The 144179-nt window shown below is 40.7% G+C and overlaps 2 protein-coding genes across 6 annotated transcripts in view; both read right to left on the bottom strand.

The window, feature by feature from the left end:
* Positions 1 to 21577, bottom strand: part of PXDNL (peroxidasin like) — a 513916-nt gene extending 492339 nt beyond the window's left edge. For both annotated transcript variants that reach the window (XM_035277673.3, XM_002758891.6), the window contains exon 1: positions 21296 to 21577. In XM_035277673.3, coding sequence (XP_035133564.3) covers positions 21296 to 21459 — 164 coding nt within the window. In that variant the 5' untranslated portion in view covers positions 21460 to 21577. The remainder of the gene's footprint in view (positions 1 to 21295) is intronic.
* Positions 21578 to 31359: 9782 nt separating this feature from the next.
* PCMTD1 (protein-L-isoaspartate (D-aspartate) O-methyltransferase domain containing 1) lies at positions 31360 to 117756 on the bottom strand. Of its 4 annotated transcripts, XM_078352464.1 has the most exons (7): positions 117553 to 117756; positions 72049 to 72449; positions 57209 to 57311; positions 45351 to 45522; positions 43148 to 43271; positions 42876 to 42993; positions 31360 to 33915 (listed from the first exon to the last, which is right to left on the bottom strand). In XM_078352464.1, the coding sequence occupies exons 2-7, from the start codon at positions 72353 to 72355 to the stop codon at positions 33855 to 33857; spliced, it is 885 nt and encodes a 294-aa protein (XP_078208590.1). In that variant the 5' UTR covers positions 72356 to 72449; positions 117553 to 117756; the 3' UTR covers positions 31360 to 33854. The 4 variants fall into 4 exon arrangements, with proteins under 4 accessions (XP_078208590.1, XP_078208589.1, XP_078208591.1 ...); XM_078352463.1 differs by lacking the exon at positions 42876 to 42993; XM_078352465.1 differs by lacking the exons at positions 42876 to 42993; positions 72049 to 72449 and adding an exon at positions 51229 to 51420.
* Between the last annotated feature and the right edge of the window lie 26423 nt (positions 117757 to 144179).

Below are 144179 nucleotides of genomic sequence, written 5' to 3'. Positions count from 1 at the left end.
TTGTTGCCCAGGTTGGAGTGCAGTGGCACGATTTTGGTTCACTGCAACCTTTGCCTCCCAAGTTCAAGCGATTCTCCTCCCTCAGCCTCCCTGGTATCTGGCACCACAGGTACCCAGCACCACCTCCAGCTAATTTTTGTATTTTCAGTAAATACAAAATATAAATCCTGTATTTAAACAGGATTTCATGTTGGCCAGGCTGGTCTTGAACTCCTGACCTCAAGTGATCTGCCTGCCTCGGCCTCCAAAAGTGCAGAAGAACATTCTTGAATCACTGACTCCCCCACCCCCATTCTCACCCCCACCCCAACCCCCCAGTGTGGTTCTGAGAGCATTTCTTGCCCTGGGGAGAGGAAGAGCCAGCAATTGTGACACAGTGAAGGTAGCAGAGATCACTCATGAAGTTTAAGAAAAGAAGCCAGCTCCGTAACATAAAAGCACAAGGTGAAGCAGCAAGTTTTGACCTAGAAGCTGTAGCAAATTATCCAGATGACCTGGCTAACATCTCTGATGAAGGTGGCCACACTCAACAGTAGATTTTCAGTGTAAGGGAAATCGCCTGCTATTGGAAAACAATGCCTCCTAAGACTTTCACAGCCAGAAAGAAGTCAATGCTGGCTTCAAAACGTCAAAGGACAGGCTGACTCTCTCATGAGGAGGGAATGCAGCCGATGACTTTAAATTAAAGCCAAATTGTATTTACCCTTCTGAAGATCCTAGAGCCTTTAAGAATGATGCTAAATCTACCTAGCCTGTGCTCTAGAAATGAAACGGCAAAGCCTGGAGGACAGCACAAATGTTTACAGCAAGGTTTACTGAATATTTTAAGTCTACCAGTGAGACCTACTTCTCAGAAAAAAAAAAAAATCCTTTCAAAGTATTACCACTTACTGCCAATGCACCTGGTCACCCAAGAGTCCTGACGGAGATATACAAACATGTTAGTGTTGTTCTCATGCCTACTAACACATGATTCATTCTGCAGGCCTGGATCAAGGAGTAATCCTGACATGCAAGTCTTATTATTTATGAAATACATTTCCTAAGGCCACAGCTGCCATAGATAGTGAATCCTCTGATAGACCTGGACAAAATACACTGAAAACCTTCTGGAAAGGTTTTTATTTTTTATTTTTTCGCAAACCCCCACTTTGAAAGAGAATGAAATAAAATACCATGCAAGAGGAAGAGGGGGTGATGCTTTGGCATTCAAACGGCACGTGTGGGATTTCCTCCACCAGCAGGTGAGGCCCAGCCGGCCTCAGACCCCACAGAATGAATATTCAAAGAAACATTCAATTACTTTAAATTTTGCCTTTAAATTCCTATCTCATTTGCTAATACTGTGGTGGAAGGTTCTACCACCTTTTTAAAATTAAGCCTTCTCTTTTTTAAGACGAGGTCCTGAGTTGCAACCTCTTCTTATTTTCTCTTTTGACCTCCAGGAGCAAGTGAGGGCAGCATTATTTTGTCTATGAGGCAGACATTTCAGGATCCCTCTCTTCCCTTGTCCACACGTGGGCCATGCTGTAGGGGCAGCTCCCTACCACACTGTCCAGGCACTAGGGTCCCGCACTGAGGGGCAAGGGACGGGCCTGGAGACAGCGGAGGGTGGCAGAGGGCAGCAGGGGTGAGGTTGGGTGGGCCCAGCCTCAGGTGTCCACAGCCCCTACTCCTGCTGCGGCGTTGAGGAGGGCTACCACTCTTTTTTTTTTTTTGAGACGGAGTCTCACACTATTTGTTGCCCAGGCTGGAATGCAGTGGCACGATCTCGGCTCACCGCAACCTCCGCCTCCTGGGTTCAGGCAATTCTCCTGCCTCAGCCTCCTGAGTAGCTGGGATTACAGGCATGTGCCACCATGCCCAGCTAATTTTTAGTAGAGATGGGGTTTCGCCATCTTGTCCATGATGGTCTCAATCTATTGACCTGTGATCCACCCACCTCAGCCTCCCAAAGTGCTGGGATTACAGGCGTGAGCCACCGCGCCCGGCCTTTTTTTTTTTTTTTTTTTTAATATATGAAAAACATTTATTCTGCAACTCTAATATCTGGACAAAAAATATGGGACTTTAGAAAAAGTCTAAACAAAACTGTCTCATTTCTTCCTTAATACATTAATAATCTAAGAATACCGGGGTGAGAAAAACTCTTAAGAACTGCTCCGGTTCGTCTGCAGGTCTGTGATGTAAAATCCCTCTGTCCCATTGAGGTGCAGGCTGCAGACTTTGGTCAAACTAGAAAAATGAACAAACCGTTTTTTAAAAACGACAAAACAAACAAGCAAGCAAACAAACCCTGACGTTGTATCTTTCCTGGTACATATACAGTAGCTAAAATATTTCATTTAGAAAACGTGCTCAGTTTTCTTTTCTTTTTTTTTTTGCCAAATTGCAGAGTCTTTATTGCTGGCGGCCACGGAGGACTCCCGTCTCTCCAACCCGTGGCCCCGAAAGGAGGGAGTCAAGACCTTTTATACCTGTAAAACCACCTCAGGAGTGAGGGTGAGGGGCAGGGGTGGGGGTGAGGGGCTCCGGACATTCCGAGGGCCAGTGGATTCTGTAACTCACCTCCTGGGCGGAGATGAGGGTGAGGGGCTCTGGACATTCCACTGGATCCCTAGGTGAAGAGGAGGGTGAGGGGCTCTGGACATTCCAGTGGATCCCTAGGTGAAGAGGAGGGTGAGGGGTTCCTGACGCTCCGAGGCCAGGGGACTTTGGACATTCTGATTGTTACTTAAGTCGTTCACAAAAGTCAAGATCAGCATTTGTTTACACATTTTCTGGGTAGGGTGGAAATCACAGACCTCAATTACCTATTACAAGTCACAGGGGCCAAGATGGCGTGGGTTTGGACTGCTTGCCTGTGACATTAGGGTAACAGCTCCGACCGAAAGCCGAGGTGTGGTCGGGATGTGCGGTTTATGCGGCTTTTACCATCTCACATTCCCCCCTTGTTTTATTTACAGGAATTAAATCACCGATTCCCCCAGCAGGTTAGTACTGCTTGTTGGTTCTAAGGGCCCATTTTGAGACCTTAATGCCATTAATGTTACGGAGTCTACCCTAGATTTTATGAACCTGAGCAGTTGCTTTAGGAGGCAGGGGCTAAACATGAGTCCCAGGAGGAGCGGGAAAGATATTTCCCATGTCCTATTGTGATACAGCTGGCCTAGAGTTAGAACCAGTACAGTGCCATTTTAAAATGGGAAAACTGTTTCCATTCTCCTCACAGTGACTGCTAGCTACGGCTTCTGTAAACTACTAAGATGACCTTGCAAAATGCAAAGAGAGGACAAGCTGCACACTTTCTCTTACCTGTAACTGCCAGAATTGCTGGCCTTTGTTTACCAAAGTAAGCACCCCCAGATAATTCCATCCTGGCGCCAAGTAACCTAAAATTATGTGGACCCCACACCTGTCCAAATAATGTATAAACTAATGTTTACCTTGACCTCTGTAAACCACTTAGGTGGCAATCGGAATGACGAAAGTCCCCTGGCCCTTGGAATATCTGGAGCCCCCTCACCCTCGTCTCAGCCTTGGAGGTGATTGACAGCTTTCATTCCCATCTCCGTTCCTCACCCCCACTCCCAAGGTGGTTTTGCGGGTATAAAAAGGTCTTGTCACTCTTGTTTCTCGGCCACGGGTTGGAGAGACGTGAGTCCTCCGTGGTCGCCGGCAATAAACCCTGTAATTTGGCATTCTTTTGTTCTGGTGTTGACTTTCTGTGCTGAGTGCGATATTACACTATCCCCACATATTCATTTTTTTAAAAAATCCCTCTTGTTCGTTCTCAATTGCCGATTTAAAAAACGCATTTAAATGATCTATTAAACTCAAACTGTTCCCAAGCACCCGCGGGGTGTCAGGAAGAGCTGGGTGAGCGCCGTTTCCAGAACCTGCTGTGGGGCGGCCCGGGGTGGGGCTCCTGGGGGCCTGGTGGCCGCTCCTTCCTGCAGGCTCCAGGGCGGAGGCAGAGCCCCGCAAGAGGGGTGGGGAGAGCTCCTGCCCAGCTCCCCCGCGGCACCGCGCCCCCAGGCGCCCTGCACTGCCCTGTCTCCACCTGTGCTCCCCGCCCCTGTCTGAGGGGTCTGGGGTCACAGCATGGCCTGTCTCGCGGGTCCGCAGGGCTCCCTCTGCACTCAGAGCACAGCCACCCCCTGGACGGATGTGAGTAGGCCCCCGCCTCCCCGCCTCATCAGCTTCTACAAGTCCACCCTTCTTGCACCGGCCTGCCCCCACCTTGGGTGCTTGCGTGACCCTGCTGAGTCCAGACCTTGGAAAGGCTAGTCCTTCTTGTGGTTCAGATCCCAGGGCCAACACCCTCTCCCCGCTCCATCCAGACCAGCGAATTCTCCCCGCCTGACACAGGGTCTCACAGCCCCAGCACCAGAAAAAAGCATCTCATCACCTTCCCTGCTGTGACAAGGAGAGGTCTTCCGGGCAGGGCCTTGCCTGTCTGGGCCCCAGCAAGGAACGGGCATAAGCTGAAGCTGTAAAGCGACCGACCCCAAAGCTGCTACCTGCTTCCCAGGGGAGCCGTGAGAACTGATCTGTGTGCCTTTGTCCTATTCCCTTTAGTCAAGCGCCAGGCACGCCAGGCACGCAGGAAAGCAACACTGGCCGCAAGAAAGCTACTGGAACATGATTAATACCGCCAGAGCCTTCACATAACAGATGCTTACTGCACATGTTCTGTATTCCAGGCCCTGTTATGAGCTGGGGACGGAGTGCTCCTGAAGACAGAATGATCCCTTTTGTGGACCTTATAATGTCACAGGGAAAACGTCGAACAAGTAAACACAAATGTTGATTAAAGGTGTCAGAAAACAAGTACAGCATGCCACTGAAGCATAGAGCAGTGGGACCCAGCCTGCTAAAAGTTTGCTATGGGCCCCTCAAATCCCAAATCCTGAGGCCTGCCTGTTCAGCCATGTAAACAGCCCCACCAAAAGGCCTGCCTTCCTTGCAGGTAAGTCAGGAAGCTCCTCCATTTTTTCCCAGCAAGGGTCCCCTCCAGGGCTCTCTCCAGAGCTAATGTTTCCTTCACTCCTCTATACCCAAGAGATATAGTGAAATAACTCAAAAGTGAAAACTTTTCCCCATCTGCCCCTTTTCCTTTCCTTCTGGGTACTTTTTAGATCTCCAAAGTTTTCTGATTTTTTTCTAGATACCATACTGTACCTCCCCAAGGATTCCCTTTTATTTTTAAAAATTCTGAAGCTGCAGGCTCCTACAGCTGGGTGAGCACAAAAACAAATCAATTCTTAAGATCCTCCTTCCTCCCACACATATCCTTCAGGAAAAGATGAGGGAGGAGTTTTCCTACAGCACAGCTCTCAGAACTCTGATAAATACCAACGAGAGATGGGGAAATACTACCATTTACAAGCGTTGGTTTTCCTTGGGATACAGCTTTGTACAGAGCTTTGACAGCCACGGCTAGAACCAGGACCTGGAAGACCTTCCTCCTTTCTCCTCCACAAAGAGGCTCGCTAAGGTATAGCGGTGGTTATCAGAGCAAGGTATGAGACGACGACGATGCTGTGAAGATCCGTGTGCCTCTGACTGCAGACTCCACGTCTAAGAATCCATTAGCTTACCGTCCACTAAACATACTCTCCAGGGTGCCACGTAGTTCTCACACCCAGTAAAAACGTTAGTTTGCGGGGGGGAAAAAAGAGAACGTTTTCCGAACATGAAATCATCGTTTCAGGAACTTAGCCGTAGTGAAGTCATGCTAAGAGTGAGCGATTCTACTACTTTCTCAACAAAAACAACTTTTTAGCTTCAAGAGATACTACTTGATCATTTTCATAGTCTTGGTAAAGGCATTTCTTTGTACCCTGCCTTATTTTTTAAAAAGAGATAAAGAATCTTCTAGAATTGACCATTTTCACCTCTGGGTTTTAATGGAAGCAATGATACTGGTACTAATAGGTGCAGCTAACATTTAACTAGTTCCTGGCACATGGTAAATAACATGAAATTGTAGGTGAGAAGACTGACATCAAAGGATTGACGCTACTTACCCAAGGCCACACAGCTTCTACCCTGTGAAGGGAAAATTGCAGTGCAAGCCGTCAGGCTCTGGGATCCACGGTCCTAACTACTGAGCTCTCCTGCCTCTCAACTAGATCTCTGAGCCAAAAATGCATTGTAGGCAAAGCCTAACCTTGCTGAGAGTCATCTTCTTACACAGAGAAACACCGATAAATCATGTAGCCACATGACTTCCATGGGATTTATTCGGTGAGACTCCGATCATATTCACAACTCTGTAGTCCAAATTGGCCAGGACTGGGGGTGACGGTGCCTTCCAAACTATACAGAGGTGACCTGCAATCACTCAGGAAGGCACCCTTAACCAACCACTGCTCAGAACTTGAAGATCATGAAATGAAAGCCATTCTTTAACAGCAAGAGCTCAGCTCAACGCAGCTGTGACCATGTCATCCAGTTGACTTTCTGCTGCCCCAATTTCATCTTTTTGGTCAAAGCCATTGGATGGAGAAAAGTATGGAAGGGTACCCAAGAAGTTTTGCACAACTCATCACCCCTGCTGGTGCGTGCAACCCTAAAAGTCAAGTGTTCATATAGCTCCCCTCGGTAGTGTGAGCTTCCCACTCTCTTTAGACAGTTCAGGCTGGTACTTGTCCTGCTTTACCACATAACGGCAAATAAAAAATTCCATAGTAGATATAACATCCTTCAATGCTTAATCATTACAGAGGCTGTTCTTGGACATTAGATTTTTCATATAGGCTCTATTCTCAGGACAGGCACCTAGATGCCCAGATGAGTAGATTCAGCAATAGATTGTAAATCTGATGATGTCCCACTTAGAACAAATATATTCCGTTCTGTTTCAGAATCTGTTTCTCTTCTTTTGCCTTCAAATGTTCAAAGAAACTAATATTAAAAGAAAAATATAATCAGAAATAAAACAGGTACAAAAAAGAAAAGAAATGATTTAGAAAATGTAGGTGGCAAACACTGAGTTTTACCTTCTGCCTGAAACAGGAAGAGCAATCAGCTACTTGAAAGCTTCCCTGAGGGGTCAGGATGGCCAACTAGAAACTGAGGCTCCCACTGAGAAGAATAAAAATGGGGAGTGAATCCTGCACCAGCAACTGATGTCTCAAGGTTCTCTCACTGGGACTGACTAGGTGGTTGGTATGACCCACAGAGAGCAAGGAAAAGTAGGCTGGTGCAACAGCCCACCTGGGAACCAAACAGGGCAAGGGGAGCTCCTATCCGCAGCCGAGGGAGGTGGTGAGTGACGGAGCTACCCTGCCTGGGAATCGATCAAGGCCCTGTGGGCGGACCCTCGTGAGCCCACACCACAGGGCCTTGGGTCTCAAGCATACAGCTGTGCAGACTCTCAGCAACCACTCAGCTGGAGACTGTCTAAAACTACCAAATTCCCGGGGGGAGGGGTGTTCATCGTCACTGCAGCTGCCTGCTGCCTAGGACGAGTGAACTCCCAGGGAAGGGATGGCAGCCATTACTGCAGCTCCAGCCCACTGCCATTTGGACTGGATGGTTGGGGCCCAGGACGAATTCCCCACAGCACAGGATAATGGCCCCGGCAGATTGTGGCCAGATTGACTCTTTAGGCCACACCCTGACCCAGCCCTCCTCACTGGGCAGGGTCTCCCTGCAGGAGTTTCTGAAACTCTAGCCTGGGTTTAGGGACAGCACCCTGATCTCCCTGAGACTGAGCTCCTGTGGGGAGAGGCAGCCACGGTCTCTATGAATCGGCACACACAGTCTTTACCCCTGTGGGCTCCGAGAAATCCAGGCAGTCTGGATGAATGGGATGTCCCCCAGCACAGCAGACCCCATCCACCAAGGGGCAGCCAGAGTGCTTTGTTAAGTGGGTTCCAAATCCCATGCCTCCTGACTGGGTGAGACACCTCCCCCACCAATGGGGTTACCAGACACCTTCTACAGGACTGTTCCTGCTGGCCCAGGTTGGTGTCCCTCTGGGACAGACAGCCCAGAGGAAGGGGCAGCAGCCATCTTTGCTGTCCTGTAACCTCCGCTGATGACACCTCCAGGGACAGGAGGGACCCAGATCTGAAGTGGACCCCAGCAAACCACAGCAGCCCTATGACAAAGGGAACTGACTGTTAAAAACAAACAAATCGCAACAAAAAGTCCACACAAAACCCCACAGAGGTCAGATGCCTCAAAGATCAAAACTAGACAAACTCACAAACACGAGAATCCACAAAAACATGCTGAAAACTCAGTAAGACAGAGCACCACTTCTCCAAATGATCACAGCACCTCTCCAGCAAAGGCACAGAACTGAGCAGAGGCTGAGGTGGATGAATTGACCGAAGTAGGCTTCAGAAAATGAGTAATAACACACTTTGCTGAGCTAAAGAACCATGTTCTAACCCAATGCAAAGCAGCTAAGAATCATGACAAAACATAGGAATTGGGCACCAGGACTCACACCTGTAATCCCAGAACTTTGGGAGGCCAAGATGGTTGGATCACCAGAGGTCAGGAGTTCAAGACCAGCCTAGACAACATAGTGAAACCCAGTCTATACTAAAAATACAAATATTAGCTGGATGTGGTGACACATGTCTGTACTTTCAGACACTCAGCAGGCTAAGTCATGAGAATCACTTGAATCTGGGAGGCAGAGGCTTCAGTGAACCAAGACCATTCCACTGCACTCCAACCTGGGCAACAGAGCAAGACTCTGTTAAAAGAAAAAAAATTAATGGAAAAATAAACTTGCAGGAGCTGTTAACTAGAATCACAAGTTTAGAGAGGAACATAAATGACCTGATGGAGCTGAAAAACACATGAGAACTTCACAATGCAACCACAAGTATTATTAACCAAATAGACCAAGCAGAAGAAAGAATTTCAGAGCTTGAAGACTATCTTGCTGAAATAAGACAGGCAGACAAGATTAGAGAGAAAGGAATGAAAAAGAATGAACAAAACGTCTGAGAACTATGGGATTATGTACAAAGACCAAACCTATGACTGATTGGGATACCTGGAAGAGACGGGGAGAATAGAAGCAAGTTGGAAAATATACTTCAGGATATCAACCAGGAGAACTCACACAACCTAACAAAACAGGCCAACATTTAAGTTCAGGAAATCCAGAGACCCCCAGTAAGATACTCCATGAAAAGATCAATGACAAGACACATACATAGCCATCAGATTCTCCAAGGTCAAAATAAAGAAAAAAATGTTAAAGGTAGCCCAAGAGAAAAACCAGGTCACCTACAAAGGGAAGCCCATCAAGTAACAGCAGACCTCCCAGCAGAAATGCTACAAGTCAGAAGAGATTGGGGGCCATATTCAACTCTCTTAAAGAAAATAATTTTCAACCCAGAATTTCATATCTGCCAACCTAAGCTTTATAAGCAAAGGAGCAATAAAACCCTTTTCAGATAAGCAAATTCTGAAAGAATTTATCACCACTAGGCCTGCCTTGTAAGAGTTCCTGAAGGAAGCACTAAATATGGAAAGGAAAAACAGCTACCAGTCACTGCAAAAACAGACTGAAGTACAAAAAAAAACCAATGACACTGTGAAACAACTACATCAACAGGTCTGCGGCAAAATTACCAGCCAACATCATGATAAGAGGAAAAAATTTACACACAAACACATTAACCTTAAATGTAAGTAGGCTAAATGCCCCAATTAAAAGACACAGAATGGCAAGCTGAATAGAGTCAAGACCCATCCGTGTGCTGTATTCAAGAGACCCATCTCATATGCAGACACAGACAGGCTCAAAATAAAGGAACAGAGGAAAAGTTACCAAGCAAATGCAAAGTGCAGAAAAGAAGGGGTTGCAATCCCAATTTCTGACAAGACAGACTTTGTACTAACAAAGATCAAAAAAGACAAAGAAGAGCATTACATAATGTAAAGTGAACAATTCAACAAGAAGAGATAACTATCCTAAATATATATGCACATAATACAGGAGTGCCCTGATGCATGAAACAAGTTCTTAGAGACCTACAAAGCCACTTAGACTACCACAAAATAATAGTGGGAGACTTTTTAACACCACACTGTCAATATTAGATAGACCATCAAGACAAAAAATTAACCAGGATATTCAGGATTTGAACTCAGCTCTGGATCAAGTGGACATCATAGACATCTACAGAACTTTCCACGCAGAAAGCAACAGAATATACATTCTTCTTGGTGCCACATGGCACTTACTCTAAAATCGATCACATAACTGGAAGTACAGCACTCCACAGCAAATGCAAAACAACTGAAACCATAGCAAACAGTATCTCAGACCACAGTGCAATCAAATTAGAACTCAAGATAAAGAAACTCTCTGAAAACCACACAACTACATGGAAATTGAACAACGTGCTCCTGAACAACTCCTGGGTAGATAACGAAATTAAGGCAGGAATCAGAAAGGTCTTTGAAATCAGGGGGAACAAAGAGACAATGTTTCAGAATCTTTAGCACACGCTAAAGCAGTATTAAGAGGGAAATTTATAGCACTAAATGCCCAAAATGTTAGAAAGATCTCAAATCCACACTATAACGTCACAATTAAAAGAATCAGAGAACCAAGAGAAAACAAACTCCAAAGCTAGCAGAAAACAAAAAATAGTCAAGATCAGAGTGGAACTGAAGGAGATAGGACACACACACACACACACACACACACACACACACTTCAAAAAAAATCAATAAATCCATGAGCTGGTTTTTTTGAAAAAAAATAATAAAATAGACCACTAGCTAGACTAACAAAGAAGAAATGAGAGAAGAATCAAACAGACACAATAAAAAATGATAAAAGGGATATCACCACTGGCCCCACAGAAATACAAACAACCATCAGAGAATACTATAAATACCTCTATGGAAATAAACTAGAAAACCTATAAGAAATTGATAAATTCCTGGACACATATACCCTTTCAAGACTAAACCAGGAAGAAACCAAATCCCTGAATAGACCAATAACAAGTTCTGAAATTGAGGCAGTAATAAATAGCCTACCAACCAAAAAAAAAGCCCATAATCACATGGATTTACAGCTAAATTCTACCAGAGGTACAAAGAGGAGCTAGTACCATTCCTTCTGAAACTACTCCAAACAATGGAAAGGGAGGGACTTCTACCTAACTCATTTTATGAGGCCAGTGTCATCCTGATACCAAAACCTGGCACAGATACAACAAAAAAAGAAAACTTCGGGTAAATATCCTTGATAAATATCAATATCAATGTGAAAATCCTCAATAAAATACTGGCAAACTGAATCCAGCAGCACATTGAAAAGCTCATCCACCACGATCAAGCTGGCTTCATCCCCAGCATGCAAAGCTGCTCAACATACGCAAATTAGTAAATGTAATTTATCACATGAGCAGAACTAAAATTAGTAGATGTAATTAGTAAATTAGTAAATGTAATTTATGACATAAGCACAACTAAAGACAAAAACCACATGATTATCCCAATAGACACAGTAAAGGCCTTCGATAAACTTCAACACTTCAGTAAAATTCATGGTTAAAACTCTCAATAAACTCGGTATTGATAGAAATATACCTGAAAATAATAAGAGCCATTTATGACAAACCCACAGCCAATATCATACTGAATGGGCAAAAGCTGGACCCATTCCCCTTGAAAAGCTGGAAACATTCCCCTTGAAAACTGGCACAAGACAAGCTGTTCTCTCTTACCACTCAGTATTGGACATTCTGGCCAGGGCAGTCAGGCAAGAGAAATAAATAAAGGGTATTCAAATAGGAAGAGAGGAAGTCAAAATATCTCTGTTTGCAGATGACATAATCCTATATCTAGAAAGCCCCATTGTTTAAGCCCCAAAGTTTATTAAACTGATAAGCAACTTCAGCAAAGTCTCAAGATACAAAGTGCAAAAATCACAAGCATTCCTATAAACCAACAATAGACAAGCAGAAAGCCAAATCATGAATAAATTCCCATTCATAATTGTTAAAAAGAGAATAAAATACCTAGGAATACAACTTACAAGGAAGGTGAAGGACCTCTCCAAGGAGAACTATAAGGCACTGTTCTAGGAAATAAGAGAGGACACAAATGAAAAAACATTCCATGCTCATGGATAGGAAGAATCAATATGAAAATGGTCACACCACCCAAAGTAGTTTATAGATTCAATGCTATTCCCATTAAACTACCACTAACATTCTTCACAGAGTTAGAAAAAAAACTACTTTAAAATTCATATGGAACCAAAAAAGAGTCCATATAGCCAAGACAATCCTAAGCAAAAAGAACAAAGCAGGAGGCATCATGTTACCTGACTTCAAACTACACTACAAGGCTACGGTAACCAAAACAGCATGATACTAATACCAAAACAGACATAGATCAATGGAACAGAATAGAGATCTCAGAAATAAGACCACACATCTACAGACGTTTGATCTTCAACAAACCTGACAGAAATAAGCAATGGGGAAAGGATCCCTTATTTAATAAACGGTGCTGGGTAAGCCATAAGCAGAGAAAATTGAAACTGGACACATTTCTTATATATTATACAAAAATTAACTCAAGAGGTATTAAAGGCTTAAATGTAAAACCTAAAGCCAAAAAAAAAAAAAAAACCCTAGAAGGCGACCTAGGCAGTACCATTCAGGACATAGGCACAGGCAAAGATTTCATGATGAAAACATCAAAAGCAATTGCAACAAAAGTAAAAATTGACAAACAGAATCTGATTAAACTGACATGCTTCTTCACAGCAGAAGAAACCACCATCAGAGTGAGCAGACAACACATGGAACGGGAGAAAACTTTCGCAACCTATTCAACTGACAAGGGTTTAATATCCAAATCTGCAAGGAACTTAAACAAATTTACAAGAAAACAAACAAACAAACAAACAAACAAACCCATTACAAAGTGAGCAATGGACATGAACAGACACTCCTCAAAAGAAGACATTTATGCAGTCAACAAACATGAAAAGAGGCACAACATCAGTGATCATTAGAGAAATGCAAATCAAACCCACGATGAGATGCCATCTGACGCCACTCAGAGTGGCAATTATTAAAAAGTCAAGAAACAATAGATGCTGGCAAGGCTGTGGAGGAAATGGGAACCCTTTTACACTATCGGTGGGAGTGTAAATTAGTTCAATGGTTGTGGAAGACAGTGTGGTGATTCCTCAAAGACCTAGAACCAGAAATACCATTTGACCCAGCAATCCCATGACTAGGTATAAACCCAAAGGACTAGAAATCATTCTATATAAAGACACATCCACACGTATCTTCACTGCAGCACTGTTCACAATAGCTGAGACATGGGATCAACCCAAATACCCATCGATGATAGACTGGACAAAGAAAATATGGTACATATACACCATGGAATACTATGCAGCCATAAAAAGGAATGAGATAATTTCCTTTGCAGGGACATGGATGGAGGTGGAAGCCATGATCCTCCACAAACTAACACAGGAACAGAAAACTGAACACCACTTGTACTCACTTCTAAGTGGAGCTGAACAATGAGAACACATGGACACGAGGGGAAGAATTATCCTGTTTATCCTGATGCTCTCCCTCCCCGGCTCACCTGCACACTGGAGCCCACGGGGGTGAGGCAGGGAGGGAGAGCATCAGGATAAACAGCTAACGTATGTGGGGTTTAATACCTAGGTGATGGGTGGGCAGGTGCAGCAGACCACCATGGCCCATGTTTACCTGTGTAACAAGCCTGCAAGACCTGCACATGTATCCTGGAACTTAAAATTAAATTTAGAAAGTTTTCCTAAGCAAATTTCTAAATGTGAAGTATAAGAAAATAAAATAATTATTATAACCAACATCAGGAAGTGTAAAAGTGTAGTAATTGATTGTTGTCTTGGGACGGGGCCATGACAGCTGTCTGGGATTCCCATGCAAACAGAGGTGGCTGCTTTTAGCTGAATCGCAACATTTTAAAAATAAATTCTCAACACTGCAACAGCTTTTCAACTATACTTGTCTTTAGAGTTGGCCAAAATATAGACCATGGCAAAATCAGCCTCTAACAGGGCACAGTGACCCAGGTGGGAAGCTCCAGGTAAGGAGGCATTCTCATCTAGGTATGAAGAAGAAACTGTTTTACTGTGCACCCAAATCTGGTTTAAAACCAGGGTGCCAATTAGAGAGATGGAGATCTCTGTAAGCTTCTCCCTACCCATGTCCACTTGTCACAGCATCACAGGATTCAGCATCACATCAGCACTCAAAGAGTTCTCATGTCTGCTTCTCAGAATAATTAGCCTCCAATTCTCTTTTCTCCCTTACCTCATTTGCCCTAGAAGTTTCGTCTTTGGAATCGATTTTCCTCTCTGAACAGGCACAGGTCACAAGCCCGTCTGTGAGAGTGGTCATCAGTACAGGCGAGGCAGTAGGTGAGGCTTACAGCTAAAATCATTTCAGTCCAGGCACCCCCCTGTTAAACAGAGCGCTCCACAGCACGCTTACAATGGAGGGCCTGCCCTGTGTCAGACTTTCCAGTGGGCAATATCTTCAGCACCCTCAAGTTTCGCTGGGCCAATTGGCTCATTCCTGCATGCAACATATTTCATGTTAATATTTCAATGTAAAATATTTTATGTTGGTCTATTTTATGTCGTCTATCTTCTCTGCTCACTGTCCAGAGGAAACTCAGTCCGTCAGAAAGTCCAGTTAATGATGCTAATTCCACGTGGCATGTTCCCAGATTCGGATAAGACAGGAAAGGTGTTTCACGCAGCCTGGGAGTAATGAGGAGAAGGAAGGCTTCCCCGACCTGCGTCTGCAGAACAAGCAGGAGCAGACTCAGTGCAGGGAAAAGGGCCATGAATGCATTCCTGGCAGGAAGCACAGTGCACACAAAGCCCATTTGGCTTCCCGCATGTCTAGACTTGCAGCTGCACCTTCATAAAACACAATCCACTTATGTGCTGATTGCATTGGTTCCGGACTGGCAGGCACTAATTTAATAAGCGGATTTCGTTAGTCCATTTAGTGAGATAAAATGGAGAGCTTTCTTTGGGGTCTTAGCTGAACGGGTAAGTTGGGAAATCTACCTCTGGGGGACCTGCAGGTTTGTTGGAAACCATGCATGTAGGCAGCTCCTTCTTTCATTTATTCCTGGGGCTGTCACTCCAGGCGACATGAGTAGATGAATCTTAAGATCTACGTCCTTACTCTTGGAAATCATTTGCACAAAATATCATGCATGTGTATCATAGCATGTGTAACCATTAGCACTCTGTAGCATCTGTGGTTAAATAAGGGCTTTTAGTTCTGATGGGTTTTTTTTTAAATAAGTAGTAGACAGGAATTTTTAAAAATTATTTTTAGCTGGAGTCACATTCAAGATTTTGTTTTCTGTTTTAAAATGCATGCATAAAACAGAATTGCAGTTACTGGTTTTTGGTGTTTTTACTACTCTGATGAAGAATCACTGGAGAAGACCAATAAATTATGTAAATTAATCAGAAGGAGCAGCAGAACAAGATGGATTTTAAATAAAATTCTGAGCTGCTCCACTTCACTGTCTAAAGCAAGCACATCCAACCCACAACCCACAGGTCACATGTGGTGCAGAATTCAAACCTATGTGGCCTTTTCCCATTCTTCCCTCCGGGAAATCTCATTTCTTCTTTTCAACCTAATTAATGCACAGCCTTAGCCCAGTGACTCTCGGAACTGCAAGTCTTGCCTCAGTCTCCCTCCTGCGCTTATATATTTCTGAGCCCCTACCCTTTCCACCAGAATGCCCCGGTAAAATGCAATGAAACTCAATAATGTACGAACCCCGAATATCCAAGACAGGTCTCAGTTAATTGAGAAAGTTTATTTTGCCGAGGTTGTGGACACACTCCCGTGGCACAGCTCAGGAGGTCCCGACAACATGACAAAGCAGTTTGGTTCTGTACATTTTAGGGAGACATGAGACATCGATCGGTATGTCATATGAAGATTGGTTTGGTCTGGAAAGGTGGGACAACTTGAAGCGGGGAGGGGGCTTCCCGGTTGTCATAGGTAGGTAAGAGACAAATGGTTACATTCTTTTGAGTTTCCGATCAGCCTCCGAAGGAGACAGTCAGATACGCATTTATCTCAGTGAGCAGAGGGGTGACCGTGAAGAGAATGGGAGGCACGTTGGCCCTGAGCAGCTCCCAGGTTGGCCTTTCCCTTTAACTTAGTGATTTTGGGGCCCCAGAACTTATTTTGCTTTCACACTCTCAATGATTCAAAACTTTTTCTCCTCTGTTTCACGCATTTCACTGTCAATGTTGCCCATCTTGTTGACAAATGAGGACATTCACCATTCCTTTTTACTCTATAAATGCAAAAGCAGAACTGGTCCTTCTAACACCAGACTTGTGCTGTCATTCAACCTCGCCCGTGTGCAGTGCTCTCCAGCTAGCAGAGACCACAGCTTTGCCGCCTCCGACGGCAGCTACTCCCCACAGAGCTATTATTCCCTAACACATTCCCTCACCTCATTTACAGAACCTACAGGAGGGCTGAGATGCAGCGCTTAGTGTAGGAAACACTGTTCTAATACTTTAATCAGCAGATGCCATCTAAGTACAGGCTGTCGTAGGATATCCGAGCTCCACTGACCTTCTAAAGCAATTTTCCTGTCCATCTGGTTCTTGAAGGATGACTCCCAAGTCAACAGGGTACGTTACACCTCAGCCAGTGGTGCAGACAACTGCTGGTCTTTACTGCTCTGCCTCCTCAGGCTGTCCCCTCCTCACTGTCCTTACATCCACTATCCCACTTCGGCTCCATCCACACTCACCTGGTCTTCCTTCTGAAAAGCCTCTTCCAGCCCCTCTCCACAGGACCACACGGACCTGAGTCGGGAGGGCAGTGACAGCCCACGTTTGGTTTCATTTCTCTCCCTGACGGGGAAGTCAGAATGTTGACACAGTTCAGCTGAGTCCCATTGAGCTTTCCCTCAACAGGGGCAGGTGGGGGAAGGTCTAAGGAGTTCAGGCCTGTTCGTTACTGCTAAGGGATCATTCAAAGCCAGTAAGTTATGTCGGTTACAAACAAGCTACAAACCATTTGTAACAAAGATCAAAGTATCTCCTATTAGGTTGTTATTATAAAATTTTATATGTAACTTAGATCATAATGTTTTATTCATAAATTATAAAATGATATATATATAATTTTGCTGCCTCAGGTGGCAACTACTCCCTATTGCTCCATAACACATCACTATATATATATAATGAATGGAAATTGGAAAAAGCTGAAGGATTTCTATTTTCTTCTTGAACAAGGTGAAATTTTTTTCAGCTGGACACATTTTCTCATGACTGACCTTAAGACATTTGCCAATTCCCCACCCCCGCCTTTTCCCCCAAGCTTTTGTATTACTTGGGCAGCAAAGAAAGCTTTCTATATACAGAAAATGCCTTTAAATTAAATTACATGTTTAGAATTTCACATCATACATACTTTTGTATTTATGGCTTTTGGGAAAATCCTCAATCATTAAAACAGCCCTAAGCTTAAACTTTTCCTAATATAATCAAGGTGGTTTTCAGCACATGTTCAATTTGCAGTCATTGAGTCCGCATGAGTCTCCACCTCCCATCCTGAGGATTCTCAGGAGTGGTCCCAAGTTCAAGAATCTTTTCAGTTATTACAGTAAAACATCCTATTTCTTAGCCAGTAACTGGGGAAATTAGGAAACACAAGCTAATGACTCTGGGACAGGATGGAGTCAAATCACACTCACCAAACACTGCTTCTGATTACCGAACAGCCTCCCTAAAGATGCTGAGTTCACTGCTGGACATGTTTTTGTTTGCAAATTTGAATTCTGAAAGATTTGTTTTACTAAAATCTACAGCATGAAGGGTGAGATTTTCTCGTGGCAGCAGGCTATTTGGTAAATGACACTAGCTAGAAACAGCGTATCTTTATAGGTGGGACGAAATTGAACTTTAGAGGGACAGTTTTGCATTTTTCTCAACTTAAAACCCTGATCAACTACAACCAATCTTTAAACTAATAAAGTTTTCTTATCCACAATTTGGGAAAGTATTTTCTGCATTCAGGTTACAATTTTGAAACCATGTAAAAATGGAAAAAAAGGAAATGTTAACAATACTATGAATTAGCATCTAACAGCCATGTCGGCCGTTTGCAGAGCTAAATATTTTATCACATTATTTCCACGTTATGGTGACAATACACACATCAGGTGGTTTAACAGAAACTACTGGTTCTGCTGCTAGGGAAGAAATTCAGCCGGCTTCCGTTTGCCTTAGTTTTCAAAAACTAAATTGGCTTTTTCGTTTTCAGAATTGTGATTGTCATCTTTCATGATATTGCTTACGTAAAATGCAACCCGACATCAAGGATTCTTAGCCCCAGAGGAGCAGAGGACCAATTCTCACAGGCTTAGCATACACATCAGCTTTTATACTATTTCTCTAGTAGAAGTCACACACTGAAGGCCCTGGGCAAAAAGCAACGTACAACGTACAAATAGGCGTGGTTGGGCTTGTGTGTGTGTGTGTGTGTGTGTATATATATATCTTTTTTGTGGGGGGGATGCAGTTTCGCTCGTTACCCAGGCTGGAGTGCAATGGCGCTATCTCGGATCACTGTAACCTCCGCCTCCTGGGTTCAGGCAATTCTCCTGCCTCAGCCTCCTGAGTAGCTGGGATTACAGGCATGCGCCACCATGCCCAGCTGATTTTTTGTATTTTTAGTAGAGACGGTGTTTCACCATGTTGACCAGGATGGTCTCGATCTCTTGACCTCGTGATCCACCCGCCTCGGCCTCCCAAAGTGCTAGGATTACAGGTGTGAGTCACTGCGCCTGGCCACGGGCTTGTATATTTTTACCTTTCCATTTCTAAAGACGTAATTAGCTGCTAATATTGAAAAGCTAGAGAATGTCACTTTTGGCTTCCATATTTTCGTGAAACTATGGCCCAAATTCCCAGAGGCCATCCATCAGCTAAGTAGCTGGCTGCCCCATTACCATCCCCACACACTCCAAGCTTGAGGCTAGCTGCTATCCGTCATTCTACTCACATGGTAGTTTGTCTTTCATCTACCCCACTTCCCTCAAATTACTTACTGCCAGGTTCCCGGAGACATTTAAGTTTGTAACTTCTGTCCTTTATTGCAAACATGATGCTAACAGTGAAAACTTCCAGTGTTTACTGGTGCTAGACAATTTCCTGGGTACTTAAAATGCATTAACTCATTTAATCTTCAAAATAACCAAGAATGTGAACACGGCATTAGTCTGCTCTCACACACTGCAATAAAAACATACCTGAAACTGGGTAATTTATAAAGAAAAGAGGATTAACGGGCACACAGTTCTGCAGGCTGTGCAGGAAGCACAGCACCTTCTGCTTGGCTTCTGGGGAGGCCTCAGGAAACTTACAGTCATCGCAGAAGGTAAAGTGGGAGTGAGCATTTCACACGGCCAGAGCAAGAGGAAAGAAAAGCAGGAGGAGCTACAAACTTCTAAATGACCAGATCTCATGATAACTCACTCTTGCCGTGACCCACCAAGGGGGATGGTGTTAAACCACCCCCACGATCCCATCACCTCCCACCGGGTCTCAGCTCCAACATTGGGTGTTACAATTCAGCATGAGATTTGGGTGGGGACACAGATCCAAACCATGGCAAACGCTGTTAGCATCTCCATTTTTACAGATTAGAAATCAAGATGCCAAGAAGCTGAGAACGTCTCTAAGGCAACACACATTCTGTCAGCAGCGGCACGAGACTCCCTGTCAAGGGCCTGAGAAAGCAACCATTGAGCTTTATTTTTAAACACTGGAAGGCTCTGCACAATATCGATGTCCCTTCAGTTCTGCTCATTACCTTTAGAGATGTGTGTCTAATGGGTGCTAATCTCTTCTTTGAAACACCTAGGAAACAAAATTGAGGTCGAGTTGGACCTTAGGTAGCTCTAAGCCACTTGATTAGACAAGCAGCCCCTTCTCTAAGACTTTGCTGCTATCTAACAAAAACTCTCATTGCAAAAGGACAAGCAGCTGGTTCAGGGTCTGAAGGCACCTCTAGAGCTGTGCTGTCCGCACAGCAATAGGCAGTGGTCCCAGGTTCAAGAACCCTTTTATTATTACAGTAAGGCTGATTTTGATATTTGAATGCATATAAAATTAATGAAATGCTTTACAGAAATGAAAACCTACGGATCACATCTGTCATTTGCTATGGGAATAGCATCAAATTGGACTTTTTATTACCAAGTCCTCATTTCATGACTATGGCTGACAAATGTGTGGCATTGATCCTTTTAAACATGTTTCTCAAAATTCCAGGAATTTGAAGCTATTTCCCTTTCCCTCGAATTGACTCGAAACACTGCAAGCAGTTCTGTCTTCCATGAACACGACACGATCCACACAACGTTTATTATAGAGCAGGAAGCCTCTTCAGTGTGCATCTTTTGGCATTTGTCCTTCTTCTGTTTTTTATTTTTTAATATTTTTGAATTTGTTCTTTTTTTTTTCCTTTAAAAATAGACCCTAGAAGCAGACCCTTCTTTTGTGGTGAATTGCCCTTCCAATTATCTAATTATGACTTAATCTAAATAAATTAAAACATTTGGGTTTATTATACCAATAGTAAAGATGAGACGGTAGCATTTGAGCTCAGACCTGTTTGGCTTCCAAATTCTGGTTTCCCCTCCTATCCCATGAGGCCTCCTAGATGCCGGTTAGTCTAAGCGGCTTCTCTGCAGGGCTTTTAAGCATTCAAGAACTCTTCTGGACCATCTGAGGGTCTGTGCTGGGGACACACAGTCCAGAGCCTAACACTTTGCCAGCAAATAATCGATTGAAACCACACTGTAAAGTTAAACTAGTTCCTTCCAAAATGGGACAGACACATGCTGACCAATTAAGAGACCCGAAGATGTGGGAGCAGAGGATGAAAAGGAGTAAACTGAGAACCTATGCAGGAAAACTACTGAAGGAGGAATGAAGATGAGAATTCTCAACGGTAAGTTCTGGAAGATGCTGGAAGAGAACCGAACCCGAAACAAAGATATTTATGTCAGCTCATCACTGCTCATATTTTCTAGTCTAACAGAGCAGAACCATGAAATTGTTTGAAAAGTGAAAAGCCTCTCCTAAGTACACAAGCAGGGAGCGCATTAGGAATCGTACATTAGGAGGAGGACACGGCATCCTAGCAGAGAAGCGATGAAGCATGTGGGACAGGGTTTCCCGGAAATCGTGTGAACTTACAGGACTGAGGTCTGCTGTGGCACCTGAGGAATGTGGTCCAGCATCAAGTGCATGCAGCGGATGGTGCTCTTAAAACAAAGGCAGCGGCTGGGGCAGGGCAACCCTGGCAGGCACCACCCGGCCAGGAGAAAGAGGCTGGTCCAGCAGAGCAGTCTGGGCTCCATCGCTCCATTCGCTGCTGGCCACGCTAAGCAGCAGCCGAAGGGAGAGCAGCAGCTGCAGCTGCAGCAGCAACCGCGGTGGTGGTGACGGTGGCTGCTGGGCTGAGCCACGTTTGGGAGCAGTGGTGGAAAGCGGCTCCCAGGGAAAGGACACCCCTCTGGCCAATCCAGGAGGAGGGGTATCACATTACAGGGCTGAGGGCATCAGCTGCTCTAGGAGGCACTGGACTCACAGAGGCGAGGACGAGCAGCTTGTCAGTGCAAAAGCCTCTCTCTAAAACACCGTGTTTCAGGCAGCATAATGCAAACAGACTTTCCCCAAAGTTGCTTCCACTGCACATTGGATGAAAGCCCCGGCCTTTTAGCCCCTAGCTGTCCTTCTGAAGCCCAAATAATGTATTGAAACAACGCAAAACAGCTTTTCTTCTTTTTTATCAGGTAACAGATAAAATCTAAAGGGCAGGCAGAGCTCTAGTTAGTTCATCTAGGTGCACATATTCCTTACTCCAAACTATGCTCATAAAAATTGGTTAATTTCCTTCTTTATATTCTGCTTCTGAACCCCAACACATTTCACTCTTGTAAGACTCAAAAGGGCTACTTCCGATTTCTTCCTTTAATGTTGAACATTACAGTTAAACCCACGAACTCACACACTTCCTTGTAGAGACGACTGACGGACAAACCCAGGTGTGTGTATGTGACGTGGAACAGGTGCGAGCGCCCTCGGGACACGGTGGCAGCAGCGCCCCCTGGCTGCACTTTTCAACAGTGGTTTGAACTAGCCACGTTTCCCTGAAGTGAGCGGTCCCCTTTGGGGACACGTGAAAATTTAATAAATATGTTTTGTAGTAAAACGTCTACCTTTTGGTCATTCTGTAAGCAGGTATTTTTAAACAGATTTTTGGCTCTATCTTTAAGGACTGACATTTTCAAACAAAAATGTTTCAAATATTTAAAAGTAATAGGAAAACGAATGAAAACTGGCCCCAGATGATCAGACAAGTGGACCCATCTTCGGAGGAAAACGAGTTCATCCTTCTCACTGCAGTCATTTTTGTTCCCTTTACGTTCTACTGTAGGTGAATACTGCCCTCTTTTGGCAAAACGTTCACATTTAAATATGTGATTTGGGGGATCAAAATGTAGAAAGATCTAAAAAACCAATCTCCATGAACAAGAATGATTGATTGTAAACGTCATGTTTGACACTGTTCGCGACTTTATTGTCCAAGTATACCCATAAAGCCAAAAATAGTAAATTTATTCCTTTCAATCCCCTCAGTAACTACTATGCTCTTGGCAGTGCCCGGGATTTGGAGGACACAGACAACGCCTGCAGGTTTGTGCCCTGTTTGCAGTTCAAAATATACGATATAAAAAACATAAATAAAATGTAAAAATATCTTGCATTCATAGAGCAGACTTTAAAAGGGTAGGAACTTAGAAATATGTAAGTTCAGGAGGGAGATAAAGGCAAGATGTGAAGTTCTAAAAGTCACTGGGCTAAGGGTGTACATTAATTAGGTCGAAGGAAAGAAATCCTGCAAGTTTTCGTGCCTTGTTTTCAGTTTAAATTACTTTAAAAATCTTGCATGCTTAAAGCATTTTTTTTTTTTAATTGAGATGGAGTCTCACTCTGTCACCAGGCTGGAGTGCAGTGGCACAGTATTGGCTCACTGCAACCTCTGCCTCTGGGATTCAAGCAATTCTCCTGCCTCAGCCCCCCAAATAACTGGAGCGTGCAACACCATGACTGGCTAATTTTATTGTATTTTAGTAGAGATGGGTTTTACCAGGTTGGCCAGGATGGTCTCAATCTCCTGACCTCGTGATCTGCCCACCTCGGCCTCCCAAAGTGCTGGGATTACAAGAATGACCCACCTGCACCCTGCCTATAAAATATTTTTTTTCCCAGAAAAAAATACAAAAAGCTTTCCACTTTAGAAACCTAAATTTAAGCTGAATGAAAACAAAAAAAAATTTACTGATTCCAAACTGTCAGTACAGGATTAAGACCTGCAAGGTGTGACCTGCTCGTGACCACAAGTCCTTTTGGACAGTGCCTTGGGCCAACTCTCCAGTGGAAAACAACTACATGTCCCAGATTACAATACTTTTCAGATTCTACAAACGCATCGAAGTGCTATTACTGAGGAAATCAGCAGGACGTATACAAGAGTCAAAAACATGAAGTGAACACGAGAAACCAGCAAGGCGGGTAAAATGAAGGCTGGTGCAGCTCGAGACCGGCAGGACCTGGAATGGCAGGAATACAGGAAAAAGAAAAGTCCTTTCTTAGAGAGAGTTTTATTTCCAAAATGCCCTGTATAAAGCCACTGCCATATCTTCTGGATGAACTAAAAACAATTCTGCCCCCTGCCTCCACTTCCACCCACCCCAGAAGACACAAGGAAAATGACCTATTTCAAAGCCTGCTATGGGGAGGCAGCTAAGAAATCTTCCTGGAGGTGTGGTAACTCCAATGGAGACTTCATATGGAATTTTGGGCCACTCCGCTTGGATGGTACAAAAATCCTTAAGTGGAGCATTTAAAAAGGTCACAAGCTGGCAGTGCTCCTGGCAAAAACAACCTGGGGTCTCTAATGATGCCACAGATAAAGGTCTACAATACAAGCTCAGTCAAAACCCACAAAATACAAAAGAAACAGTGCTATGAAGGCTGGCCATCAAACCTTACGAGCATAAGCCCACTTTAGCGGGTTCAGATACTAGAATCCAACGTAGAGTAGAATGAGGCAGTACGTGTACAGAGATGAACACGTTAATCAGAGCAGAGGACTGTGAAAACTACCAGGCACACTTGAAAATACAGAACAAGAAACTAAAACATTAAAACTCAACGTAAAGGGTTAACACCAGATTTAAAGCAACCAAAGAGAAGATTCACGATAGGAAGATATTGTTTAAGGAAATCTAGATTTTGATGCTGAGCGAGACAATATTTGTAAGAAAAAACATGGCCAAGAATTTCTAGAACTGACGAAAGAGACGAACTCACAAAGCTACAAGACCAGGCAGAATAAACGAAAAGAAATTCGTACCCAGGCACATTATATGAAACTACAGAAAATTAACAGTGGCAAGACAAGAATATCAACAATGTCAAGATAAATCTTTAAAGTAGATCAAAAGAAAACACAGATGACCTTCAGAGAAATCACTGTCAGCTGACTTAATAGGTACAATGAATGCCAGAATGCAAAGAAATAACAACTCTTGTGTTTTAGAGAAAATATTAATGGACTTTTTTTTTAAGAACAAAGTCAAAATAAAAATTTTCAGACAGAAAAAATAGCTACAGTCTTTCACTAAAAAAAAAAATTTGAAAGGATGTACTTTAGGCAAAAGGAAATTGAGATGGTCCAAAATGAAGGAGGAATAATGAGCAAAAGACAAGTGTAAATGGGATTGAAACTGAGCATTGGTTAGATACATAACAGACGGTGTGCCACGGGGGCTTACAGTTTTATCATTCAAGCACAACAGACTAGCATATAATTTCCAGGTAATGACTCCAGAGTCTACTGAAGTGCTCTAAGGGCCTTGTATCACATAAGGGAAGGACAGGGAAGTAACTAACTTCAGAAGTTTGTAAGTTAGGTGAGGGCATTAAAATGCAGAGTCATCACTAACAGCGCAGAAAAAGTAATATATTAACTTTCAAACTAGTAACAGATGAAATAAACAACAATCAATCCTAAAAAAATGGAGAAAGAAAAACTTAATAGGTGTAAAGCACAACATAACACTCTATAGAAACAACGAAAACGAAAAGAATGCAATGCTTCAAGGAAAACTCAAAGACTGTCCGAGTAACTTTTAAGAAACTCAGCTATATGTTGTTTATAAGAAACACACCTGAAACATAAGGATAAAAAATGGGTTGAAAATAAGCATAGAAAAATATCTACGAGGTGACTACTCACTACAGAAAAACTGCGAAACGAGTATCAGACAAAAGAGACTTTGAAGCAAAGAATATTACTAAACATAAAGAAGGCTCCTACATGACGTTAAACGTTCAAATCGCCAGTGGACATAATTCATATATTATCACACCAAAATAAAGCCAAAATCAAAAGAATTACATGAAAAAAAACTGACTTCCTACCATCAAAATGAGAGCTTCTGCCATGTCTCCCTCCACAGTTGATGTGGGCACACACACAAATTTACTTAGGCTATATGGAATTTCAACAACACAATTTTAACACTTCTCAGTTGGCATTAGAACACTACAATGAACATCTGCAGAACATTCTGTGTAAAAAAGCTATTTATTTTAAAATGACCATATGAAAGCAGTAAAATAAGAAACAAGCGTCCATCATCATTCTTCACAGGATTAGAAAAAAATTATTGTAAAATTCATACGGAACCAAAAAAGAACCCACAAAGTCAAAGCAAGACTAAGCAAAAAGAACAAATCCGAGACATCACACTATCTCATTTCAAACTATATTGTAAGGCCATAGTCACCAAAACAGCCTGGTACTGGTATAAAAATAGGCACACACACCAACAGAACAGAATAGAGAACTCAGAAATAAACCCAAATACTTACAGCCAACTGATCTTCAACAAAGCAAAGAAAAACAAAGTGGGGAAAGGGAACCCTTTTCAGCAAATGGTGCTGGGATACTCGGCTAGCCACACGTGGGAGAATGAAACCGGATCCTCATCTCTCACCTTAGACAAAAGTCAACTCGAGATGGATTAACGACTTAAATCTAAGACCTGAAACTGTACAAATTCCATAAGATAACACTGGAAAAATCCTTCCAGACATTGGCATAGGCAATGATTTCATCACAAAGAACCCAAAGTAAATGCAATAAAAAACAAAGATAAATATAGAGGATTTAATTAAAAAGCTTTTGCATGGCAGAAGGAACAGTCAGCAGAGTAAACAGACGCCCCACAGAGTTGGAGAAAACTTCACAATCTACACACCTGACAAATGACTAATATCCGGACTCTACAACAAACTCAAACAAATCAGTAAAACGATCCCATCAAAAGTAGGCTAAGGACATGAATAGACAACTCTCAAAAGATGATGTACAATGGCCAAGAAACATGGAAAAAATGCTCAACATCACTAGTAATCAGGGAAATGCAAATCATAAGCACAATGCGATACCACCTCAGTCCTGCAACAATGGCCATAACCAGAAACAGTGGCTGTTGGAGTGGATGCGGTGACCAGGGAACACTGCTACACTGCAGGTGGGAGTGTAAACTAGTACAGCCACCACGGAAACAGCGTGGAGATTCCTCAAAGAACGAAAAGTAGAACTACCATTTGCTCCAGCAAGGCCACTAATGGGTATCTACCCAGAGGAAAACAAGTCGTTAGACGAACAAGATACTTGCACATGCCTGTTTCTAGCAGCACAGTTCACAACTGCAAAATCATGGAAGCATCCCAAATGCCTATCTATCAATGAGCGGATAAAGAAATTGTGGTATGTGTATTCACAACGGAATACTACTCACCCACAGAAAGGAATGAATGAATGGCATTTGCAGCAAACTGGATGAGATTGGAGACTACCATTCTAAGTGAAGTAACTCGGGAATGGAAAACCCAACACCATGAGAACATCTATGTTCTCACTGATATGTGGGACTACACTATGAGGATGCAAAGGCATAAGAATGATACAATGGACTCTGGGGACTTGGGGAGAAGGAGGGGAGGGGCAAGGGATAAAAGACTATAAATAGGGTGCAGTGTACACTGCTCTGGTGATGGGTGCACCAAAATCTCACAGAGCACCGCCAAAGAACTTACTCATGTAACCAAACACCACCTGTACCCCAATAACTATGAAAAAATAAAAACATTACAATAAAGAAATAAGGGTGCTCTTGCTCATCACTATTCAGTTATACTGGAGGCCTCAACTGGCAAATCAGGCAAAATAAAAAATAAAACCCGGAGGAAAAAACTGTCTAAAATTTATTCAAAGATGATATGATTTACCATAAAGAAAACCTAAAAGAATCAGGTGATAGTATTGGATTTAATTAATATACAGAAACCAATAAAATACAATTTTGTAAACTACATCACTAAAAAACATAAAATACCTACAACTAGATTTGACAAAAGATATTAGACCTTAGAGACAAATCGTACTTAATAAGGCCTAACTAAAAAAGGGAACTACTATGTTCATGGACTGGAGAACTTAAACATGTTAATTCTTGCATAAAATGATCTATAAATTCAAAGTGGTTCTCAAGAAACTCCCAAAGAGGAGAGTGTGTGTGTGTGTGTAATCTGAGAACCTGAGTGTGTGTGTGAGCGTGTGTGCATAATCTGAGAACCCAAGTGTGTGTGTGTAATCTGAGAACCTGAGTGTGTGTGTGTAATCTGAGAACCCGAGTGTGTGTGTGTAATCTGAGAACCCAAGTGTGTGTGTAATCTGAGAACCCGAGTGTGTGTGTGTGTAATCTGAGAACCCGTGTGTGTGTGTGTAATCTGAGAACCCGAGTGTGTGTGTGTAATCTGAGAACCCGTGTGTGTGTGTAATCTGAGAACCCAAGTGTGTGTGAGCGTGTGTGTGTAATCTGAGAACCCGAGTGTGTGTGTGTAATCTGAGAACCCGAGTGTGTGTGTGAGCGTGTGTGCGTAATCTGAGAACCCAAGTGTGTGTGTGTAATCTGAGAACCCGAGTGTGTGTGTAATCTGAGAACCCGAGTGTGTGTGTGTAATCTGAGAACCCGAGTGTGTGTGTGTGTAATCTGAGAACCCGAGTGTGTGTGTGTGTGTGTAATCTGAGAACCCGTGTGTGTAATCTGAGAACCCAAGTGTGTGTGTGTAATCTGAGAACCCGACTGCGTGTGTGTGTAATCTGAGAACCCGTGTGTTTGTAAAATGAGAACCCGAGTGTGTGTGTGTGTGTGTGTGTAATCTGAGAACCCGAGTGTGTGTGTGTAATCTGAGAACCCGTGTGTGTGTGTAATCTGTGAACCCGAGTGTGTGTGTGTGTAATCTGAGAACCCAAGTGTGTGTGTGTGTAATCTGAGAACCCGAGTGCGTGTGTGTGTAATCTGAGAACCTGTGTGTTTGTAAAATGAGAACCCGAGTGTGTGTGTGTGTGTAATCTGAGAACCCGAGTGTGTGTGTGTAATCTGAGAACCCGTGTGTGTGTGTGTGTGTAATCTGAGAACCCGAGTGTGTGTGTGTAATCTGAGAACCCGTGTGTGTGTGTGTGTAATCTGAGAACCCAATTCCGAAATTTACACTCAAGTCTACAATCCTAATGGCTCAAGACACTCCAAGCATATAAAGTGAAGGGATTTATCTTACTAGACTAAGAATTATTGTAAATTTCCAGTAAATAAAACTGTGTAGTGTTGGCAAACGGTTATATAAACCAACAAAACAGAAAAGAAAGCCTAGACACAAAGCAAAAATAAATGAAGACTTACGATAAAGTTAACACTGCAGCTCAAAGAAGAAAAAAGAAATTTTCAAAAGATGGTCCTCAAACAATTGATCAAAAATTAAAAAAAGAAACCTGACCATTATTTCTCACCATACACAAAGATCAATTCCAGCTATTATGCAGATTTAAATGTGAAAGGCAAAATCATAGAACTTCTGTAGAAAATATAGGTTAATATTTCCATGATCTTAAGATTGAGAGTGAAGATGAATATGACAATTAAAACTGAAAATGTCAATTCATCAAAAAGACACCATAAACAGAGTAAGAAACCATAAACTGAGAAAAGATATTTGCAACAATTGACAGTGGAATAACATCTAGACTACAAAAGGAAATCCCACAAAGCAATTTTTTTAAAAACCTCCCAATAAAAAATAATTTACAAAAGACTTGAATAGCAGTTTGCAGAAAGGAAACCTAAAATGAGGAAACACTTGAAGATAAAACCCCCTTAATAAATAACCTTCATAAGCAACAAAGTCCGCTAAGAAGATATTTTACACACCTACCAAACAGGAAAAAACCTGTCACATGTAGGTGAAAAATAACTGGGACATTTAAACGTGGCTAGAAGAAACACACAGTTAAACTATTTTGGGAAGTAAATTTGCATCATCTAGGTAAAAGTGAATAGAAACGATTTCCTATGACCCAGTAATTCTACTCCTAGATGTACACCCTATGCAGACTCTCACGTAGGTACAGTCACAAGACATATAAAGAATGTTCACAACCGAACTGAAGGAACAAAAAATGTCCACCAACAGTAGAATAAAATGTGAAGTGTGAATGTAACACAACAACATACACCATGGGGCAATCTCAGAAAGGGAACGTGAAGAAGAGCGCTGCAGAATGCATACAGCAGAATGCATGCTAGCACGGATGAACTGTTTAGAGATATAGGCATGTAATAAATCCAGAACAAAGGGCAGATGGTGATAAACACCAAATCGCTCCGCCTGAGAAGGGAGGGAGGAAGATGTGGCTGGGAAGGGGCACGCAGGAGATGGTGAAGCTATTAGTTGAACCTAATGGGTACAAACACGTACCTCCATGTACACTAAATTATTTCCTACACTTCATGAATATTTTATAAATTTTCCTACCATTTTATAAAACTATATTTTTAAAAACTTGCATACTTTGCAGAGGTGGCAATAGTCGAAGGACAGTGAGATGTCCAAATAAAGACAACTGCATCCCACAACTGGGCACATCCAAATAAAGACAACCATATACCACAACTGAGCACATCCAAATAAAGACAACTGTATACCACAGCTGGGCACATCCAAATAAAGACAACCGTATACCACAGCTGGGCACATCCAAATAAAGACAACCGTATACCACAGCTGGGCACATCCAAATAAAGACAACCGTATACCACAACTGGGCACATCCAAATAAAGACAACCATATACCACAGCGGGGCACATCCAAATAAAGACAACCGTATACCACAGCGGGGCACATCCAAATAAAGACAACTGTATACCACAGCGGGGCACATCCAAATAAAGACAACCGTATACCACAGCGGGGCACATCCAAATAAAGACAACCGTATACCACAGCGGGGCACATCCAAATAAAGACAACCGTATCCCACAACTGGGCACATCCAAATAAAGACAACCGTATCCCACAACTGGGCACATCCAAATAAAGACAACCGTATACCACAACTGGGCACATCCAAATAAAGACAACCGTATCCCACAACTGGGCACATCCAAATAAAGACAACTGCATCCCACAACCGGGCACATCCACAGCTGTACTGAGATTGTCTAAATGAAAAAAGAAGACAAACATAAAAGTCAGGCCATCGGAGAACGATGCTTAATTATATGTAATTGTTTATTTAAAATATTTTCCAGGTCTTCCAATTATTTAACAGCTTTGCTTCACTTTCACCATCTCAAACAGCTAGAAATCAACATGTACTTTTTATTTTATTTTACCACTATGTGTGCTATTTTAATAACATTTTTCTTTATTAATACTAGAACCAAATAAACTGACCAATAAACAGTAGAGATTCAAATTATCTTCTTGGGTAGCTGCGATGTTGATGGATTCTTTGGATTGATCTGATGCTGGATACTCTCTTAGGCCCTGTCTCTAACTCACTGTTGTGCTTCAGGCAAAACATGGCATAGTTACAGGTCTGTTTCTTCATTTGCAAAATAAACACCCAAGTTAGGTGATCCTTCCTGTTTGATCTAAGATTTCATGACTACATTCCCCATCATTTTCACTTACGTTTGCTTCATCTTTACTTGCTGCTTTTCCACCTATAAAGCATAATCTCCCATACTCAGGTAAACACAAATTCATTAAAAAATAAAACACAAACCCCAAACCCAAGATATTCTTATTCTAATATGTCTGCATTAATAGATAAGGATTTCACTTTAATTTTCATTTTTTATTTCTTCTTAAAGTCAATGATAAAGTCACAACTGTAAAATGAATGCACTGAAAAACATAAAAGATACATTTCAATGACAAGAGATATGCAATGATCATGAAAACCTACTGTACACTTTGCCAAAGTCAAAGAAGGAAAGACTATATGGAAAAGCCAATCTTCAAAAACACCCTTAACAAAAACTCTCTCCTAAATAGTAAAAGCATCATTTAAGAATAAGTGTTTTTACACATCTCAACAGCAGTTCCAACCAAAGGGGGTTAAAAAAAATGGGAGATGGGACAGATGATAACTTTCCACAGGTTTTCCAGATAACAACATGCCACCAGGAATTCAAGATTAAACTTCAAAAGCAACATTTAATTCAAAACAAAATGAACATTTCTGACAGATGACAGGATGAAAACGGTTTCCTTTCCTAGACACAAATGGCATGGGGCATTTCTTAAGCGTTTAGTAATCATCTAAGAATAACTGTAGAAATACCCTCAATTCCAGCCGCCCAGCCACTGGTATAAACAAAGGCCTTCCATGAAGCTATCTGTCACGTAACTAAAATATCCTCACTTACTTGGGACAATTTGCTTCCATGATTACAAACACTTGTCCTTAGATGTCGTGGAATTACTGCAGCTGAGATTTTTGAAACAATATCTGAAACTTAGCAGAGAGATAATAATCCTTTCGTTATGCTTTGATTGGGATTCCTTGACAAAATCTGAGCAACCACTGCAGTAATAATGCTGGTGGCAGTCCGTGATCCTCTCAAACCTTTCCCTTTAAGAAATACATAATCCATGTAACACTAGTAAGTATGTTACATTGTACAATTTCTTAACAAGGAATGGGTGTTTTCAGGCCTTACTAGGAGAACGAACAATGGCAGTTATTACCTGTTTTCCACTGATAAGCTACAATACAGCTCAAATAGGAACAGTTTAACTGTGTGATATTAAGTAAAAAATGAAAACCACTATAGTTTTACCAAAAGAAACACAAAAAATACGGGAAGAAGTGAAATGAATGTGGTATGGGTCCCAAAGCTACACTATTTTCTGAACAGGATTTTCAAAACAAAAGATATCTACATAGAATTTCTGTGAATATTTCCTATACTAGAAAGATCCAAAGTAAATGTAGGCAAGCTCAGCCCTACCTTGTCAAAGATAAATATTCAGATAAACTAGAAGTTCCATCTGCTAAAGTGCATCCGCTGACCAGGTCTACGCTGGCCCTGCTACTTAACGGAGCCATCCAAAAAAGGGGCCATCACTGACGCTCATTCACTCATTCTGTGTCCTCTCAAGACTCACAGATAACAATGGTTTTGCTTTTTTAAAAAAACCAAATACTTCATACAGTGAACTACAGAAAAAACAATTCTAACCATACTTTTAAAATTCTAGAGAGTTAAGATAACCTCAATTTTTTAAATACTGAAAATGTAAAGGGTCCATACAAAGTAAGAGTAATAGTATATACTTTCTATTTTAATAATTCACTTGCTGTGCTCTTAAAAATCTCTATGAGAGAAGCAGATATTTTACCCATGTCTTTTGGCAAGAGATTCAAAAGCAAAACTAGCAGGGCTGTAAAATTTCATAAGATTTGTGGGATTTTTTTAAAGCTAAATGATTCAGTATCTTGTATTGTTATTGCACTCATATATTGCCCAGAATGAATGTACAGCAATCCAGCAACAGTGATTGCAATGACAGTCAGGTGAATAGGTCCACAAAGCATGTGATTTCCTATAACCAAAGTTTTCATAGAGGAAATGGAAACAGCTGAAGTTCAGATCAGATTACATAAGCTTAATGATTATTTAAACCTTATATAAAATCAAATCTAACCCTCACCACTACAAATCTGTAAGGAATCAGAAAGGGATTGATAGTACACAGTTCTTAACTACTGTTGCATTCCACTTTGAAATCATTCTGAGCTAAAACATTTTTCCAAGATTTAAAGAAAAATAGATTTTATAAAAGGGATTCTTTTAATCACTGAATACGTCATTTTTGTTACTGACACAAGTTATAATAATTTTTTCCACTATATTTACTCTGATGAAAGAAATAATTCTCTCTTTTAACTCCTAACAAATGCTACAGTTTCAAGACTAAAGGAATTATCAGTAGACATTCTTTCTTCTCGACCTAAGTTATTTGTCTCTAAAATACGTCAAGTAAGCTTTCAAAGATTCAGGGAGGGGCAGCTTCATGATTTTTTCTCTCAGTAAATTCTGAGGTGGCTCCTCTGGCTTCGACGCTTCACTGAGATCTTTTTCCTCCTCTTCTTTGTTATCTTCTTCCATTTTTTCATCCTCCTCACTGTCTAGAGGCTGAGGAATAAGCTGATTACCCACAAATACGTAAGTATTAATTCTCTGTTTAACTCTCTTTCTCTTCCTCTTGGGTGGAGCCCTTTGAGGAAGCCCCTTGGCCTGCATCTCATCATTGATGAAATTTCTAAGTGTGCGTCGGATGTAAATACGAGCCAAGTCCTGCAGGTTCCTGACGGCACAGGGAGCTAAAGGCAAACACAAAACACAAGAAGGAAAACATTACAAATAAAACATTATCTGTTGTTCCTTTTCTTCATGGAACAAAACGGGTTTCTTAGCATATTTTAGCAAATACAGAAAATATGAAAACAAAGGCTTCAGAGTAGTTATTATACACCAAGCACTGATGGACAGCACGGATGTTAAAATCAACAGGGGCATGTATGTGTGTGTCTGCGTGTTGGAATTTATATACATAAATGTTCTCTGGAAGCATAACGATTTGGAAACAGGATGCATGGCAATGAAGGAATTAGGAGACAAGAGACTACCCTGCGTATCGTTTATACTTTTTGATGTTTAAATCATATGAAAAGTACTATCTATTCATAACAACAGATGTGAGATCTCATCCCTTATATGGTTTTTGCTTGTTTGTCTTGAGACAAGGTTACACTATGGCCTAGGCTGAAGTGTAGCAGCACAATCATGGCTGCTGCAGCCTCAACCGCCCAGGCTCAGGTGACCCTCCCAAGTAGTAGCTGGGACACAAGTGCATGCCACCACGCCAGGATAATTTAATTATCTGCAGAGACAGGACCTCACTATGTTGCCTAGGCCAGTCTCTTTAACTCCTGAGCTCGTGATCCTCCTACCTTAGCCTCCTCAAATATGGGGATTACAGGTGTAAAGCATCATGCCTGGCCCCTATATGTTAAAATGTTCGAAAACCACCTGCTCTGCCCATCTTGCAAAATTGTTCATTTAAGTTATTTAACACTCGTCAACAAATATATATTAACTTGTATCTGCCAGGCACTGCTAAAGAACCCGTTTAAACACACTGGATGATTCAGACTACCAAGTGTGCACTCCCTGCACTGACACAACTTACTAGGACTTGGTAAACAAAAATCAATTATGAAGAAGAAAAATAGGGAATGCAAGAAAAAAAAAAGGAAAACACCAATGATATGACAGAAGTGGGGTTCTGGGTTTTTTGGGGTTTTTCTGAGACTGAGTTTCCCTCTGACACCCAGGCTGGAGTGCAATGGCATGATCTCAGCTCAGTGCAGCCTCCATCTCCCAGTTAAAGTGATTCTCCTGCCTCAGCCTCCCAAGTAGCTGGACTACAGGCACGTGCCACCACACCTGGCTAATTTTTTATATTTTTAGTAGAGACGGGTTTTCACCATGTTAGCCAGGATGGTCTCAATCTCCTAACCTCGTGATCTGCCTGCCTCGGCCTCCCAAAGTGTTGGGATTACAGGCGTGAGCCACCGTGCCTAGCCCTGGTTGCTTTCTATTAGGTGGTCATAAAGGTCTCCCTAAGATCACGTCCTAGCTAGGATCTAGATGATACACCAGCCATGTAAATATCTTGGGGCAGAGGGAACAGCAGAGCCCTAAAAGGTAAATGAGCTTAAGCTGACCAAGGAGCTGAAGGAAGGCTAGTGTAGATGAAGTTGGGAGCACGAGATCAGCTGAAGTGCTTCGGTAATCCACATGAAATACGATCACACTCCATAGGGGGTGGCAGAACAGATGGGAGAGATGGGCACATTTCAGTATAATAGATTTTAAAGATAGGATAGAAATGGATTTGATGTAGGGGATGAGAGGGAAGGAAATAATCAAGGAAAACACCTAAGGTTTTGGCCTAAGCAACTAGGCGAGATGCTGGTTATTAGTTACTAACATGAGAAAGACAGAGGGGAGAACAGGTTGAGAAGAAAATTTAAAAGTGTACTTAGTTTGTGTTAGATGTGAATTGTCTATTACATACTCACATTATTATCTCTGAAATAATAATTTTAATTATTTTTCCTTTTTTCATAGAACAGAAGAGATAATAACCACAATGTTATTGTAGAGATAATAATAACTACAACGCTATACTCGTCACCATTTTCAATGTTTCACAGGTAATAACTCAATGTTAGGAGATTACATACGGAATGCAGGTTTTGACTTCAGAGTGTATGCTGCATGTCCTGCCATAGCAGCTAGATCATGACTCTGGAGCTGAGGGGCAAGGTCAGGGCTGGAGACGCTAATCTCATGTCATCAGCCCGTGGTAACATGCAAAGACCAAGAGCAGAGGAAAGCACCCAGGACTACGCCTGAGAGAGCTCCGTAGAGGGACCGAGTAAAGAATAAATCTACCCTAAAAGTTTTAGACATTATAAAGGAGCCAGGAAACAGAAACTGTATCAGTCTTCTCAGCTGACCTTTGCTCTTGAATCTCTCTAATCTTACTGGTATTCTCTGTCAACACTGTAATTATGCCCTTCCTTTGCCAATCCTGTGTGCTATACCAGGGATATAGATCTTTCAATCCTAAACCATCAGAGGAATACCTGAGATTCATCAAGACCACTGGCCCCGGCATGGAAAAAGATTCAGACTTGACTTTGGTAGCTGCCAACACCCAGAAGCCCTAAAGTCGCATTCATGTGAGCTTCATTTAAAAGTCCTTTTGGATCATGCACAATGGCTCAACCCGGTAATCCCAGCACTTTAGGAGGCTGAGGTGAGCAGATCGCTTGAGACCAGTCTGAGCAACATGGTAAAATACTGTCTCTACAAAAAGCATAAAATTAGCAGGGCATGGTGGTACACGCCTGTAGAGCCAGAAACTCAGAAGGCTGAGGTGGGAGGATCAGCTGAGCCCAGGGAGTCAAGGCTGCAGTGAGCCGTGGTCATGCCACTCCACTCCAGCCTGGGCAACAGAGTAAAACACTGTCTCAAAATATTAAAAAAAAAAAAAAAAAGTTCTTTTGAATGAAACAAAACCTTTTAGATAAGTCTCAGTCCTACTTATTCAAACATAATCCGTATAGTCTATTCCTTAAGTGTTTCTAACACTTCCAGTTATGAGATTAGAATTTAATAGATGAGACTATACTAATCCTGACTCCTATGAAAACTTTTTAAATTTAAACTTTTATTCCAAAATTATAGTTCACACATTTAGCTCCATTTGTTTCCCAAAAGGTAAGCTTTATGTGGATTTTTAGGTTTTATAGAAGTCTAGGAGTCAGAAATCATTTTTGTTTGCTAACAGAGATTGAAAAGGGGATTTTATGCAGGTTGAAACATGCAAAACTAATGATGTGGGGGTCTTTCATGACCTTGGAAAGCAGCAACTTCATATAGCTCAATGTGACGTAGTCCCACAATTTATGAAGTCTCTTCTGCCCCTGATCGTTAAACAATGCATCTTTCTTTCTAGAATGTCTTCTCCCCATCCCCATCAAAAAAATAACCCACATAGAAAGAAATATGACTTTTTAGTGGAATAAAATTTGTAATGAATCAAGATGAAAAATGATGATTCCACTTTAGTAAGCTGTTTAATATGAGCAATTCAATTACTATAAGATACATTAGGCAAAAAAACTGACATATATATATTATTTTGGGGTTTTCCTGTAGTTGCATTCTTTCGCATTTTAACTCCCTGCAATTAATGCAATAATGTCCTCTCAAAAGAAAGCTATTTTGACTTACCACTACACACCCACAAAAACTTATTCTCCATGCATCCTATTACATTTTGGCAAATATCACTTTTTAAAACTTTTTTCATTCTCTGAATATTACTATATGAAGCTTTTATTTCTCAGAAATTCACATAATTCCGGACTAATTTTTAGAAGTTACTGTTGGTTACTGATGACTTTTCTCTACTGCAGAAAGAGTCTCCCTTTATGCACGGTTTCACCTTCCACGGTTTCCATTTTCTACGGTCAACCAAGGTCTGAAAATATTAAATGGAAAAGTCCAGAAATAAGCCAACTCCTAAGTTTTAAACTGTGCAGCTGTTGTAGCTAGTGTAGAACAATCTCATGCAGTCCTGCCTGGGACGTGAATCATCCTCCCACTGTCTACAATGTTTGCACTATATAAACCACCAACCTGTTAGTAACTTAGTAGCTGCCTCAGTTATCAGATAGGAAAAACACAGTATATATGGGATGTTGTACCATTTGCAGGCCCAGACATCCCCTGGAGGGTAACGGAACACATCCCCCAAGGGTAAGGGTGTACACAGAGAAGAGTCAATAGTTTAATAACTCCCATGTATCTGGGCACTCAGCTGCAGCACTCATCACCCTTCCCATGATCACCCCAGATTATTTTGATAAAATGTTTTATATCATTTAGTCTGTAAATATTTCAGAGGTATAATGGATTTTTTAATAAATTTAGGCTCCTCTCCTCCAATTTACCTTATTCTACTAAATTGATTCCTATTTTACATTCACAGTTATAAATGTCATTCAACCAAACCAATGATAGTCTTACCAGCTACTTAGGTTTGTGCTGACATTCTTAAAATGAGGGAAGATAGAAACTGTGCATTCACAGGATATTACCTATGCTATGTAAAGACCATCGACACTATGAAGAAACTGTATCAACTAACGGGCAAAACAATGAGCAGGCATCAAAATGGCAGAATCAAATTCACACATAACCATATTAACCTTAAATGTAAATGGGTTAAATGCCCCAGTCAAAAGACCCAGACCAACAAACTGGATAAAAAGTCAAGACTCCTCAGTGTGCTGTTTTCAGGAAACCCATCTCATGTGCAAAGACACACATAGGCTCAAAATAAAGGGATGGAGGAAGATTTACCAAGCAAATGGACAGCAAGAAAAAGCAGGGGTTGCAATCCTAGTCTCTGATAAAACAGATTTAAACCAACAAAGATTAAAAGAGACAAAGAAGGGCATTACATAATGGTAGAGGGATTAATGCAACAAGAAGAGCTAACGATTCTAAATATATACACACCCAATACAGGAGCACCCAGATAAGCAAGTTCTTAATGACCTACAAAGAGAGAGACTCTTACACAATAATAGTGGGAGACTTCAACACCCCACTGTCAACATCAGACAGATCAACAAGACAGAAAATTAACAAGGACACCCAGCACTTGAACTCAGATCTGGACCAAGCAGGGTGGTGATTCCTCAAGGATCTAGAAACAGAAATACTATTTCACCCAGCAATCCCATTACTGGGCATATACCCAAAGGATGATAAATCATTCTATTATAAAGACACATGCACAGGTATGTTTATTGCAGCACTGTTCACAATAGCAAAGACCTGGAACCAACTCAAATGCCCATCAATGATAGACTGGATAAAGAAAATGTGGCACATATACAATATGGAATACTATGCAGCCATAAAAAGGAAGGATTCATGTCCTTTGCAGGGACACAGATGAAACTGGAAACCATCATTCTCAGCAAACTGACACAAGAACAGAAAACCAAACACCGCATGTTCTCACTCATAAGTGGGTGTTGAAAAATGAGAATACATGGACACAGGGAGGGGAATATCACACACTGGAACCTGGGGGGTGGGGGAGCTAGAGGAGGAATAGCAGGGCATGGGGGTATTGGGGAGGGATCACATTCAGAGAAATACCCAAGGCTGACGATGGGGTGATGGATGCAGCAAACCACCACCATGGCACACGTATACCTATGTAACAAACCTGCAGGATCTGCACGTGTACCCGAGAACTTAAAGTATAAATGGTAATAAACTGTCAGGTAAAAAATAAAATGACAGTATACTGATAGAATTCTGAGATTTTAACAGTGTCAGTTACAAAGTTAAACAGCTGCTGCACAGAAATCAACAAGGGATTCCATGAGCATTCTTTTGTATGATATTTATGGTTAGGCCACTGTCAAAGCCAAGCTTTGAGATTTTCATTACTTCTTTTTATTACTTCCCATCCAGTTAGGAGAGTTTAAACAAAAATGATCATAAACTGTAATTCTAGTATTAGAAAACCAGGAAGGAGAAAATAGTTTCACTTCGTTATTATTGTTGCAAGGAGTTTAAGTAGGGACCAGTGACTGTAGTATAGTCTACTGTAATAAATAGAACGAATATAGCAGAGATAGATAGAATATATAGATGGTCCCTGACTTACAATGGTTCAAGGCAGGGTTTTTCAACTTTACAATGTGTTTATCAGGATGTGACCCCACCTTAAGTTGAGGAGCTCAACTTATGTCTCATGATGCGGTTCCGGACTCTACTAAATGAGTGTCACTCTTGCAATCAAACTAAGGTCGAGCCATCCTAAGTGGGGGACCGTCTGCTGTGTCGCCAGCATTGAATCCACTTCCACTCACAGTGTTTGTCACATACAATGGGTTTATCTGGCCACAGTCCCACCACAAGTCGAGGAGCATTTGTAGTCTACTAAAAAGTAGACTTCACGGAAATAATCAGATAATACAAGCCAAGTGATAATCACTGACTCTGGTGCTAGAAAGAAATGAATGTCCTGTACTTTACTATGTCCCAGAGCATACCCAGTGACACCTGATTTTTACTAGACAGGAAGTTTAAATAAACATTTCCACACAGTAACCTCATGTTTCCAATAGAATAAGTCTCTCTTACGATAATCCTTTTTTATCATTCTTGTTTTATCTTTAATTTTCTTGTTTTATACGGATTGTTATATATGGACTCAAATCCTTTTTGTAGGTAGCCAAAGTATATATTAGCAAATGTATTTGAAAACCAGGGTTGCTAACACTTTCTGAATTATGAAAGGTTGAAACCTTTTTAGGACTGCTTAATTTCTTTCTAAATGAGATCACAACGAGAGCACAGAGTCTGACTCACAAATCTGTAAAGAGCGGTCGGTCAACATCTCTCCTCTGAGATGGTGGTTCCCGTTAGAGAAAAACGCTTGCAAAGTACTCTCCCAAGGTCAAGCTGAAGAAACGGTTATGCCCCTAACACTCTCAGCAAGCAACACTCACCAGAGAGCCACGTGAGCCTCTCTGCATCATCACATGCATTCTTCCCAAGGGTGGAGGAACGGCTAGGCTTGTGTATTTCAGCGGCGCAAAGAACAGCTGGCCATGTTTGGCTGTCATTCCTTCCTCTTTTCCTCTGGGATGTGCCTACTTTCCTCTAGGACTCACACCTTGACTAGGCTCTGTTCACCACGTATTTAAAGGTAGACTCCCACGGTGGCAGGCTGGCGCCGCTGCCTCAAACTGGGTGAGTGGGTTGGTCTGTCTAACGTCAGGGTAGAAGGCAAAGCCATATTCTCTCACCTACTTTGCCTGGTAACAAAGCTGACCTCTCAACCTTTATCTATGTGACCTCCAAGCCTACCTCCATTTGCTAAGAACTTAGGCAGGGAAGAGCAAATACAGTTTACTAGCCCTCCCAAAAACTCAACATCACTTTTTATCAAGCCATTACTACGTGCCAGGCACTAAGAAAAGCACTTTACAAATATTACTACTTCAGGCCGAGCGAGGTGGCTCATGCCTTTAATCCCAGCACTCTGGGAGGCCAAGGCAGGAGGATCACTTGAGGTCAAGAGTTCAAGACCAGCCTGGCCAAGATGGTGAAACCCTGTCTCTACTAAATATACAAAAATTAGCCAGGGCTGGTAGTGGGCATTTGTAATCCCAGCTACTCAAGAGGCTAAGGCAGGAGAATTGCTTGAGCCTGGGAAGTGGAGCTTGCAGTGAGCCGAGATCCTGCCACTGCATTCCAGCCTGGGCAACAGAGTGAAACTCCGTTGTAAAAACAAAACAAATATTACTTCATAGAATTTTCAAAAACACCCCAAAAGTACCAAAGTTACACAGCTCCAAAGAGAGTAGTAGAATGAACACTGAAAATAAAATTATATCTTTCTATAAAGCCAAGTTCCTATGAAATAAATTCATTTCAAAGGCAAACTAAGGCAAGAGGTTACTTTTTGGCAAATAATTTTACCTCACAGTTAACAGAACTATGGTCTAAGCCAAACCAATGAATCCCACTCTCTCCTCTCCTGTTCAAGCTCTCATCCACCCCATTAGGCTGCTCACTCCCTCCTTCAAACTCTTCTTTCTTGGGTCTCCAACACCCTGGGGACCTGACCCTAGTTCCCCCCACCTCTGGCCTCTCCTTCCCTACTTCACCTTCCTCCATTTTCTCTGGAAACTGGCGGACCTCAGGTCCAGCTCCAATATCTCCTCCTTACTTCCACTTTCCGCTAAGTGATCTCATCCATTTCCATACCAGCCTAAAATGCCACGTTCATGTTGAGGGTCTCCATTTCCACCTTGCTCATGCAGTCCTCATGCCACCTGACTACCTGACATTTGTCTGTATGGTTAACAGACAACTCACACATGGTGAAAAGAAAATGTTGGGTCTTTCTGTACCTATTTCCAAATCATGCCATTTCCAGTCTTCCCAGCAACAGTACATAATGCCAGCACTCAGAAAGCCTCAAGGGAAAACAAATTCCTCTTTTTCTGCCACCCACACTCCTTAGAGTCTGATATTTTTCTGCCTCCAAACAGTGCCATCCACACCATCATCCACTCTCCCCTGGGTGTAAGAAAAGCCTGCTGACTGGCTGCCTGCCTGTTTTTCCCATGATAATCCATCCTCCACAGCAAGCCAATGAGCTTCCACCACTCTGGACCTTATGCCTGGTCTGAAAATGACCAAGATCTTTTCAGCCTAAAGCCTTCTGTATTCACTGTCTCTGTGTATGAAAAATGCTGCCACTAAATCTTGATGTGGCAAGCCCTTTTCTATTACTCTAGTCATAATTTAGATGCTGCCTTGACGGAAAGGTCTTCCTTACCACCACACCTACAGTAGGTGCCCTTCCTACCACCAGTGACTTGCAACCACATCACAAACTATAATTAATACATTTGGTTTTGCATGTATTCTTCTTACATTTCCATGAAAGTAGCTAACAGTGTCTGGTATAAGGTGAGGGCTTTATTTTACCAAAAGAAAAGTTGAGGCTGGGCATGGTGGCTCACACCTACAATCCCAGCACTTTGGGAGGCCGAGGTGGGTAGATCACTTGAGGTCAGGAGTTCCAGGCCAGCATGGCCAACATGGTGAAACTCCACCTCCTCTAAAACTACAAAAATTAGCTGGGTGTGGTGGCACACACCTGTAATCCCAGTTGCTTGGGTGGCTGAGGCACGAGAATCGCTTGAACCTGGGAGGCAGAGGCTGCAGTGAACCGAGATGGTGCCACTGCACTTCAGGCTGGGCAACAGAGCAAGACTCTGTCTCAAAAAAAAAAAAAAAGCAGAATAAATCCACCACATATCTTACTGTGTAAATACTGAATTCTTCATAATGACTCAGTCTTAAATCCCAAGCGTACAGATTGAATACTGTTAGTCACAATTCAATCAGACAGTAGAAAGAGCTACTCACGGAGTCCCACGGAATCTGCTTTGCCATTATCATTCTTACTGGGTTGCACAAGTGGAGCAAATGAAACAGCAAGGATATTTTTACTTTCCCAAGTGTTCTGTCCAGTTCGCATAATCTGGGTTAACTATTTAGAGAAAAAAAAAGAAAGTGAACAGCTTAATCCTACCAATGTGGTCACCGTACAGTCAAAATTTTGTTTTAAGGGCACAATGCCAATGAGAGCCATACACTCACTTATATTTAAATGTAATCCAATTAATTCCATTTAAATATGTGCTATAAAATATCAAAGGAGTGAAAATTATTTGTTGGTAATACAGGTATTTTAATACAAATGGGGTACTCAAATGTGGCCAAGTAAGTCTGCAATGTCAGATCCGGGTCTGACAGTGTCTAGGAAAGCACTACTATCCATACAGGCCATTGCCTTCCAAAACACATGTCTGAGACAGGTTCACTGATTTGGTTAAAGGCATTCTATTAATAAGGCCATATTTTGACTACTGTGCCAACAAGCTGACTTCATGCTCATTCGTCATGAAGATTCTAATTCAACCCCCAACTTGATATTTCACAAATAAATGTAGTTACAAAGAGACTAGGAGTTTTACCATTTCAGCAAACATCACTGGTCACAGAAAAAAAAAAATAGCTCAATACACATCTTGTTCAAGTTTAATTAGTATATTCAACTTATACCACAAAAAGCAGCTCGCTATTCTATTTAGTATTTGTAAAACAGTATAGCGTAAGTGTTCCACAAAATATTGATAAGGAGGTCACATTTTATACATTTGAAAATGCATTGTTAAAGAAAAACAAATTAAAAAAAGATTTTTAACTGGGAGTCTAAACCCTGGAAGCATCCTAATAATATTTTTCCATGAACTTTTTAAACTGAGTATTTGTATACTCTGCCTTTTTAATACCTGACAAATGACTTGCTACAGAGCATAGTACATGGTAATAATGAGATCCACTGGGCTGCAAATGACACATGGTGATGTTAAGGGGCCTCCAAGATATATATACACTCCACAACTATCATGCTAGGTCCCAGCCGTCTTCAACATTCTACCTCCACTACACAAACTGCAAGGTCTTTTAAACATTTCAGATTTCAGTTAATGTGAATATTAGAGATTATATTTTTAAATGTGTTTTTATAACTTTTTAAAGTAATTTGCTTCTGAAAGATGTACCTATTTTCTGAATAAACTAGTAGTTCTTACATTATACCTAATAATTCTAAACCAAGGCAAAAAATATAAATTTAATCATGTTCATGAATAGCTGAAGCTCAAATGAGTCTATACGGTACTGATGAAGATTTTTTTTTTTTAGTTCACTGGTTTTATTAACAAAGTTAAGCCATTCAAAATCAAACCACAGACAGGATTTCTTTTCTTTTCTGAGACAGGGTCTCGCTTTGCACCCAGGCTGGAGTGCAGAGGCACAATCACGGCATACTGCAGCCTCCACCTCCTGGGCTCAAGCGATCCTCCCACCTCAGCCTTCTGAGTAGCTGGGACTACAGGTGCACCACCACCATGCATGGCTAATTCTTGTATTTGTTTGTAGAGACGGGGTTTCGCCATGTTGCCCAGGCTGGTCTTGAACTCCTGGGCCCAAGCAATCTGCCTGCCTCAGCCTCCCAAAGTGCTGAGATTACAGGCGTGAGCTACCATGCCTAGCAAGGATTTCCTTTCACTGTGCTCAAAGAACTGAAGAATATGGGAAACTGAGCAGCTGGCAGAGAACATCACATTCAACTTTTAGGTGAGCAAACTAGAGGAGGAAGCAGCATGCTAAATGCCAGGCACAGGGAGTAGCTGAGCTGAACTGAAAGAGCTGCCTCTAGTCATAATAGAGAGATCTTTTCCCTATTTGCTTTGTTTAAATCATCAGATGTTTCAAGTTTTTTCTAAACAAATAAGATAGATCTGGTGAAAAGTATTTTTCTTTAAAAGTTACAATTACTTTTCACTGAATAACATTTCTTAATCTTTTTTTATTTTTTTTTTAAAGACGGGGTTTCACTATGTTGGTCAGGCTGGTCTTGAACTCCCGACCTCAAGTGATCCACCTGCCTTGGCCTCCAAAGTGCTTGGATTACAGGTGTGAGCCACCATGCCCGGACAACGTTTCTTAAAGAAATGTGCTTGCTTCCTCGGCCACGAAACAAAAGGAGAGTAAAAGTTACCTGATCCTCTATAGGCATGACTAATATGCCTCCAACTTTTAGCAATATTTTCATGTAGTTCTCATGGTCTTTCTGGACTCCAGCTCCACAATAAATTCGATCATACTGATGACTGTCAGATGCTATCTGGAGGCAGTTACCGACAACAAATGCAGGTTCACAGAACTCAAATCTGCATTGAAAACAAATATATTTTAATTCATTTAAGCAAAACATTAGCTCTAAGAAATTTACCATAATCCAGTCCTTTAAAATAATGAAGTTACCAAAATTAATTATGAGGACAAAATTATTACAAACTTCATTTAACTATATTTAATATGTTTAGCACTCATCAAATGTATTATTTTATTATCAATGACATGGGACATGTGTTGTCAAAACATTAACAGTTTTGGCCACACTGAAACCTCACTGAAGTATTAAGAAATAAATATAATGGAAAGCCCATCACAACCTCAATATTGTGATACCCCCAAAATAACACGTGGTAACAATGAGCATCACAAGGATCTATAAGTGAGAAAAGGCTTCACTCTGCATTGTCCTTTCCAAAAAACATGAGGGGTCAGCAGAAATGAGAAGACTGTAGAATTCATCTCGGTTTGACACTTTTGCTGAGGGTAACAGTGGGATAGCTTTGTCAAAAAAGAGAAGAGTATCCTGACCACATACCCTTGCAACCACTGAGGTTAGGAAGAGTTTCTAATAAACTTCGTCTGAGGAACATTACTGGTTGGGACAAAGAGGAGAATGAATACTACTTTTTTCATGCACTGCTTTGGCCCTGATGATCTCCCTGAGCAACAGGAGATATGTATGATTTCAAAAGTATTTTATCTGGGCTGCTTGTTCCTGGTTACAGTGTTGGTTCATGGTACACACAGTTATGCGTTTACAACCTATCCTATCTGGACTTGCACTTTATTTCTTAAATTTTGATAAACAAAACTGAAAACAGGCTCTAAGATAAGCATAATTAAAACTCCAATGCACTAATAAGATGGGTAATCTTTTTAAAATTAATTCATATCCTTTCACTTTTAAGTTGAGTAAAGTTACTATGATCATAGGGCAAAAGCAGACTATTATTTGAGGATGAAATAATTTACAGTAAAAGGTCTGGCATGCACTGAAAAATAACACTTTTGAATAACAGTCATTTCATTCTATAAAATATATCTTGTCCTTTCAGTAATCAATAGACTTATTACACAGTAAGTTTCCATTCGGAGTCACTAAAACACAGACACATTATAAACATCTATTTTCTAAAGAAGAAAATTTACCAAAATGTATGCCCTGTCCTAATTTCTTGTCTTTTTGGTGGAATGGGATAAAAGGTGGGGTGGGAAGGGTTAAGGGTGCCCCTGCGCCCCTACACTAAGGCAGTCCACGCCCCATCATTTCTTTTACTGTAACTGCCATCTCACTGATCACATTTTTCAGGTCTCTCTTCCATCCCTTTGCTCTGTACTGCACAAGGTAAGTGGGTAACTTCAAGCTCCCAGGAGTGCTACGTGGAGGATCTTTATGAGTCCACCGTCAAGTCCTTCTATGAGACCTTTCCTGTCTCTGCTCGAGCCTGAACACACTACTCTGCAGGCAGACTGAATTACTTGCTTCTGATTCCTTACAGGACACTTACACTGTGTTTTGAAATGCTGCAGCTGTGTATGTGCTGTTCCCTTAACTAATATACCCTTCCCCTCTCCTTCTACCCTTAATAAATGCCTGGTATCTTCTCAAGATACAGATCAAATATTAGCTTGGCAATGAAATCTTACTCAATTCTTGAACAGTACCTCGTTCTTTCTCCTGGCACAGCACACACAAAATGGGAGCTTACCTCGGTTAGAGAATCATGTTTAATTTATCTTTCATACTCAAAACGATGGCATGCCTCAGATTGTTTAAAGTATGGCCAAAATACAATTATTGGCTTTTAAGTAACTAGATACTATAGATCACATGGTTTAATCATCTTATCAAATTCACAGTAAGCATTCTTTAAAAATAAGTTGGACTATTTTAGTAAAGTCTATCTAAAAATCTTAAAGAAATTCATTTAAATGCTTTAATTTTATAATAATTTATATCAACCTCATATTTTTCAGAATGAATGTGAGCAGGGAATTTAAATAATTAAAAATTTTTGAATTATTAAACCTCTTTGTCAAATATGTTAAATCAACTAAAAAATATACTTGTAGCTTTAAAAGCTTCCTACTAGTTAAAAATACGCGGTAGCTTACAGAACTACTGCCAAGGAAAACACCATCACAGGTCACGGCAACTTACAATTAAAACCACTTCTCATGTTAGTGATGTTTTATACATGTTCATCACAGCAAAATAAATTAGAACTTAGTGTTTGATTCTAAAATTAAATGTGTGGCTCTGGCAAGTTACCTCACACATTAATTCCACACTTCCTTCAGTCAAATACTATTTACTGAGAACCAGCTTTGTGCAATGACTGAGGATATAATGGGAGATACTCGTGTCTGTATCTATTGGACGAGACAAGCATCGAACAATCCTATTAATTGAAACATAATTTGCAACTGTGATAAATGCTCTAAGGGGAAATGACAGGCCTGGGGATCAGAGAAGGGCTCCCTGAGAAATGGCAAGCTGGGATCTGAAAGGTGAGACAGGACAATCTAGAGCCACACGATTAAGATAAAAGCCGCCAACCACTGTGATGAGTAAACCCTTACAATGTGGCTAGTTCAAGTGTAGCTGTACTGTAAGTTTAACATTCACATGGGTTTTCGAGACTTTTTAAAAGAATGTAAACTATCTCAGTAATTCTTTGATATTTGTATATTAAAATATCATACGTCTTAATAGTCACACAAAATGGAAATACTAAATAACTACCCTTTCACTTATTAAAGAGTTGCTTCTCATACTTTCTCCTTAACACAATCTTCCCTTTGAAACATTTTTAAAATTTATTTTCCTGCTAGAATATTTCTTCTGAATTTAATTGGATCTCCATCACCTATTACTGTCCTCAAAATACATATATTAAATAAATGAACCATATGAGAAATATAAATGTTTTGTCTTTTCTACCTACCAACGTTAAACATGAACCCAAATTTGACATATTAAATATGCTAATCACAAAAATCTCAGGAGTAGAAAAGAAAGCTTCCCTAGAGATAAAGTTACAGAAAAAGCATATGCCTACGGTACTTCTTTTAATTCTTTTAATTTTTAAAATATAGAAACAGAGTCTTGCTGTGATGCCCAGGCTGGTCTTGCACTCCTGGCCTCAAGTGATCCTCCCACTCCAGCCTCCCAAAATGCTGGGATTAGAGGTGTGAGCCACTGTGACCCGCCACCTATGGTACTTCTTTGCAGTAATACAATAGTTTATGTTTCGCTAAATTGGTTACTATAACTGTACCTTCATGTTACAAAATACATAGTTTTTTCCCAACATGCCAAAAGAGGAAAAACAAACTCTTGCCTTTAATGAATAATTAACTCTCCTATAATAAAAGGCAGGTTTTTCTTGGGCTAGAGGGCTTTCTGAAGATCTCAAATCAACCATCCTTATTATTCTAGTACACGACATGAACATTTTTCCCTCTAATGTAAAGCAGAAGAAGTATACCTATCTAAGAGGAATTATTAATACAAAGGATCACTGCAGAGGAAAATCAAATCTCTAAATTAATAAGTAATTTCTAGTCATTGCAACTCTGCTTCTAGCAAACACATATGGGATCTTTATACTTTCATTTAACATGTTTAAATTGATTACCAGAATACTCAAATTCGAACGTTTACTTGAATTTAAGACAATATTCAAAAAGGAGTGCACTATTACAAAATGTAAAAATAAAAATTGAAAGACAAAAATATTGTACAGGGTATTTTTAAATGTTGGCACTGAAAAATCTGGACCGTATAAGAGAACTCATATGCCAAACACACTGCAAAGAAGACGGTAACATGCCAATGTAACGGTTGTAAAACATGTCCACCAGAGAAAGTGTCCTATCTAGGATCGTAAGTACAGCTTAACCTTTTCTGGCCATAATACATGAAACTTCACAATCAGTTAAAGAAAAAAGCTCTTGAACTGCATATTCTTAACTTTTCTTCAATCTGTAAAGCGATTAAGGATTAACTTTCCAATAAAGTAATTATAGTTGAACTTTGGTTTTTCTGACTGGGTATACCATTGAGAATCTTAAGACATTTTGTATTCTGATAGTAATATCATGGCTCATTTATCTTTTTTTTTATTTTTTGAGCGGGGGGGTCTTGCTCTGTTACCCAGGCTGAAGTGCAGTGGCACGATCTTAGCTCAGTGAAATCTCTACCTCTCGGGTTCAAGAAATTCTTGTGCCTCAGCCTCCCGAGTTAGCTGGAATTGGCTAATATTTTGTATTTTAGTAGAGATGGGGCTTCACCATGTTGCCCAGGCTGGTCTTGAACTCCTGAACTCAGGCAATCCACCTGCCTGGGTCTCCCACAGTGCTGGAATTACAGGTGTGAGCCACTCCTCCAGGCCCATAACTTATTTTTATACAGCATTCTATGTAAACAAATTCATAACAATCAGGTTATACAACGGCCAAAACTTCAGTTTATATTTTTTCCAAATGGTAACAATTTTTCAGGTAGGCCAGGTGTGGTGCTTCACTCCTGCAATTCCAGCATTTTCAGAGGCCAAGGTATAAGGATCACTTGAGCCCAGGAGTTCCAGACCAGTCTGGGCAACGTGGCAAAACCCTGTCTCTATATATATTTTTTAAACCGTTAGCTAGGCATGATAGCACACGCCTATGGTCCTAGCTACTCCAAAGGCCAAGGTGGGAGGAACTCTTGAGCCCACAAGCTGGAAACTATGGGTAGCTATGACCATGTCACTGCACTCCAGCCTGTGTGACACAGCAAGACCCTGTCTCAAAAAAAAAAAAAAAAAAAATGCAGGTAAATGTTTACTGATATTTGTATATATATTTATATATGTGAATAACTAGACGGTTGATTCAAGACACAAATGGTAGCCACCATGTTATCAAGCAGAGTAAATTACAACTTCTATTGTTTCTTCCAAAGTAGAGAAGAAAACAAAAAAGAATTTTCCCCCTTAGGCTCTGACTATCTTCTGAAAGCTGTACCTTACCTACGCTTCCACAAACCTATAGAGGTAGAGGACACATTTTAAACTACAAATACAATTTCTATATAATCAATTAGACTGAACAATAAACTCAATGAAAGTTCTCAGTTTATTACAAAATAATACTACACTATTTATAAAATTTCACACATAAATTAAAAATGATGAAAGAGAAAATCTGAAATCTACCTTTTTACATCAACCACACAATAAATGAAATCTGAGAAGAAAAAAAAACGGCAGAGTCTACTTGACCTGTGGTTACAATTACTTGTAAAAGAATGGTTGGTGTGTTCCCTCCCTAATTGTTATACTTGATTTAGGAGTTCATTAAAATTTTATGTTTATAAGTAAAATAAAAAGTAGCAATCATTTTTATGCTTTGAAAAAAATGTTCAAAACAAAATTTCTGAGATAGAGATGACCCACACTCCGAAATTATGCTACCAAAAAGATGTTATCTGTACACAGAAAAAAAAATCAACAGTCCTGAAATGTATATAACCACAAAAGCATTCATTCTAGGTTTATAATCATTTATTGATTCAAACCTGAAAATCCAATGAATATTTTTCAGATTCTCTTATGCGGATAGGGAAAAGTAATTGACATACTATCAATAAAATATACCCTTAAAATCATTTATGAAAAATATAGAGCATATAGATATCTTGGTTTAGAAGATGAACACTTGCCCAAAATAACACCAGGATTCTAATCACTTACCTTAGCCGTGGCTTTCTTTATAGGTGCATGTTGGAATATCTCCATCTTCAGGCGGACAGATGATTTCGTTCACAGCAGGGACCTTGCCAACTTGCCCATATAATTCTTTTGATAAGCTGCTAGGAGATCAGGGTGACCTAGCCTTGCCCTGTAGCTTCCCTCTTAGACGGATAGTCTAGGTCTAGGAGCTGACTGAGAGTAGAAAAAACAACATTCCCCTTCAATACACTGTTGAAGTGGGGCTGACAATTTGCACACGTAGTTTATCATGTGCCACAGGATGCTGTTACTGAAACTTTAGACAATTATTCCAGCGGAATAAAGAAACTTCGAGGACGTGGAAAAGAATCCTACCTTGTTCTCACACCTCATCCAAAATAACCTGTTAATGTATCACAAAAACTTCTTTTCCTTGAAATATTCTGTCAAAATACGCATTTTGAGTTTTAAGAACCATGGCTGCTTTATTAAGATAAAACAAAACTTCAGACGTTTCCATTGTGAAGAAAACCAAGGGAAATGTTAAACTCTCGATCTCCAAATACACTTGTACAATTCAAGGACTCTTATAACCAAGAATTAAGCTATTGAATTATAATTTTCTGTAAAACAAAACTTTACGTTTTCAAGTGTTTTCCCTCTCAAATGTATCAAACGCATCTCAGAATAATTCAAGCATTATCCCAAGCAATGTGCTGTAAGTAAATACAGTTCTTGTTCATTAAAGAAAGCATGAGAGAAATCCACAGTAACAAAAACAACGTCCACACATTCTACAGGAAATGTGACCAATAAGTCCTATACAGGTGAGACCTTTTATTGCTGAAATTGTAGTTCAACAATTTCTTCTTCTAAAGATGTGCTGGAAGCCATGCAACCTTTCCCCACGCCACTTCTAGCAGAGGTTAAAATACACAACCGAGAGTCCCGATGGCTACACTCAAGGGTTCCTCTGTCTCAACATCTGCACGTCTGTCATAATTTAAAAACGTATTTACGTATCTGTCGTAAGTTGAAAGTGGAGTGACAATCTCTAACAATTGTTCTAAAACTACTTGTGAACATTATTAGAATACCAATGTGTTCACATATTTGAGAAATATTTTGAAATTATATTGAATATATAATGAATTATATATAGGAAAACGTTCAAATAAGCATAATTCTCACAAAGATGAATAAAAGATGACAGAATACAGAAACATCTAATTTTCAAATGCAAATCATATGTGAAAAATGAACATATAATTTAAAATAAGGCTAGTAGATACAACCATATCAACTAAATCTTCTAACTCAACATATAAAACTTAGACCTCAACTAAACTTGGAGTGAGTTGCCTCCCCCAGCCATCCCTGACCCCAGTAAAACTTCCTGGCATAGGCAAGTGTCAGTGAACAAGGAGGCATGCTGTTGTGTATAAATGCCATGGTGAGTTACGTGAGCTACACACTGACAGCATGGCTTCATGCTAATGTGAGGAAGGTAAATGATGGAAATGAAAGTGCTGCTTCACCGTTCCTATCCAAGTTGCTAGGCTGTAATTCATTGGTAGCAGCCCCTTGCTAGGAAGAGATATTAGAATAAATCAACATTTACATGATAAGAGCCAAACTAGAACTAAGTAAAAAGACTCCCAGGCTCGGGTGATAGCCTCTTTGTCTGACCCTCGGTTTTCTCATCTGGGAAATGTGAACATGCCAATTCATACTGTGGATAAAACGTTTAGGACGGTTAACACTAACGCACAGACAATGCATAGGAGGTGCGATTATTTTTTACCACCTCGTTACTGTCTTTGTTCCTGACATCATGACTCATTTCTACGGCAAAAAACACAGAGACAATGGTCTCTGGTTCATATGGAACGAAAATCTCCAATCATTCAAATTACATTATACTCATTTGGCTATGGACACTGTCAGATTGTCAAAGTCACAGCTATAAGTCATCTAGGAGGAGAGGAATACAGATTTCCAGCCTACTGCTTACAAGAACATGGCCCTCTCCAAAGCATGCATTCTAGGGGCCAAACCAATAATACGTGTATATGCATCACATACCTGTGGCCATAAATAAGTGCTATACTAATAATCAATTCATTTGCAAAGTATTTGCAGGGTAAAAAGTTTATAATTCAGGCTCCTGTAACTAACATCCTCTTCGAAGTAACTGGAGCCGGAGAGATGTCTTTTAACTGTATCCGCCCAAATGCTGACTCACCATTTGACTTTCCCAACGTCCTTCTTTTCTCTCAGAAGCCAGATATCTAAAGGCCTTTACTTGTCCAGCTAAAAACAGAATGTTTAGGAGAGCATGTGTAAAAGTACGACAGGAGTCAGCAAACTACGGACAGCATGCCAAGTCCAGAGGCCAGCTCATCAACAGAGCGCTAGTGTAAATAGTGTGACTGGAACACCCTCACGCCCATTCATTTCCATGGCATGTGTTTCCAATTTCATACTGCAAAGCAAGAGTCAGGTGGTGGCAACAGAGACCATTTAGCTTAGGAAGCCTCAAAGATTTACTCACTGGGATTTGTGGGGAAAGCTTGCCAATGTTTCAGAGGACCCTTGCAATCTCATCATTTTTATAAGAGAATTTCAGTGAATTTAAGAATACCATATGTAACAAAGGATTACATCAGACACGAAACTTACTCCTTCCCTCCCATCTCCATTACAGTAAATTCAGAGTAGCCTCTCTAAATTATTTCATTTGCTGACATGAGACTAAGACACAGACACTTTAAAAGTACAGAAAAGAAAGACTACTACTTTCAAGACACAGGAATCAAGCTTTACACAACATAAAAACATATATTTGTACTTTATTTGAGAAAGGGTCCCACTCTGTCGCTAACACTGGAGTGCAGTGGTGCAGTCTCAACTCACTGCAACCTCTGCCTCCTCTGTTCAAGTGATCCTCCCACCTCAGCCTGCCAAGTACCTGGGAATACAGGCATGTGCAACCATGCTCAGTTGATTTTTGTATTTTTTTTTTTTTCCTTTTCTGTAAAGATCATTTCACCATCACTGACCAGGCTGGTCTCAAACTCCTGGGCTCAAGCAAGACACCTGCCTTGGCCTCCCAAACTGCTAGGATTACAGGTGTGAGCCACCATGCCCAGCCTATATTTGTGTTCTTAAAAAGGTCATCTAACATTATATATTCTAATGCTGATTAGCGTAAGGATTTTTTCCCCTCTACTGTATTTGGGAGTTTCTATGATCTTAAATAAATGTATATAAGAAAATTTTAAAAATGCAATTGAAATCATAAGTGACATGATAATACTTTTGAAAAGGGGATTGATTAAAAAAAAATCCAAACTGACAGGATAAAAAAGACTGGAAGAATATTAGGTTTCAGCTATTTATTCTCTCTCCTTTACACATAATCAGGGATAATCTGGTACTAAGGAATACATAAATGGCAATTAATTTTCCTCAGTTATTTTATATTTTGTTAACTAAAATATGTACTTTGATAAACCGTACATAATTTAACAAAACGGCTTAGAAATAAGATTTTTAAAACCGCTTTGCCCAGAAAGCTTGTAAAATTTTAACTTGAAAATTAGTTGAAATATTATCCACAAACATCAAGAGAAATTGAAAATAAAACACTTGTAAGAAAAAAATATCATTTTATAATTTGTCTCTGAAACCAAACTGTATAAATGTAACAAAAAACTTGCAGAACTGTGTTCTTCAAGACTAGTTCATAAAAATAAGAATCTGTTTCAAAAACAACCTGTAACAAACACTTGAGAGGTAACTACATATAATAATTAAAACAAGACCATTGAAAACTATAGAGAAACATATCAGTCACATCACTGTATTTCATGATGGATAATTTGATGAATAACAAACCTATATAACACAGTAACAACAAAATAAAACTAAAGAAATAGAAAGCAGGGAAATTTGTGCATTTTACAATTACAAAAATAAGAGAAATTTTTAAAAATTGAGATACTTAAATAAGTAGTCTTGAAACTTATCTGTGTTGTGGATTATTATTTAAATTACATCAACATAGAAATGCTTTAAATTGCATATTTTACTGTTTCCCAGGACTATACCCACTTGCCAGGAATAAACTGGAGCTCCAGACACTTGTACAGATTGCTTCACTGATTCAAGAGTCTTCCTTGAGTCTGCTCTGCTCAAATAATGACCCGAAACGGAATTATCTGTGTCTTCATGTATTAATAGGTGTAATCTATTAATAACTAATATAAAACCGCTTAAATAGACCTTAAACAGTTGATTTTACTAATACTACTTTTATATTTTCCAAGTTCAAATGTATTCAAAAAGCCCTTTTGTGTACATTAACGTTCAAGATAAAAACAAATACTTAATAGCAGTTAAATAAAATGAACAAAATTCTATAGGTCTAATAACTGTATACAAATATATTCACGACTACATCTTAAGCACTTACTATGCTATTGTAATTCTCAAGACAGAGAGAAACAATAAAGACACAAAAGGATGCTAAAATTGAAACCAAATTTCTTATCAAATAATTTGGACTAAACATTTATTTCTACCAATGTGCTTTTCTTGAAAATAGGATATGAAAGGCTTACACAGTAAGCCTTGAAAACTGAATCAAAAATGTGCATTACACGTGTTTATAAAGACCGGCATAAACAAGATAAAGGATGGTGCTCGGTAAATTAATGCAGAACACCGAAATGATTGCTTCAATCCATTGAACCACAGTGAAAATAAAACACGAGCATTTCCCAACTCCCCCGTGCCTGTCTGTGGCCTTTAACATAGTTACAATCACACCTGGGTAGACTCAAGACCTTGCCTTCACTGTAAGTACTGCGGATTTTGCTCCGTTACATCAGGTTTCTATTCTTCAATCAAATGCCACTTGCCAGAGGATAAATACAGACTGGCATTGCAAAGGAGGACGAAAAAAGTGCAAGAGAAAGGGGAGAAAGGGCAAAGGGAGGAGGGGAAAAAACCATTCCTCTAAAGATATTTACAAGGGTTTTGGCTTCTCTCCTGGTGCTGTTCTTCAATCTAGATCTTTTAGAACAGAGCCCTCAGTTCTGATCTAGCCCCCTCCCCCTCAAGTTGTTGACAGCCATGGCCACGAGCTGAAGATGAGGGTCCACTCCCAACAAGCCAAGTTGGAATTCTCAATGCTTTTGCCTGAAAGTTTGTTCTTTAAAGTGACTGTGTTCTATGCTTGTGTTTTCTATCGTTTTTAACACTTTATCTCTTTGAAAATAAGATACACAGAGAAATGAGATGTAAAAGCTCTCCAAGTTTTACACAATTTCAAAGAGTTCATGAACATCGGCATAAGTGCCCTTGCTCCACAGCAATGCAAAATTCTAGTAGGATTACACACCAAATGGCCTTTTCCTGCCAGCCCAAGGACAAAAGCCTGTACAATGTTTCTTCTAAAGGGAGTTCCATTGTGAGTTCAAAACAATGGTTTTATAAACTAATTTCTCATAAACAATCCTATCACAAGACATATCAATGTATTTCTATGATCATTTCTTCTGGATATATTACAAAGTAGCTGAATATGTTAAAGTCTTTTGTGTTCTGATAGGGACCACCTCGTATGATACAACTGAAGATTCAGCAAAGAACTATTAAATTACTATTCAAAAAGTAAAACAAGAGTTCCAGAAAAATACTGCAATCACAGTATTATATAGTATCTCCATAAAAAATACTTGAATAATGTTTCATGAATTCAACATTGCTAATAATGGTAGTAGCAAAAATTTACTAGATTTATAATTGACTATAAAATTACATATAGTAAAAGTTAGCATGGAAGAGTCTTAACTTTTTCTCATTTTACGGTGCACTGATTTTTGCTGCATTCAGTTGAGCAACTCAGGATCAACAACAGTGTTCAAGAATAGACGTGTTCCATGTGTCTGTTTAGTAAGTCATTTCAAACCCAACTGTAGATGTGAATACTTACCTATCAAAGCTATCACTATTTTTGATGAAGCTCTCCAGCTTTTCCTTGGCATATTCCACCACATCTGAATGAAGCTCAATTCCATGATTTATTCCAAAAGGACCTGCAATCGTAGCAGCATTTTTATAAAAATTATTAATCATATGCCCTTACGGAGCTCTTTTAAGTTCTGCTCATTTATACGTCACAGGAGTATTTAAAGACAGCTTGAAATATGCAAATACCTCCTAGCCACAGCCTTAAAGGTTGAATGGAAATCTATGTACATTGCTTTAATGTAAAAAAAGAAAAAACAAAACAAAAAAAAAAACAAAACCAAAAAACAGTTCACCCAAGTTTTCTATAAAAAAATACTAGCAAGAATAACGTTGAAACCTAGAGTTCTCCCAAGGGAGTAGCTTATCTGGCAGGACACACTGCTAAAACAATAACATTTCTACATGAAGTTTAAGGTACCTGGTATTATTTTCATTTATCATTTGCTAAAAAGTTGGTAATTCAAAAATACCTAAAACCAAGGGCTGACACAGGTAACCTTTCACGAATGTCTCAGAGCATCCCTACCCCCAAGCAGAAAAGGCTCAATTCCCACCCATTCCACTCCTTTCGGAGCTCCCGGCGCCTTGCAGAATGTGGCCCTCGGGCAGCGTACTTACTAGACTTGACCCTCAGGCTCCAGCATACTTTACAGCTCTAAGGATTTTTCTTTATAAATGCCCATGGATGGACTGACCTCTCAGGAAAAGGAGAATGAATCAAGGAGGGCTTTCCCAGCCCCCAGAGATGTTCTTGGGCTGGCTCTTTTCCCCACCTTGGTACCAGTTCACACTGCGAATACGAAGACTCAGCGTCTCCTAAGGCTACCCGTACCTACTAACCTGCCCCATGACCCACATGAGAATAACACACGAATTACACAGTCCCTTTTCAACTTCTGAAATTGAGCCAACCAGGTTTCCACTCATCATTTTTGTTTGACTTTGATCCTACGGAAGGAGGATTATTTTCAGTATCCTTAGGAAATTCTTAACTGGATGTGCCCTCTACTACTGTCCGAAACGACAGTGCATGAAATTGTTTCTACTGACCATTAGGTATTTTTAAGCAAAAAATCACAATCATAAATTGTCATGTTTGCATGTTAACATGCCAACATAAAAAATGGTTTGCAGTCCAGGAAATACTGAAACTGTAAAAATTTAACCAGAATGTTCAGATACAATCTTCAAACCCAAATCAGGTAAGGATAATGCCTTCCCCTACTAAACTTTTGCTTTTTAAAAACATTGATTTCACTTGAAAAATGTGTTCAGATAGGAAGATTAAATAAAAAGGTACTTGATTCATCAAACCACCACAGAACTTCTTCTGCAATGCTTTTACATTTTATAAATTGTCCTGATTAAAGCAACGTTAAACTTTTTGCTTCGTTTCCTTTTTTTTTTTTGAGACGGAGTTTCACTCTTGTTACCCAGGCTGGAGAGCAATGGCGCGATCTCGGCTCACTGCAACCTCCGCCTCCTGGGTTCAGGCAATTCTCCTGCCTCAGCCTCCTGAGTAGCTGGGATTACAGGCACGCGCCACCATGCCCAGCTGATTTTTGTATTTTTAGTAGAGACGGAGTTTCACCATGTTGACCAGGATGGTCTCGATCTCTTGACCTCGTGATCCACCCGCCTCGGCCTCCCAAAATGCTGGGATTACAGGCTTGAGCCACCGCGCCTGGCCCTCCTTTCTTATGAACTAGTTTTATCTGCCGTCATCTGAAAACTGGAACATCTCTCCAAAATCACTTAAGGCATCTTGTAATTCCCTATTACTATAGACAAGCTGAGTAAAACTAAAATCTCATTGATGTTCAAAATTATAAAGCAGCCAAAATATTAAACTTAGAAAAGCACACAGTAAGGTCACTTTTTAATACATTAAATGTGAATATTCTGGGAACTTGAATTTCCATAGGTGTCAACATATAAAAGGTTTAAAAAAACCAAATAGTTTTCCTTGTTCAAAAGAACTCAAGTATAGGCAGGACATGGTGGCTCATACCTGTAATCCCAACACTTTGGGAGGCCAAGGCAGGCAGATGGCATGAGCCCAGGAGTTCAAGACCATCCTGGCCAACATGGCGAAATGCTTTCTCTAGTAAAAATACAAAAATTAGCCAGGTGTAGTGGTGTACACCTGTAATCCCAGTTTCTTGGGAGGCTGATGCACGAGCACTGCTTCAACTCAGGAGGCAGAGGTTGGAACCTACATCTTGCCACTGCACTCCAGCATGGGTGAAAGGGCAAGACACTGTCTCAAAAAAAAAAAAAATCAAATAAAACTACAATTACTTAACATTATGAACATAGTAAGAAAAATACTATCCTATGACATAAACCTAATTTCCCTTTCTTCTTTTTAAAGTGATCGTTGACTATAAAACATGTGAGATGTTTACATTTTCATTACCCGTTAAGAACCTAGGACCAGGCACATAAATGTAATCATTACATGCCTGTAATCGGTGACACATGCCTGTGATCCCAGCATTTTGGGAGGCCAAGGTGGGAGGACTGCTTGAGCCTAGGACTTCGAGACCAGCCTGGGCAACATGGCAAGACCTCATCTCTACAGTAAACAAAACAAAACAAAAAAATAGCCAGGCTTGGTGCATGCTTGCAACCCCAGCTTCTTGGGAGGCTGAGCAGAACTGCTTGAGACCAGGAGATAGAAGCTTCAGTTACGTTCCTGACACTGCACTCTGAGCTGGGCAAGAGTGAGACCCTGTCTTAAAAAAAAAGAGAGAAAAAAAAATAATAGAAGAAAAACCAGGGCTGCATAGATAAAAGACTAATTAAAAAGGTTAACATTGCTGGCACTCTGCTTCCTATAAGACTTTATGTTCCTGCCACTGCAATCCAGGATGGGCAAGAGTGGGACACTGCCTTTTAAAAAAAAAAAAAAAAACAGGCACGATGGCTCCCGCCTGTAATGCCAGCACTTTGGAAGGCTGAGGCAGGCAGATCACCTGAGGTCAGGAGTTCCAAGGACAGCCTGACTAACATGGAGAAACCCCAACTCCACTAAAAAAAAAAATAAATAAGCCTGGTGTGGTGGCACATGCCTGTAAGCCCAGCTACTTGGGAGGTTGAGGCAGGAGAACTGCTTGAACTCGGGAGGCGAAGGTTGCAGTGAGCCAAGATGGTGCCATTTCAAAAACTCAGTTTCCAAAAAAAAAGGAAGAAAAAGAAAGAAAAAAAATCTAGTTACATTTTTATGAAAAACCAGGGCTGCATAGATAGGAGATCAATTAAAAAGGTCAGTATTGCTAGCACTCTGTTTCCTACAAGACAGAAAATGCAAATATAATATCAAAGGTGTTAAGAATCTGGAAATCAAGGCTTCTAATCCATACTTCGAAATGCCTTATTAAGAGAGGAAGTCTGAATTTCAAAGTTCTGGTTCTTAAGGATGCCACTGGTCTCTTTTTCCCTTTTTTTATTTCCTGTTTTCTGCTTATTGTCTCACAGCAAAGTGACAACTTATGCCAATAAGTTTAATGTGTAAGAAAATTTCTTAATTTTCACATAACTTGTTTTTCATACTACCTTGACATAAGATATTTAATAATGAAAGATAGACAATTCATTAATATGTAAAAGATCTTTCACAAACATAAATACACATGTAAAATATTCTATGCATTAATATTGAATGTAAACGACATTTACAATTTTTTATAGATGAAACTTTAATTTTTAAATGATGGAGGCACATCTTTAATGCTCACTACGTAACAATGTGAATGGTAACTAACATGTTTAAAGTCAATACAAAAGAAAAATACATTAATAAAAGGAAGAATTTAAATAGAAATGTCACCAATATCTCATTTATTTAGAATGTGATTATACAACTTGAATGTATTAAGTGTACGATAAAAATATAATGCAATGCTGATTACTACAACTCACATTTGGTATCTGTATTAAATAGAACAACAGGAGAATGAACCAGAAAACTTAAAAAGCATACATAGCTGCTTCCGAGAAAGGGGACGAAGAGATCTACGGTGGTAAGGAAACATTTCGATTATGATATGCTGTTGTGTGAAGTGTGTCTTAACCATTTGCATGTATAACTTTTTCAATTAAAAAGCAATAGGCTACTGATTTTTTTAAAAAGAGCACAAATGTTCAAATAAATAAATAATATATAGCTAAAGAAAGATACAAGTTGTCAATGGAAAAAAGTGAAATAATATCCAAAATATGATGATGTTAACAGGCCAAGTGAATCATAAATTTGACTCTGAATTCTGATGTTTATTTTGTATTTGACAATGTGAGGATTTTTCTATGAAATAAGGGGCTTAATTTTTGTAACATACACGCTTTTAAAAAAAGAAAATGTTGACCTTTGATAGCTAAATATTAAAGAGAACATGAAAACATACAGCGACGGCCAAGTTTATTAAAACAAATACAGTTATTAGAAATACCTACGTATCTTACATAAGAAATAAGTTTTAAGGTCGACAAACCCCCATTGAGAACAGTAACAAATATAATAAAATCTGGACTGCTTTCAAGTTTTCAAATCACATTCACTGCACTCGTTAAGAGGACTTTTCTAGTAACTGGATCTAATCTAGTTCACTTATCATTTACCAATCAGTCAAGAACACAAGCTTGTACAAAAAAGTCAATAATGATTAGGTTTAGGCAAATACAAATTAATGGTTAAATCTGTATCTATGTCCACCCCATGTAATGTCCAACAGACTGACACTGTGGTGCTGGTGTGTAGAAGACTGAGGCACACCAAGGAAACCTGCGAGTTCCACACTGCATCTGAATGAAGTTCACTGCGCAAACTTTAGTATTTTGTGTAAAGCGAACTTACAGAACACAGCCACAGGCAAAAAGTACTATAATAAGAGGAGTTCTAAAGATGAAATAATCCAAGATCCATCATTTCAGTTGAGAACTCTGACGTCAAAATACTGGTGTGCTGAGATAGATTAAATGTCAGATGTCTTGGCTTCCAAATCCCAGCTCCTCCTCTTAACTGTTGTATAATCTGAGACCAGCCAGTCACTGTGAGACCAGTTCCCACTATATAAAAGAAGTCTCTGGGAAAAATCATTACATTATGTAAAAGTACTTTGCACACTATAATGTAATGGACAAACTGTTGTTGAAAATTATGATGTGCTCTCTCCCCATGTACAGAAACAGTTCGTTGTAGAAGCATAATTATAAACCATATAAGTGGTTCTCAACCCTGACTGTATATTAGAATAACCTGGAAATTTCTAATTGTTAAAAGTAGATTAAACTTAATTTGATTTAAACTGTAAATCCCTGGGTCCTACCCACAAACAGATGAAAGGAATCTCTCAGTGTGATCTAGGGTCTGCAGATAATCCTAACATCCAACTGGGCTGAGCAGTGCTAGCCACCCCTCCTAATTATTATAAAGCCCAATCTAAATTATTTTTTTAAATCTGCTTTGAGCTATCCAAATCTCTGTTCTCATTATAGTAAAGTAACACCAAGAGTAAACAAGCTAAAAGTATTTCGGCTAAACTAAATATTTGCCACAAGGGGGAGTAGGTGGATCAATCACTAGCTTTCTATGAAACTAATAGAAACTCAATGAGAATTAAAATAGAAAAGGATCTTTCAACAAATTACATTTCATGACTAATTTGAGTTATATAAAATAAGGCATCTTTGTGAAGATTTACAAGCAGCTTTGGAAGCATTCAGGAACAGTCACAGGTAAAAGTCAACAGGAATAGGTTTCGCTCCAAGAATATCCTGTGGTATAACGTACAAAAATAAAACAGACCAAAAGGTGAATAAAGAAAAAGGGAGAAGAGCAATCAGCAAAAGGCTAAGTATTCATTAACTAGACAATTAAGAGAAGCTGTTCTAATATATTCCCACTTATTAAGATATATTTAATTTCTTATGGTTTCTCTCATCTAACCGTATCACACTGTTTTACATCAAGCACTGACAAACTTGTCCTGAGTCTTGCCATGTTGGCTTAACCACTCTGATGCTAAGATTAGACCTTGTTCTCTGCTCTCCAGGTGAGTCTTCCCATGTTGGCTTAACCACTCTGAAGCTAATAAGATTAGACCTTGTTCTCTGCTCTCCAGGTTTGAGAAAAGCTTTCTGAAACAAGCCCTGGAATTTACCAGAAACAAGATCCGGTTCCTCAGGCTCCTCTCAGACTATGCCTATGTAAATGCTACTCTCTTATCTCACATGAATCTTAGAAATATGTTTACATGAGATCTCAAAGTATTGGCTTAACAGTTACAGAAATGGAACCAAGCCCTAAGTAAACCATATCTCTAAAATGTCCAAATATCAAGAATAGATGTCACAATCAGTTCATTTACATATTTCTACCCAACGTGCTGATAATATTCAAGATGAATAGGTCAAGAACAACCAATGACTATACCTTAATATGCACAATGGAATATTAGAGATTAAATTTCTAACACAGCAAATTCAATAAACTGAGAAAAAAATGTGTTCAGGTATAACACAGAATCGTTTAAAAAGCTAATTTAAACAGCTTCAGATTTTGACTCAAATTCTTCTTATGCAATCATTTTCTCTGGAAGACATTTTCATCAGCTCTTTCATTCCACTGCACATTTATTTGTTAAGTACATGAAGATACCTGGGACCAGCATGGTGATAGTCACATACTCAATAAATATTTATTAGACTAAATGAAGAACGGCCAATAAGATTAACACCACACTTTTATTGCTAGTTCAGAAGCATCATGTACAAGGGTAGGAGATGTGTCTTGAACACTTCTGTATCCACAGCAGCTGGCACAGGGTCTAATATGATACCTCTTTAAAGAATGATAAAGTTCATAAATGTAGCTACAGTCTCAAATTTCAAAAGGTTCACAACGAAGACTGAAACAAATGATATCCACAAAGCATAAAAATATTTTTCATGTCTTGATTTTAAAATAGTGCATGAGCAAAAAAAAATATGTTCAATCTATATTATCTGACGGTAGGGAATGATGCATGCCATCGAAGTAAATGCTATGATGAAGTACATTCCATTCAAAATTAATTTCTTATTAATTTTAGTTGTTTGATAGAAATCTGCCAAAATTCAACAAACATTTTCCTTTTATTCCTAAACAATTTTAAGCCAACTATCATTGCTATAAAACATTATGTATATGCAAAAATCGCAGTGTCCTCGGAGCTCTGTGCAGTTACCATCAAAGTGGGGAGGCAACTAAGGAAAATACAGGCGAGGAGAAGAAGGAAAATGTTTCAATGTACGCCTTTGATACTTTTGAATTGTTCAGCCCTGTGATTATGTTACCTACTTCATAATAAAATTAAAAAGGAGAGTCTGGTACTCAAGTTTCCATGTTACCCAATTTAGAAGAAAAAAGTACTCTTCACAAAGAAAGGAAACAGAGGAGGAAGAAGAGAACCTGTTGAACTTTTTGTCATGTGTGAAAGAGGGCAGGAAAAAAAAAGTTGGGGGCAGACTGAACTTCTGGAACCTTCTGCACACTGAAGAAGAAACAGGATGCAGGTACCACATGTTTAAGTACCCAGCTTGGAAGATCAAGAGTGTCCAGAGCTCAGCTGACAGACTTTGGAGGCAGAAATCTATGAATCCTTTGTATGTGGATGTTCCTTGAAGAAAGAAGAAAGATTCACCCTTCACTACAGGAGAAATCCAAAGTTGTTCCCTAAAAAGGACAAAGCCTTTATAAATATAACTAACACACTGAGATATAAAACCCAAGGAAACCATTTTTGGCAAGGGTGTGGGAGGGGAGCCTGGCTGACCCTGCAGGAACCTAACCCAGAGAGAATGTAAAAGCGGGTTCCAGAGGAGACCAAGAGTTCCAGCGGACCAAGCAGCCCTGCCAACTCCAGCAACCTCTGAGCTGCAATCCGAGGCACTCAGTCCAACATCCCAGGAAAGACTGTGTCACAGAAAAAGAAAGACAATTCCATGGGTGCCAGCTTCTACACGGGGAGATAGAGATTCACAAATTTTACACTTAAGGAAACAAATTCAGGAAGGTTTAGTACTTTTCTCAAAGTAACAATCAATTCGCATTATTTACTGTATAAAAGTTATGTTCTAAAAAATACAGCAAACATTGAATTAGCAAAAAAAGAACTATTGCTCCTTAGGAAAATACGTACATATATAAATATATAAAATAGATAATAATATTAAATCCTGAGAACTCATCCTGGTAGAGACTATATTATTTCGCAAAAGAGAAAATAAGCTTAAGAAGTGTTAGTGACTTGCCTGAGCCACCCCACGAACTGTTGCCAGAATTGGGATTCAAGCCATCAACAGGCCTCAGTGAAGAATGGAGCCTGTGACATGCGCTGGCCTCTCCCCTCTCAATCCTTTGGTCATTTCTGTATGACCACAGAGACAAGAAGGCAGAGAGTGCTTCACTTTATTCCACCTCGGCTAGGAAGATGCAAAGCAGGAGACTCAGATTTTTTGTTCCTCTCTGCAGGCTGGCAAGTAATCATGAAAGCAGTGTGAGTTGGATTTGGGGGTTTCAAATAAGTATTAGTCAGTAAGAGAGTTCTCAAGAGACAAAATTTCCAAATAGTAAAAACTGGCTGCATTTGCTACATAGACAGTCTTGGTTGAGAAACAGTTAATCACAAAGATAAAACTCAAGATGCTCAGCTCAGGGAAACACCTAAGCCACTTCACATCACTGGAGAAATTTCCTCCTAACTTCTAAGACTAGCATGAAAAAACATCATCAGAAGAAATGACTACGAAAACTTCGTAAAACCTGTATTGCTTCCAAATATTTATCACCTTTGTTATTTACTATTTGTTACCCTGTAAGCAGCAGTAATATTATCCATAAACATAAAATCACCTGAGTATTGATTTTCAGAGGCAGCAGCAATGAAAGAGGTGGTTGACAGTAATGACTTCTACTCCACAACCAGTATACGTGAGAGGGGGAAAAAAAATCTAAGAAATAGAACAGTGGTGGCAACTCCATATAGAGCACAAGGGCAGAAAAAAAGATGCCCAGAAGTCTAACTAGGACTAAGAAGTTAGTTCAAATAGTTAAGAGTTTTATGAATTTCATAAAATGTCATTAGCCTAAAACAAAAGGTTTTCAGAACAGATTTGCTCACAGAGTCCCAAATAAATCATGTATCAAGAACAGATGGGTGGGCACAGTGGCTCACACCTGTGATCCCAGCACTTTGGGAGTCCAAGGCAGGGGGATCACAAGCTCAGGAGACTGAGACCATCCTGGCCAACATGGTAAAACCCTGTCTCTACAAAAAATTAGCTGGGCATGGTGGCGTATACCTGTAATCCCAGCTACTTGGGAGGCTGAGCCAGGAGAATCACTTGAACCCAGGAGGCGGAGGTTGCAGTGAGCAGAGATGGCACCACTGCACTCCAGCCTGGGCAACAGAGGGAGACTCCATCTCAAAACAAACAAACAAACAAGCCAAAAAAAACAGAACAGATTAATTCCTAAAAATGAAAAAAAACCAGGGTCAGGAGTGGTGGCTCACCTGTAACCCAGCACTTTGGGAGACCAAGGCGGGTGGATCACGTGAGGTCAGAAGTTCGAGACCAGTCTGGCCAACATGGCAAAACCCTGTCTCTACTGAAAACACAAAAATAAAAACAAATATAAATATATATATAGCCAAGTGTGGTGGTGAGCACCTGTAGTCCCAGCTATTCAGGAGGCTGGGGCAGGAGAACCAACTGAACCCAGGAGGCAGAGGCTGCAGTGAGCCAACATCGCACTGCTGCACTCCAGCCAGACAGAGCAAGACAGTTCCCCGCCCACCCCCACCCCACCCCGCCAAAAAAAAAAACTTCCTTTAAAAAAAAGTGTAACAGAAGATCCAGGAAAAGACGGGTTTGGTGCGATGCAAAAAACAGAGTCCCCCTTGCAGGAAAACCCTGACACCCGCCAAATGCGTCTTATCTCACCAAGAAGAAGGAGAGGGTGAGGGACGGGGGAGCTGACCACCCTGGAGCCCCCTCATCTTTTGGCCTAAAGTAAGCTAATAAAGAACATTCTTTAAGAGGCTCTAAAATACAAAGTAACACGCATTAGTGAGATGTGAAGAAACCAGAACCTCACATAACCTTGGCAGGAATTTAACGTGGTGTAGCCACTCCAGAAAACACTGTTCACCTCTTAAAAACAAACACACGCCAGCAATTCTACCCTTTAAGAATCTACCTAAGAGAAATGAAAATGTATATCCACACAAAGATTTGTACATAAATGCTCGTAACAGCATTATGTATAATGGCCAAAAACTAGTAACTCAAACACCCGTTAACTGGTGAATGGATACACAAAATGTGGTGTATATGATGAAACAGCATTCAGCATAAAAACGAGTAAAATACCCGAGACATGCTATGCATGAATGAACCTTGAAAATGTAATGCTAAGTAAAAGCTGGATTCAGAAGACCATATATTGTATGATTTCATGTATATGAAATGTCCAGAAAAGGCAAATCTACAGAGACAGAAGGTAGGTAACTGGTTGTCAGGGACTGGCTGCGTACTGGAAGTGGATGCAGCTGGGCATGGAAGAATCTCTTTAGCCCAGCGGAAGTGTCTTCAAACTAGATTGTGGAAATGTCTGCACTACTCTGTAAACCTAACTAAAATCACTGAATTGTACTTAAATGAGTAAACTTAACGGTATGCCAATCACACCTCATTAGAGGGAGGACCAGCACAGTACGCATAAGCATGCAGGCAAAGGACAGACAGCACGAGCTCTGAGGTCAAAGGCAAACAGTGTTAGCTGAGTAAGGACCATTTACCGTCCTATGACAAAGAAAGAGTGTAGAGAGGTCAAACGTGACGGCAACAGAACAACAGGGCAACCGTAGGTTATGGTAGTAAGGTTCCTGCCTATCAACTGTTTCACCTTTAGGAGTGAATGTTGTAGCACCAAGGCAGTGGCATCCACAGTGCTGGATGACACTGGCAGTCTCCCCAGAGTCAGTCCTATCAACTAGGAAACTAGGCAAGAGACTAAAAGAAAGTCATTATGAGGGATGAATCTGTATATTATAGGTTTTGTAAGATACCTAGAATTTTTGTGAGTTATAAAAGAAAATGGAAATTAATACCTAAGAATCCCTACCTGAATCACAAAGAGTTTGTCGGAATAACTTGTTTTTGTGGTTCTGATACTCAATTCAGTTACGGAAAGCAGAGGTAAACTACAGGATGTGGAAGGCTGCTTTTTTTTGCATCCTATTTTTCAATGGGATTCCCTAAGAATGGAAAGACAGTACTGAGAGGAGAATCAATTAAGTACTATATCTTTATGAAAACCCTTAGTTCAGGGAAAATATTTAAGGAGAAGCAAGCAGGACATGAAGATTATCTTCAATTCGAAATTCAAAAACATGACTCAATGAGAAATCTCAGGAGTTGGAGTGATCTATTCTCCATTGTCTTGGATAAAAGTAAATTTATGAATAATTGCTTTAAGTGTGCTTTTTTTTTTTTTTTGATACAGAGTTTCACTCTTGTTACCCAGGCTGGAGTGCAGTGGCGCAATCTCGGCTCACCGCAACCCCCGCCTCCTGGGTTCAGGCAATTCTCCTGCCTCAGCCTCCTGAGTAGCTGGGATTACAGGCACGTGCCACCGTGCCTAGCTAATTTTTGTATTTTTAGTAGAGACGGGGTTTCACTATGTTGACCAGGATGCTCTTGATCTCTTGACCGTGTGATCCACCTGCCTCGGCCTCCCAAAGTGCTGGGATTACAGGCTTGAGCCACCGCGCCCGGCCTCTAAGTGTGCGTTAATGATGAGAAATTTCCTGAAGAAAACCCAATACAAAAATCAGCCATGCATGGCTAGTCAGGAGGCTGAGGTGGGAGATTCACTGGAGCCCAGGAGGTCGAGGCTGCAGTGAGCCAAGACCAAAACAACACACTCCAGCCTGGGCAAGAGTGTGAGACCCTATCTAAAAATAAATAAATGAATTAATTAATAATAGTAATAAAAGAAAAATCTACCTTAGTCCCACTGAATAACAAAAGCTCTATATAATAATTACAGCTCATCCTCTACATTTGTGTTTCTGGAGTGAAAGGGTTTCTTCCCTAACCGTGTTACCGAATCACAGACGCCCTGCTCTCCCTGCTTCGGCCAGGACTCCCCAGTGTTGACTACTGAGTATGTACTCCAATAGGAACCACTGTCTATGGGGAGCACCTGTCATCCCCATCTTGTGAGTGGAAGAGAAACATGGCTAAGCCATAGTGTTGTAGTTTTTTGTTTTTAAGAAGGAAAGAACTTGTTAATAAGGTGGCTGTGAAGCTGTGGAGCCAAACTTGATTCACTATACTCTGACAGCCACAGGGAGCATGTGAGCATCCTCCTCTGGATCCAGTCCTAAGTGATTTTTATGGATGGATACCTTCTCCTCCATGACATAAAACACACACAAAACACAAACTAAAAAAAGAGAGCAGGGTAAAGAAGATAAAGTTTCCTCAGAAGCCTGGTGAACCTAAGATTTATCAGCTCTAATCGCAGTTTTACAGACTGTTGTTTCTGCTTCTCCTTCTTTAAAATAATCTTTCTCACCAATGGAATATTCCTAACTAAAATAAGAACAACTACATCTTGGTCTTAACTAAGCAGGATCACACAAAGATAAACCCTGGAATAGTACGGAGAAGCCACTGCCATGTACGTAACTAAACCTCCATGACTCCCCAGAGCCTTGTAGCAGGAGGAAACTATCTGTGCACTGTAGGTCATTTACACAATGGTCTCTTTCCCCACACTGCCCATGACACGGACTGAGAGACATTCATGATACAAAAAGTTTGACATCTGCCAACAGGTGCCATCTGGCCATAGAAATCTAATCTCTTGGAGCCTGGGAGTAGGCAATGAGTCTTGAGAAGGCAACCTCGTTGCTGGCAAGATTGCAGATTATGATACATACCTCCCCCCAGCCCAAGTTTGGCTAGATTGACCTCCCTCAGCACAAGCCAGTTGGCACATACTAGAGAAGTGGAAGACAGAATAAACAGGGACTTTCAGGCTGGCCAAACATGGTATAAGGCTTGGACTCCAGCCCAGAGTTGCCAGAGCTGGTTAGGAAACGTTCAAGGATAGCAATTCCCATTTTTTTAAAGCAGCAGCTCTCCCTACTCTCCCCTCTAGGTTTTGCAGACCGTCTCAAACCCCAGATATTCCTTTTTCAAAGAACCTAGTGATAGAAGTGACATATATCTGGAAGTCCAACCTGTTAAGAAATTCCTGTCTCAGGACAGGGAGGAGCAGCAAATTTAAATGTAAGCTTCTAAACTTCTCTTTATTGATGAAAATTAATAACTTCCCTATCACTTTTGAGCAGTTCTTATACATTAGGAACTAAGCCAGTTGCAGAATGAAAGGCTCCATCCCTACTCTTTTGAATGAAACAGATGGGAAGTTCCACGACTAACAGATAAGGAGCTAGCTAGTGTGTAGGGAGGAAATTTCAGACCTGAGTATACCTTAGAAGTCACATAACGTGACCACATAATTTACTGTCCAAACTCAGACACTTCGAGGAATGAAAGGACATTATTAATACCGATGCTAGAGTAACAGGGATAAAGTAGGACTCCCTCAGCACACTGGAACAGTCACCCTACTAGAGGATATGCCATTCTCTATTTAAAATTCTTCAATAATTTCCCATCACTTTAGAATGAATTTTACACCACATTCTCATCCTTATTAACTTAGGCAGGCACCTCAACTACAGACCTATGAGACTAGATGAAGGCTACTGATTTTCTTATGTCTTTTCACACTCCACATCGCTAAATAACGCTCTATTTTAATGTATGTCTCACAGTAGCAGCCAGTGAATGTGACACTTGATCTAAATGTCTTGGTAAACTTCATGGTTGGTCGTCCGCCATCCAACATAATGTCTTAGAGCAGATTTTCCTCCATCCATGCATCTTTCACCTATACTCCGTATTACTCACTTGTTACTTCCTAGATAACTGACTTTCAGGCAAGTTACTTAGCCTCCCTGGGCCTTCGTTGACTTGCCCATCTAACAGGATGAAGATTAGCATGTACTTCAAAGGAGTATTCGGAACACTGAATGAGTTACCACACACACACTGCTTTAAACAATACCTAGCATTTAACACCCAGGAAGCACTCTGAGGGCAGGAATCTTAGTCCCTTTAGATCACTGGCAGATGCACATGCCAGCAACAATGCCTGACACAGCACACACTTGAAAAGCGTGCTGAAAGCTTAATAAGATACACTTCTTTCTTCTCCATTGTTCTCTAATCCCTTGCGCTGCCCCAACAGTGCCGCATCTTATATATCCCACATATTCCTGTCTCTCTAAAAAAACCTGGCACAATGCTCTTAGATAACCATCAAACTGTATATGCCAGAAGACAGAACACTCTACCTGAAATAGATGAAATATTACTCCTGAGTTTCCTGCCTACTGGTTGCTTGACTCTAAGTACAGACCGCGACTAACAGAGAACAGGTAGTTCCCACAGCTACTGAAAGTCGAGGACACCCTGTGGGAACTACCAGGGTCAGGGCTGGGAATGAAAAAAGATAACTACTACCTGTGTTTTCACATCTAAGTAAGGAAAATACCTACACTGAGTGTACACATTCAAACATACACAAACCGTACACAAAGTTACAAATCCCATAAGTCATAAAACATAATACAAAATAGGCTTACTTTTAAAAATAGAATTTTACAAAAATAAAATTACCTAAAATTAAGCCCACCATTGTACTTAAATATCCGGTTCCACTTCCCAGGTTAAGAAAAGACAATCCTGGCTGAAGTTTCAATGCTTCCATAACTTCAGAATAAATGCAAGGTGCTGACAAGTGGATGTTTCCATGCTTCCAGGCTAAGTCTTTGTAAGCATTGTCTCTGTAGCCTTCCAAATAGTAATCTCCACGATCAATCGCTCTGAAGGCTTGCTCCACTCTTTCAGTACGGATATACTGAGCTTCTTTCAAATTATCAATTAAGTCATCATTATCTTCCCCAGCACTCACAGCTCCTCCCATGATAGTATTCAAATCAAATCATAAATTTACAAATGAAATAAAATTAGTAGAAATGGCTTCCAATATTGCACTTGATTTCCAAAATAAATTAATCCTGGAAGGGAAGAACAAAAATAAACAGGTTTAAATTAATGCTCAAAAGCAAAACAACTCGTTTATTCAATGTATGTCATTATAATCAACTACCATTTCTCATGGAAATATTCTGCTCCAGGCATAGTGTTGAACTCCTTAACTGTACTATTTTATTGAATTCTTGTAGTAACCACAAAATGTAACTTATACGACCTCATCTGTACAGACGGGAAAGCTGAACACAAAGAAGTCAAGTCAGTCACCCAGTACCATGAGGCTCATTACAGTGGCCACTAGCCACACATGGCCACCTCGACCTCAATCAATGAAAATTAAAGACAACTTAAAATTCTATAGTCAACCTACCTATATTTTCCATATTTCAAGTACTCAATAGCTACTTGTGGCCCGTGGCTACCATTCTAGACAGTGCTGCTCTGGAATGTGACACCGCCAGGAATTGCTCTCAGGTCTTTAGAGTCAGAAACCATGCTGTGGTTTGTTTTGTTTTTTCTAAGACAGAGTCTCACTCTGTCACCCAAGCTGCAGTGCAGTGGCACCATCTTGGCTCATCCCCTCCTGGTTTTAAGTATTCTTCCCACCTCAGCCTCCCAAGTAGCTGGGATTACAGGCGCATGCCACCATGCTCAGCTAATTTTTGTATTTTTTTGTAGAGAGGGGGTTTCACCATGTAGCCCAAGATAGACTCAAACTCCTGAGCTCAACAGATCATTCCATCTTGGCCTCCCAAAGTGCTGGGATTACAGGACTCAGCTGCCACACCTGACCTCCATTCCTTCAATCACCGAGCCACATTGGCTTCTTATAGTATAGTAACTCTAGTTTAATTTAAAAAATTAGTTTATTTTAAATTCCTGAACTTAAAAACCTCTAAGAATTCAAAAATGCCCTATATAAATTTAAAATGTTAACACAAAGAATAACATATTACTCAATCACTGAACATAAAATGCAAAATAAAAAAACCCAGACTCACATTTATTAATGAACTCATGTGCTCTCTCTCTGTTTTGTTTGGTAAACTTTGTTGTGATAGAGACCACAAATTTTATTAATAACTTCAACAGTCCAAGCACTAGAACATGTTTAATACACACACACACACACACACACACATACACAAACATACACACACATACACACATACACACACACATACACAAACATACACACACACACATACACAAACATACACAAACATACACACACATACACAAACATACACAAACATACACACATACACAAACATACACACATACACACACATACACACACAAACATACACACACATACACAAACATACACACACATACACAAACATACACACACACACATACACACACACACACTGAACTTCTTTAACAGATTAAACTCAGCATCTGAATAGAAACCTAAGTGCAACCTGAGGAAACTAAAAAAATTTCAGAACATAATACCGAATATACAGTTTAAGTTAATTCAACTAGCCAGTAAGTAAATTAATATATAAATTTCTAAATTAATAAACCAGTAGAAGAGAAAAGTGTGAAATGAAATACCCACAGTCAGTAACAAGAGTTATGACAGATAACTCTGGCAAGAATACCCTAACTCTTGACACTAGAGAAGCATGCCAATTAGGGTCCCAAGTATTCCCAGGGTCCTCAGACCCCTGGCACCACTGGGGCAGCTCTCCCAACAGAGCTTGTCATATTGTCTTTGTCTGTGTCCCCTTTGTCCTTTCCTACAATTGCCTAAAGAACTTTTGGAGTAGAGGAAACACTGTGAATTCACATTTAATTCATTCAAACTCACGTATAGAAAGCTGGCTGGCTCTAGCACTTCCAATCCTCAAAAACATAGAAGTACAAGGGTTTACGGACCCTTCTCCTCAATGAGTATATTTTGCACAATGTAGTGCAATGGGAGATGTCAATTCACTATTCCTTCAACAGGTCTTAGCTGTGGCATCTCGACTTGCTGAGTCCAACGGTAGCATTTCAAGAATTTTTTTTTAATAACATGGCTTTTAAGCACAAGTCAACTTTTTCATCTGGCACTCAGTGAATCTCTTCCTAAGGTGAAAGAAAAAATGGATATATTACAGTAGGAGATAGTCTCTGTCAGTATTCAGTGTGGCATCTGTCTATGGATTTCGTAAGAATAATTCTGACTACACAGATATTTAGCAAATTGCTGTACTGTAAATGCCACAATTTACTAGAAAAATTATTCCCTTTGAGTAGGCTCTAGGGCTTAAGAAGGATCTGACTCTTCTTAGATCCTTCTGAATTCCATTAAATTCAAAATTATCATAGCCAAACAATTATCATAGCAAAACAATCAATCAAACATGGTGCTTACTAGACAGCTCACATTCTTGGTGAGAAAAAGGTAAGAGGAAGAATTTAGTAAGTAAGAACTACCACCATTTACTAACAACCACTGTACTGAGTGTGTTATTTGTAGCTCATTAAAAATTACTATAAGCCAGGCCAGGCATGGTGGCTCACACCAGTAATCCCAGCACTTTGGAAGGTCCAGGTGGGCGGATCACTTGAAGCCAGAAGTTCGAGACCAACTTGGCCAGCACAGCGGAGTCCTGTCTCAACTAAACACACAAAAATTAGCCAGATGCAGTAGCTCATGTCTGAAATCCCAGCACTTTGGAAGGTCAAGGCAGGTGGATCACTTGAGGTCAGGAGTTAAAGACCAGCCTGCCCAACATGGTGAAAACCTGTCTCTACTAAAAATACGAAAAAAAAAAAAAATTAGCTGGGTGTGGTGGCACACAGCTGTAGTCCCAGCTACTCGGAGGCTGAGCCAGGAGAATCGCTTAAACTTGGGAGGAAGAGGTTGCAGTGAGCCAAGACTGCACCACTGCACTCCAGTCTGGGCAACAGAGATTTCCTCTCAAAAAAAAAACTTTTTTATCCAATCAAATGACTGTATGGATTTTAAAAACAATGACTGAATGGTTTAGAAAAGCAAGATCCAACAATATGCTGCCTATGAAAGACTCACTTTAGCCTCAGAACACACACAGACTGAGAATAAAGGGATGAAAAATGATCATCCAAAGAGAGCAGGGATGACCATACTTCCATCACACAAAACAGACTTTAGGTCAAAACTGTAAAATGAGACAAAGAAGGACATTATTTTATGTTCTGTTGAAGAGAACAGAATAATTTTAAATATATATGCAGGCAATACTGGAGCACCTAAATATAGAAAGCAAATTTTAATAGTTCTGAAGTACAATACAGTAACAGCAGAGGATTTCAATACTCAGTATTCAACAATGGACAAATTATCCAGACAGAAACAGTGGACTTGAACAATGCTTTAGACTAAAGGGCCCTAACAGACATAAACAGAACATTCTATCCAACAGCAACTGAATACTCATTTCTCTCCAGTGAACATGGAACATTTTCCAGGATATATTATATGCTTGTCTACAAAACAAGTCTTAATAAATTTGAGACTGAAATTACATCAAATGGCTTTTCTACTCATAATGGAATGAAACCAGAAACCAGTAACAGGAGGACTCTTGGGACATTCACAAACACCTAGAAATAAACAACATGCTCCTCAAAACCAGTTGGTCAAATAAATTTAAAAACAAATAAAAATATCTTTAGACAAAAAAAAATAGACAACATATAACTTATGAAATGCATCAAAACAGTTTTAAAAGCGAGGTTTACAGCAATAAATGCCTCTATCAAAAGAGAGTAAAGATCTCAAATAAATATAAGAACCAATGAAACCCCAAATTAGGAGAAGAAATAAAATAATAAAGATCCAGAACAAAAGCAGATAAAACAGAGAATAGAAAGAAAATAGGAAAAAGATTCATGAAGCTAAGAGTTGATTCTTTAAAAAGATAAACAAAATCAACAAACTTTTAGCAAACTAAGGAAAAAAGAAGGCTCTAACAATAAGTCAGAAACAAAAGAGGAAATACCACAACACAGAAGATACCACAGAAGTACAAAGGATCATAAAACACTAAGAACAATCATCCACCAACAAACTGGATAACCTAGAATAAATTCCTGGAAATGTACAGCCTACCAAATTTGAATCAAGAAGGGAAAGAAAATATGAACAGACCGGTAACAAGTAAGAAGACTGAATCAATAATTAAGAACTCTCCCATCAAAGAAAAGCCCAGCAGTAGATGCCTCAAGGTAAAATTATACCAAACATTTGAAGAACTAATACCAATTCCTTCTCAAACCTTTCCAAAAACTCAAAGTGAAGAGAATACCTACAAAATCCATTTACAGAGCCAGTATAGCTAGACTGAACCTTGATACTGAAGCTAGACAAGGACACTACAAGTAAGTAACTGGCTAATATCCCTGATGAACATATTTGCAAAAATCCTCAACAAAATACTAGCAAACCAAATTCAACAGAACATTAAAAGGATCATTCACAACGAAGTGAGATTTACACCTGGGATACAATGATTGTTGAATACACACAAATCTATAATGTGATACACCGTATTAGCATAATGAGGACAAAAACTCCACAATCATCTCAACAGATGCAGAAAAGCAGTTCACAAAATTCAATATCCCTTCATGATAAAAAGTCATGATAAAAATTAATTAGACACAAAGGAAAGACACCTCAACATAATAAAGGCTATACATGAAAAGCCCACAACGAACATACTCGATGAAAAGTTGCAAGGTTTTCCTCTAAGATCAGGAATAAGAACATCTGTTACCACTTCTATTCAACACAGAACAAAGTTCTGGCTGGAACAATTAGACAAGAAAAAGAAATAAAGGGCATCTAAACAGGAAAGCAAAAATTGAAAATCCTTCTGTTAACTGATAACATATATATTAGAAAATTCTAAAGACCTATCCAAAAACTGTTAGAACAGGTAAACAAAATCAGTAAAGCTGCAGGGTACAAAATCAACACACAAAAGTCAGTAGCATTTCTTTACACTAACAACAAACTTTCTGAAAAATAAATTAAGAAATCAAACCGATTCATGACGACATCAAAAAACATACCTAAAAGTAAACTTTAACCCAGGAGCTGAAAGATTTGTATATTAAACACTATAAAATATTGAAAGAAACTAGACAACACAAATAAATGGAACGATTCCTCGTGTTCATGGACTCAAAGAAATAATAGTTAAATGTCCATACTACTAAAAGTGGTTTACAGATTCAGCATAATCATATTAAAATTCCAATGATATTTTTTACCAAAATAGAAAACAATCCTAAAACTTGTATGTAATCATATACACAAAAAGTAGAAAACTAGAGAGGTACCACATTATCTGACTTCAAAATTTATTACAAAGCTACAGTAATCAAAGCAGCACAGAACTGACACAAAAACAGACACAATGAACAAACAAAATAGATGGAGAGACCAGAAATAAAATACACAAATTTATGGTCAATTGATTTTCAACCAAGATACCAAGAACACAAAATGAAGAAAGCACAGTCTCTTCAATAAGTGCTGCTGGCAAAACTGGATATCCACAAGCAGAAGAATAAAACTGAATCCTTATCTCACACCACATACGAAAATCAATTCAAAGCAGTTTAAAGATTCTAAATATAAGACCTGAAACTGTATAACTATTAGAAGAAAACATAAGGGAAATGCTCCATTACATTGGTCTGGGCAAGGATTTGTTAGATATGACCCCAAAAGCACGATGACAAAAGCAAAAATAAATGGATTGTATAAAACTAGAAAGCCTCTGTACAGTAACGCTTTACTAATTGTTTACAAACAGTAAAGTGAAGTGGTAACACATATTTAAAAAAAAATAAAAACCACTGTAAACCAGACATCTCATGAGGGATTAAGATCCAAAATATGGAATGAACTCAACCGAATAGCAAGAAAACAAATACGCCAATCAAAAAACAAAGTAAAGACCAAATGAACAATTCTCAAATATGAACAGCCAATGCATATGAAAAATGGTCATCAGAGAAATGCAAATTAAAATCACAATGAGATATCACTTTATACCAGTCAGAATGGCTGTTATCAAAGACAGACGATAACAAGTATTGGCAAGGCTGTAGAGAAAAGAAAATTCTTGTGAACTGTTAGTGGAGAAGAAAATAGGAAATACATACAGCTACCGTAAAAAACAGTCAAGACGTACAGCTACGGTGAAAAACAGTCAAGACGTACAGCTACGGTGAAGAACAGTCAAGACGTACAGCTACGGTGAAAAACAGTCAAGACGTACAGCTACCGTGAAGAACAGTCAACACGTACAGCTACCGTGAAGAACAGTCAACACGTACAGCTACCGTGAAAAACAGTCAAGACGTACAGCTACCGTGAAAAACAGTCAAGACGTACAGCTACCGTGAAGAACAGTCAAGACGTACAGCTACCGTGAAGAACAGTCAAGACGTACAGCCACCGTGAAGAACAGTCAAGACGTACAGCCACCGTGAAGAACAGTCAAGACGTACAGCCACCGTGAAGAACAGTCAAGACGTACAGCTACCGTGAAGAACAGTCAAGACGTACAGCTACCGTGAAGAACAGTCAAGACGTACAGCTACCGTGAAGAACAGTCAAGACGTACAGCTACCGTGAAGAACAGTCAAGACATACAGCCACCGTGAAGAACAGTCAAGACGTACAGCTACGGTGAAAAACAGTCAAGACGTACAGCTACCGTGAAGAACAGTCAAGACGTACAGCTACCGTGAAGAACAGTCAAGACGTACAGCTACCGTGAAAAACAGTCAATATGTACAGCTACGGTGAAAAACAGTCAATATGTACAGCTACCGTGAAAAACAGTCAATATGTACAGCTACCGTGAAAAACAGTCAATACGTACAGCTACCGTGAAAAACAGTCAATACGTACAGCTACCGTGAAAAACAGTATGCCTCCTCAGAAAACTAAAAACAGAATTTTCCTATGATCCAGTAATACTACTTCCAAGTCTATAGCCAAAAAAACTGAAAACAGTATGTCAAAGACATCTACTTTCCCATGTTCACTACAGCATTATTTGCAATACCCAAGATATGTAAGCGAGCCGGGCATCCATCATCAGAGAAACAGGTAAAGAAAACGGTATATTACGTTCACGGTATATAAATATAGATATAGATACACAGGTATATATATAATGGATACCATTCAGCCTTTAAAAGGAGGATAATTCTGTCATTTGCAACAACATGGATGAACCTGGAAGACATCTGACAGAGATAAGACAGTCACAGAAAGACAAATGCCACATGATCTCCCTCATATGAGGAACGCAAAATGGTTGAACTTATAGAAGTAGAGAGCAGAAAGATGATTACCAGAGGCTAGGGCAGGAGGGTAGGTGGGGAAAGGAGAAATGCTTTGTGCAAAAGGCACAAAGTTTCCCCTAGACAGAAGAAACATGCTTTAGTAATCTGTCCAGAATGGTGAGTATAATAAATCATACTGCACTGTATTATCTCGAAATTGCTGAAACAGTAAATTTTCAATGTTTTCACCATACAAAATGACAACTTTGTGAGGCGAATTTTTTAATTGGCCTGATTTAATCATTTCACACTGTAAACATGTATCAAAAAATCATATTGTACCCCTTAAATATACAATTATTATTTGCTAATTAAAAATTAAATAGGATTTTAAGGAAAAACAAAAACTACAGAATAAAGGGAACATAATTATATTACTTGGTATGAGGGGTGTGAAAGAATGACACACTGTTTACATAGTCAAAATACTATAAACATAATTGCTTATTTAGTTCCAATACTCATTTAATCACACAGGGAGAATGAGAAAGAAGAGGAAAAGAGGGGCATGGGAGCTAAAATCTCATCTATGATGACAAAGTAAATGCTGTTCAAAGGTAATGAATAAAAAGGAAAAGCAGCAACTTAGTGAGCAATGTGTAGATTAAACAGCTAATGTGTTAGTAAGTTCCTTCCCGAATGTGAGCCTGAGGGTGAAAACAGGTGAAGCTAGGGACTGCTATGCTTTGGCATCAAGGCTCGTGGTATCTTTACTTTACAAACTGTGTTACCTGCATTATTTGAACAAAATTTACAAGTAAAGGTAAAATTAAAGGGGTTATAGAGAACACATGAAATATAATAAAGCCACATGGGGAAGAATTTTCTAAGGAATAAAAATATATTTAATAAGAGTCTAGGGCAGAAAAATAAAGATGTAGAGAGAGAAGATTATTACACAAATAATAACTTACACCACACCAAAGAGTTTCACAGATAGAGCTCTTTTTACCACATACATTATTTGTGAATGTAGAAACTGAATTACTATAAATTACATTTTTATAATACTCACTCATTTGATTATAATGTGCCTTTGTAGGAAACATGAAAATAAAGTAAAATTTAAATCTTCATAATGCTAGCATTCAAAGAACCACTGTCATTATTAACTTTTAAGCAACCATATACTTGGTTTTTTAAAACATATAACTGGTATTACATTGCACATATTGTTCAGGACTTTCACTTAACAAACCTTAAGCATTTCCTAATGCCCTAAGACATTCTTTCCAAATTGAGAAGTATAATATGTTAGCACATGGATACAACCAATTCTCCCATCGGTAGACTATGAATAATCAATATGATCAATATTGGAATTGATTGTAACAGACGTACACTTGAGAAGCTTGTAAATCAAAGTCTGTAGTGAACACTGTGATGGTAATAATCCCGTAACTTGAAACATACATTTTTATGAAGGTAAGATAAACACCGATAAAACCCCAGTGTGGCATGGGGTCATCAGTGACTACCATTTACCACTTCTAAGTTAATCTCATCTCAGTCATGGAAAAGTACCAAATACAGTCAGGAAAGCCACGGTTCCATAGACAACGCTGCTGTACAGATCCGGCCCAAATCGCCAGAATGTCATTTCCTCAGCTGTGAAACAAACAGGGTATATTCCACAGCTCCTAAGGGACCTGAGCGCTCTGATTTCCATGCTGTTTCAGCACTGGTCCAATCTGTGCTTGGGTATCACCAGGTTTTAGTTACCTAGCAATGGCTGCTGTCCATGTCTGCCATTTCTGTCATTTTGGCCACAAGTTTTACTGCCTCACTCCTGCCATTTTCTCTTCCACAAAGAACAAACAATTTTAGGAGTGTTTGAGTCCTGCACTAAACAATAAAAACAAGGAATTTGAAAGAGAAAAAGGTAAATGTAGAAAAAGATAAAGTGTCAGAACAGAATAAAAGACTGAACACCTTAAGCAGTTACACAGTTACGTCTGTTTGAGAAGGAAGTCGTCATGTTTACCCACAACACACAATTTCACTCCTTGGTATTTTTCTCTCTATTGTGTGTTGGCATAGAAACTAAAGGGTACCTTCACATATGCACACCCGAAACTATCTGCAAAGTGTTCCAAATGTTTCTTGCTATTATTCTAAAATTTAAATTGTGACTTAAATCTACTTGGTTTTAGGAAAGAACTGTCAAAGGCCCCACACAATATTATGGTATTTCTCAGGCAGCTTTGGGATCCCACGGAGGGTTAAGAGCTGACGAGTTACCGGAGGTGGGAAGCGGACTGATGGCGGACACATGCCGGACACATGCCGCAAGGTGTGAGGAGAACAAAATGAATGCTGACGCGCTTTCTTTCCTCCTAGCACCCAGAGGGAAGCAGTCAACTGCTTCTTGCTGCTCCTTTCTCTGCAAAAGTGAGGACTAAGCTCAGTCACCTCTAGAGGGAAGCTCACTCAACAGTGATCCAAAGGAAAACACACTAATTGTGGCCATGAACAAAGAATGCCCCTCAGGTGCTCAAAGCTTGTCATGGGACTTATGGGCCAAGAATTCTTTAAGTGCAGAGGCAACTATGTAGGGAAAAATGTTTCTCAGTGATGGGGCTGATAAAGAGATATGGTTAAATATAAATAAAGAATTACGAAAGAAAATAAATGGCTAAACTAAGGTTCACTACTCACTTGCCAAAAGCTGCCAAGCACATCTCCTTTACTCTACATTTGATGATGAATACAGCCTTAGATTTGTTTAGCAGGGTTAGCAGATAGCAGCAATTTCCTGTGTGCCTCCGACATAACGCAGCATTGTGCTCTAGTTCTTCACCACACTCCTATGAAGAGGCATGAGAGCAAATGGAAGCTCACAGCCCTTGAAGAACTGAACCACAACTCAAATCCAGGCTGTGAAGCTATGAAACCCTCCGGACACACAATAATTTGCTCAGAGGCTCCTGACCCATAATTCACAACTAAACTTTTCATTAACTTTTAGCTGAAAACATGTTCAATTCAGCTCTGTCTCTTTCAATCTCCCATTTTTCCCCCTCCCTTTCAGTACTCTCAGCTTCAAAGGAAGAACGGAGCAGCTGGGGTAGGGGGAGCATCTGATGTCATTTATTGGTCATGCACCCTCAGGCAAGTTACTTAATATAATCTCCAGTTTCCTTATCTATAAAATAAAAATAAGAATTACCACATCATAAATTTGTGATGGTGAAATAGTACACATAATGTTCCTAACATATAGGTGGTCCAATAAATACCAACTTTCTTTCATTTCTGACAGAAAGGGCATTCTCAACTTTCATTTTGAAGCACAGAAGACTGGAAAGGGAAAACAAACAAACCCTGCTTCTCAAATTCAGCAAAGCTTTCGCCTGCAGACCTCCTTAACAATGGACTAAGAGGAGAAATGGAAATCCTCAAGTTAGAGGCGTCTGAAAGAAAAAAGGCAAGGACCGTACATACAGAAGAGCGAGAAAGGATACAGACCTTCACACGCAAGCTGACTGCAAGAGAGAAGAGAAGCTAAAGTGAAGAAAAGACAACACAGTATCTTCTGCCATGCTCTGGGCCATCAACCCAGAGCCTTAATTTAGGCTGAAGGGCTTAAATTAAGAGTAGCTGCCCTCCATGCTCACAGGGCATCTCAGAAGGAAGGGTGAGCTTACCCAGGCTAAGGTAGCAGTCAGATACCCAGCCTCTTTGGTTTAAGTTCCGTCTCACTAACTATTGTCCTGGCTAATACTTTTTCCTCTAATAGAGCATTTGTTACAAAATTTAGCAAAAATTGTCTTGTAAAGATGCCTTTGGTTCCACATATTTTCTGTCCAGACTGTAAAGTCACTGAAGAGAAAAATAACATCTTATATTTAATCTATTTATCACAGCTGCATAGTCTTAGCAAACATCTAAGAAACAACTGTTGACTAAGTGTGAGACATTGTGAAAGTCAGTTCTAGTTTTCTACTTTGGAAAGTCACTTCAAATTTCAGTGTTCCCAATGGCTACAGCAAAGTCGAAGTACATGTTTTCTTCTGCATTCTCTTGACTATCCTCTTCTCCTACCCCTCCAATTCAATACCACAAATAATTTTTTTAAAAGAAGTTCTCTTGGAAGCATCCACATAATACATTTTGATACTTGGCAAGTTTTAAGATGCCGTTTCCAACATCCCCCACATCCTTTAAACTTTTATATTCCCGTTGGCTGAAGAACAGTGTGAACTCCAAGAGAGAGAAACAGTAGATGGAAGTTCTGCGACAGTTTAGCATATGATATTTGAAGTGATAAAATAATATATAAAACTTTAAAGGACAACATACGAGGCTCATCTAGCCGAAATTCTATTATTTTGAAAGTTATAGGACTTTATGGATCCCCAGAGTCTGTCCTCCTCTCCCTTTTGCTCAGACATCTGAACACACGACCTTTTCAAAGCTGTATTACCGCACGTATCTCCCTAAACACAACTGCGTACAACCAACATCCTCTATATGCAAAGTTCCGCATATCTTTGAGCTAAAAAAATTAATCCTCAGGGAATAACAGCCTCGGATTTAAGGATTACTGCTTAGTATTATCTGGATTTTTCAAGAAACAGAAGTGCTACACTAACCATCCTTAACATTTATATATACATAAAATTGTTAAGGAGATATATATAAACATAAACACATACATACATCTCCTTATGAGAGCTACAGCCTAGAAAAAACTTTAAAACAAAAGTTGTTCACCTCTTCTAACTCAGGAAAAGTCTAAACAAAAATATGTTCACTAAGTGGCAACAGTTCTTAGGATGTACAGAGACCAACAGGGAAGCATGATTTAAAAAAAAAATACATATTTTCAGCTCCTCCTGGGTCAGATTTTCACAGTGGGGCTTATTTTATTTGAAAAGATATGAATTTATAAAGAACAATATTCGAAGATAAGAGTATTACCAGGCAAACATGCACAACTGGGGACTACTCATCACCACTTCAGGTGATCTGTATCTCCATGCATATGCCATAAAATAAACCAAAACATGAGCTCATACCAAATATATTCTTTCTATATATTAATGTACTATAGAATGCAAAGGCTGGCCTTGTCACGCTATATGATTTTAAGTCATTATTTTTTCTGGCTTTGGTTTTTTCACCTGCAAAATTAAAGTCATTAAATCAAATAATCTCAATGACTCCTTTAAGAACTTTCCAGGCCGGGCGCGGTGGCTCACGCCTGTAATCCCAGCACTTTGGGAGGCTGAGGCGGGTGGATCACGAGGTCAACAGATCGAGACCATCCTGGTCAACATGGTGAAACCCCGTCTCTACTAAAAATACAAAAATTAGCTGGGCATGGTGGCGTGTGCCTGTAATCCCAGCTACTCGGGAGGCTGAGGCAGGAGAATTGCCTGAACCCAGGAGGCGGAGGTTGCGGTGAGCCGAGATTGCGCCATTGCACTCCAGCCTGGGTAACAAGAGCGAAACTCCGTCTCAAAAAAAAAAAGAACTTTCAAAAAATCTAAGCTTATTTACAAAGACATACATAAGTTAACTACAAAGTTTCTGGACTTAAAAAATGGCATCTTTCCAAAGTCTAAAATGCTCATTTTATCTATAGATGAACACTATTAAAAGCTGTGTGAAACAAAATACCTAAAGTATTATTCGTAAGTTTTCAAAGCACTTTAACATCAACTCATACAATTTCTTAAATATCATAGGAATAGAGGCAGGATGGGTAGTATTACCTGCAGCATACAAACAAGAACAGAGTGAGAAAGAGTAAGTCACTTGTTCTGGATTTCCCACACAATAAAGAGATATTTCAATCTTTTCATTCATCTCATGCACTACTAAGAATATTAGCAGAAAGAAGAAAACACAACAACAAAAAAAGTCTGAGACCCCTGAGAAATGCACACTTAAAAAAACAATATTATAGTTTAATTTCATTTACTGGGGCAAATAATTCTATCCCTACTTTTCCTAATGAACCAGAGAAAGTTTAAGCAGTTCTTGAAAATGTACTGTCATCATCAAATCATAGTAATGGTATAGGCTCTAAAGTGCTAGGAAGAACCTTGGTATAGCTTTAATATTGTCCCAACCCAAATCCCACATTGAATGGTAATCCCCCATGGGCGGTGAGGGGATGGTGGGAGTGAATCCCTCATGCCTTGGTGCTGCCCTAATGAGAGTGAGTTCTCTGGAGATCAGTTGTTTAAAAGTATAAGGCACCTCCTGCTACTGTCTCCGGCTCCTGCTTTGGCCACGTGACCTGACCTGCTTGCTCCCGCTTCACCTTCCAGCACGAGTAAAAGCTTCCTGGGGTCTCCCTAGAAGCCAAACAGATGTCAGCACCCCACTTCCTGTAAAGCCTGCAGAACCATGAGCCAAGCAAACCTATTTTCTTTAAAGTTACCCAGTCTCATACATCTTATTTCCTTACAGCAATGCAAGAGGTGAACCTTAAAATGATTACTCTGTCATCAACGAGTCAAAAACCTCACTTAACACCAAAGCTGAGTAACCAAAAAGCTTATGAAAGCTTTTTAAACTACAGCGTAGAACATCCTGCCCGGCTACATTTAACAACTGCTTCACCATCAAACCAGTAAGTTAAGAAAGACACAGGCACACTGAGGAAAGAGTTTCAAATAATGGTTTTGGGTCCCAGAGACAGTCTTTTCTCCAGAAAATTAGCCTCTTAAATGGTTAGCGTATTTTCAATAAAATGTTTAAAAATTCCTTTCATGGGGAGGCAGCACCAAGATGGCCGAGAGGAGGCAATATGAGAATGCAGCTCCCCGCAAATGACATGCAGAGGACTTCATGATTCCAAGTGAGCTGCCGGGTTCGTTTCCGGGGACTGGGAGGATTCCGAAAATAGCCCAGGGTAGGAGCCAAAGCAGGGCGAGAGCCGCCCAGGGAGAATGGACCAAGACAGGGCAGGGCACGCCCCCACCTGGAACGTGCGGCCGGCTCAGAGGGGCGGGGAACTTCACTTCCTCAATGCTCCGATTGGGATCCTGTGCTTACCTCATCCCTCCTACAACCCACAGTCCATGAGAGTCCCGCCAGACTGATGGGTGCCGTGTTGTCAATGCAAATCGAAGTGACAGCTCCCGCCTGGGGCCACAAGTTGTCGCCAGGGCCTGGGCGGAAGTTTGGACTAATGCCAGCAGGACGGAACAACTCATCCCACAGAAAGAGGCAGAGTTGAAAGCAGGGAAATTGGTCCTAAGGCCTGACAGGCCCCATCCCCACAAAACTCAAACTGCAGCCTGCAGCTCGTTAGCTGCGCACGAAGGATCCTAAATATATACGCGCCCCATGCAGCAGCGAATACACCAGTTTGACCTCAACCAGGAAGATGGAGCTCAAAGAAGGAGAGTCGCCGCTGGGAAGGCGGGGCTAATTTCACCTGCAAACAAACCCCTGGGGAAGACCACCCACCCAGCAACCTGACTGAATCCAAGACAGCGCCTCTACAGGCCAAAAAAGATATAGGCCCAACCACAACAAAAAGGATGTCCACTCAGATTTCTCCTGAATTCACCAACTTCAAAAATCAACGGGAGTTAAATCCATGCAGATGGGAAAAAAACGGAACAAAAAGGATGAAACCTTCAAAGACCAGAACACCTTTTCCCCTCCCAGGGATCACAACTCCTCACCAGCAAGGGAACAAAACAAGACAGAAAATGAGTGTGATGAATTGACAGAAGCAGGCTTCAAAGGTGGATAATAACAAACTTCTCTGAGTTAAAAGACCATGTTCTAACCCAATGCAAAGAAACTAAGAACCTTGAAAAAAGGTTAAACGAAATGCTAACTAGAATAGCCAGCTTAGAAAAGAACATAAATGACTTGATGGAGCTGAAAAACACAGCACGAGAAGTTCGTGAGGCATGCACAAGTTTGAACAACCAAATTGATCAAGCAGAAGAAAGGATATCAGAGATAGAAGATCAAATCAATGAAATAAAACAAGAAGGCAAGATGAGAGAAAAAAGAGTGAAAAGAAATGAACAAAGCCTCCAAGAACTATGGGATTATGTGAAAACACCTGATCTACACTTCATCCGCGTACCTGAATGTGATGGGGAGAATGAATCCAAGCCGGAAAACACTCTTCAGGATATTATCCAAGAGAACTTACCCTACCTAGCAAGGCAGGCTAATATTCAAGTCCAGGAAATACAGAGAACACCACAAAGATATTCCTCAAGAAGAGCAACCCCAAGGCACATAATCCTAAGATTCACCAGGGTTGAAATGAAGGAAAAAATCCTAAGGGCAGCCAGAGAGAAAGGTCGAGTCACCCGCAAAGGAAAGACCATCAGACTCACAGCAGATCTCTTGGCAGAAACTCTACAAGCCAGAAGGAAGTGGGGGGCCAATATTCAACATCCTTAAAGAAAAGAACTTTCAACACAGAATTTCACATCCAGCCAAACTAAGCTTCATAAGGGAAGGAGAAATAAAATCCTTTACAGACAAGCAATTGCTGAGAGATTTTGTCTCTACAAGACATGCCTTACAAGAACTCCTGAGGGAAGTACTAAACACGGAAAGGAACAACCAGTCCCAGCCCCACTGCAAAAACGTACCAAATGGTAAAGAACAGTGACACAATGAAGAAACAACATCAACTAACGGGCAAAACAACCAGCCAGGAACAAAATGACAGGATCAAATTCACACATAACAATATTAATGTTGAATGTCAATGGCCTAAATGCCCCATGACATAGACTGGCAAACTGCATAAAAACTCAAGACCCAATGGTGTGCTGTATTCAGGAGACCCATCTCACGTGCAAAGACTCACACACACTCAAAATAAAGGAATGGAAGAAGATCTACCAAGCAAATGAAGAGCAAAACAAAAAAAAGCAGGGGTAGCAATTCCAGTCTCTGATAAAATGAACTTTAAACCAACAAAGATCAAAAGAGACAAAGAAGGACACTACATAATGATAAAAGGATTAATGCGACAAGAAGAGCTAACGATCCTAAATATATACGCACCCCATGCAGCAGCACCCAGATATATAAAGCAAGTTCTTAACAACCTACAAAGAGACGTAGACTCCCACACAATAACAGTGGGAGAATTTAACACCCCACTGACAATACTGGACAGATCAACAAGAAAGAAAGCCAACAAGGATATCCAGGACTTACACGCAGATCTGGACCAAGCAGACCTCATAGACATTTACAGAACACTCCACCCCAAATCCACAGAATACACATTCTTCTCAGCACCACAACACACTTACTCTAAAAGTGACCACATAATTGGAAGTAAATCACTCCTCAGCAAATGCAAAAGAACGAAAATCGTAACAAACAGTCTCCCAGACCACAGTGCAATCAAATTAGAACTCAGGATTAAGGAAAGCACTCAAAACCGCACAATCACATGGAAACAGAACAACCTGATCCTGAATGATGAAAGGATAAACAATGAAATGAAGGCAGAAATAAAAATGTTCTTTGAAACCAACAAGAATGAAGACACAACATACCAGAATCTATGGCAAACATTTAAAGCAACGTCTAGAGGGAAATTTATAGCAATAAATGCCCATATGAGAAACAAGGAAAGATCTAAAATTGATACCCTATCATCAAAATTGAAAGAGCTAGAGGAGCAAGATCAAAAAAACTCAAAAGCAAGCCAAAGACAGGAAATAACCAAGATCAGAGCAGCACTGAAGGAGACAGAGACACAAAAAAACCCTTCAAAGAAATCAATAAATCCAGGAGCTGGTTTTTTTGAAAGATCAACAAAATAGACAGACTGCTAGCTAGATTAATAAAAAAGAAAAGAGAGAAGAATCAAATAAATGCAATAAAAAATGATAAAGGGAGATCACCACTGATTCCTCGGAAATACAAACTAGCATCAGAGATTACTACAAACACCTCTATGCACACAGACCAGTAAACGTGGAAAAAATGGATAAATTCCTGGATACCTGCACACTCCCAAGACTAGCCAGGAAGCAGTTGAAACCCTGAATAGACCAATAACAAGGTCTGAAGTCAAGGCAGCAATTAGTAGCCTACCAAACAAAAAAAGTCCAGGTCCAGACAGGTTCACAGCTGAATTCTACCAGATGTACAAAGAGGAGCTGGTGCCATACCTATTGAAACTATTCCAAACAATACAAAAAGAGGGAATTCTCCCTAATGCTTTCTATGAGACCATTATCATCCTGATACCAAAACTTGGCAGAGACACAACTAAAAAAGAAAACTACAGGCCAATATCCATGATGAACAATGATGCAAAAATCTTCAATAAAATACTGGCAAACCGATTCACACAGCACATCAAAAAGCTTATCCACCACGATCAAGTAGGCTTCATCCTGGGATGGCAAAGCTGGTTCAACATTCGTAAATCATATGCAAATCTATAAATGTAATCCACCACATAAACAGAACCAAAGACAAAAACCACATGATTTTCTCAACAGATGCAAAGAAGGCCTTCGACAAAATTCAACAGCCCTTTATGCTAAAAACTCTCAATAAACTAGGTATAGATGAAGTGTATCTCAAAATAATAAAAGCTATTTATGACAAACCCACAGCCAATATCATACTAAACAGGCAAAAATCAGAAACATTTCCTTTAAAAAGTGGCACTAGACAACAATGCCCTCTCTCACCACTCCTATTCAATATAGTATTGGAAGTTCTAGCCAGAGTAATCAGGCAAGAAAAAGAAATAAAGGGCATTCAATTAGGAAAAGAAGAAGTCAAATTGTCCCTACTTGCAGATGACATGATCGTAATATTTAGAAGACCCCATCGTCTCAGCCCAAAATCTCCTTAAGCCGATAAGCAACTTCAGCAAAGTCTCAGGATACAAAATCAGTGTGCAGAAATCACAAGCATTCCTATACACCAACAACAGACAGACAGCCCGATCATGAGTAAACTCCCATTTACAATTGCTACAAAGAGAATAAAATACCTAGGAATACAACTTACAAAGGATGTAAAGGACCTCTTCAAGGAGAACTACAAACCACTGCCCAAGGAAATAGGAGAGGACACAAACAGACGGAAAAATAGTCCATGTTCATGGTTAGGAAGAATCAATATTGTGAAAATGGCCATACTGCCCAAAGTAATTAATAGATTCAATGCTATCCCCATTAAGCTACCACTGACCTTCTTCGCAGAATTGGAAAAACCACTTTAAACTTCATATGGAATCAAAAGAGAGCCCGCATAGCCAAGGCAATCCTAAGCAAAAAGAACAAAGCCGGAGACATCATGCTACCAAACTTCAAACTACACTACAAGGCTACAGTAATCAAAACAGCATGGTTCTGGTATCAAAACAGAGCTACAGACCAATGGAACAGAACAGAGGCCTCTGAAACAACGCTACCCATCTACAACCATCTGATCTTTGACAAACCAGACAAAAAAAAGCAATGGGGACAGGATTCCCTATTTAATAAATGGTGTTGGGAAAACTGGCTAGCCATAAGCAGGAAGCTGAAACTGGACCCCTGCCTTATGCCTTATACAAAAATTAACTCCAGATGGATTAAAGTTTTAAACATTAAGAAGTAACTCTATAAAAACCCTAGAAGAAAACCTAGGCAACACCATCCAGGACATAGGCACAGGCAAGAACTTCATGACTAAAACATCAAAAGCAATGGCAACAAAAGGCAAAATAGACAATTGAGATCTAATTAAACTTAAGAGCTTCTGCACAGCAAATAAACAAACATTAAAGTGAACCAGCAACCAACAGAATGGGAAAAAATTTTTGCAATCCACCCATCTGGCAGAGGGCTAATATCCAGAATCTACAAAGAACTAAAGCAGATTTACAAGAAAAAAAACAAACCCATTCAAAACTGGGCAAAGGCTATGACAGACACTTTTCAAAAGAAGACATATATGCGGCCAATAAACACAGGAGAAAATGCTCATCATCACTGGTCATTAGAGAAATGCAAATCAAAACCACATTGAGATGCCATCTCACGCCTGTTACAATGGCGATCATTAAAAAATCTGGAGACAACAGATGCTGGAGAGGATGTGGATAAATTGTAACACTTTCACACTGTTGGTGGGAGTGTAAATTAGTTCAACCATTATAGGAGACAGTGTGGTGATTCCTCAAGGATCTAGTTAGAGAAATACTGTTTGACCCAGCAATCCCATTACTGGGTATGTACACATAGGATTATAAATCATTCTATTCTAAAGACACATGCACACATATGTTCACTGCAGCACTGCTTACAAGAGCAAAGACCTGGAACCAACCCAAACATCCATCAGTGATAGACTGGACAAAGAAAATGTGGCACATATACACCATGGAATACTATGCAGCCATAAAAAACGATGAGTCCGTATCCTTTGTGGAGACATGGATGAATCTAGAAACCACCATTCTCAGCACACTGACACAAGAACAGAAAACCAAACACTGCCTGTTTTCACTCATAGGCAGGTAATGAACAAAGAGAACACTTGGGCACAGGAGGAGAACAACACTCACTGGGCTAGGTGAGGGGAGTGGAGGGGAGGATGCAGAGGGTTAACACTGGGAGAAATACACCAGGAGAAATGCCTGATATAGGCGATGGGGGTGGGGGAGAGGAGGCGTGGGTATAGAGACAGCAAACCACCATGGCATGTATGAACCTATGCAACAATCCTGCAGATGCAGGATGTGCACATGTACACCAGAGCCCAAAATACAATTTAAAAATTTACTTTCAATTCGGATGTAATGAATTCATAAAACTAAAGACCTTTAAAATCATAAAGAATTATTTCATATTAATTGGTCTTCAAACAATAAATAGTAGCCAAACAGTATGAGTAAAATTACCTTTATTAACTGTGTATTTTAAGATACACTTCCCATTTTAAATTCAACAAGTGCTCTCAAATGCTCTTTAAAAGGCTTTCAACAAAAAAATTACTCAACAGTATTACCTAGCATTTGAATATCTTAAATGTTTAATACAAAAAGATTTCATTTGATGATTTCCCCATTCAATAAACAAAAACTGATCACTTGTTTATGCCTCAGGAACCACAGTAAGTATGAGGATTCAGAGACCACGCTTCAGAAGCTAAACTCAAAGAGCTTTCTCATGAGGTAAGAACTGCAAAAGAGATCACTCTATTTCATTCAGAAATTGAGCCCCAGCAGTTGCCTTGTCCAAGATGACACAAGTTAGAAAGAGAGTCAGTTAGGTATGAAATCCAAGTTTTGCAAGTTACATATTCTCAGAAAAGAGAAAACCGATTTCAAATATTACAACATAGGAATACAAGGCCAAAACGATCTAACGTAGTCCTTTACTTCTATTTGTTAAAACTAAGTAAACATAATGCTTTTAGTAAAAAGAATTTCTTAATTTCATCATTCGAGTTTCTTACAGTAACTAATTATGATGGGAACTTATGACAGCGTGCGGCCCATCTTAAGGACGAAGATACCAAAAAGGGAACCACTATAGTAAACAAGTCAGGTTTTCCTATTCTTTTATTTTTATTTTTGTTAAGGGATTCACTCTCTTAACAGAAAAAGTTCATGAATTATTTTCAACCTCCAAATATAAACTGTATAATTCCATTTACTAAGTATAGCTAGACTAAATCCACACAAATTACGGTGGTGAGTCAGAACACTCAGCAAATGTAAAATTCTGTTGGTCACAATCCATTGGATTTACATCAGCAGGAAAATCATTTTACTTTAGTCATTTGCTACTCCTCAGAAGGATCATTTGTAGAATGAATATTAGTACATCAAATAATTTCATATCAAGTTGTATATGCATTCTGAGTCATAGTCTAACAGAAATTGCTCTTTTCAACATAAATAAAAATTACACTTAAGTAAAGGATCATACAGTGTGGGTGACCGGACCAGTGGTTAATGTCTATAATCTGGGCACTTTGGGAGGAAGGACAATGTGAGCCCAAGAGCTCGAGACCAACCTGGGCAACATGGAGAGACATCATCTTTACAAAAACATCTAAAAATCAGCCAGGCTTGGTGGTACATAGCTGTAGTCTGCAGTGCCACCTACTTGGAAAGTCGAGACAGAAAAATCACTTGCACCCAGGAGATCAAGGCTGCAGTGAGCTATGACTGCACCACTGCACTCCAAACTGGGTAACCAAGCAAGACCATCTCAAAAATGTGTGTGTGTGAGAGTGCGTGTGTTATCACTATTCTATTATCACTCACATAATACAGACTGTCTACAATAGTCCCCGATGCCTACCATATGCTCAGTAGGTGCTGCTTCTATTACTTAATACAGAAACTACTTAATCCTTCTAACAAACATATTCCCATTTCAAGAAACATTAGTCAAGTTGATGAAACGGGGTATTTTTGTACAGTTACTGAATACGCATAAAGTACTTTTGATTTTAGGTGCCAATTTGCAACAAGATCTCGGCAGCTCCACGGTGTTTCTGAGGGAAAGACTGGGTACAGCCTAGACTTTATTTCATGATGTTGGATGGCAGTGGAGGAGTCAGTGAGAACTCAGTTTGATTTTAAGATATACATAAACACAAACACACACACAAAATAGAAAACTGCAGAAATGCACACATATACATGCTTTTCCTTGCTTATGAAGGCCTAGAATACACAGGCAGATGTAAAAAACACACCACTGACCATAAAAAAACCTAGCCCCCAGATCTTGGTTTCTAAATACTGTTCTCCTAAGGAAAGAAAAGAAACTAGGGTTCCTTGGGGAAATGGCTGACTCCTAAAATCAGGCAGGGAAAATAATGAGTCTGAAATATCTTCCTAAGACGATTATGAAAGTCCTGAAGAACTGATGAGGAGACGTCAAAGACAGAAAACCCAGCCTGAAGAGTCTTCTCTTGACCAAACTGAGTACGTTCTGGGTATCTAAGTAATAGTGATTGATGATATCAGTCATAAAATAAAACCAGAATCAAAGAGTCCATACCTGTGATGAAGGAACAAACAAGCTGGGGAGAGGAAAAGTTCTCACGGTTAGAATGGCAACTCATAAATGCAGAAGAAACAATGGTGTTAGAAGAGTACAAATGGATGGTAAAACCAGTGTGTGAAAACTTGGTGAGGAACAGACTATCTGCATCATCTCAAAGTACCTCGCCGCAAGTTACAAACTAACAATGGGACAAAGCAGTAACTTCACAATGGAGAAACCCAATGAAGACCATCTGAAGCAGTCAACTAACTTCGCCAACCCTGAGACAAACCACCTGATACAGGCCCTGAGACGGAGACTCCACATCAGTGACGTTCCCGGACTAGATCCTAACCAAGGGGGAAAGAAGATACCTACAGGTCACATTACTGAAAACAAGTGGCAGAATGTGCATACAGATCGTATATCAATGGCACTATATCATTATGCAAGTTCCTAATATTAATAACCATACTGTGGTCCCTAAGAAAACACCCTTGCTCTTAGAAAATTCATAATAAAGTTTAGAAAAAAGAAAAAATGACTCCAAACTCCAAATGGTTCGGAAAACAAATGTGTCTGTGCATGCGTGTGTGTGTAAAATAAAGCAAATGCATCAAAATGCAGGCAACTAATGAATCTAAGCAAAGGGTGTATTGGAGTTCCTCGTGCTACTGTGCCAGTCTTTCCAAAGGCTTGGAATTCTATCAAAATAAAAACATACATAAGTGTAAGCCATTGTGAGTCTAAGCAAAGGGTGTATTGGAGTTCCTCGTACTATTGTGCCAGTCTTTCCAAAGGCTTGGAATTCTATCAAAATAAAAAGATACATAAATGTAAGCCATTGTGAGTCTAAGCAAAGGGTGTATTGGAGTTCCTCACACTATTGTGCCAGTTTCTCCAAAAGCTTGAAATTCTATCAAAATAAAAAGATACATAAATGTAAGCCATTGTGAGTCTAAGCAAAGGGTGCATATAACAACCTTGTACAACTCACAGCCCGTGGGCCGCATGCAGCCCAGAATGGCTTTGAATGCAGCCAAACACACATCCATAAACTTTCTAAAAACGGTATGCGATTTTTTGGTGATTTGTTTTTTTTTTTAGCTCATCAGCTATCCTTAGTGTTAGTGAATTTTATGTGTGGGCCAAGACAACTCTTCTCCTTCCAATGTGGCCCAAGGAAGCCAAATGATTGGACACTCCTGGTGCATACGAAGAAGTTCCTTGTAGGATTTCTCACAACTTTTCTGTAAGTTTGAAACTATTTCAAAATGAAGTTATATAAACATGTGAATTATGAGTTAAAATATAAGCAAGATCTTCATGCCTGTAATCCCAGCACTTTAGCCCAGAAGTTCAAGAACAGCCTGGCAACACAGTGAGACCCTCATCTCGACAAAAAAGTTTAAAATTAGCCATGCATGGTGGCTTGTGACTATAGTCCCAGCTACTCAGGAAGTGGAGGTAGAACAATCCCTTTTAATTGCCACTGAACCTCAATGGCAATTAAAATGCAAAATTACAAAGACAACTTTGGCCCTGTAAGCTTCATAATGATGTTTTTAAAAAGCCCAGGAGGTAAAGGCTGCAGCCAGCTGTGATCACTCATTATACTCCAGCCTAGGTGATAGAGTGAAATCCTGTCTCAAAATAAATAAATAAGGCCTAAAGGGAATGTGCAGATTAATGGGAAAGAATGCTATTTTGTGCAGACAGGAAATAGGTGAAAGACAATTTGACTTTAAAACTATGAGTATGGCTCATGCCTGTAATCCCAGCACTTTGGAAGGCAAAGGTGGGAGGACTGCTTGAGCCCTGGAGTTTGAGACCAGCCCTGGCCACACAGTGACACCCCCTTTCTATAAAACATTTTAAAAATTAGTCAGGTGCGGTAGTGTGCGCCTGTAGTCCCAGCTACTCAGAAGTCTGAGATAGGAAGATCGCTTGGGCCTTGGCGGGGGGGTCAAGGCTGCAGTGAGCTGTGGTCATCCTCTGTACTCCAGCGTGAGAGACGGAATAAGGCTCTGTGTCTCAAAAGAAAAAAAAAAAAAAAAAAAAACAAAAAGAAAGCAAGATCTGAGCAATCAGCAAAGATCATTCCTTCACAGTATGTATTTCCTAAAGCTCACTCCTAGACCTGTCACTTGAAGGAAAAAAAAGAAAGAAAAATCACCTTAGGAATGAATGCTATATTGTTAATCTCAGTTTAAGTTGGAGAAAAGTGGCATGACTAAAATAAAATAAAATAGGAAACTTATAAGAGCCAAAACCAGGTCCTAGGAACAAACTAACAAATCAACAAAGCTTTAGAGAAAATGGTAAATTAAAACTAAAGCCAGTATATCCATGTTCATTATTATCCCACCAAACTATCATTTAAGAATTTGAGGTGGGCTATAATAATTCATATATACATCGGGTCCAGGAAAATACAGATTAATAGGAAAATGAAAGTGTGTGAAACTGAGTACTTACAATTTATGAGTCAACAGGTTCTACTCAATTAAAGTTCAGTCACACACGTGGCTCTGAGCAACCAAAGCGAAATAAAAATAACCAGAAAAAAAGAGACAATTATGTATCTCATTTCAGGTAGAGAAGATATTCTGAATTAGAATGCATGGGCAAAACATAAAAATGGTAAGAATGACATATTCCATCTGGCAAAGCACACAGTATAACGTCAAAATACAAACACCAAACTAGGAAAAATACTGCAACATGTGGCAAAGGGTTGACATCCACATTTATAAAAATTATTTACAAAGAAACATTTTTAATTTTTTTAATCAAAAGGGCAGAAGGTCAGGAGCAGTGGCTCATGCCTACAATCCCAGTATCCTGGGAGGACTGCTTGAGGCCAGGAGTTACAGACCAACCTAGGCAACAGAATGAGACCCTCATCTCTAAAAAAGAAGTTATTAAAAGTTAGCCAGGCATAGGTGGTGGCATGCACCTGCAGTCCCAGCTACTCAGGAGGTTGAGGCAGGGGTATCCCTTGGGACCAGGAGTTTGAGGTGACAGTGAGCTACAACAGTACCACTGCACTCTGGCCTGGGCAACACAGCAAAATTTTGTCTCCTTTTAATGAAAAATAAGGGGGGAGGGGGCAGAGGAGACAACAGGCATTTGCCAGAAGAATTACTATACCAGCAAATATGAAATTATATCCCTGACCTCAGTGGCAATTAAAACACACAACTACCAAGACAACTTTGGGCCTATAAGATTCATAATGATGTTTTTCAAAAAACCTTACTGAAAAAGGTGTAGGTAAACATGTTTTGTATCTTTATTTCTTACTACGCTTTCTTATATAAATAAGAATCCTCCACTTCCTATCCTTAGGAAATATCAACTCTTCCACCTTTACTGGGAATTCTAGCCTCTCTACTGCAGTGTTCTCTGCTCTCCAACTCATACCACAATCATGGGCATCCTCAGTGTACATCAACAGCCTTTTCAATCTCCAAAGGAACAACTACGACACCTTTAACTGAGGACTTGTATCACCCAACTGTCCAACCTGAATCCTTACTTTTTTCTCTAACCTGATTTGATGTCTACTTTGCTTGTTCGTTGTCTGCCACTACAGTCAATGGTCACTAGCACTCTACCCCAAGGATCAGCAAACCTTTTCTGTAAAGGCCACATAGTAAACATTTTAGGATTTGCAGGTAACAGTTCTGTCCCAACTACTGAACCCTGCTATTGCAGGGCAAAAATTGCTATAGACAACTTGTAAGTGAAAGAACATGGCTGTGTTCCAATAAAGTTTTATTTGTAGACACCAAAATTGGAAGGTCATATCATTCTCATGTCATAAAATATTCTTTCAACCACTTGAATGTAAACACCATTCTGAGACCACAGACCACACAAAGCGGACAGCAGTCCAAGCCTGGCCCATGGGCCGCAGCTGGCTGCCGCCTACTCTCATCTCATGAACACGACGTCACTTCCTGATTCTTCACTACTCTCAAAACTCCTCGTTCTAACTCTCGGCCTCACTCATCTTGCCAACTCCTGATCCTGGAGCAAGCATCTCTATTCTCCACAGACTGTTTTATATTATGAAGTGCTGCTTAAGAAAGCAATCCAGTGCTTGTACTGGCATCACTACAGATTTATACTCTTCAAGCTTAACTGGATTTTCAGCAATGCCCAGAAATACTTGTCTTTATTCACCTCTGGCTCCCACCTGCCACACCAGCAAATTCATTTCCACCACTATAACCCACAAGAACCTCAAGAGGTGGCTCCCTAATTCAACAAAAGGCCCTGATTCATCCTCCACAGAAAAACAGGTCATATGACAAAAACCCTCAATTTGCCAGACTGTTACCCTATTTGACAAGAATATGACAAAATCTGCTAACATCTGTATTTGCATGGAAAGCCAGGCAGAGTGTAATACGTTCAACTTTTATGTGGGACCCAACAGACCTCATTTTGTCCACCTTAATTAGTGATTACTACACTTAGTAGTTGCCTGGAATTCAACCAAACGTTTTAGAATTATCTTTCAATGATTCCTCACAAAAAAACCTTCAGGGTAGGTTTTATTACACCCATTATAAAAGAAAGAAATTTAGAGTGGGCTTAAAACCTTGGTGTAACTCCAAAGCCACACAACTTTGCTCATATCTGGGCTCGATTTTTTTTTTCCATTTCAAAAGTGCATTATCTACTCTGAGCCCTGAATACTATTTCGGGAGCACCTCTAGCCATCTCTCCTCCCACAGCCTTTGCTGAAGTTCCCTTAACCACAATACACTTCTTCGAGCCTCCATGTTTTTGCATATGCATTAAGTCTCTACCTAGAAAGTCCTCCTTGTCCACTAAGATCCCACTATTAATTCCCCTCCTTCCAGAAATCTCTAAGCCCAACCCCAAAACACTTACAAGCCTTAGCCTGTTCAGGCTGTCATAATTAAATACCATAGACTGGGTGGCTTAATGAAATTTATTTTCTCAAATAAGCTAGAAGTCCAAGATCAAAGTGCCAGCAGCCCCTTTCTGGGAAGACCTCGCTTCCTGGTTTGCAGATGGTCACCATCTTGCTGTGTTCTCACATGACCTCTTCCTTGTACACACAAGAACACATGAGGGAGCTCTCTGGTATCACTTTTTAAAATGACATTATTGGACCAGGGCCTCTCTGTTAGGATCGTAATTACTTCCTCAGAAGCCCCTTATTCAAGTACAGCTACACTGGGCGGGGGTGGGGGAGGATTGGGGTTTCAATATTTGACTTTTGGGAGGAAATGAACATTCAATCCATAACTACCTTTTTTCAAAAGCTCTCAAACACCCTGAGCTCCTGTATCTCTGTATTATCTCCCCCAAAAGTGGTTTTTCTGCTTCCCACCCACTGGACAGTGGCCTCTTCAAAGTAAGGCTCTATATGCTAGTCACTTGTTTACTTCTGACACTTAATTGCCCTGTAACAAAGATATCATTTAAGACTCCTGCTAATGAGTAACTGAGGGTAGTTTCTCAGTTATTTAAGATCATGAAAATAACAGAAGACACACATCTATGTACCTGACAAACTACACACTTCACTGGACATTAACACAGCCCATTTGGGGTGTTGTATTTCATTGGAGAAAAAAAGCAAGTCTTTAAAAGCTTACAATTTAGTTGTGAATATCATACTTAAGAAACAACAACAAAAAAAAGAAAAGGTAAATGCTTCAGAGCTCAAAATAAGAGCTAATCAACAAGGAATATAATAGCGAGATGAACTAAAAGCTATAAAACCAAAATATTATCAGATTATAAAGTATTTAAACTTGTAATTTTCCACAGTCTGAATTAAATTAAGTAGCAAAAAGGACTCCAGTATAGATGCCACAATTCCTATTAAAGGTGAAAGAGTTGATACTTCAGTGCGCTAAGGCTAGCAAGTGGTGAGACTGTTAGTAAGAGATTAAAATGTAGATAGATGCATAGGGAGACACTAAGGGAGGGACACACACACAAACACAGAGAGAGAAAAGAAATTCAATGGATTTTCTTCTGAATTATTAATGCAATATTAAACCTTGTAAATCTTACAAAAGAGCAAATATTTTAAACAGTTTTACAAATATTAAGGATAAGGAGGTACACAAAGGTTGGCAAATGCCCAAGAGATTTTTAAAATGTGTTCTGGAAGTCACCTGAAAACAATGTAGGTGTGTGTATTTTCTAAATCATTCCCTTGATGTATAGATCTACTAGCATAAGGTTACGAGAGCCTTTTTTGGCATCTGAATTCTCTGCAGTTGAAATACTGTGACAAACGCAATAAAATGAGGCCAAGTAAAACTCAGTCATACTGTATCGCTGACATTTAAAAACCTCATTCCAGAACTTTAAAACCATTTGTGTTCACAAAAACAAAGACGTAGTTCACAAATGTTCTTGTGCCAGTGAACCCAAACAAAATACGGCACTTTGATATTTGTGAAAAGCAGGTCAAGAGAAATAATTACAAAGTGAATCATAAAATTATCTAGTTCACTGTCATTCATCAGACAAAACTACTATTCAAGGGTGTACTGACAGAATTTGTGGCTCCAGTGTCTTCAGTTTCTTTTGATACCTGCTAAAATAAAAGCTATAACATGTGACGTTTTCGGAGATAAACTGCCTTCTTTGGGTCTGTTGCTGGCAAAACCACAACAACAAAAACCTTATATTGTTAAAATAAAGCAGGTGTACGTCTTAGAGCTACAGACAGAGCCGCTGATCTGAGTCAGCGCAGTAAAAACAAGCAGGGCCCAAATATTTGGTCTAGGACTAAATTCCATTTTTAAATTTCAATAGGAGAGAACAGGAGGCAAGCAGGAAATTGCCACAAACCAAACACAAAAGCAGGAATTGGCCTCTACGTCAAAAGGAGTGTACCATCATTTTATCTAGAAGTTTCTAAATGGCAAAAGGGAATAAAGCAGCAGGTTTGTTCTTCAAGGAAACCCTAGTGCAGTAGTATGCTGCCCTGATCGCACCAGGGATTAGGCACAAATAAATATTCTTTTCAAAACCCCTGTCTCAATCCCAACTGATAAGTAATGTTCAGTAGACAGCGCTGGAGAGAACACTGCAAAGGGAAAGGACTCTGCTTCCGGCCTGGTGCACTCCTTGGCAGGCTTCCCCAGCACCAGGACGTTGCGGTGCATGACAACAGACACCCTCCCCGGCATTCTTGTTTGGACAGTTTGTAGAACACAGCCTCTGGCAAAATGCCTCTCTATGAACATCTATCTTTCTACCCTATACTAGAGGGTAGATTTCCAGCAAATTCCATCATCTTCTCTGCCATCCAATAAGCCACTGATGTGCCCTCTCTGACAAGCGCTGGTCTCAGTCCAGACAGGCTTCTTTCTTGAGTGCTCAATTGTTCTAGAAGTAGTGGCTGTTCCTTACATCTACTTCTATATTCGGTGGCACTCTCTGTACTTCCTACTAGCTCTGTTACAGTAAATAATCCTTTACATTAAACATTCTCTGCTCAAATTACCCCATGATTTCTCTTTCCTGACTGGACCCAGATGGATGTAATCCTGAAAACCAGAAAGACTCCTCACAAGTCACTGAAATAAAGACAGCAGTTGAGCAATAAAAGTAAAACACAACAGATACTGACAAAGCATCCACAACGTCCTCAATTTGACTTAAATTACTACATCCCACAAACATTCTCTCATCCTTTTAACTTCTAAGTATTGAGGGGGGTGGGAGGATATCTTCACTTCTTGGCAAATTTTTAAACATGTGTCACCACACTTTCTGTTAAGAGAGCTGTCATTCTGATCAGAGAGGGAAAGCTGGAGACCAACAGTGACTAAGAGTACTGAGGGTGGCAGTCACCAATTCTGCCATCTTCAAGTTCCCGCCTAGGACAATACGTCATATAGTCAAACTTTTAGACGGGAGGATGCCTAAGCAGCTTCATCTGCTGGAGTCGACTTGGAAAGAGCTTGTTAACTGAAGCACATGTTCCTTCTGAGGCCCTTGCTTCTCTCCTATAAACTTACATGGGAAAGGACAAAATAAATCACTGAAAAATTCCTTACATTTCATGTAGGAATGGGTAGGCAGGCTAAAAATACAAATTCACAAAGGAGCTCTCTGCAGAAAAACAATTTTACAACAAAGCAACAATACACGACACCAAATAAATCACATACTTTGCTACTGTACTAAAATGCAATACACTCAACACCACAGAAGAGTGGGGACTGTCAGAAAGCCTTATGTCTCCACAGGGGCAAGTGTGTTTGTGCTGGGTCAGAAGGTACACGAGTTCTGGAAAAACAAAAATAGTTTCAAAGATAATTTCTGTATATTTTGTGTTACCCAATGGCATTACTGCAATTTCTCCTTTAACAATTAGTGAGCCTAGGGTGGAAATGCATTTCTGTGTACTTAGAGTGAATGCAGAGGGATATTCTTTCCTACTAAGAACAAAGACTATGTACAATTTCTTAAAGCACAAGGCGCTTTCCTCCACTGGTAAGAATTCTTACAGCACATGCACAAGGACCTTAACTTCTGTCTGCTTTTCTGAAATTTAAATAGCTGTTAATTTTGTCCTTCCTCTAACATATTGCCGAAGAGACTTCAGGACAGGTATCTTTCCTTTCTCCTGTTCTACTTAATTCAAAATCATCATCCTCTTTCGGAGAAATTTTCCAATGCATTCAATAAGTTTCTAGATTAATTTCACTGGAGAGGGAAGTTCTCACTATTATTTCAAATTTAGAATATCTAGAACTACAACCCTCACCTTTCAGACCAGCTACTCTTCAATTACTCCCATCCCCTTTAGTGAAAATCTCCTGTCAATATCCCTTTCAATTTTTGCTAGATTACCGCAATGAACTTCAAGATGATCACACCTGTACTTATCCCAATTTCAGTGGCATCCTATATGTCATTTTGATTCATCTGCCCAGTATACTACTTTTATCATTAAAGAAAGAAGCTCCAAAAATTCAGAGGTGCCACCATATTCTGCAAAAATGAGAAGCTCAGCTAGCAGGGATCAATGCCACTCCCATTTACACACAGTTGCACTAGTTTTATCAGTTTTATAAACATCATCTTAATATTTTGTTGGGAGAGGTTGTTTAGAAATCATATGGCCACAGTATATTTACCTGTATTAGTTTTCTGTCACTGTCATAGCAAATTAGCATAAACCTAATGGCTTAAAACCATACAAGTTTAATACCTGATAGTTCTGCAGGTCATAAATCCGACACCGGTCTCATGACACAAGTCTCACTGGACTAAGGCCAAGGTGTTGGGAGACTGTTCTTTTCTGAAGGTTCTTCAGGAGAAATCTGTTCCCTTGCATCAGTGTCTAGTGGTCACCTGCTTTTTTTTTTTCCTTTTGCCTCATGGTCCTTTCTTTCCTCCATCTCCAAAGCAAGAAACATGGGGCTGATTCCTTTTCTGCCGTCTCTCTGGTTCTCTCACTCTGCCTCCCCCTTCCATTTTTAAGGACCCTTATGATTACACTGGGCTCATCGGGATAATCCAGGATAATCGTTCTATCTTAAACTGATTAGCAACTTTAATTCATCTGCAACCTTAATTCCCTTTTGCCATATAGGGTCACATATTCACAGGTTCCAGGGAATAGAACATTGGCCTCTTTGGGGGGCTACTCTTTGCCTACCACACTACCCAAACTTTGACTCCTACTCCTCAGAAGAATGCTGTTCCATAGAAAATCAGACACAATCCATCTTAAATATGTGCATGGGCAGCACAAATCCATCCCTCCCATTTTCCATCCAGCATGCAAGTGAAGAAACAATACAGCGAAAAGGATCAGTAGCAAGAAATATGCGTATTACTCCTTGACAGACATGAAATTCATTTTCTCTTATAGGTAAATAATGCAAGGCTATAGTCTTAAAATAATCTAAAATCCTCCAACTGAAGCAGTAACTGTCTAAACTAACGGTACAAGGACATTCCGAAGACTGAAACTCAATGTTAAGTATCAGTTGGAAACACTGCAAAAAATAAAACTATCAACCTTTTGGTATAGTAATTATCAAGCCATGCAATCATTTTCCTCATTTAAAAAAAAAGGGGGGGTATGTTCAGTCCCAGCATTTGAGAACCATTTCACAACAAAGTTTTCATAGTTTCTAGTATCTTACTCTATCAGAAGAAACTGTGCCTAAATATGAACTTCAAGTTTAAAACTGTTCAGGGTTCATCCCTAATTCCTTACTTTACTTTTAGGATAGTAAATCTACCATACAGATTCATTCTGAGTGCTTACAGAAGTTCGTTCCATATGAGTGAGACCTTGCCTTAGCTATTGGCATCCACCAGGATATATGTAGCAGATTCAAAATTGTTACTTCAATGTAGGAAGATACTTCAATGCTCCTCAAGAGGGAACATTGTTTTAAAAACAGATTCCCCTGTAGGTGAATTACTTTGTGTATCACATAAACATGACTGGGAAGATACACTAGATAACAAAAGGAGCAGCTGATTTTCGGGATGCCCCCACAGGGGAAGGCATGAAGCATATGAGAAGAAACAAGCAGGCCCTTGCCTTGACAAATTAGCTTTGTGGTAACCGTGAAAAAGAGGCCCAAAATCAAATACACTCATGAAGGTCGGAACTCATAGCCGTTATTTTAACACTGGCCATTAACCTTTCTATGGCCTACCTTAGTTTTAAGAATCAAATAAAATAAGGTACATATTCAAATTTCATAATTTTTATCTAGCACCGAGAAAGGCAAATTAATGTTACTGGTAACTGAAAAACACTCCTTTAAGTTCCAAAGATTAAAACCAAACTAATGAAAGTCTTTATACGGTGTATTAGTTCTATAGTCTCAGCTAATCATCCAGCATAACTCAACCACTTGTTTGGCTCAGGGTCACTGTGAGGACCATTATGACAACGGTATGTCAGGAGCACCTCGGAGACCAACAGCACAGTGAGAGTATTCCACCATTTGGAAGTGCTTTGCTCTCTCACTGCAGTAATAATGTCTCCTTTCTTTTGTGTGATGAGATGATTCAAATCTGCTTTATTTTACACACAACTAGGTTGGGTCTAATGTGCCTCCACAGTCCGTCCTTGGCTAAGGGCACACTCCCCTTGCTTTTCCCAGGCCTCTTGGTGGTGTCAATGCCTCCCTCACTGCCTACAGAAGTGGGAGGAGAGCATGAGGCTGTCAGTCCAAGCTCGGCCTCTGCTTAAAATGGACACTGCTTCTAGGTTAGGTCCGACGCTTTCTATCAAGTGTTAACTGATCTCATAATCTCTGAAAAGTAGTACAGGACTCACAGAATATCACCTTTATTAATATTAGTGCAACTACCATTAACTGAGCACTTAGAGCATAAGGCTTTGAGGTGTTCTGAGTACATTAACTCATTTAAATCTTCTAACAGCATTATTTTTAGGGATGGGAAACCAAGGAAAGGGATGAAATAACTTCCGTAAGCTTTTGTAGCTACCAGGAGGCAAAACTGGAGCTGAGCTCTGGATCTCTCACACTAAACCCTGTTCATCGCCGAGTCCAGAATCGTGTTATAGAAAATAAAGCAGACTGAGGAAACTGAAGCCGCCTTGAGTCTCAGTTCATGCATCTATAAAAAGTGAGTAACAATACTTGCCTACCTCTTTGACAAGACACTAAGTTATACAAAAATGTGAAAAGTACCAAATTTAACAGGGTCTCATGCTGACTTCAAAATGCCAGCAGGCACTATTCCCACAGAAAGTGTCAGCTTTCCTCAAGCAGCACAGGGAACGCCATTGACATTATATTCCATGTTAATAGTGCCTCCTGAGCTGTGTACCACAGATGACCTGGTGTAAGTACATATGCCTGTGTGTGCGTGTGTGTACACACAAAAACATATATCAGTGTGAAGTTAATTAAGTGTAGTAAGTGTTGCCTAAGATACAGTAAAGCCAGTGATTACGGAGAGTTCTGATCAGGGCGGCGGGCGCGGCTGAAGGACAGTGGCATGGATCAGGACCTGCTTCTAACTCCAGGGCTCAAATCTTCCTGCCTCAGCCTCTCAAGCAGCTAGGACTACAGAGCTGGTGTCTTACTATGTCACTCAGACTGGTTTTGATCTCCTGCCCTCAAGTAATCCTCCCTCTTCAGCCTCCCAAAGTGTTGGAATTACAAGTGTAAGTCACCATGCGTGGCCATCTTGTCTTTTTGATAATAGTCATTCTGACAGTTCCAAAGCTCCCCCAGGGCCCCTGCTGACCAGCTCTTTCCAAGGCTCACTCTCCAAGGGAGGACTCAAGAACGTCTCAGGGAGGCAGTCACAGTGGCCACTGCATGGAACACCAGTAATGACGTGTTTTTTGACCTTCATATATAAAATCTTTGAATTGTTACTGGGAAAGGAGGTGAGAGGTCCTTAGCCTGATGCAGACTATGGCAGCCAGTACTCAGGGGTCCGCTGGCTAGAGGAGGAGCCCCCTAAGTCTCATCAGTGTGGAGGACCTCTTGAGCCTTGGTCCCTGATGGACTGAATTCTGGGCTTTGGAAACAGCAGAATCCCCAGACATGACATTGCCTGGAGCCAGAACAGACAAAGATCCTAGGAAGGAAGAAGAAAGGACGTGGATTGGCTGGGAGGCCTGGCCCTGGGCTACAGATTCCAAAGCAGAGACTCCCATCTTTGAGTTAGGGTGGAAGAGCACCAGCATTATTAAACTTGCAACAGCTATTTTAAATTACTCTTGAAAATGCTTATTTTTTAACCTTTAATAATCAGAAGAGTTACATGTAACACTTTCTATATCAGTTTTTGTTTATTTTAAATTTTATTTTTTTTAATAGAGATGGGGTCTTGCTTTGTTGTCCAGGTTGGTCCTGAACTCCTGGTCTCAAATGATCCTCCCACCTCAGCATCCCAAAAAGTTTTGAGATTACAGCATGAACCACTGTACCCAGCTTTGTATCAGTTTTTAGATGTTAGAAACTAGAGGCCTAATTCTGGAAAGCATAGCTTCATAGTTTAAACGAGAAAAAAGTATTTTTAGAAACAAATTTTGGCTTATGTGAATACAGACTGATCCCAGTATCTGATGCTGTCACAGTCTTCGAGAGAAAAAAACCAATCATTCACCTTGGACATACGTGTTAAATGCATGCTGCTGTGTGTGCAAATGAACCCACTTTTATGCTTGTATTATTTTCCATTGACTGTCTATTTTGAACTTAGATAATTATGCTCTGATTTTACAGAACTGTTTGCACTGACCATAAAATATCAGTTTTTATTTTATGGAATTGTTTACACTAACCATAAAATATACATAAAAGAAAAAAATGTGTAAAATTTAAAAAACAGTGATTACTAGACAGTGATAACTGAACAAGTCCTTAAAAAAAGCTTATATAAAGCCTTTTTTTCACAAATAATGAGGTCATTAAACTACTTTAAGTCCACGGTGATTATCCTTCCTTTCCTTTAAAGCCAAATCAACTTCATGAATGGTTATAACACAAAGATATTTATATAGATCACTGTAAAAATGCCTAAATCTTTCCATTTCTAATTTCTCTGGTTCATAAAAGAATAAAGGTTCAAATTACTCTATTTAGAGAAAAAAGTCAAGCCCATTAAAATGGTTTAGATGTATTTAAAATAACTATTTCACAATGGGATTTACAATGCATGTTAAATCACTATAGATCACTGCTAGGCTTTTTCTTGAAACTGAAATTATAGTGACTGCCTTTACGTATTCCAAAATTTGTTCTTAAACAGCTGAGTATGAAGACTGACCAGGAAAATTAAAATCCATTCTAGTCACCAAGAGACTACAATGAAAACATGAGAATTTGGAATACCAGGACTCACAGGAGTCACAGGGATAAAAGGAACCATCCTTCTAAAACAAAGACTGCTTTGCATTTACTTTTTGGGCTATGACATTTCTAAATATTTCCTTCTACTCAACTTAAGACCCAGTATTTTAAATATGGACTACAAAGATATGATACATAATCAGAACAAAACCTCTGCACTACTTATGCAGCGGCGACAGACACACTGACTGGTCTATCCACCAGCACACCTGGGGCTCCCATAAGCTACAGCTAAGCCTCCATGTGCTTGGCTGTACAAATGTAGAAATCCCCTAATATGTTAGGTCAAGGCCGTACCACAACCTCAGTTACCAAAAGCACCACTTCCTAGCACAGATGCACCAGGTCAGAGAAAATGCAAGCACTCTCACATACATGGTATATTTACCATATAATGCACCTGCCTTACATGGTAGCAAGACTCCTAAAGCTGAACATTTCTAGTGGTGTTTTCATTAACACAGAGCTCCCTCAGAATTAAAAAGCGTAACAGTCCCAGGTGATAACATCCCTTTTCTTTATCCATATTTTCTAGTCTTTCCACAATAAATTCCTACTGCTATCATGCAGAGAAAAAAGCAAAACCCAATAAAATGAGCTTTTACTTATATTCACAATTATGTAGTAAAGTAGAATTGACCAAAGAGTATCACAGGAGCTCAGAAATGGGTCAGTGCAAATGAACAACTGTTAAAAATAAATCTAAACCATATGAACCTAGGCAGCATGTACATACCACCCTAAAAATAAATGACATGAGGCCAGGCAAGGTGGTTCACTCCAGTAATCCACTTTGGGAGGACAAGGCAGGAGGAGGCTTGAGCCCACGAGTTTGAGACAAGCCTCTGCAACATAGTGACAGCCCTGTCTCTACAAACACACACACACACACACAAATTAAATTAGCCAAGCGTGGCGGTGCATGCCTGTAACCCCATACTGGGGAGGCTGTGGTGGGAGGCTCACTTAAGACGAGGAGGTGGAGGTTGCAATAGGCTGAGACTGCACTACTGCACTCCAGGCTGGGTGACACAGTAAGACCCTGCCCAAAAAAAAATGAAAAAGAAAAAGAAAAAAGGAACTCTCAAATCCCAAATTTAGGACAGAATGCCTGGAAAGTAAAGAAATTATGCAGTAAATTACATGCCCCTCATTAAAATATATAGATAGCTGGAGAAATCTCAAATGATCTGCAGAAGTAACGTGAGAAACTAGCTACAGAGGCTGAATAGGTAGTACAGTTCACACAATAACAGTGTGTGTTTATAGTTCACACAATAACAGTGTGCGTTTACAGTTCACACAATAACAGTGTGCGTTTACAGTTCACACAATAACAGTGTGCGTTTACAGTTCACACAATAACAGTGTGCGTTTACAGTTCACACAATAACAGTGTGCGTTTATAGTTCACACAATAACAGTGTGTATTTACAGCCCCTGGGTCTAAAGAAGCCAAAGAACATTCACTATATATTTACCTGGTATCCCATCACCTTCTTCTCTGGTTAAAGATTCTGACTTTGACCTTTCATTCCATTTACTTGTTATTCAACAGAATTCTGACTGACATTTTTAAGATGCACAAGTATATTGTTTCTGTTCACATGTAAGTCTCACAAGATTCGCACCAAACTGTTAAAAACCATTACCCCGGAATCCATGAGGAGCAGACATGGATGACAGGGACCTGCTTGTTTAACTTCATTTGATTTAGTAATTTAAATCTTATCTCTGAATATACAATAATTTTATAAAAAGATTAATGACAACATAAAACACTGTGTGGGAAAAGGGATCTAAATTCATCCCGAGTACGTTTTCTTTGTCAAATATACTAGCATAGGCCATAGTTCCAGATACCAGGTATCATTTCTAAACACTGAACATGCAGAGCTGACCCTTGCCCAGAACCGAGAGTTGATCATGGTAGCTACTACCCATCACCACTACCATCCCACTACCCATCACCACTACCCATCACCACTACCATCCCACTACCCATCACCACTACCCATCACCACTACCATCCCACTACCCATCACCACTACCCATCACCACTACCATCCCACTACCCATCACCACTACCATCCCACTACCCATCACCACTACCCATCACCACTACCATCCCACTACCCATCACCACTACCCATCACCACTACCATCCCACTACCCATCACCACTACCCATCACCACTACTATCCCACTACCCATCACCATTACCATCCCACTACCCATCACCACTACCATCCCACTACCCATCACCACTACCATCCCACTACCCATCACCACTACCATCCCACTAACATCCCACTACCCATCCCACTACCATCCCACTACCCATCACCACTACCATCCCACTACCCATCACCACTACCCGTCACCACTACCCATCACCACTACCATCCCACTACCCATCACCACTACCATCCCACTACCCATCACCACTACCCGTCACCACTACCCATCACCACTACCATCCCACTACCATCCCACTACCCGTCACCACTACCCGTCACCACTACCATCCCACTACCCATCACCACTACCATCCCACTACCCATCACCACTACCCGTCACCACTACCCATCACCACCATCCCACTACCATCCCACTACCCATCACCACTACCATCCCACTACCCATCACCACTACCATCCCACTACCCATCACCACCACCCATCACCACTACCATCCCACTACCCATCACCACTACCCATCACCACTACCATCCCACTACCCATCACCACTACCCTCCCAACTCTTCCAACTCAATTGTCAACTATGGATGCTAGCAAATATCTTCACATAACCCCACAGTTCTCTCTATTCACTTACCTACTAATCATCAGGTCAGAAAAGGACCTAAAATGCCCATTTCAGCTTTCAAACTTTATCTTCTCCCACAAGGAAAGATCACCTACTTTTTATTCTCTTCCTTCAAAGTGTTAGTTTCTGTTATCACATTCCAGAAATGAGTGACTACTTACCAGCGGAGTAAATGGCAGGCTGAGGGAGATACATTTTCAGTTTATACATTTTTTGTTATCACTTAAAATCTGAAACGTGATTATATTACCTATTTTTAAAGTCATCGAATCATTTTAAAATTGCTTACAACTTGTATCTTCAAAGAAATACTTGTGATTAATTTTATAAAGGTAAAGGCAGGTAGACTACAAACTGATTAGCTTGAGATCAGTTTAATTCCTTTAAGGGCATGCATTTTAACATTCCAAAAAGAAAATGTCTCTTCCTGTCACAAAGCTATCCTACACTCACAATTCTTACCAGAATTATGTTTCTACTTAATAAGGTAAGAATCACTTATTAGGTAGCTGAACTATAAACAACAGGGCACAATGGCAGATATAAAAAACACTGTAACTTCTGCACGATAACCATTAACATAAATACATTATTTTAAGAAAGTTTGAAATTTCATGTGAACTCTTCGGCAATGTAATCTGTGTGAGGGCATTTCAGCCAACTGGAGCTTCCTGATACCACCGAAAGGAATAAAACAACACTGAAGTACAGAGTTGTACCATCTTTCACATCTATGTAAGCATAAAGAAACTGTGAGGTCAGAGTGTTTCTGAGAATATTGCAGCTCATTAGATAACTTGTCTGACTCAACAGCATGGAAAATAATTCAAACGTTAAATATTAATTTTAAAAACCTTAATACACGGTACCAAGAAAGATATGTATGCATAGAAAAATAAAACTGATTTGTCTTAAATAAACAACATAATTACCTTATAATCTAAAAACAAAGAATTCATATGATAGCCCACCAACAAGAAATTTAGTTCTGTTATGGATACACACGTTAAAAACTCAAGCTATTGTATTTGTGTGAGTGTGAGAGTGTGTGTGTGTGTGTGTGTGTGTGTGACAGAGAGAAACGAAAATCAAACATACTGCTTAAATACCAATGAAAGGGAAGTTTACCAGTGATCATTTTCATACTTATTTATCCATATTTCCTGAGCACCCATTGGAAGACACAAAGAACAGGAAGACATAGTTTGTTCTTCAAGCATCTTATACAATATATATAATCCAATTACAACTTATATATAATCCAGTTATAATTGTTAGAGTATTCAAAACAAATTTAGAGTAAAAAGTATCATCACAGGTTAAACAGCTGTATAGATGTGCAGGAGATCTTACTACTATACTACACAGATTGGGAGGTGGGGGACTATAGGGAAATACGGTGTATGCTGTACAAATGAGACTTTCACATGGAGGACTCCTACAGGCAGAGATGGAAGGAAGAAAAAAAAAATCCAAGAAATGGAAATGCACGAGAAACCAAAAAAGTAAACTAAAACTGAAGTTTACATTGTTTTTGGAACAGCTGCTGGGACAGAAAGAATGTAAGTTAAAGTTTAACTAAAACAAGAAGTCAGTTTTGAAAGAGGCACTGGGATCAATGAAGTTTTAAAAGGCAACACTGAGGAACTCAGCTTTCTTCCAGAGTGGATCAGGAGCGACGCAGCAAATACACGGTGGTCAAGAAAAAACACAGACTTTCAAGAAAACATGACTGGGATTCAAATACCAGCTCTTCTGCCTACAAACTCCTTTAAGATCATGAAGTTCTGATTTCTTTACCTGTAGAATGGGGATAATATAAGTTATAAGGACCATATGAGAACACAGGATTCAGCACATTATTGACATAAAAACACCCAAGTGCTTACTTCAGGTCTGTTGTGTTCTGTTTGCTTGTCATCAGGCAGCAAACATGATCAGGACTGCATTTAGGACAGTTAGCAAGCAGTATTCACAATGAATGGCAAACCAAGAGGTGAATGTCTCTTGCTGTGTATATGGCTGCTGGAAGAATTGAAAGAAGATAGGAGAAATCAGGAACCAGAACAAGACAAAAAAAAAAAAAATCTAAGAAAAAGAGAGAGAGAAGAACCAAGAATGACTTTGATTTTGAGTCTAGATGACTCAGAAAATGCTAAGGTCATGATATAAACAAACAAGGAAGAAGAATCAGGCTTGCAAAAAAAAGTTAATTCTGAATCAACTGATTCAAAATTACAAAATGACAGCTACTAAATTGATCAGGCAGAACAACATTGGCAAATCTGAAGATTAGGAATAAAAATAAGACGTATGATACAGAATTGGGAGCCTCAGCAAAGGGGGTGTGGGGAATGAGCATTTGAAACCATGGATCTATGCGGGACTGCCAAAGGAGAGAGCAAACCAAAAATAACTGAACCTAAAGTAACACCTAACTATCCCTAAAGGAAGCGAGAGAGAAAAACGAACAAAGGCCCTAAGAAGGGTGAGCTGGAGGTGCCAGTTTATGCCAGTCACCAAGACAGACCTTCACAGCGTTTCACATTCCACAGCTCTTTCAATGCTCATTATAACGTTAAGATTATAAACCTGATTTCGTCAATTAATATTATCATAGAAGGTTTTTAAGAGACTGCAATTTACTGAAGAGTGTTCAGTAGAAAACACAGAAGTGTTTTATGCAAATTAGTTTTTAAACCCCAAGAATATTTTAAACTCTAAAAATCATACCTGATTCACGTATCATTAAGACATAATTTATTTATTTCTGGCTATCCATGCATATACATTGTGAAAAGGATTTTCAGGTTAAACGAAAATAAGCTATTTCTTCCCATCAGCAATATCGCTCATTAATTTTTGAGACTATGTATACACAGTGTTAGATTTCCATATTCTAAAAAGGTCTTTAGGGGGCTGAAACATTTCTGTGTCACCTAACTATAAAACCCACTCACATCCAACATCCAATGTCAAGTTGACCAAGAGATCATCAATGGCAGATACACCACTTGGGTATGCATCCAAGTATCATCTTTAACAATTGCCAGTAAAATGTCAAAGCTTTTCCTATATTTTGGATTCTTCTCAAATACAGATTACAACTGACCATACTTTATTAATTTTAGTATTTGCCCCTTTTTTCTTTCTTTCTTTTTTTTTTTTGAGACAGAGTCTCACTCTTCCGCCCAAGGTGGAGTACAGCAGCGCAATCTCAGCTCCCCACAACCTCTGCCTCCGGGTTCAAGCAATTCTCCTGCCTCAGCCTCCTAACTGGGACTACAGGCACACACCCCCACATTCGGCTAATTTTTGTATTTTTAGTAGAAATGGGGTTTCACCACGTTGGCCAGGCTGGTCTCAAATTCATGACCTCAGCCTTGGCCTCCCAAAGTGCTAAGATTACAGGCATGAGCCACCGCTCCCAGCCACCACACTTCTTTAAACTACATAATTGCCACCTATAGTGGAAAATGAAAAAAAACATTAATACACCATAATATTATGACAGTCTATTGTGTGTCATCAGGCATTTTTAAGGGACTACCAAATATTTAAAAATATCAGGAATGATATAAGTAAATATTAATTTTTTTGGACTTTTTAGGACTCTCTTTGTATTCTTTCCAGCACATTAGTTTACAAAAAGTTCAACTAGGTTCATAAAAATGTTTACCGATATGAGATTGTCCCTCAGAGTTTGTGAGGAACACGCAGCTGTGAGAGCTACAATTTACAGTAATATCCAAATTTATCACGGTGCCCAGCAGTGACTAAAGTAACAATCCCCATCTTGGTTTACAGCATACTATCAAGGAGTTTAATACTTTAATAAAATGCCACCAGAAACCTCATCTAAGAAAATACCATCAGAGTTTCACACTATATTCTTTAGACTCTTTTAAATGCATGTGATTATACTCATGCAGTTATTTTGTAAGGAATATTTCAAAGAAAGCAGAAAAAACGGTAAGGTCAACAATTTTGTAAGATAGTTTTCATTCATAGGACGTAGCAAACGAGCAGAAAACACAGGATCTTGGGTTATGCACTCCTGAATGTAAGCACGCACTATCACACACACACACACAAAAGCAATGGGATCTTCAACAGTTCTCTCTCTCTCAAAGCCTCTGTTTGTTACTCTACAGAATGAGAAGAATGTCACTTACGTGGCTGTTATGAGAAAATATATGAGCATATTATTACCAAAAACAACTAAAATGCCAGGGATAGTTTCATTCGTTTCAAGCACAGTTCCCAAATCATAAAATACTACACAATTTGGCCTAAAATTTCAGGCTATGCATGTTTAGAACCAAACTACTGTTCATGATTATCTTCCTCAGTTGTTCCTTCCCTTGAAGCTAGCACCAAAATGAACACACAGTACATTTTTAATAAATACATGCTAGTGATTAAACCGACAAAGCCTCCGGCTCTTCTGCACAGAGAAACGCGGTATGCAATGGGAATTTCCTAGCTTTCTGTCCCACTTAATAGTGGGTAGTGTAGCATCACCCTTCCACTTCCAGTATCCCACCTAGGGCTTACTTACCAAATATTTCATCCCTGTCGCTTTTATTTTTTTTTCTTGTCTCAGGCTAGGGCCACTAGCTTTCTGTCTTTCCTACCTTTCTTCTTCACATATTAGCTCCTTCATGTTAAAGGAATTACAAGTGTTCAACTGACCATATGGAATTAAAATCTACTTTGAAAAATGAACCAAAAAAAATACAAAAAGCAAACTAACTTAGCAATGTGTTTTAGGAAGTAATTCAGCCTCATGAAAACTACCATTAAGCAATGTGTAAGCATATTATTCGAGTTGCTTAACACGAAAGAATCTCGTCTGGCCTCAGACATTCTGAAAGTTTTGCGACACTGCTTCAAAATATTGGCTAGTAGCCCTTTTCAAAGCTACCCTATTACTGAAAACTTGGCAACCATTTTTAACAATAGTGAAATAAATACGTAGTAATGATGATTTTAAAAACGATGATGCGTGTAATAAAATGGAGGAATATCCATGATGCACTGTTGGCTAATAAAACGATATACTGTATGATGCCAATTCTGTTTGTAAAGCACACTCAGTAAGTGCACAGAAAAAAAAAACCTGAGTGACTACCCACACTGGGATACTAGCTAAGAAGGGGAAATATGGTAGGGAGGGCGCGAAAGAGTGCAGGTTTCTTCATAGTTTGGCTGCTTCATTTTTTTCTTAAAGAGCATGAAGTACTTTCGTAATTAAAAAAATAAGTAAATGGGGGGGGGAATAACTGTTGTAAAACCACACTTTTTCCTTCGTAGCGGTCTCATGATTTGTAACGTTAAAAATATAGCCATGGTTTCCCTATTCTAAAAAGAGGACACACGACACCAAACCTCTAAAAGTTCCAAAAAATCCGGAATTTGCAAAATTACCCTCTCGGGGTTCTGCCCGTGGGTCCTTCCCACGCCGGTGTCCGAAATCTCCCAAGCAAAACGCGGGTACCGCGCTTCCCACGGACGGGAGTAGACGCTGAAACCCAGGAGGAGCCCGGGCGCCTGCTCTAACCTCAGTCCCCTCCCAGCCCCCGAGGCTTCCCCGAGCCCACGTAGGCAGGATTCTCTTCCCCCAAAACCAAAACAACAGAAGTCCCTGGGCGAACCCAAACCGGCCCGCAGGGGCCCGCGGGCACCTCCAGACGCCGGGTCCCCAAGCCCAGGTCAGAGCCGAAGGACAGGCCCCAGGACGCGGCGCCCCGGCCTCCCTCGGGCTCCCGGCTCCAGCTCCCGCTCCCAGCTCCAGCTCCAGCTCCAGCTCCAGCTCCAGCTCCAGCTCCAGCTCCAGCTCCCGGCTCCAGCCTGCACGCTCCGCTCCCGGACCTGCCGAGCCCTCCTTCCCTCGCCCCTGCTACCCCCGACCTGCCCCGCAGTGCCTCCGTCTCCCGGCCCCGGACCTGCCCGCCCCTCAGTCCCCATGGCCCCGACTCTCGGCTGCCGACCCCAGGCTCACTGGGCTCGGAGCGCATCCCCGTCGCCCGCCCGGCCCCAGCAGGCAGGACCCGCACAGCCCACGACCCCGAGCCCGCCGGCGGCGGCGTTACCTAAGGCGCGGCAGTGGGGCAGGCCCGCCGCAGCTGCGCGAAGACCAGGCGCTAGGACTCGGCGGGGTCCGCCAACACCACAATAACAACAACACGGCCGCCAACACCGAGAGGAGAGGCGGGGCCCGGAGCAGCGACTGGAGCCGCCAGACCGTCCGGCCTCCCGAGCCGCCGAGCGCCGGGCATGCGCAGACAGACGCTGACGCGGGAGCCTCTCCCCGCGGCCGCCGAAGTCAACACGGCCGGGTACGCCCCCGCCTGGCCCCGCCCCCGCCTGGCCCCGCCCCCGGCTCGCCCCGCCCCCAAGCCCAAACAACGCGATGCTTCGGCAGGCCCGCGGACGACGACGGTAGGGGAGATCCCGCGAGAGCGTGGCCTCCGCCCCCGCCCCAGCCACGTTAGGGTGCTCGCGAGCGCAGCGGCGTGGGGTTGTCTGCTTTCAGTGGCCTCACGACTGAGGAGGGTCGGGCCTCCCCGCGCGGTCCCCTTCGCTTCGGAGGCAAGGCCTTCCGGTGTCGGAGCATTTCCGAGATGCGTTCCTGCGTCTGGAAGGGACCCCCCCAGCGGTCACCGCCGCAGAGCCTCGCGGGGGCGCTCACCGGCTTAGGCCGAGGCTCAGGGCCGCCGCTCGACAGTGGCCCCTTGGCGCCCAGAGGTTCCCCCAGCGCCCGTCGTGAGCGCTCCCGCCGCCGGGGCCCCGCCCTGCCTGCCGCTCGCACTCCGCGCTCAGCTCCCGGACGCCCCTCGGAGGCGCCTCCTCGCTCCCTGCGGACCCGGAGCGGGGCGGGGGCTCCTCCTGCAGCGACGGAAGAAGCCGGGCCGCGCAAGTTTCCCCGGGCTTGGTTAACCACCCCAACCAGAGACCGCTGCTAGAAGGAAAGGGTGTTGAGGAGGAGGGACAGAAAGTGGAGAGGGCGGGCGCGGTGGCTCACCTGAGGTCAGGAGTTCAAGACCAGCCTGGGCAACACGGTGAAACCCCCGTCTCTACTTAATACAAAAATTAGCCGGGCGCGGTGGCTCACCTGAGGTCAGGAGTTCAAGACCAGCCTGGGCAACACGGTGAAACCCCCGTCTCTACTTAATACAAAAACTGGCCGGGCGCGGTGGCTCACCTGAGGTCAGGAGTTCAAGACCAGCCTGGGCAACACGGTGAAACCCCCGTCTCTACTTAATACAAAAACTGGCCGGGCGCGGTGGCTCACCTGAGGTCAGGAGTTCAAGACCAGCCTGGGCAACATGGTGAAACCCCCGTCTCTACTTAATACAAAAATTAGCCCGGCGCGGTGGCTCACCTGAGGTCAGGAGTTCAAGACCAGCCTGGGCAACATGGTGAAACCCCCGTCTCTACTTAATACAAAAATTAGCCGGGCGCGGTGGCTCACGCCTGTAGTCCCAGCACTTTGGGAGGCCGAGGCCGGCGGATCACCTGAGGTCAGGAGTTCAAGACCAGCCTGGGCAACATGGTGAAACCCCCGTCTCTACTTAATACAAAAATTAGCCGGGCGTGGTGGCGCGCGCCTGTAGTCCCAGCTACTCGGGAGTTTGAGGCAGGAGAATCGCTTGAACCCAGGAGTCGGAGGTCGCAGTGAGCCGAGATCGCGCCACTGCACTCCACCTGAGCGACTAATAGGAAACTCCATCTCAAAGAGAAAAAAAAAAAAATACTGCCACTAAGGCTCCTAAGCAGTGAACATGCTGTTCAAACTTGTAAGACTCCTACCAACTGCTTTTTTTGGAATTAGTTTTAGTGTACATAAAGACTTGTCTTTTCCAAATACCGTAATTTTCGAAGTGTTGTTCTTGTTCATTCATTTTGTGCCTTTCCCTCCAGCCCCTAATAGCAGGTTGTAGCATAATTTGCTCGCATCGTGTGAATTCTGTTCGGGTTTGATTTTCAAGTGTGTGAGTGTAAGCCACCCTTGCAGGTGACCTAAGGTAAATTAGAACGCCTTCATGCCAGGGCTACGGCTTCCCACATTGACCGACCTGCAAGAGCGTTCAGAAAGAACGTGCTACCAAGTTCAAAAGCTTCAAATCACGATACAAGAACTTGAAAACAAGAACGAATTTGCTACTGAAGTGGCCTGCCATTTAACTCAAAAGCTTCACTTTATTTAGGTTTAAACTATGAGCTCATATTCGATGGACATTGAGATCCCAACTGTTCAAAATCTCTATTCATTTGCATTCTGGAGTAGAGCCGCAGGTCACATGTATTAACTCCGTCTTTGGAGTTCTGCCTGGGCCCAGGGCCCTCCTAACCATGATGCGATCATGTAACAGTCTTACAGGGTTAGTTTTCTGCTAGTCCAAGCAGAAATTTTGGCTCATGAAAACATCTTACCATAAACAAGAAAAGTACAAGTGATAATGTAAGTTAGGAAATAGCTAAAATCGTTAAACAATTCTTAACGGCCTTTCGCCTGTTTCCTCAAGACACATACATTTTACTTTCTTCTTTCTGCTATGGGAATTTTCAAGAGTTCTAGACCTTTTTTCTTTTCTGCCACTATAAAGTTAAACACAGGTCATTTTTCAAATAAGAGTACTAGTAAGTACCTTGTTAATAAGGAAGACCAAGTGCTACTCTTGCGGGTGATGAGTTGAACAGCAAGTAAGCAAGCTATCAACTCTGTACGTTTCCCCATCTCCACCCACCTTCACGTCATTTCTGATTATGCCTCCATACCTTACACATATAATTCACTTTTTTTTTTTTTTTGAACCGAAGCCTCGCTCTGTCGCCCACACTGGAGTACAGTGGCGTGGTCTCGGCTCACTGCAACAACCTCTGCCTCCCAAGTTCAAGCAGTTCTCCTGCCCCAGCCTCCGAAATAGTTGGGATTACAGGCACAAGCCACCACGCCCGGGTAATTTTTTCTATTTTTGGTAGAGACGGGGTTACTGTGTGATCTGCCTGCCTGGGCTTCCCAAAGCCCTGGAATTGAGCCACCGCACCCAGCTTTTTTTTTTTTTTTTTTTTTTTTTTTTGAGACGGAGTCTGGTTCTGTCACCAGGATGGAGTACACTGGTGTGATCTCTGCTCACTGCAACCTCCACCTGCCAGGTTCAAGCAGTTCTCTTGCCTCAGCTTCCCAAGTAGCTGGGATCACAGGAGGGCCCCACCATGCCCTGCTAATTTTTGTATTTTTAGTAGAGATGGGGTTTCCCCATGTTGGCCAGGCTGGTCTCAAACTCCTGACTTCAAGTGATCTGCGCGCCTCAGCCTCCCAAAATGTTGGGATTCATAGGCATCAGCCACCGCACCGGCTATAATTCACTTCTTATATGTGTCTTCATATTAATTTGTTTGTAATCATGAAAGTTGGGCACATGCCCAGCATGCTCAGTATTTTTCTCCAGGGCCTGGTACAGTGTCTGCTACAACACTGATACTCTGTATTTGTTGAATGAGTAATTTAAATTTTAAATTTTCATCTAGAATCATTTAGAGATTTATTTAGACTTTGATAAACTTAGGCAGCCCACACACAGTTTATTCCTAGAGTTCTTGATACATTGTTGCAGTACGTTTCGTCCTGGCAACAGCAGTAACACTTGCTATCATAATTCTTCATACCAGATTGCTTCACTTTTACTATTAAGCGGAAAATACCCAAAGTAAAACTGAGCTATTTCAGACTCTCTTCAGAATACTGCAGAGGTAGAAGCATTGTTACACCAGAAGTGCTCTGTTATTGAATGCGTAAGACATTCTACAAATGAGTGTTTATGAAGCTAAACGGTGTTCAGCGTACAGCTCCTCTCACTCTGCTAGGTCACGTTTTTCAGGTGTGTGATAGTCTGCATCGGTGCATGTTCCTTCAGCCGCAGAAACGGAGATGTCGGCGGGTTGCCCAGATCTACCTGAAAACCTCTAGTTGCTTCCTAACTCCTCGGGTGTATAATGGGACTTGATTGTTTTATAGAGCCAAGTCTGGTTGTGAGGCCTGGAAGGATTTCCTCCTTATAACTCTTAATTTGGCCTGCAGTGTCTGAGGAAAACCCAAAACTAAAATCTGACTAAATAGGGAACTGTTTTCTGCACTTTGATTTCCCTGTACCATTTTCAGTAGTTAAATTCATCACCTCCCTCACCTCACCATCCCCGTCCCCTTGCAAAAAAAAAAAAAAAAACAGCTAAAGCAGAAATATTTCCTCTCTTAAAGAGAATTGTCTCTGGCCAGGCACAGTGACTAACTGCTGTAGTCCCAGCCCTTTAGGAAGCAGTGGTGGGAGAATCATTTGAGCTCAGAAATTCAAGGTTTCAAGATTAGCCTGAGCAACATAATGAGACCTCATCTCTATAAAAAATTTAAAAATTAGCCGAGTGTTGTGATGCATTCCTGCAGTCCCAGCTATTCCAAAAGCTGAGATGGGGGGATTGCTTGAGCCCAGGAGTTTGTTTCTAATTGAATGTAATCTGCACAGGCAGGTTTCATTTTCAGTATTAAAAGATCAGTAATTTCTGAAGTATTCACTTGATGAATAATAGAATCAAATGACTTTGGGAAAGCATAATTTTATTTTAAATTGCGTATACAATCCCTTAGTTACATAGATTTTAATGCCAGGACAGTCTTCCAATAAAAGGAAATATAAATTATCAACAAAATGAATTTCTTTTAGAAAAGTAAGCATTTATAATGTATTGCCTATGGTAGACAAAAAGTGACTTTAACTCAAAATTACTCATATGGTGTTCAATCTTTATAGATATCTTTTATTAAAAATTCTGCTTAAAAAAAAACAGAATCATGGAGTGGAGAAAAAGGAAAAAAATTCTGCTTGTAAACTAAGTGCATCAAAACTGTAGATAAACGTCTTTTTAATTTATTTGTAAATTTTAAATTAATCTTTTTTAAGAATCTAAAGTTCAATGAACATTTTCTGATGCTATGATAGATACTGAGGATATGGCAATAATGTGTAGTTCCTGTCTCAGTAAACTTACATTCAAATAATAGGAGGAGGAAGGTGACCCTTGACATAATAGTAAGGGTTCAAATAAAACAGTGTTGCTCTATAGAAGTGTTCCACGGCAGAAGTCTAATTTAAGTCAAGCCTTGAAATTTCAGTGAAATGTTTGAATTATGGAGATGAAGAGAACAGTTATTTTAGGGACCTGGAATATAAAAGAATAACGCTTACCTAGATAATTTGTTTTCAAAGAGCAGAGATTAATCTGATCTAGAAAGGTAGACTGCAGCCAGATTTTGGTGGTCACTTAGGTTGGATGCAGCAGGCAGTAAGAAGCGAAAACTTAGTGTTCACTTTTATGTAAATGTAGCTGACTCGAGTACCTTAGATCAGAACTAGAAATGATGCTGTATATAACTATTACTGTAGTTAGGTAAAACCATTTCAGAGTCTCCTTTAGTGATTCATAGTATAAATAAAATTGTATTTATGTGTGTATACCTATGTATGTATATATATGTATTTTTTTAAGTATGGCTTTTGAATTCTGATATGAAGATGAAAAAGACTTTGGTCAGTAAGCCTGTCTTTCTTGGTCAGATACTGAACCACAGTAATAAGTCCAGGAACTGAAATGATAATGCATATGTATAGATTCTTCTTGGCTCTAAATAGGTCAATGAATTGAACACAGCAATTATGAAGAGTTGACTAGAACCAACTGATTTTTTTTAATTCCACCAAATAAAAATTTTTTTATTTATTATTTTATTATTTTTATTATTTTGCTAAAAATAATAGTAAAAACAGGAGTTATGAGAACAAATTCATTATTAGGACAGAACAGGGACTTTTAAATGAAAAATCCTAAAACAAAACCTTGGCTAGTCCAAAGAATGAACATGATTTTTTTTTTTAGCAAAAATACATCAAAATGTCATTTAAATTCTATGTTCTTTCAGTGATATATTTACAGAGACTGGTCCACACAGAAGTCTCTGGAAAAGTGTTCAGTGTTACCCAACTTGAAGGTCATGGCTAAGTGATACAGGCAGTCTCAAAAATACAAGTGGTTGCATCACACTTGTCCCACTGCCCCTTCTGCCAAGCCTCAGCTATAAATCAGTGTGTAATATGAGCGATAGTCTTGCAGCTCTCCCCCCCTCGTTTCTTTTCAGTAACCTCAGTAAGCAATGCCGTCATGCCGCCTGCAGCTGTGCGGGTGCCCCCTCTGTGGTGTCATCCATGCTGTCTCCATCTGTGTTGTCCTATGACCCAAATTTCCTCTTCCTATCTGCAGTGCGTCCTGCTGGACCCAGGACTCAGAACCATGTTAGAAAGACCATGTGATAAAGATAATGACAAGATACTTCATATATGAAATCAGCTTTATTTCCCTCCAGGAATATTTTTACTTAAATAACTCTTAAAAACTCAATGTATAATTTTTGCAAAGGAATTAAATAATGATGTTCTATTACTAATAGGGAACTTCAGGCCTCAGGAGTAAGCTATAGCTAGATCGTTTTAGGCAGGACTTTCTGTGTTCTTAGCTTCTCTCTGTTCTAATTAAAGGTTGAAGATGAGATACCTCTCTGACATTAATTTATATAGTTGGCCTTCCATATCCGGGGGTTCCACACCAAAGAGTCCACCAGCCACAGATGGCAAATATTCCCCCCACAAATGGATGGTTAGATTTAAACATGTAGACTTTTTTGTGTGTGTCATTGTTCCACGAACAATACATGCTGAATTTCGTACCAGAGACAAAAAGCTTCAGTCGTATTTTTTATATACTGATATCTTAGGCAAGATTTTAATAAACCAAGTAATGGTTAATTTTCACAAAATATATGTTAATAAAGCATTAATGTAAGTGCATGAATCACCTTACGGTTTTTGTTGTTGTTGTTGTTGTTGTATATTTTGGAGACAGAGTCTCACTCTGTTTCCCAGGATGGAGTGCAGCAATGTGATCGTAGCTCACTGCTGCCTTGACCTCCTTGGTTTAAGGAACCCTCCTGCCTCTGCCTCCTGAGCAGCTGGAACTACATGCATGTGCCACATCATGGAGCTAATTTTTAACTTCTTAGTAGAGATGGAAGTCTCATAATGTTGCCCATGCTGGTCTCAAACTCCCGGCCTCAAGTGATCTTCCTGCCTCAGCCACCCAGAGTACTTGGATTACAAGCATCAGCCACCATGCCTGGCCCTTGCTACTGTTTAAGTTCAGGAATATCAAACAAAAAAACCACCAGACAAGGGAAACAGAAAAGGAAGACTTTATAGAACATGTACACTGTATTAGATATTATTAGTAATCTAGAGATTATTTAACATATATGGGAGGGTTTATATAGGTTATATGCAAATACTATTTTATATCAAGGATTTGAGCATCTAAATTTTGGTATCCAAGGGTGGACAGTCCTGGAACCAACCCCCTATGGATACTGAGGGGCAACTGTATTTTTATTCTATACCTTTTCCTTAATGTGCAATTATGAAGAGTTGACTAGAACCAACTAGTCAGATAGCCAATTGCGCAGTTCCTTCTTTGGTGATGTAATGAGGTTGTGGGCAGGGCAGAAAACAGGCTTTGCTTACACAGCAGTCACCCCCAGTTCCTCCCCAGACTGTAAATGGAAAAGAGTACTATTGGTCCATTGAGCAGCAGAACGAGGCAAAATGTGTGTACCCAGCAGCACCACAGCAGGTGGCAGAACTGCAGGGGAAATGGATGCATCCTGCACCTAGGGAGGCAGGAGTTTTCCACTTGGGGTTTCCAACTTTCCCTCATTTCCTCATGCCCGATATATAGAGCCGAATCTGTAGAACCTCCAGAACTGAAGGGTCCATCCCACCTGGGACAACAAGCCTCTCACAACCAATGGCTCATGACCCACAGAGCCTCCTCAGTGATTCAGCCATACGTGAGATTCCAGAATATCTTAATCATCCTGGAGATCGGAGACCTGAGAGTATAACTCAAAGGAAAATTTCTCATTTGCTTAAAAACAAAAAATGAGCTCAAGGTAAAAATTAATTTATTATAAAAATTGAATAATTAGAATATACTTAGCTCACCAGATTTTCTAAACTGAACTATCCTCTGTGACCAGGCTACATTACTTTATGATCTAAAACTTATGCAATCTTGTTGTGGTTGTTCAATGACACTCCAACCTGCCATCAGAAAATATTCTCAGAAAGCTGTCTGATGGTCAGGGGTTCTCAACACCTCCACTGTTGCGTGCCACACACTTCAGGTGACCACACAGCCTGGTTTGCTCACACAGTCAGTCCCAGTTTATGACTGTTATCCTGATGTAATTACTAATGGTGTCCCATGTCACGCTCAGAAGTGTCCAGGTTTGGGTGATATATGTATTTCTATATATAATTTATATATGTAAATATTATAATTTATATCTTATATAGAGATATATTTATATATGATATGTAATTTTATATAAAATACAGAGAGAGATATTATAATTTATCATCCAAACCTGGACACTCCTAATACAGGACTCAGTTAACTCTATCAGTCTGGGTAGGCTAGATTATGCTGCACTAACAAATGACACGAAATTGCAGTGGCTTATTGTGGCAAAAGTTTACGTATCAGAAAGTATTCCAGGGCAGCTGTCCTCCACGAGTTGCTGCACCATCATATTGACATGTGCCTTCTGCTGTTGTTACAAAGAAAGAGAGCTCTTGCACTGTCTGAGGCCAGCAAATAAATGATCCTGTCGAAAATGGCACACTTCACTTCTGCCCACATCCACATGGCTCAGACTACTGGCAAAGGGACAGGTGCTTTCCCATTTTCCAAGAAGAGCAGCATATGAGTGTGAAAAGTCCCAGTGTTACATATTCAAACAAGAAGTTGCGTACGATGAGATGATTTATTGTTGGGATTAGGAAGCTGAAAAATGCATTCTTACATGGGTAGATAAGCCACTGTCTTAGGCACAATCTTGGTAATGATAAGTCTTTGAGGACCCTAACTTAAAGGAGTTCTTATGGTCAAGATAGAGTTTAAAGTTTTGTCGCTAAACAAGAGGAGCGCTAGCAAACCAAAACGTGATTCAAGATCCTTTTAGATAACAGGAAAAGTAAAAATCAAAGCCGAAAAACAGAAATGCGTACTTCATTAATATGTGCATTTTGTAGTCCCCTAACTTAAATAGAAGTCAGGAATAAAAACTTGACGGCTTTTTTGTTAAATTTATTTTGGGGACAGAGTGTCATTCTGTCGCCCAAGCTGGAGTGCAGTGGCACAGTTTCAGCTCACTGCACTCTCCACCTCCTGGATTCAAGCATTTCTCCTCCTCCGCCTCCCAGATAGCTGGGCTTACAGGACCCTGCCACCATCCCTGGCTAAGTTTTGCATTTTTACTATAGATAGGGTTTTCCCCTGTTGGCCAGGCTGGTCTTAAACTCCTGACCTCATGTGATCCACCCACCTTAGCCTCCCCAAGTGTTGGGATTATAGGCGTGAGCCACTGCGCCTGGTCAAAAGTTGTAACTTTGTGCACATGGATTAATTATTATATGTCTATTGGGAAAATTAACTGTTTCTGACTGTAGAGAGGAATTCTGTGTTTCAGTGGAAAACTATACCCCCCTGTGGGTTACCAGATTCTAGTCCTGTACATTGACTTTGAGCTGTTTTTCACCTCTTTGTAACCTACATGGTTTTGTTGCCTGCCTGTAAATTGGGCTGGACTCTGCTCATTCACGCATAGCATCAGTCTTCACCAAATTTTCAATTCTCCTAGTTTCCTTTAATATCTGGTTACAGCTCTCCAACGTTTCTCATTTTTCTTCTATCTTTCTGACTTAACTAAAACCTGCCTGTCCAGATCCTCAGTGGGACTCTAGGTTGTCTCGTAGCTAGCCTTTTTTCCTAGATCTGCAGAAATCCTACAAGATAAATTTCAAAGAGCTCATCATCACAAAAGATCATGTTTGGGCATCCTTCATGCCCAGGGCCACTGCTGTGTAGGCCACTCAGGAAGTTCACTGGAACTCCAGCATCTGCCATACTCCACTGCAGGAAGTAACCGTGATTGTGACAATCTCACCAAAACCTCCCTGAGGTCTATGTCATCACCAAAACATTCAAACTGCAAACCAGGAATTGGTTTGCACTGACAGTTGGGTTGCCACTGCCATCCTCACTCCATCTTCTACAGGCGCTTCAAGCCTAAAGTCTGGAGTCACCAGCTGGGTTCATAATTTGCTCCAACAATTAATTTTTGTTTTATTTTCATAAAATACCCTTCATTAAATGCTCTCGCCATCCAGCAAAAGCTCTTTACCGCAAGTCTCAAGAGAATAGTTTAGTTTGTCCTTAATGAACAAAAGGCAGCCAAATTAGAAATAAACTTGTACAGAGGAAAGAAAAATGTCTGTTCTTTCCTCGAACAAGAGAAAAGACTGACCAGACTATGTGTGTGTGGGTTACTTTTGTTTCTTGTTTTGTTTTGTTTTGTTTAGGGACTAGGTCTCTCTTTGTCACCCAGGCTGGAGTATGGTGGGACAATCAGCGCACTCACTGCAGCCACGAACTCCCACCTCAGTGTCCTGTGTAGCTGTGACTACAGGCATACTCCACTGAGCCTGGCTAATTTTTTTTAAATATGCAAATTGGGGGGCTCCTTTTGTTGCCCAGGCTGGTCTCCAACTCCTGGCTGTAAGTGACCATCCTGCCTTCGCCCCCCACAGCACTGGTATTGTAGGTGTGAGCCGCCGAGCACTGGGATTGTAGGTGTGAGCCGCCGAGCACTGGTATTGTGGGTGTGAGCCGCCGAGCACTGGTATTGTACGTGTGAGCCGCTGAGCACTGGGATTGTAGATGTGAGCCACTGAGCACTGGGATTGTAGGTGTGAGCCGCCGAGCACTGGGATTGTGGGTGTGAGCCGCCGAGCACTGGTATTGTGGGTGTGAGCCGCCGAGCACTGGTATTGTGGGTGTGAGCCGCCGAGCACTGGTATTGTGGGTGTGAGCCGCCGAGCACTGGTATTGTGGGTGTGAGCCGCCGAGCACTGGTATTGTACGTGTGAGCCGCCGAGCACTGGGATTGTAGGTGTGAGCCGCCGAGCACTGGTATTGTACGTGTGAGCCGCTGAGCACTGGGATTGTAGATGTGAGCCGCTGAGCACTGGGATTGTAGGTGTGAGCCGCCGAGCACTGGTATTGTACGTGTGAGCCGCTGAGCACTGGGATTGTAGATGTGAGCCGCTGAGCACTGGTATTGTGGGTGTGAGCCGCTGAGCACTGGTATTGTACGTGTGAGCCGCTGAGCACTGGGATTGTAGGTGTGAGCCGCTGAGCACTGGGATTGTGGGTGTGAGCCGCTGAGAACTGGTATTGTACGTGTGAGCCACTGAGCACTGGGATTGTAGGTGTGAGCCGCTGAGCACTGGTATTGTGGGTGTGAGCCGCTGAGCACTGGTATTGTAGATGTGAACCGCTGAGCACTGGTATTGTACGTGTGAGCCGCTGAGCACTGGGATTGTAGGTGTGAGCCGCTGAGCACTGGTATTGTGGGTGTGAGCCGCTGAGCACTGGTATTGTACGTGTGAGCCGCTGAGCACTGGTATTGTAGGTGTGAGCCGCTGAGCACTGGGATTGTAGGTGTGAGCCGCTGCATCCTGCCTGAACAGACTTTTGTCTTGGCTTGTCCTCATGCTTGGTCTGCTGGGCTGGATTTTGTAAGAATTCCCACACCCTTGGCACTTGCATCAGGCTGCCTTATAGCAAAATACCATGGACTGGGTGGCTTAAACCACACACGTTTTTACACACTTCTAGAGGCCAAGGACAGTTTGCCAGCATGGATGATTTCTGGTGACAGCTCTCTTTCTGGTTGCCTTCTTACTGTGCTCTCCTTACATGGCCTCTATTCTGTGCACCAGCAGGGACAGAGAGTATGTCTCTTCTCATAAGGACACTAATCCTAGTAAACCAGGGCCCTATTCTTATGACCTCCTTTTAATTTTAATTGCTTTCTTACTCCAGATATAGCCACAGTGGGAATTAGGGCTTCAACAAATGAATTTGGGTGGGGAGGGAGGACAGAGACATTCACTCCATAACAATGAACCAAGCTCCCCTTAGTAATCTTTCATCCACTAACGCCTCACCTGGCCCGCTGGCTGTAAATACCCAGCTGTCCTTTGATCTAGAGTTGAGTTCAGTCTCTCTGTCTTATACAGTAGCCTTCAATAAAGTCTTTCTTGCTTGTTTAACTTGTCTAGTGCATTTTTTCTTTCATAATCCTGAGCTTAAACAGTAGCCAGGGCCAGGTGTGATGGCTCAAACCTGTAATCCCAGCACATTGGAAGGCTGAGGCCGGAGGTCACTTGAGGCCAGGAGCTTGAGACAAGCCTGGGTGACATAATAAGACCTCATCTTTACTAAAAATTTAAAAATTAGCTGGATGTGGTGGCACACGCATTTGGTCTCAGCTACTAGGTGGGGGCAGGAGGATTGCTTGAGCCCAGAGGTTCGAGGCAATGGTGAGCTACAATCACATCACAGCATTCCAGCCTGGGCAATAGAGTGAGACCCTGTATCCAAAAAAACAATTTATTAAAAAATACAAAACAGTAGCTGGAATAAAACCGTAACTAATACATACACTTCCATTAATGGTCTGTTAGCATCTTTTGTGAAAATAACCCATTTCTTGGCTTATGAAAGACATGCCTAAGATATTAATATATAAAAAATATGATTGAAACTTTTTACTCTGGTATGAAATTCAGCATGCTTGAAATTGTAACATACCTGCGTTACAAAAGCTCAGTGAAAAGTATCGCCCAGCGAGCTGTCACTGGCCATCTGCTATGATCCAACAAAGGAAAAATAATCCAGCCAACTCTCACACCAAATAGTTACTGAGCATTGCGGTAATACTCGGTGCTAGGAAGAAGGCAAGGGCATATATAAGACAAAGGCCCTACCCTCAAATTCACTTGAGAGTGCCTGAAGATACATGTATAAAATGTTTCCATCTGCATATGGTAAGGTAAAATAATATAACAAAATCTTACTGGTGTATCAGAAGGATGTGAAAATTTTCTACCTCACTATTAAGAAAAGTGTGGGGAGCCAAAGGAGTTGTTTTAGAATCGTGCCATCATTTATCTCATACTACCCAGCAATGCTTTTTGTAATGAAAACCAGACTTGAAGAAGTGAGTGCCTCTTTTAAGCCAGGATTATTATAAGTAATATGAGCAGAGTCATGTTAATCACATAAAACCAGACTAGCTGGACCTAGAAGATTAATATTTGTGGTGACAAGGAAATTCCAAAGAAATCTTGCCACAGACAGTAGTATATTTATGGACTGGTCAACCTGGGGTTTAAGAGCCCACCATCTTTTACCTCTGTCCACCGGATTACAAGCCTTTCTTTTTCTTTTCTTTTTTTTATTTTAGACAGAGTCTTGCTCTGTAGTAAGGTGGAGCATTCACAGCCCACTGCAACTTTAAACACGTGGGCTCAAGGAATCCTCCCACCTCAGCCTTCCAAGTAGATGGGACCACAGATGTGCACCACCACACCCACTACGTCTTTTTTTGGAGGGGACAGCAGAAACCCAGGCAAAGGAAGAATCCTGATACCTAGTTCTGAAACAGAGTGGCAGAATTTGTAATACAGAAGAAGGATCTTGTGACTGGTATTCTGTCATCCACAAGAGTAAATCTCTCCGAATAAATAAAACTGGGATATAAAATGGTGGAATGTGTGGTGCCTGTTTGTGGGGAAAAAAAAAAAAAGTCTAGATTGCAAGAGTAATATTAGAGAATTTGGGAAATTTTTTTACAACCAGGAAATAAAAAAGGCCATCCTTTTGCCTGACATGGCATAATTTTGTGCCCCTTACATGCAACAGAAAACAAAAGCTAAATAAAAGCATAGGTCCTGATCCTCCAGTGCTTAGATACACTTAATTTAATTTTTGAAATACTTAAGCCTACATCCGAGATCATTGAGTATTCACTTGGGGAAACAGAGGAGGCCATGGCTCACCCCTGTGGGAGATCAACAACCTGCAGATGTCCCTTATTATGAGAGATGGATAACTGGAGTCTGCTTACTCTACTTCCAAAGCTTAAATATTTAGCAGTCAAAAATGGACACAGAGCTGTACAAAGGAATTGGAAGCATTCATCTTTTTCTTTTTTCATTGTAGTAATTGTAGTAAGACAAGCATATAGAACAGGCCTTAAAATGAAATACAATAGCAGTCCCCCACCTCAGCCTCCCCAAGTAACTGGGACCACAGGCATGCACTACCATGCCCAACGAACTTTTCCTTGTTTTGTGGAGATGGGGGGGAGTCCCACTATATTGCTCAGGCTGGTCTTGAACTCCTAGGCTCAAGCAGTCCTCCCACCTCAGCCTCCCAAAGTGCAGGCATGAGCTACCATGCCAAGAAAGAATTCTTCATCTGTTCTAGATCCTTTGTCAAATACGTTGTTTGCACACATTTTTTCTCTGTCTGCAATTGTCTTCATCTTTTAACAGGAGTTTTCGTAGAGTAAAAGTTTTTAATTTTGATGCAGTTCAGTTTATTAATTTTGTCTTTTACAAATTGATATTTTGGGGTCATAGCTAAGAATTCACCCAACTTAAACTCCCAGGAGTTTTATATTATCTTCTCAAAGTTTTAACGTTTTATATTTAAATTCATATGATTCATTTTGAATTAATGTTTACATAGGATTTGAAGTTTAGTTTGGGTCTCATTTTTATCCTATAATTAATTGCCCTGGGACCATGTATTGAAAAGACTGTTTTTCCCTCTTACACAGCTTTTGTTATTTTAGCTGTTTTGCTGTTATTTTGTTAATAATCAGTGGCAGTCCATATGTGGAGTTATTTTGGGTTCTTCATTGTTTCATCGATTTATGAATCTATCCTTCACCAGTGCCACCCAGTCTTTGTTACTCGAGGTAAAAGGTTTGAAAATGAGTAGAGATTCTGTCTACTTTGTTGTTCTCGGAATTGTTTTAGCTGTTCTAATTATTTTGCCTTTCCCATACAAATTTTAGAATAATCTTGTCTATATCTACAAACATATTAGTCTGGGATTTTAATAGAAATTGTGTTAAATTTGTATCTCAATTTGGAGAGAATTGACATATGTTGTGTTTTCTTATCCATGGCCACAGAATATCTCTCAGTTTTTAATACCATTGATTCTTTTGTCTGCATTTTTTAGGTTTCAGCATATAAGTCCTTTACATATTTTCTGAGATTTATACTTGAGTATTTCACCTTTCTCAAGTAATTGTAAGTGGTATTGAATTTTTAAGTTCAATTTCAAAATGTTTATTGCTAGAATATACAAATACAATTGATGTTTGTCTATGATCTTGTATCCTGTCACTTGCTGAACCCAGTATTTCTAGAAATTATTTGTCTGTGTGAGTGTATTTCTCAGGGTTTCCTGTATCAGTTATCATGTCATCTGCAAATGGAGACAGTTTATTTCTTCGTTTCCAATCTGTGTGTCTTTATTTGCTTTTCTTATCTTTTTGTGCTGCCTAAAACTTCCAGCACTGTGTTGATTACACATGTTAGAGTGCATATCCTTCCTTGTTCCTGATCTCAGGGGCAATTAACAGCGTTTCATAAATGAGTATATGTTATTTATAGGGTGTTTTTGCAGCTGTTCTTTATAAAGCTGAGGATATTCTCCTTTTAATATGCTGCTTAATTTTGGTTGCTAATTTTTTGTTGAGGACTTTACATTTATATTTATAAGGAGTATTGGTTGGTAGTTTGATTTTCATGTAGTGCGATGTCCCTGCCTGGCTTTGGTACCAGTGTAATATGGGCTTCCTAAAATGAGTAAGGAATTGTCTCCTTATCTTCTATTTTCTTGGAAGACTTTGAGAAGTGTTGGTGTTCATTCTTTAAACATTTGGTAGAATTCAACAGTGAAGCTGTTTACTCTTGGGCTTTTCTTTATTTGGAGATTTCTGGTTACTGATTCAATGTCTTTACTTGTTCTGGGTCTATTCAAATTTTTTTATTTCTTCTTGAGTCAGTTTCTTCTTGAGTAATTTGTATGTTTCTGGAAAATTGTCCATTTCACCTAGGTTATCTAAATTATTGGTGTGCAACTGTTCATAGTATCATACTATTTTTTATTTTTGTAAGGTCATCAAATGTCACCAATTTTATTTCTGATTTTTGCATCTTCTTGCTTTTTTGAAAAAATCGTCTAAACTAGACTGATTTTTTTAAAAAGCAAGAAAATACAAATCAATTATATTGATCTTCTCAGAGTACCAACTTTGGGTTTTGTTGATTACGCTTTTTAATTTTATTTATTGTTGCTATACTTTTTTTCTTCTGTTCACTCTGGGTTTAATTTGTTCATCGTGTCAGTCAGAGACCTTCAAAACCAGTAGAAGATACACAAACTGAACGTGGGTTTAAAGATATAACACCAATTATACATACTCTCTTCAGAAATTGGAAGAGGAAGAAACACATTGTAAATCATTCTGTGAGGTCAGTGTTGCCCTAATAATGAAACCAAAGACATCAGAAAAAAAGAAAACTACAGACCAACATCTTTCTTGAAAAGATATGCATTCTTAACAAAGTAACAGTAAAGATAATTCATCAGGATGTAAGTTGGCTTTTCCTCCGTTCAGTGTTCACTTGGATCTTGTTTCCCTCATTTCTGGCAGAGCGAATTCTGAGAGTTTCTGCTTGGTTTGTGTGTTCTACCTTCACTGACTCTTCCAGGGAGAAGCGTACAACCTCTTTACCACCTTTGTCATTGTATACCCTTTTGCCTTCTCGACTGAATTGACGCTTTGAGGGAAAACACTCTTTCTTACTCATCTTTCACACTGTAATGTCAGACCCATAGTCAAGATATGTTAAGTGAACCACAAACTGTGTGTAATAAGTGCTTGCTAAAAATGCATACATCAATTAAAAATGTTTTCTGGGTCTTGGTCAAAAGAGAAACAGACACTCACAGTGTTTTGCTTTCTGTTTGGAACATGATTTTTCTGTCTCAGGCAACAGCAGCCCCAGTAAGGATAACGAACAGGTGTGAACAAAAATAACTGCGGTAAGAGAAATAGTCTTAGTCTCAGATCCCCAGTTTAGTAAGTCGAGGTGCTACCCCATTTCCAAACGCATTCCTTCCCCTGGAAATGTGCAGGGATGGGTGCCTCCTGTGTCTACTTCCTGCAGCCCTGGGGCCAGGCTCTGTTCTGCTCTTGTCCTTAACTGCCTGCTGCTGCTCCTCTGGGTCTTGCAGATTAGGGATGTGTCACTTCTTTCTGTAACTGTCCATGACTTCCCAAGTGTCCATACTTCCCATTTCACTGCCAACGCATGGGCTCTGGTAGCTATGGCTTCAGTCAGACATCTAATAGCTACAATGTCAGTCCATTCAGGCTGCTATGACAGAATCCCACAGACTGCATGACTTAAAATCAACAGAAATTTATTTATCACAGTTCTAGAGACTGCACAGTCCAAAAGCAAGGCACTGGCAGATTTGGTGACGGATGAGGGACCTCTTCCTAGTTCATAGACAGCTGTATTCTCATTTGGTAGAAGGGACAAAGGAGCTCTCTGGGTTCTCTTCTGCAAGGGCACTAACCTCATTCATGACAGGTCCACCTCATGACCTAATCACCTCCCAAAGGCCCCACCTCCTAATATCATCCCTCTGGGAAGTAGGATTGTGACACAGGAAGTTTAGGGGGATGCAAACATTCATTCTACTGCATGTGGATTCAGGCATTAACTCTGTCCCCTTCATTTTAAGGAGGTATCATTGTATCTCAAACAGAGGTGGCCTTGAGACCTCGGGCTTTTAGGGAACATGTTATTCAAATGCTCTGCAACCTGAATACTTGAGCCTTGTTGTGTTAAAAATGTGAATTCTCACCATTCTCACTTACAATCAGAGTCCTAGTTCTCAGGTGTGCCCAGGAGTTGTGGTTTGTGACGATGCCTCAGGGGGTGCTGATGCTGGCCGCGGGGGCACAGGCAGCACGCTGAGAACTACTGTCCTCATCGTTTCCCATGCCTGTTGCAGGGACTCCAAGCATCACAACCGTGCTAACACTTCACCTGAGCTTCCATCTGATTCACCTATTTATTTCTAATGATGTGGAAATTAACAATTTAAAATTTTTACATTTATATTTTTTAATTATAACAAAGTGGCACGTATGTCCTGGTTAATATAAATCATATATTGCTGTTGGACTTAAAACAAAATCAACAGTTCCTTTACCAATCCTTCCTGACCCCGGCCCACCCATCCCAGGTAAACCCACTTTTAATCATTCCACCATAATTTTGTTGTGCCGCTCATTTTCTTTACTCAGAATTTTGTTAAGTACGGTTAAGGATTTATTTTCCTCCACTGTCATCCTCTTGCAATGATGCATGCAGGGATTCTTCACTTAGTACACTCATCGCTTCTCTCCGATTTGTTATTTCTTTCACTCTATCTTCTGTCTTCAAAAAAATCTACATAAGCCTCCATTTCCTCTTCTATTGAGCACAGGTAATCTGGAGTCCCTGCTTTACAAGAGAGTAACATTCACTTCCACACTTTCTCTCCATTTCTTCTTCCTGCCCCACCTTCCAATCTATGTAAGCGCTCAAGGTCAATGTCATTTTTAGTATTTATAATAAAACTGTAATTAAATTAGAAGTGTTCTTCCAGCTGGGACTTTATGGATATAGACGATAAAAAGGATTCAGTGATAAAGGTTACTATGGAATGAGAATCATGTAGTTTGCAGCTCAAGTAGCATCATTTTATGCAGCAGTTAAGCCTAACGTATATTAATATACTTAAATGGTATTCTTAGATCACCTTTCAGTCTTTCTTCACTTACGACTGATCAAACTTTGGCCAGCCAGCTTTATCTGTTGTATGCTTTCCTCATTTTCTGGTTGCGTGGGTTCCGTCAACCCTCTCTACAGTTTTTGCCTCCTATGTATCTGCACCAAATGCTTGCTGCTTACTTGTAGCTGAATGTTGTTAAAAAAAATTCCTAGCTGGGCATGGTGGCTTATGCCTATAATCCCAACAATATAGGAGTCCTAGGATGGAGGACCACTTGAACCCAGGAGTTAGAGACCAGCCTGGGCCACACAGTGAGACCCTGTCTTGACAAAATAATTTTTAAAAAATTCGCTGGGCATGGTGGCACACACCTGTTGCCCCAGCTACTCAGGAGGCTGAGGCAGGAGGATCACTTGAACCCAGGAGTTTGAGGTAACAATGGGCTGTGATTATGCCACTGTAGTCCAGCCTGGGCAACAGAGAGAGAACCTGTCTCTAAAAAAAAGAAAAAAGAGATAAATAAAAGAAAAATAAGAAGTTATTCAATGACACTTGTTGGAATATAGTTAAGGGCGACTGTATTCAGGACCAGCTCCATACGTATAGAGACCATTGCAACAAGGTCTTAGAGTGGGGAGAGAGATTGGGCTTAATTCCAAATACAGCATGGGCAGGTGGGAGTTGATAGCCAAGGAGTAGGGTTGGGGTCAGTGGATGGAAAATTTGTAAGAGATAGCATCAAGGGCAAGGGGAATTCTGGCTAAACTGACCTAACAGAATTCTTTTTTGTTTTGAGACGGAGTTTCGCTCTTGATACCCAGGCTGGAGTGCAATGGTGCAATCTCGGCTCACCGCAACCTCCGCCTCCTGGGTTCAGGCAATTCTCCTGCCTCAGCCTCCTGAGTAGCTGGGATTACAGACACGCGCCACCGTGCCCAGCTAATTTTTTGTAATTTTAGTAGAGACGGGGTTTCACCATGTTGACCAGGATGGTCTCGATCTCTTGACCTCGTGATCCACCCGCCTCGGCCTCCCAAAGTGCTGGGATTACAGGTTTGAGCCACTGCGCCCGGCCGACCTAACAGGATTCTTGCTGAAAGCAGGCAGGGTGATCAGGCATCACGTGGGGGCTGGTAGGGATCAGGACTCCGATCAGATATTGAGGATGATCCAATATTGAGGATGGGGGCTTCTTGTTAAACCACCTAAGCAGGACTCTTTGCTGAAACTGGATTTTATAAGAAAACACACACATGGGCCTAGCAGAAGATTCAGAAGCCTGACTAAAGTTTAGCCAAGCAAAGAATCTATGGCAATGGACAAGGTGGACTTTGTTGCTCAGACATCCTTTGACCTAGTCTTGGCTACAATTGTCTCACACATCTTGACAGCAGAATACAATACGCTACGCACCTTTAGGAGCATCAGTCTCAAGTGCTTACCTAAAGGCATTCTCAGTCTCTGCACTTCCAATAGCTCCATATTTCAATTCATATTAATAGCTTCCATTTGATCTCTGAGAAAGCCTTGCTTTCATACAAGGTAGATAAAATACTTGATTTTGGTTTAATATACTCTTAAGAAGGGTGTGTGTATGCTCTCCTGAAATCTAATACTTGGAGCTCTGGTAGACACACAGCATATTACACACTGTGCAGGTAGACACAGCATATCACACACTGTGCAGGTAGACACACAGCATATTACACACTATGCAGGTAGACACAGCATATTACACGCTGTGCAGGTAGACACAGCATATTACACACTGTGCAGGCAGACACAGCATATTACACACTGTGCAGGTAGACACACAGCATATTACACACTGTGCAGGTAGACACAGCATATTACACACTGTGCAGGCAGACACACAGCATATTACACACTGTGCAGGTAGACACACAGCATATTACACACTGTGCAGGTAGACACACAGCATATTACACACTGTGCAGGTAGACACAGCATATTACACGCTGTGCAGACAGACACAGCATATTACACACTGTGCAGGCAGACACAGCATATTACACACTGTGCAGGTAGACACACAGCATATTACACACTGTGCAGGCAGACACAGCATATTACACACTGTGCAGGTAGACACAGCATATTACACACTATGCAGGCAGACACACAGCATATTACACACTGTGCAGGTAGACACAGCATATTACACACTGTGCAGGCGGACACACAGCATATTACACACTGTGCAGGTAGACACAGCATATTACACACTGTGCAGGTAGACACAGCATATTACACACTGTGCAGGCAGACACACAGCATATTACACACTGTGCAGGCAGACACACAGCATATTACACACTGTGCAGGTAGACACAGCATATTACACACTATGCAGGCAGACACACAGCATATTACACACTGTGCAGGTAGACACAGCATATTACACACTGTGCAGGCAGACACACAGCATATTACACACTGTGCAGGCAGACACAGCATATTACACACTGTGCAGGTAGACACAGCATATTACACACTGTGCAGGTAGACACACAGCATATTACACACTGTGCAGGCAGACACACAGCATATTACACACTGTGCAGGCAGACACACAGCATATTACACACTGTGCAGGCAGACACACAGCATATTACCCACTGTGCAGGTAGACACAGCATATTACACACTGTGCAGGTAGACACAGCATATTACACACTGTGCAGGTAGACACAGCATATTACACACTGTGCAGGCATACACAGCATATTACACGCTGTGCAGGTAGACACACAGCATATTACACGCTGTGCAGGTAGACACAGCATATTACACACTGTGCAGGTAGACACAGCATATTACACACTGTGCAGGTAGACACAGCATATCACACACTGTGCAGGCAGACACACAGCATATCACACACTGTGCAGGCAGACACACAGCATATCACACACTGTGCAGGTAGACACAGCATATCACACACTGTGCAGGCAGACACACAGCATATCACACACTGTGCAGGTAGACACAGCATATTACACACTGTGCAGGTAGACACACAGCCTATTACACACTGTGCAGGTAGACACAGCATATTACACACTGTGCAGGTAGACACAGCATATTACACACTGTGCAGGTAGACACAGCATATTACACACTGTGCAGGTAGAGACACAGCATATTACACACTGTGCAGGTAGACACACAGCATATTACACACTGTGCAGGCAGACACACAGCATATTACACACTGTGCAGGTAGACACACAGCATATTACACACTGTGCAGGTAGACACACAGCATATTACACACTGTGCAGGCAGACACACAGCATATTACACACTGTGCAGGTAGACACACAGCATATTACACACTGTGCAGGTAGACACAGCATATTACACACTGTGCAGGTAGACACACAGCATATTACACACTGTGAAGGTAGACACAGCATATTACACACTGTGCAGGTAGACACAGCATATTACACACTGTGCAGGTAGACACACAGCATATTACACACTGTGCAGGTAGACACAGCATATTACACACTGTGCAGGTAGACACACAGCATATTACACACTGTGCAGGTAGACACAGCATATTACACACTGTGCAGGTAGACACAGCATATTACACACTGTGCAGGTAGACACAGCATATTACACACTGTGCAGGTAGACACACAGCATATTACACACTGTGCAGGTAGACACAGCATATTACACACTGTGCAGGTAGACACAGCATATTACACGCTGTGCAGGCAGACACACAGCATATCACACGCTGTGCAGGTAGACACACAGCATATCACACACTGTGCAGGTAGACACAGCATATCACACACTGTGCAGGTAGACACAGCATATCACACACTGTGCAGGTAGACACACAGCATATTACACACTGTGCAGGTAGACACAGCATATTACACACTGTGCAGGTAGACACAGCATATTCACACAGCATATTACACACTGTGCAGGTAGACACAGCATATTACACACTGTGCAGGTAGACACAGCATATTACACACTGTGCAGGTAGACACACAGCATATTACACACTGTGCAGGTAGACACAGCATATTACACACTGTGCAGGTAGACACACAGCATATTACACACTGTGCAGGTAGACACAGCATATTACACACTGTGCAGGTAGACACAGCATATTACACACTGTGCAGGTAGACACAGCATATTACACACTGTGCAGGTAGACACAGCATATTACACACTGTGCAGGTAGACACACAGCATATTACACACTGTGCAGGTAGACACACAGCATATTACACACTGTGCAGGCAGACACACAGCATATTACACACTGTGCAGGCAGACACACAGCATATCACACACTGTGCAGGCAGACACACAGCATATCACACACTGTGCAGGTAGACACAGCATATCACACACTGTGCAGGCAGACACAGCATATCACACACTGTGCAGGCAGACACAGCATATCACACACTGTGCAGGCAGACACAGCATATCACACACTGTGCAGGCAGACACAGCATATTACACACTGTGCAGGTAGACACACAGCATATTACACACTATGCAGGTAGACACAGCATATTACACACTGTGCAGGTAGACACACAGCATATTACACACTGTGCAGGTAGACACAGCATATTACACACTGTGCAGGTAGACACAGCATATTACACACTGTGCAGGTAGACACAGCATATTACACACTGTGCAGGTAGACACAGCATATTACACACTATGCAGGTAGACACAGCATATTACACACTGTGCAGGTAGACACACAGCATATTACACACTGTGCAGGTAGACACAGCATATTACACACTGTGCAGGCAGACACAGCATATTACACACTGTGCAGGCAGACACACAGCATATTACACACTGTGCAGGTAGACACAGCATATTACACACTGTGCAGGTAGACACACAGCATATTACACACTGTGCAGGTAGACACACAGCATATTACACACTGTGCAGGCAGACACAGCATATTACACACTGTGCAGGTAGACACAGCATATTACACACTGTGCAGGTAGACACACAGCATATTACACACTGTGCAGGCAGACACAGCATATTACACACTGTGCAGGTAGGCACACAGCATATTACACACTGTGCAGGCAGACACACAGCATATTACACACTGTGCAGGTAGACACACAGCATATTACACACTGTGCAGGCAGACACAGCATATTACACACTGTGCAGGTAGACACAGCATATTACACACTGTGCAGGTAGACACAGCATATTACACACTGTGCAGGTAGACACACAGCATATTACACACTGTGCAGGTAGACACAGCATATTACACACTGTGCAGGCAGACACACAGCATATTACACACTGTGCAGGTAGACACAGCATATTACACACTGTGCAGGCAGACACACAGCATATTACACACTGTGCAGGTAGACACACAGCATATTACACACTGTGCAGGTAGACACAGCATATTACACACTGTGCAGGTAGACACACAGCATATTACACACTGTGCAGGTAAACACAGCATATTACACACTGTGCAGGTAGACACAGCATATCACACACTGTGCAGGCATACACAGCATATTACACACTGTGCAGGTAGACACACAGCATATTACACACTGTGCAGGTAGACACAGCATATTACACACTGTGCAGGTAGACACAGCATATTACACACTGTGCAGGTAGACACAGCATATTACACACTGTGCAGGTAGACACACAGCATATTACACACTGTGCAGGCAGACACACAGCATATTACACACTGTGCAGGCAGACACACAGCATATTACACACTGTGCAGGTAGACACACAGCATATTACACACTGTGCAGGTAGACACAGCATATTACACACTGTGCAGGTAGACACAGCATATTACACACTGTGCAGGCAGACACAGCATATTACACACTGTGCAGGCAGACACACAGCATATTACACACTGTGTAGGTAAACACAGCATATTACACACTGTGCAGGTAGACACACAGTGTATTACACACTGTGCAGGTAGACACAGCATATTACACACGGTGCAGGCAGACACACAGCATATTACACACTGTGCAGGCAGACACACAGCGTATTATTTTACTGTGCTTTATTCTATCTTATCTGAAACATCAGTTCCTCAGAGAAGTTTTCCTTCTTGTCCCAGGCCCGGTCACTCTCCATCCCAGGTCCCCCTTTTGATTCCATCGTAGTTCTCAAAGCTGTGTGCAGTGATGCCATTGTGTTTGTGAGTCTCACCCCACTCGAGTGTGAGTTCCTTGCTAGCAGCCACTTTGTTCCTTTTTTCTTTCAGTGCTGTATGGCGAAAGCCCACAGTGGCCTGCAGGGGGTGGCTTAGTGAAGATTGTTAGAAGAGACCAAATCTCTCCTCTTCCTGGTACAGAACTCGGCTATGTTTCCCAGCACACTGCACGGTGGTTGGCCAAATGACTAAATGTTCATGGATGAAATATGAGCCGTGGTGATTTGTGCCCTTGGGGACTTAGGCTTACAGTAGTGTCTGTGCATTTTCCAGGGTCTGCTTCCCTTTCTCCCAATGACCCAGCTTGAGCCAGTCAAATGTCACCAATGCGCTAAAGGAAGGAATGAGGTTTCTGAATATGAATGCCTGTCCCACCAAAAAGACAGCTTACAGCTTGCAGCTGTTAATGTGAAAAGAAGTAGGTTTTTTGTTCGAGTCTTTATATTGCTGAGGCTCTTTTTAATTGTAATGGGAAGAGTCAAACTCTGTAAAATATTTGAAGAGATTTACTCTGAGCCAAATATGAGTGACCATGGCCCATGACACAGCCCTCAGGAGGTCCTGAGAACATGTGCCCAAGGTGGTTGGGGTGCAGGTTAGTTTTATAGACTTTAGGGAAGCATGAGATATCAAATACATATAAGGAATTCATTGGTTTGTTCCAGAAAGGTGAGACAAATTGAAGGGAGTGGAGCTTCCAGGCTATAGGTAAATTTAAACGTTTCCTGGTTGACAATTGATCGAGTTTTGTCTGAGGACCTGAGATCGATAGAAAGCAAATGTTCAGGTTAAGATAAAAGATTGTAGAAACCAAGGTTCTTTTGAAGTCTCATAGCAGCTGCCCTTAGAAACAATAGATGATAAATATTTCTTATTAAGATGCTTTAAAGGGTGCTAGACTCAGTTAACCTATTCAGAATTGGAGGGGTCTGGAAGGAAAAGATCTAACTTTGTTAACAGGGACTCTTTATAGATGTGAATTTTTCCTCACAAAGGACAGCTTGCAGAGCCATTTCAAAATGTGACAAAAAACATGTTTTGTGGGTAAAATATTTTCTTTTCTTCCTTGTCTCAAATGTTATTGACAGAGCAAGAGCATCGCCATCTTGGACAAGCATCGCCATTTTAAAGTTCACCTTGATCAAAAACTGCCTAACTGCAAAGCGCATCAGCCTAACAGCTAAGGTCAGCATGACCATAAGCCACAAATGGCATTTCTGACCACAAACGTTCCAACCATAAGATAAAACCCTACCCAAACGGAGACATGCCAGCCCCAAGATAACCTCCCCTCTAGCTGGAGAGATGTCAGCCCCGAGATAACCCCCCACCTGCTCAAAAGATGTTAACCTCAATATAACCTCCCCTCTGACCAGAGACATTTCAACCCCACCATAAACTTCTCCCTAACACGGAAACATTTCAAGCTTGCGATAAGATCTCTTACCCCTAAAACCAATAAATACTCTTAGTCTATAAGAGAGAGTGCTCCTGAGCAAAATCAGCCAGAAACTCCCCTCAGATTTATTCTCCAAAATAAACCTGTCTTTGACTGTT

Source organism: Callithrix jacchus, chromosome 16, assembly GCF_049354715.1.
Source record: "Callithrix jacchus isolate 240 chromosome 16, calJac240_pri, whole genome shotgun sequence".
Lineage (NCBI taxonomy): Eukaryota > Metazoa > Chordata > Mammalia > Primates > Cebidae > Callithrix > Callithrix jacchus.
Note: the sequence above shows the minus strand (reverse complement) of the source record. Positions and strands in the feature narration are given on the sequence as shown.

What these genes read in the sequence shown, in the direction of transcription:
- PCMTD1 (XM_078352463.1), bottom strand. Translation starts at nt 72,355, where the DNA reads ATGGGAGGAGCTGTGAGTGCTGGGGAAGATAATGATGACTTAATTGAT. An exon ending in AATGGTGGGCTTAATTTTAG is followed by an intron (nt 57,312 to 72,048) that starts GTAATTTTATTT and finishes CTACGATTGCAG; the next exon opens with GTCCTTTTGGAATAAATCAT. An exon ending in TCATGCCTATAGAGGATCAG is followed by an intron (nt 43,272 to 45,350) that starts GTAACTTTTACT and finishes TTCTCTAAATAG; the next exon opens with TTAACCCAGATTATGCGAAC.